The sequence below is a fragment of the Ranitomeya variabilis genome, chromosome 4 (genome assembly GCF_051348905.1).
Source record: "Ranitomeya variabilis isolate aRanVar5 chromosome 4, aRanVar5.hap1, whole genome shotgun sequence".
NCBI lineage: Eukaryota > Metazoa > Chordata > Amphibia > Anura > Dendrobatidae > Ranitomeya > Ranitomeya variabilis.
In genome coordinates this window covers 683,256,573-683,400,751 of record NC_135235.1, presented here as the reverse complement: position 1 = coordinate 683,400,751, position 144,179 = coordinate 683,256,573, and the positions used below count along the sequence as shown (strand labels likewise).

General features: G+C 44.7%; 1 protein-coding gene and 1 long non-coding RNA gene across 2 annotated transcripts; one reads left to right on the top strand and one right to left on the bottom strand.

The window, feature by feature from the left end:
* Window positions 1-59,797: 59,797 nt before the first annotated feature.
* On the bottom strand, window positions 59,798-63,208 carry LOC143766400 (uncharacterized). Its single transcript, XR_013213563.1, has 3 exons — window positions 63,099-63,208; window positions 62,495-62,645; window positions 59,798-61,348 (listed from the first exon to the last, which is right to left on the bottom strand). It is a non-coding gene; the product is annotated as an uncharacterized LOC143766400 (long non-coding RNA).
* Window positions 60,414-118,291, top strand: LOC143766399 (uncharacterized). Its single transcript, XM_077254059.1, has 7 exons — window positions 60,414-60,479; window positions 61,503-61,652; window positions 114,252-114,431; window positions 114,515-114,638; window positions 114,722-114,819; window positions 115,016-115,106; window positions 116,819-118,291. Exons 2-7 carry the CDS (start codon window positions 61,575-61,577, stop codon window positions 117,838-117,840), a joined length of 1,593 nt encoding a protein of 530 aa, XP_077110174.1. The 5' UTR covers window positions 60,414-60,479; window positions 61,503-61,574; the 3' UTR covers window positions 117,841-118,291.
* Window positions 118,292-144,179: the final 25,888 nt, after the last annotated feature.

Sequence of the window (144,179 nt, the reverse complement as noted above, 5' to 3'; positions counted from 1 at the left end):
CAAGAACAGTTTTGTTTGAGCCCCCATTCTTGTGCAGCCAGACGTATCAAAACCCTTTGTACTGGAAGTCGATGCATCTGAGGTTGGTGTGGGGGCGGTACTATCTCAAGGCTCATCTTTGAGTGGTTTGCGTCCGTGCGCCTATTTCTCAAAAAAACTGTCGTCCGCCGAACGTAACTACGATATCGGCAACAGGGAGTTGCTGGCTATTAAGTTGGCCTTTGAGGAATGGCGACACTTCTTGGAGGGGTCGGTACATCAGGTCACTGTTATTACCGATCATAAGAATCTGCTGTATTTGGAGTCAGCCAAGCGTCTGTCCCTCAGGCAGGCTCGCTGGGCATTGTTTTTCACGCGGTTCAATTTTGTTGTCACTTATAGACCGGGGTCTAAAAACACTAAGGCGGATGCTCTATCCAGGTGTTTTCTGGGGGGAGAACCTCGGGAGGATCCAGTACCCATCCTCCAAAAGGGTGTTGTGGTTTCGGCTCTCACTACCGAGGTTGAGGCTGAGATTGCCGAGGCTCAGGAGGAGGTACCATCTGAGCTTCCCATCAACAAATCTTTTGTACCGCTTCATCTCCGCTTAAAGGTTTTGGCAGAGCATCATGATGCTGTCCTGGCTGGCCACCCAGGGGTTAGAGGTACCTTGGAGTTGGTGTCACGTCGGTTTTGGTGGCCCAAGATCCGACAGGACGTGGTCTCATACGTGTCAGCTTGTACCTCGTGCGCTAGGGCTAAGACGCCCCGCTCCAGTCCTGTTGGCACTCTACTTCCTCTCGAGGTACCTAGTAAGCCATGGATGGAAATCTCCATGGATTTCATCACTGATTTGCCACCCTCAGCTGGGAACACGGTCATTTTGGTGATTGTTGATCGGTTTTCAAAAATGTTGCACTTTGTGTCTTTGCCTTCTTTACCTAACGCTAAGACTCTTGCTCAGGTGTTTGTGCAGGAGGTGGTCAGGCTTCATGGAGTTCCGTCTGACATCGTGTCAGATAGGGGTACTCAGTTTGTAGCAAAATTTTGGAAAGCATTTTGCTCACAGCTGGGGATCAAGTTGTCTCATTCGTCTGCGTTTCATCCCCAGTCAAATGGTCAGACCGAGCGTATGAACCAAAATTTGGAGCAGTACTTATGCTGCTTTGTCTCTGATAACCAGGAGGAGTGGTCGACATTCCTTCCTTTGGCTGAGTTTGCCATCAATAATCACCGCCAGGAGTCGTCTGGGGAGTCTCCGTTTTTTTGTGTTTACGGGCTACATCCTCAGTTTTGTACTTTGAGTCAGAGGGTCTCTTCCGGTGTTCCGGAGGAAGACCAGTTAGGAACACAATTGTCTTCAGTCTGGAGGAGAGTGAAATAGCGCCTGTTGAGTGTGTGTGCTAGGTACAAACGTGTGGCTGACAGTAGGCGTGTGCCAGGTCCGGACCTGAGTGTGGATGACTGGGTGTGGTTATCCACAAAAAACATAAGACTCAAGATACCATCCCTTAAATTGGGTCCTAGGTTTATTGGTCCATTTAGGGTCACTGCCGTCATTAACCCAGTAGCGTACCGACTGGAGCTCCCTACGGTGTATAAGATACACAACATGTTCCACAGGTCTCTTCTGAAGAAGGTGGTGGGTTCTGTGGACGCGGCGCCTATGCCACCTCCAGTCTTGGTGGATGGTAACCTGGAATTTGAGGCATCCAGGGTGGTTGACTCTCGTGTGGTGCGCCGCACTTTACAGTACTTGGTACACTGGCGTGGTTATGGGCCTGAGGAGAAGTCCTGGGTACCAGCCTCGGACATTCATGGGGATCGGCTGGTCAGTTTTTTCATCGTCGCCATCTGGACAAGCCGGGTCCTATAAGCCGTGAGGGCCCTGGAGTCCCTCGTAGAAGGCGGGGTACTGTCTTGTCGGACGCTGTTCAGACCAGGTTGTCCGACAGACAGCGGTAATTCCGATTTTGACCACTATTTGCTCATTGGCGTCGGCTAGATTTTGTCTAGCTGTTCCGGGGTTAATTTACCTGATCCTCGGATTGGAAGCTGAGCCATGCCCATTGCCTTTAAATAGTTCTCCTGATCTTTGGGCATCACCGATTATAGCTTCTGTCTTTTGCGTTGTTATCTCGGTCTGAAGTGGAGAGCTGGTTGTTGGAGAATCGTTGCTGGTGGTGTATTTTCCTCTGTCTTATTTACTACTTCCTATATTTGTATTTATTTTGCCCTGCACATTTATAGTGTATTCCTGAGTGATTGCGGCGTGGGGTATATTTTCCTTTATCCTTGTCTGTGCTAAATGTGGGTATTGGTCTATTGCGTTCACTGGGTGGTGGGCGGAGGTTTTCAGCCTAGGGTTTAAACAGGAGACAGGGTGAGGTTCGAGGCCTGGACATGCACACCTTCAGTGTAAACTTCAGGAAGAGGGTCAGTCAGGATTTCCCAAGTCTGAGGGAAATTGCAGGGGCCCGGGTTATTAGCTCTTGCCCACCTAGGCTCCCCGTGACAGTCTACCTGTGGTCTCCAAATACTTGCTATTCAGGCATACATTTCATCTTTTGGTCTGTCTGCTACCCTTGGTCTATACAGGATTTTGTGATTAAAACAATTTAAAAAAAACTCCAGGGCACATATTGAAACAGTCTGTTACCTCAGTCAGACACCTGGTCTATCTGTGGTCTCCAAATACTAGCCTTTCAGGCATACATTCCACTTTTTCAGCATTGTTTTAGCCTAGTTCATGACAGTAATTTTCTTTTCAAAAAATAAAAAAGGCCACATATTGAACATTGTGGTTTTTATGTCAGATGCCTCCTCTGTTGCATTTGAGTGCTCCTCAAATTAACTGGTTTTGGTGTGTCTTACCCTAGTTAGTAAAATATTTGCTAAAAGCAAAATAAAAAAAAATTACCAACATTCCATTGAATTAAAAGTGTGTTTTTTCGGCACACTGATCACGCATGAGTTTCTCAAAATTAATCCATTTGTATTGAACTTTTAAAATATTTCAGTAGTCCATTTAAAATGGGCAAGGCAAGGGACGAGGAAGTGGACATGATGCTGATGGTGCATGCAGGACAAGGCCGTGGTCAAGCTGAAAGTGGGCCACAGTAAAGATCCACATCTCGTTTGACCTTCCTGTCCCAGTTTCTAGGGGAGTGCAGCACACCACTATTGAAGCCAGAGCAATGTGAAATGATTGTTGGTTGGATAGCAGATAATGCTTCCAGTCACTTAGCCACCACCTTGTCTTCCACAGTCAAGTCTGAGTACCCGTGAGTCTGGACCACATATTACTCACCCTGATCCTCCTTCCTCCCACCATGCCGAGTGCCCTGAGACAACTGTTCCTACACTTGAACACTCTGAAGATCTGTTAACTTTTCCATTTAAATATTCCGGACTCTCGGCAGGTCAACTTGAAGTGGGGCTAGATGAGATCGCATATAGCAATGGCCAAAGAATTGAGCAGCCACAGTCACATGAAGGTGATGGTGGGAAAGTGTCACAAGAGGTGGATGATGATGAGACACAATTGGCAGAGTCAGGAGGATGAGCAGGGTGCGGACGTGGAAGATGAGGTGGTGGATGACATAGTAACTGACCCAACCTGGCAGGAGGACATGCAGAGCGAGGACAGCAGCACACATGGGGAAGGAGGCATAGCACCTCAACAGGCAGGAAGAAGCAGTGTGGTGTCCGCAGACAGAAGGCGTGCATCCATTCCCCGTAACACCAACATGATGGAAGTTGCCATTCCAACTGTTAGATCTTCCCGAGTCTGGTTATTTTTTTTAAAGACTCTGATGATAACCCCAAACAGGCCATTTGCAGCACCTGCCATGCAAGCATCAGCAGGGGTAGAAAAACTACCAGCCTGACCACCACCAGCATGATCAGACACATGGCAGCAAAGCACCCGACTCTGTGGGCCAAACCCCAGGCTCCAGGAACACTGTCTGCAGGTGACACCACTGCTTCTTCCACTGTTTTGCATACAAGCCTATCCCCAGTCCACGGTGCATGTGAAAATGCCTCGTGCCCTGCACCTGTTGCCCACAGTCAACTAGCACCATCATCAAGCCCATCCACATCCTTGTCCCAGTGCAGCCTTCAGTTGTCCATACCCCAGTCATTGGAATGCAAGCGGAAATACGCAGCCAACGCCCCACAGGCCACAGTAGTAAATTCTCACATTTCTCATCTGTGCTCGAAATGTTGCCTTTTAGGCTCGTCGAGACAGCTTTCTGCAACCTGATGGTGGCGTTCACCCCAAGGTACTCGGTCACCAGTCACCACTATTTCTCCTGGTGTGCTGTAGCAGCATTACACTAGTACCTGTCCCACAACATTACCCGTGCCCTCAACAATGCTGCTACTGGGAAAGTCCACCTAACCACGGACACGTGCACAAGTGCTTGTGGGCAGGGAAGGTACATCTCACTGACGGCATGCTAGGTTAACATAGTAGAAGCCGGGACCCAGTCGGACCTTGGGATGGAACACATCCTCCCAACGCTAAGGATTCCAGGCCATACGTCAATCAGGGTTGCCCCCACAGTCTACAGTTCCTGCACCTCTTCCTCCTTTTCAGCCTCCATCTCTGAAATGAGCACATCAGTCAGAAGCTGGAAGCACTGCAGCACTGCCTCTGCCAAGCGGCAACAGGCTGTGCTGAAGCTAATCTGCTTAGGCGACAAACCGCACAATACTGAAGACTTGTGGACAGCGCTGAACCTACTGCCAGGCATGGTCATGTGTGACAATGGCCAGAGCCTGGTGGCAGCTCTGAGGCATAGTGAGCTCACACACATACCTTACCTGGCCCATGTGCTTAACCTCATCGTTCAACATTTTCTCAAAGCTACCCGGAGCTGCCAAATCTGCTAATGAAAGTACGCCACCTGTCTGCCCATTTTAGAAAGTCAGCTACAGCTTTAGCTGCCCTTGCCATGCTTCAACAGAATTTGCAGCTTCCGGCTCACCGACTGGTGTGTGATGTCCCCACGCGTTGGAACTCTACACTGCATATGTTGGAAAGGAATTGTGAGCAGAAGAGGGCAGTTATTGACTACCAGTATCAACAAGGCCACCGTTATTCTGACTCCACACATATGACCTCAGGAGTGGACATGGATGTCAGACATATGTACTATCCTTCAAAACTTTGAGGACTGCACCAAGATGGTGAGCGGTAATGATGCCATAATTAGCATCACCGTTCCGCTTCTCTGCTTTCTGAAAACCTCTCTGTTCACAATTAAAGAGGATGCATTGCAGGCGGAGCACGAGGACATGGAGCAAGGAACCATACAAGGTCATTACACACAGACCAGCCTTATGTCGTCCCAACGTGGATTGGCAGACAATGAGGAAGAGGAGGAAGAAGAACAGGAGCTACTTTCATGTGCTCTAGACGGTACTACAAGCACAACTGTCATACCGTCTGTTCAGGGTGGATGGCCTGAGGACAGAGAAGGGGAGGTGGAGGAGGACAGCATGGTCAGTCATCCTGTTGGTGAGTACATGGAAGTCTTGCCTGTTAGCAGTCTGGCACGTATGGCTTACTTTATGCTGTGCTGCGTTTCCTGTGACCCTCGCATTATTAAAACTTTCAGTCACACTCATTACTGGTTGGTGACACTTCTAGACCCACGCTACAAGGAGAACTTTCAATCTCTTCTTCCAGATGCAGAGAGGTGTACTAAAATGGTGCAGTACCAGAGGACCCTTGTAGTTGTATTACGGTACTAAAAAAATTCCCATCTGACAACGCTGGCAGCACACGTCAGTTTGTTGTACAATAAGGGAGTACAGGCGAGAGAGACAGAAGTACAATCCAGCACAGGCAGGGGAACAATGGCAAAGTTCTGGGACAGTTTTCTTAGACCCTCCCATCGCGCCGTCACAGAGGCAAGGGGTGCTGTCACAAGAAGTGCAATGTTTGGGAAGATGCTGAGGGAGTACCTTGCTGATCATACAAACGTCCTCTGTGATTCCTCTGTGCCTTGTAATTATTGGGTATCGAAGCTGGACACGTGGCATGAACTGGCTCTTTACATCTAGGAGGTCCTGGCCTGCCCTGCTTTTAGCGTTCTGTCAGAGCGGGTTTTTATTGCCGCTAGCGGAATTATAATTGATAAGCGCATCCGCCTGTCACCTGAAAATGATGACAGGCCGTATTGGGCAAGACTTCTGTACAGCATCGAAATAGGGAAGTGTATTCTCATGCACCTCTTCACAACCACACATGGGTATACGCTTCCTGATTTGGTGTTATCCTCCTCCTCCTTATCCTCATCATCCACAACCACTATAACACCAGGGTGAACGCATTCCGTGATGCAAAAGTTACTCAATTTTTGTGCCAGGGTGTTTTTATGATGCCCATTACTAATTTGAAACCAAAAAAATGTTTACTCCCCCAGGAGGAAATGTTTGGCAGCCAATACACTAAGGCTACGTTCACACTTTGCGGTTTTTGCTGCGGATCCACAGCGGATTTGACGCTGCGGATCCGCAGCAGTTTTCCATGCAGGGTACAGTACAATGTTACCCTATGGAAAACAAAAACCGCTGTGCCCACGCTGCGGAATTCCGCAGAAAAAGCCGCGCGGAATTGCTGCGGAAAAAAAGAAGGAGCATGTCACTTCTTTCTGCGGATTCCGCAGCGGTTTTCAACATGCACCAATAGAAAAGTGCTGTTGAAAACCCGCAGAGGAATCTGCAGAAGAAACTGCAGGAAAATCCGCAGTGAAAACCGCAGCAGTTTAGCACTGCGGATTTTCCAATTCCGCAGCGGAAAAATTTCCAATTCCGCAGCGGAAAAATCCGCAGCAAATTCTGCAGTGTGTGAACATAGCCTTAGTGTATGGGCATTCAAAATGTAGGAGACCCACTCCTTTAAATTGGGAAGAGACATATGAGGACATCCTCCACGTCTCTTCAGGCACCACCACTAGAACATGAGGGTGAACGGATTCCGTGATGCAACAGTCACTGCATTTTGGGGCAAGGGTGTTGTTATGATGCCTGTAAATACTTACCAAAAATAAAAATTTTGTACCCCATCATTTGGGGTAGCGATGTATTTACCGTACCAGATTTCATTCGATACATTAATTCTAATGATCTTAATTTGAAATGTACCCATGTTTTTGGTTGTCACCATATTTCATTTTTAGATTTAAAACTATCTGGTGTTCATGATCAAAAAATTTCTACACAGACTTACTCTAAACCCATGAGTGGAAGCACAAATCTTTATGTTAAAAGCAGTCATCCTAAACATACAATTAGATCTATACCCGTGGGTGAGTTCACCAGGAAAAAAAGGAACTGTAGTGATACCCAGAACTTACATGTCGAACTTAACCCCTTCAAGACCTTGCCCTTTTCCATTTTGCGTTCTTGTTTTTCGCTCCCCTCCTTCCCAGAGCCATAACTTTATTATTTTTCTGTCAATATGGCCATGTGAGGGCTTGTTTTTTGCAGTTTCAGTTTTGAATGACATCATTGGTTTTAGCATGTCGTGTACTAGAAAATGAGAAAAAAATTTCAAGTGCGGTGAAATTGCAAAAAAAAGTGCAATCCCACACTTGTTTTTTCTTTGGCTTTTTTGCTAGGTTCACTAAATGCTAAAATTGACTGGCCATTTTGATTCTCCAGGTCATTACGAGTTCATAGACACCAAACATGTCTAGGTTAGGTTTTATCTAAGTGGTAAAAATTGCGCCATTTTCCGATACCCGTAGTGTCTCCATTTTTTCGTGATCTGGGGTCGGGTTGGGGCTTATTGTTTGCATGCTGAGCTGATGTTTTTAATGATACCATTTTAGTGCAGATACGTTCTTTTGATAGCCCGTTATTGCATTTTATTGCAATGTCGCGGCGACCAAAAAAACATAATTCTGGCATTTTGAATTTTTTTCTTGCTACGCCGTTTAGTTCTCAGGTTAATGCTTTTATTTTGTTGATAAATCGGACGATTCTAAAGGCGGTGATACCAAATATGTGTAGGTTTGAATTTTTTTAATTGTTTTATTTTGAATGGTGCGAAAGGGGAGTGATTTTAACTTTTATATTTTTTTCATATTTCTTTAAACTTTTTTTTTTTACTTTTGCCATGCTTTAATAGCCTCCATGGGAGGCTAGCAGCTTGCATAGCCTGATCGGCTCTGCTACATAGCAGCGATCATCAGATCGCTCCTATGTAGCTGAATTAAAGGCTTGCTATGAGCGCCGACCACAGGGTGGCGCTCACAGCAAGCCGGCATCAGCAACCATAGAGGTCTGAAGGAGACCTCTGGTTGCTATGCAGACGCATCGCTGACCCCCGATCATGTGACGGGGTCGGAAAACCGCTGCGAAGACGCATACACAACAGGTGCACATAGTCTCGACGGGTCCATCAGAAAAACAGGCCCATTGCACCCGTTTTTTACAATCTGCACAGGATCCGTCATTTCAACATTTTGACGGATCCTGTGCAGACTGTAAAAATGGAAGTGTGAAAGAAGCCTTAGGCTACTTTCACACTAGCGTTAACTGCAATACGTCGCAATGCGTCGTTTTGGCAAAAAAACGCATCCTGCAAAAGTGCTTGCAGGATGCGTTTTTTCACCATTGACTAACATTAGCGACGCATTTGCGACACATTGCCACACGTCGCAACCGTCGTGCGACGGTTGCGCCGTGTTGTGGCGGACCGTCGGCAGCAAAAAACGTTACATTTAACGTGTTTTGCTGCTGACGGACCGCCATTTGCGACCACACATGCGCGGCCGGAACTCCGCCCCCACCTCCCTGCACATTCCCGCAGCTCACAATGGGGCAGCGGATGCGCTGGAAAAATGCATCCGCTGCCCCCGTTGTGCGGCGGAGACAACGCTAGCGTCGGGAACCTCGGCCTGACGTACTGCGATGGGCCGAGCCCGACGCTAGTGTGAAAGTAGCCTAATATAAACAGGTGTGTGCCTTTCCAAATCAAGTTCTATCTGTTTAAACACAGCTGAACTCCAATGAATGAGTAGAACCATCTCAAGGAGGATCGCAAGGAAATGGACAGCATGTGACTTAAATATGAATGTCTGAGCAAAGGGTATAAATACTTAGAACCATGTGATATTTCAGTTTTTCCTTTTTACTAAATTTGCAAAAAATTCTACATTTGTTTTTTTAGTCAAGATGGGGAGCAGACTGTACATTAATGGAAAAAATAAACTTTTTTTTTTAATTCACCAAATGGCTGCAATGAAAGAGTGAAAAATTTAAAAAGGTCTGAATACTTACGGTACCCACTGTAAATCTTGTATCGTTGTAATCGCACCGACCTGAAGAATAAAGTTGCCTAATCACTTATACCACATGAGGAACAGCATAAAAATTAAAAGCAATTCTTCACATGCTGTTGATTTTTTCATTCTGCCTGCCAAACGTCTCAGTAAGGCTCGGCGCATATTTATTCTGCGCTGAGTGCTTACACTGGGGTTTCCCTTTAAATTTCTGAGGCCAGCGTCACACTAGCGAGCTTTACGGACGTATGAGCGCATAAACTACGTCCGTAAAATACGCATTACACATGGCCCAATGATTCTCTATGGCCCAGCTCCTATCTGCCGTATATTACGCATCCGTAATATACGGTCTTGTACGGCAGTAGAAAATGGCAGCATGCTGCGCTTGTAACCGTATTGCGCAAAAAAAAATCGCCAATGAAAGTCTTTGGAGGCGAGAAAAATACGGATTACACACAGACCATGCGTGTGACTTGCGAGAAATACGCACCGGTGTTAGAGAAAAGCCGGTAATTCAATTGCCGGCTTTTCATTTCTCCTTCCCAAAGCCGACAGGATATGAGACATGGTTTACATACAGTAAACCATCTCATATCCCTTTTTATTTTGCATATTCCACACTACTAATGTTAGTAGAGTGTATGTACAAAATTTTGGCACTCTAGCTTGTAAAATAAAGGGTTAAATGGCGGAAAAAATTTGCGTGGGCTCCCGCGCAATTTTCTCCACCAGAGTGGTAAAGCCAGTGACTGAGGGCAGATATTAATAGATAGCCTAGAGAGGGTCCATGGTTATTGGCCCCCCTGGCTAAAAACATCTACCCCCAGCCACCCCAGAAAAGGCACATCTGGAAGATGCGCCTATTCTGGCACTTGGCCACTCTCTTCCCACTCCCGTGTAGCGGTGGGATATGGTTAATAAAACACACACACATTATTTAAAAGTATTTTAATGAAATAAAGACACAGGTTGTTGTAATATTTTATTATACTGGTAATCCACCTGAAGACCCTCGTCCTGTAACAAAGGAAAAATAAAAGTTCAACAATATCTCATACCTTCCGTCGATCAGGTCAAGTCTCACGAAGTAAATCCATGTGAAGGGGTTAAATCATTTTACAGCCAGGAGCTCTGCTAAAGCAGTGCTCATGCCTGTAAACCCCCCGGGAATGAATGGAAAGCAGGGTGACCTGTAGTTACCTTGAGTTGCGGTGAGGTGCCTGTTGTGAATTCCGTTCTTGGGCTCCCCCCGGTGGTTGTAAATCGCACTTTTGTGAGTTCTGCTCTTGGGCTCCCCCGGTGGGTTTAAGTGGAACTGCTGCTCCTTGGATTTCTCAGTAGCAGCTGCTTCCACTGATTGTTTTTGCTGCTCGGCTATTTAGCCTGGCTCTGCCCTTCAGTCTGGGCCAGTTGTCAATGTTCCCAGGTTGGAGTTACATCTCTCCTTGGATTTCCCTGATATTCTGTCCAGTTCAGCAAAGATAAGTCCTTGCTTGTTCCTTTGTTGTCCACTTGATGTGGACTTAATCGTTTTGCTCAGCCTATGTTTTTCCTAGTCCAGCTTGTCAGTATGTATGTATTCAGTTAAGCTGGAAGCTCTGGGAAAGCAGATTTGCCCTCCACACCGTTAGTCAGGTGTGGAGATTTTGTAAACTCTGTGGTGGATTTTTCTAGTTTTTATACTGACCGCACAGTATTCTATCCTGTTCTATCTATCTAGTTAGAAGTGGCCTCCTTTGCTAAATTCTGTTTTCATTCTGTGTATGTAATTTCCCTCTCCACTCACAGTCATTATTTGTGGGGGGCTGCCTTTCCTTTGGGAATTTTCTCTGAGGCAAGATAGCATTCCTGTTTCCTCTTTAGGGGTAGTTAGATCTCCGGCTGTGACGAGGTGTCTAGGGAGCGATAGGAACATCCCACGGCTACTTCTAGTGTTGTGTTAGGTTCAGGAACTGCGGTCAGTACAGGTACCACCTCCTCCAGAGCTCGTGCCATGTTGCTCCTTAATCACCAGACCATAACAGTACAACTGGCCAACAATGTGTTAAATGCATCTCAAAAGAAGGAAAAAAAAGTTCTGAGCCATTTTTTTTTCTGTAGTCTGTTTTGTCTTTTTTTTCCCCTTAATCTCTGGGTGGTTCAGGATTTTGGCGCTGACATGGATGTTCAGGGTTTGTTTTCTCGTGTGGATCAACTTGCTGCAAGAGTACAGAGTATTCAAGATTATGTTGTCCAGACTCCGGCTTTAGAGCCTAGAATTCCTACTCCTGATTTGTTTTTTGGAGATAGATCCAAGTTTTTGAACTTTAAAAATAATTGCAAATTGTTTTTTGCTTTGAGACCCCGTTCCTCTGGTGATCCCATTCAGCAGGTGAAAATTGTCATCTCTCTGCTGCGTGGTGACCCTCAGGACTGGGCATTCTCCCTTGAATCAGGGGATCCGGCATTGCTTAATGTAGACGCATTTTTTCAAGCGCTCGGATTATTGTATGACGAACCTAATTCTGTGGATCAGGCAGAGAAAACCTTGTTGGCTCTGTGTCAGGGTCAGGAAGCGGCAGAATTATACTGCCAGAAATTTAGAAAGTGGTCTGTGCTCACTAAATGGAATGAGGATGCTCTGGCTGCAATTTTCAGAAAGGGTCTTTCTGAAGCCCTTAAGGATGTTATGGTGGGGTTCCCCACTTCCTGCTGGTTTGAACGAATCTATGTCTCTAGCCATTCAGATTGATCGGCGCCTCCGTGAGCACAAAGTTGTGCACCATATGGCAGTGTCTTCTGAGCAGAGTCCTGAGCCTATGCAATGTGGGATTTGGACTAGAGCAGAACGACAGGGATTCAGACGTCAGAATAGGCTGTGTTTTTACTGTGGTGATTCTGCTAACGTTATCTCTGATTGCCCTAAGCGTACTAAGAGAGTAGCTAGGTCTGTTACCATCAGTACAGTACAGCCTAAATTTCTCTTATCTGTGACCCTGATTTGCTCATTATCGTCCTTTTCTGTCATGGCATTTGTGGATTCAGGCGCTGCCCTGAACTTAATGGACTTGGAATTTGCCAGGCGCTGTGGTTTTTCCTTGCAGCCTTTGCAGAGCCCTATTCCTCTGAGGGGCATAGATGCTACACCATTGGCCAAGAATAAACCTCAGTACTGGACTCAGCTGACCATGTGCATGGCTCCAGCACATCAGGAAGATTGTCGTTTTCTGGTGTTGCATAATTTGCATGATGTTGTTGTACTGGGTTTTCCATGGTTGCAGGTACATAATCCTGTGCTGGATTGGAAATCTATGTCTGTGACTAGTTGGGGTTGTCAAGGGGTACATAGTGACGTCCTTTGATGTCAATTTCCTCTTCCCCCTCTTCTGAAGTTCCTGAGTTTTTGTCGGATTTCCAGGATGTATTTGATGAGCCCAAGTCCAGTTCCCTTCCTCCACATAGGGACTGTGATTGTGCTATTAACTTGATTCCTGGCTGTAAGTTCCCTAAGGGCCGACTTTTCAATCTGTCTGTGCCAGAACATGCTGCCATGCGAAGTTATGTTAAGGAGTCCTTGGAGAAAGGGCATATTCGGCCGTCTTCGTCACCATTGGGAGCGGGATTTTTTTTTGTTGCCAAGAAGGATGGCTCCCTGAGACCCTGTATTGATTATCGCCTTCTTAATAAGATCACGGTCAAATTCCAATACCCTTTACCTTTGCTTTCTGATTTGTTTGCTCGGATTAAGGGGGCTAGTTGGTTTACTAAGATTGACCTTCGAGGGGCGTATAATCTTGTTCGTATTAAACAGGGTGACGAATGGAAAACTGCATTTAATACGCCCGAAGGCCATTTTGAATACCTTGTGATGCCATTCGGACTCTCTAATGCTCCATCGGTGTTTCAGTCCTTCATGCATGATATCTTCCGGAATTATCTTGATAAATTCATGATTGTATATTTGGATGATATTTTGATTTTTTCCGATGATTGGGAGTCTCATGTGAAACAGGTCAGGATGGTGTTTCAGATCCTTCGTGATAATGCTTTATTTGTGAAGGGGTCTAAGTGCCTATTTGGAGTTCAGAAGGTTTCTTTTTTGGGTTTCATTTTTTCTCCCTCGTCTATAGAAATGGATCCTGTTAAGGTCCAAGCCAATCATGATTGGATTCAGCCCACATCTGTGAAGAGCCTTCAGAAATGTTTGGGCTTTGCTAATTTTTATCGCCGTTTCATTGCCAACTTTCCAGTGTGGTTAAGCCCCTGACCGATTTAACGAAGAAAGGCGCTGATGTGACAAATTGGTCCTCTGCGGCTGTGGAGGCCTTTCAGAAGCTTAAACGCCGATTTGCTTCTGCCCCTGTGTTGCGTCAGCCAGATGTTTCTCTTCCTTTTCAGGTTGAGGTTGACGCTTCTGAGATTGGGGCAGGGGCCGTTTTGTCTCAGAAAAGTTCTGATGGTTCTTTGATGAAACCGTGTGCCTTCTTTTCCAGAAAGTTTTCGCCTGCAGAGCGTAATTATGATGTAGGCAATCGGGAGTTGTTGGCTATGAAGTGGGCATTCGAGGAGTGGCGACATTGGCTTGAGGGAGCCAAGCACCGTGTTGTGGTCTTGACTGATCATAAGAATCTGATTTACCTCGAGTCTGCCAAGCGGTTGAATCCTAGACAGGCTCGATGGTCCCTGTTTTTCTCCCGTTTTGATTTTGTGATTTTGTGGTCTCGTATCTTCTGGGATCTAAGAATGTTAAGGCTGATGCCCTCTTTAGGAGTTTTTTGCCTGATTCTCTGGGAGTCCTTGAACAAGTTGGCATTCTCAAGGAGGGGGTGATTCTTTCTGCCATCCCCCCTGATTTACGGCGGGTGCTTCAGGAATTTCAGGCTGATAAACCTGACCGCTGTCCAGTGGGGAAACTGTTTGTCCCTGATAGATGGACTAGTAAGGTGATTTCTGAGGTTCATTGTTCAGTGTTAGCTGGTCATCCTGGGATTTTTGGTACCAGTGATTTGGTTGCTAGGTCCTTTTGGTGGCCTTCCTTGTCGCGGGATGTGCGTTCTTTTGTGCAGTCCTGTGGGACTTGTGCCCGGGCCAAGCCTTGCTGTTCCCGCGCTAGTGGGTCGCTTTTGCCTTTGCCGGTCCCTGAGAGGCCCTGGACGCATATTCCCATGGATTTTATTTCGGATCTTCCTGTCTCCCAGAAGATGTCTGTTATCTGGGTGGTTTGTGACCGGTTTTCTAAGATGGTCCATCTGGTACCTTTGCCTAAATTGCCTTCTTCCTCTGACTTGGTTCCATTGTTTTTTCAGCATGTGATTCGTTTGCATGGCATTCCGGAGAATATTGTGTCTGACAGAGGTTCCCAGTTTGTTTCTAGGTTTTGGCGGTCCTTTTGTGCTAGGATGGGCATTGATTTGTCTTTTTCTTCGGCGTTCCATCCTCAGACAAATGGCCAAACTGAGCGAACTAATCAGACCTTGGAAACCTATTTGAGATGCTTTGTGTCTGCCGATCAGGATGATTGGGTGGCTTTCTTGCCATTGGCCGAGTTTGCCCTTAATAAACAGGCTAGTTTGGCTACTTTGGTTTCGCCTTTCTTTTGTAATTTTGGTTTTCATCCTCGTTTTTCTTCAGGGCAGGTTGAGCCTTCTGATTGTCCTGGTGTGGATTCTGTGGTGGACAGGTTACAGCAGATTTGGACTCACGTTTTGCTAACCGCCGTCGGTGTGTTGGTCCCCGGCTTCGGGTTGGGGATTTAGTCTGGTTATCTTTGCGTCATGTTCCTATGAAGGTTTCTTCCCCTAAGTTCAAGCCTCGGTTTATTGGTCCTTATAAGATTTCTGAGATTATCAATCCGGTATCTTTTCGTTTGGCCCTTCCAGCCTCTTTTACCATCCATAATGTTTTCCATAGATCTTTGTTGCGGAGATATGTGGTGCCCGTTGTTCCCTCTGTTGATCCTCCTGCCCCGGTGTTGGTTGAGGGGGAGTTGGAGTATGTAGTGGAGAAGATTTTGGATTCTCGTTTTTCGAGGCGGAGGCTTCAGTATCTTGTTAAGTGGAAGGGTTATGGCCAAGAGGATAATTCTTGGGTTGTTGCCTCCGATGTCCATGCCGCCGATTTGGTTCGTGCTTTTCACCTGGCTCGTCCTGATCGACCTGGGGGCTCTGGTGAGGGTTCGGAGACCCCTCCTCAAGGGGGGGTACTGTTGTGAATTCCGTTCTAGGGTTCCCCCAGTGGTTGTAAATCGCACTTTTGTGAGTTCTGCTCTTGGGCTCCCCCGGTGGGTTTAAGTGGAACTGCTGCTCCTTGGATTTCTCAGTAGCAGCTGCTTCCACTGATTGTTTTTGCTGCTCGGCTATTTAGACTGGCTCTGCCCTTCAGTCTGGGCCAGTTGTCAATGTTCCCAGGTTGGAGTCACATCTCTCCTTGGATTTCCCTGATATTCTGTCCAGTTCAGCAAAGATAAGTCCTTGCTTGTTCCTTTGTTGTCCACTTGATGTGGACTTAATCGTTTTGCTCAGCCTATGTTTTTCCTAGTCCAGCTTGTCAGTATGTATGTATTCAGTTAAGCTGGAAGCTCTGGGGAAGCAGATTTGCCCTCCACACCGTTAGTCAGGTGTGGAGATTTTGTAAACTCTGTGGTGGATTTTTCTAGTTTTTATACTGACCGCACAGCATTCTATCCTGTTCTATCCATCTAGTTAGAAGTGGCCTCCTTTGCTAAATTCTGTTTTCATTCTGTGTATGTAATTTCCCTCTCCACTCACAGTCATTATTTGTGGGGGGCTGCCTTTTCTTTGGGGATTTTCTCTGAGGCAAGATAGCATTCCTGTTTCCTCTTTAGGGGTAGTTAGATCTCCGGCTGTGACAAGGTGTCTAGGGAGCGATAGGAACATCCCACGGCTACTTCTAGTGTTGTGTTAGGTTCAGGAACTGCAGTCAGTACAGGTACCACCTCCTCCAGAGCTCGTCCCATGTTGCTCCTTAATCACCAGACCATAACAGGCGCCCTCTGCTGGATGTTCTCATATGAACTCGAGCGTGAGAACTTTTCCAAGGCTCCAGTTCATGAGGACATCCAGCAGAAGGCTGTTGTGACCCCAATGGCGAGGGTCTCAGAGGAACGTGGAAGTCTGCAGAATACAAAAATCCAGCTCATAGGGCAGTGGTAACTGGGTTGACCATATATCTACTCCTAACGCCAACACTAGCAGTAGCCGGGGATCATTCCTACGTTGATTCTAGATGACACGCGCCAGCCGGAGAATCTAGCTACCCCTAGTAGAGGAAAACAAAGACCTTTCTTGCCTCCAGAGAAGGGGACCCCAAAGCTGGATAGAAGTGCCCCACAAATAATAACGGTGAGGTAAGAGGAAATGACAAACACAGAAATGAACCAGGTTTAGCACAGAGAGGCCCGCTTACTGATAGCAGAATAAAGAAAGGTAACTTATATGGTCAACAAAAACCCTATCAAAATCCACACTGGAAATTCAAGAACCCCCGAACCGTCTAACGGTCCGGGGGGAGAACACCAGCCCCCTAGAGCTTCCAGCAAAGGTCAGGATATAGTTTAGGAACAAGCTGGACAAAAATACAAAACCAAAACAAATAGCAAAAAGCAAAAGGCAGACTTAGCTGATATAACTGGAACCAGGATCAGTAGACAAGAGCACAGCAGACTAGCTCTGATAACTACGTTGCCAGGCATAGAACTGAAGGTCCAGGGAGCTTATATAGCAACACCCCTAACTAACGACCAGGTGCGGATAAAAGGAATGACAGAAAAACCAGAGTCAAAAAACTAGTAACCACTAGAGGGAGCAAAAAGCAAATTCACAACAGTACCCCCCCCTTAGTGAGGGGTCACCGAACCCTCACCACGACCACCAGGGCGATCAGGATGAGCGGCATGAAAGGCACGAACCAAATCGGCCGCATGAACATCAGAGGCGACCACCCAGGAATTATCCTCCTGACCATAGCCCTTCCACTTGACCAGGTACTGAAGCCTCCGCCTGGAGAGGCGAGAATCCAAGATCTTCTCCACCACGTACTCCAACTCGCCCTCAACCAACACCGGAGCAGGAGGCTCAGCAGAAGGAACTACAGGCACAATGTACCGCCGCAACAAGGACCTATGAAATACATTGTGAATAGCAAACGACACAGGAACATCCAGACGAAAAGATACAGGATTAAGGATTTCCAATATCTTGTAAGGCCCAATAAAACGAGGTTTAAATTTAGGAGAGGAGACCTTCATAGGAACAAAGCGGGAAGAAAGCCATACCAAATCCCCAACGCGTAGTCGGGGACCCACACCGCGGCGGCGGTTGGCAAAGCGCTGAGCCCTCTCCTGTGACAACTTCAAGTTGTCCACCACATGATTCCAGATCCGCTGCAACCTATCCACCACAGAATCCACCCCAGGACAGTCAGAAGGCTCCACATGACCCGAAGAAAAGCGAGGATGGAAACCAGAGTTGCAGAAAAAAGGCGAAACCAAGGTGGCGGAACTAGCCCGATTATTAAGGGCAAACTCAGCCAACGGCAAGAATGTCACCCAATCGTCCTGATCAGCAGAGACAAAACACCTCAAATAAGCCTCCAAAGTCTGATTGGTTCGCTCCGTCTGTCCATTAGTCTGAGGATGGAAAGCAGACGAAAACGACAAATCAATGCCCATCCTACTACAAAAGGATCGCCAGAACCTGGAAACGAACTGGGATCCTCTGTCTGACACAATATTCTCAGGGATGCCGTGCAAACGAACCACGTTCTGGAAAAACACAGGAACCAGATCGGAAGAGGAAGGCAGCTTAGGCAAAGGAACCAAATGGACCATCTTGGAGAAGCGATCACATATCACCCAGATAACGGACATGCCCTGAGATAGCGGAAGATCAGAAATGAAATCCATGGAGATATGTGTCCAAGGTCTCTTCGGGACAGGCAAAGGCAAGAGCAAACCGCTGGCACGAGAACAGCAAGGCTTAGCTCGAGCACAAGTCCCACAGGACTGCACAAATGACCGCACATCCCTTGACAAGGAAGGCCACCAAAAGGACCTGGCCACCAGATCTCTGGTGCCAAAAATTCCCGGGTGACCTGCCAACACCGAGGAATGAACCTCGGAAATGACTCTGCTAGTCCACTTATCCAGGACAAACAGTCTGTCAGGTGGACAAGACTCAGGCCTATCAGCCTGAAATCTCTGCAACACACGTCGCAGATCCGGAGAAATAGCTGACAAGATAACTCCATCTTTAAGAATACCAACAGGATCAGCGACTTCAGGAGCATCAGGCACAAAGCTCCTAGAAAGAGCATCGGCCTTCACATTCTTTGAACCTGGTAAATACGAGACAACAAAATCAAAGCGGGAGAAAAACAATGACCAGCGGGCCTGTCTCGGATTAAGGCGTTTAGCAGACTCGAGATACATCAGATTTTTGTGATCAGTCAAGACCACCACACGATGCTTAGCACCCTCGAGCCAATGACGCCACTCCTCAAATGCCCATTTCATGGCCAACAACTCCCGATTGCCCACATCATAATTTCGCTCGGCAGGCGAAAACTTCCTAGAGAAAAAGGCACAAGGTTTCATAACAGAGCAACCAGGGCCTCTCTGCGACAAAACGGCCCCTGCTCCAATCTCTGAAGCATCCACCTCAACCTGAAAGGGAAGTGAGACATTGGGCTGGCACAAAACAGGCGCCGAAGTAAACCGGCGTTTCAACTCCTGGAAAGCCTCCACGGCAGCAGGAGCCCAGTTAGCTACATCGGAGCCCTTCTTGGTCATATCCGTCAAAGGTTTCACAATGCTAGAAAAATTAGCGATAAAACGACGGTAGAAGTTAGCGAAACCCAAGAACTTCTGAAGACTCTTAACTGACGAGGGCTGAGTCCAATCAAGAATAGCTCGGACCTTGACTGGGTCCATCTCCACAGCAGAAGGGGAAAAAATGAACCCCAAAAAGGGAACCTTCTGTACACCAAAGAGACATTTTGAGCCCTTGACAAATAACGAATTTTCACGCAAAATTTTAAAGACCAACCTGACCTGCTCCACATGCGAATCCCAATTCTCAGAAAAAACCAAAATATCATCCAGATAAACAATCAAAAATTTATCCAGATACTTCCGGAAAATGTCATGCATAAAGGACTGAAAAACTGAAGGCGCATTGGAGAGCCCAAAAGGCATCACCAAGTACTCAAAATGACCTTCGGGCGTATTGAATGCGGTTTTCCATTCATCACCTTGCTTAATGCGCACAAGGTTGTACGCACCACGAAGGTCTATCTTGGTGAACCACTTGGCACCTTTAATCCGGGCAAACAAGTCAGACAACAGCGGTAAAGGATACTGAAATTTGACAGTGATCTTATTTAAAAGCCGATAATCAATACAAGGCCTCAAAGATCCGTCCTTTTTTGCCACAAAAAAGAATCCCGCACCAAGAGGGGAAGAAGACGGACGAATATGTCCTTTCTCCAGAGACTCCTTGATATATGAACGCATAGCGGTATGTTCAGGTACCGACAGATTAAACAGTCTTCCCTTAGGAAATTTACTGCCTGGGATCAAATCTATAGCACAGTCACAGTCCCTATGAGGAGGCAGTGCACTGGACTCAGACTCACTGAAGACATCCTGATAATCAGACAAATACTCAGGAACTTCCGAAGGCGTAGAAGAAGCAATAGACACAGGCAGGGAATCCCCATGAATACCACGACAGCCCCAACTTGAGACTGACATAGCCTTCCAGTCTAGGACTGGATTATGGGTCTGTAACCATGGCAGCCCTAAAACAACCAAATCATGCATTTTATGTAAAACCAGGAAACGTATCACCTCGCGGTGTTCAGGAGTCATGCACATGGTAACCTGTGTCCAATACTGCGGTTTATTTGCTGCCAATGGCGTAGCATCAATACCCCTAAGAGGAATAGGATTTACTAATGGTTCAAGAGTAAAACCACAGCGCTTAGCAAATGACAGATCCATAAGACTCAGGGCAGCACCTGAATCTACAAACGCCATGACAGGATAAGACGACAGTGAGCAAATCAAAGTTACAGACAGAATAAATTTAGGTTGCAAATTACCAACGGTGACAGGACTAACAACCTTAGATATACGTTTAGAGCATGCTGAGATAACATGTGTAGAATCACCACAGTAGTAGCACAAGCCATTCCGGCGTCTATGAATTTTCCGCTCATTTCTAGTCAGGATTCTATCACATTGCATTAAATCAGGTGTCTGTTCAGACAACACCATGAGGGAATTTGCGGTTTTTCTATCACATTGCACCGAATTAGGTGTCTGTTCAGACAACACCATGAGGGAATTTGCGGTTTTGCGCTCCCGCAACCGCCGGTCAATTTGAATAGCCAGTGCCATAGTATCATTCAGACCTGTGGGAATGGGAAAACCCACCATAACATTCTTAATGGCTTCAGAAAGGCCATTTCTAAAATTAGCGGCCAGTGCACACTCGTTCCAATGTGTCAGCACGGACCATTTCCGAAATTTTTGGCAATACACTTCAGCCTCGTCCTGCCCCTGAGACATAGCCAGCAAGGCCTTTTCTGCCTGAATCTCAAGATTGGGTTCCTCATAAAGTAAACCGAGCGCCAGAAAAAACGCATCAATATCAGCCAATGCCGGATCTCCTGGCGCCAGCGAAAAAGCCCAATCCTGAGGGTCGCCCCGTAAGAACGAAATAACAATTTTTACTTGCTGAGCAGAGTCTCCAGATGAACAGGGTCTCAGGGACAAAAACAATTTACAATTATTCATGAAATTCCTAAACTTAAACCTGTCTCCGGAAAACAGTTCAGGAATCGGTATTTTAGGTTCTGACCTAGGATTTCTGATAACATAGTCTTGTATGCCCTGCACACGAGTAGCCAGCTGGTCCACACTTGTAATCAAGGTCTGGACATTCATGTCTGCAGCAAGCATAGCCACTCTGAGGTAAAGGGGAAGAAGAAAAAAAAAAAAAAACTCAGAATCTTCTTTCTTATAATCCCTCTTCTGCAATGCATTAAACATTTAATACTGGCCTGGCAAACTGTTGTGACCCCAATGGCGAGGGTCTCAGAGGAACGTGGAAGTCTGCAGAATACAAAAATCCAGCTCATAGGGCAGTGGTAACTGGGTTGACCATATATCTACTCCTAACGCCAACACTAGCAGTAGCCGGGGATCATTCCTACGTTGATTCTAGATGACACGCGCCAGCCGGAGAATCTAGCTACCCCTAGTAGAGGAAAACAAAGACCTTTCTTGCCTCCAGAGAAGGGGACCCCAAAGCTGGATAGAAGTCCCCCACAAATAATAACGGTGAGGTAAGAGGAAATGACAAACACAGAAATGAACCAGGTTTAGCACAGAGAGGCCCGCTTACTGATAGCAGAATAAAGAAAGGTAACTTATATGGTCAACAAAAACCCTATCAAAATCCACACTGGAAATTCAAGAACCCCCGAACCGTCTAACGGTCCGGGGGGAGAACACCAGCCCCCTAGAGCTTCCAGCAAAGGTCAGGATATAGTTTAGGAACAAGCTGGACAAAAATACAAAACCAAAACAAATAGCAAAAAGCAAAAGGCAGACTTAGCTGATATAACTGGAACCAGGATCAGTAGACAAGAGCACAGCAGACTAGCTCTGATAACTACGTTGCCAGGCATAGAACTGAAGGTCCAGGGAGCTTATATAGCAACACCCCTAACTAACGACCAGGTGCGGATAAAAGGAATGACAGAAAAACCAGAGTCAAAAAACTAGTAACCACTAGAGGGAGCAAAAAGCAAATTCACAACAGAAGGCCTCACCGCAACTCAAGGTAACAACAGGTCACCCTGCTTTCCATTAATTCCCGGGGGTTTTACAGGCACGAGCACTGCTTTAGCAGAGCTCCTGGCTGTAAAATGATTTAACCCCTTCAGATGGATTTACTTCGTGGGACTTGACCTGATCGATGGAAGGTATGAGATATTGTTGAATTTTTATTTTTCCTTTGTTACAGGACGAGGGTCTTCAGGTGGATTACCAGTATAATAAAATATTACAACAACCTGTGTCTTTATTTCATTAAAATACTTTTAAATAATGTGTGTGTGTTTTATTAACCATTTCGTACTATTGGATTAATAATGGATAGGTGTCATAATTGATGCCTCTCCATTATTAATCTGGCTTAATGTCACCTTACAATAGCAAGGTGACATTAACCCTTCATTACCCCATATCCCACCGCTACACGGGAGTGGGAAGAGAGTGGCCAAGTGCCAGAATAGGCGAATCTTCCAGATGTGCCTTTTCTGGGGTGGCTGGGGGCAGATGTTTTTAGCCAGAGGGGCCAATAACCATGGACCCTCTCTAGGCTATTAATATCTGCCCTCAGTCACTGGCTTTACCACTCTGGTGGAGAAAATTGCGCGGGAGCCCACGCCAATTTCTTCCGCCATTTAACCCTTTATTTTACCAGCTACAACGCCCAAATTTGGCACATACACACTACTAACATTAGTAGTGTGGAATATGCAAAAAAAGGGGATATGAGATGGTTTACTGTATGTAAACCATGTCTCATATCATGTCGGGTTTGTGAAGGAGAAAGAAAAAGCCGGCAATTGAATTACCGGCTTTTCACATATCTCGCGCTGAATTAAATATGAATACAGTATATATATATATATATATATATATATATATATATATATATATATATATATGTGTGTGTGTCTCAATGACATATATATATATATATATATATATATATATATATATATACACTCACCGGCCACTTTATTAGGTACACCATGCTAGTAACGGGTTGGACCCCCTTTTGCCTTCAGAACTGCCTCAATTCTTCGTGGCATAGATTCAACAAGGTGCTGGAAGCATTCCTCAGAGATTTTGGTCCATATTGACATGATGGCATCACACAGTTGCCGCAGATTTGTCGGCTGCACATCCCAAAGATGCTCTATACAAGGCAGGATGGATCCATGCTTTCATGTTGTTTACGCCAAATTCTGACCCTACCATCCGAATGTCGCAGCAGAAATCGAGACTCATCAGACCAAGCAACATTTTTCCAATCTTCTACTGTCCAATTTCGATGAGCTTGTACAAATTGTAGCCTCAGTTTCCTGTTCTTAGCTGAAAGGAGTGGTACCCGGTGTGGTCTTCTGCTGCTGTAGCCCATCTGCCTCAAAGTTCGATGCACTGTGCGTTCAGAGATGCTCTTAGGCCTACCTTGGTTGTAACGGGTGGCGATTTGAGTCACTGTTGCCTTTCTATCAGCTCGAACCAGTCTGCCCATTCTCCTCTGACCTCTGGCATCAACAAGGCATTTCCGCCCACAGAACTGCCGCTCACTGGATTTTTTTTCTTTTTCGGACCATTCTCTGTAAACCCTAGAGATGGTTGTGCGTGAAAATCCCAGTAGATCAGCAGTTTCTGAAATACTCAGACCAGCCCTTTGGCACCAACAACCATGCCACGTTCAAAGGCACTCAAATCACCTTTCTTCCCCATACTGATGCTCGGTTTGAACTGCAGGAGATTGTTTTGACCATGTCTACATGCCTAAATGCACTGAGTTGCCGCCATGTGATTGGCTGATTAGAAATTAAGTGTTAACAAGAAGTTGGACAGGTGTACCTAATAAAGTGGCCGGTGAGTGTATATATACTGTATATATGTTTTAATGAACATTTGAGCACATAAATCCATTAGATGTCGGTTTTGCAAGCCTGCGAGAAAATATCGCAGTACGGATGCCATACGGATTACATATGGAGGATGCCATGCGCAAAATACGCTGCCACAACCTGCCTACGGATGACATACGGATCACTATTTTGGGAACATTTCTGCGTATTACGGCCGTAAAAAACGGACCGTATTTTCATACGCTGAGTGTGACGCCGGCCTGAAATACATGATTCAGACAGAATCCCCGGCAAACGATTCCCTAAAATAATGCAGATGGAGGAACTGGACACCATCTGACCTGTGATCTGGCGGTGACCATCTTTTCAGGATTGCATAAAAGTGCTGTTGGCCACAGTTTTGTGCACTTCTGAAAAGAAGGATGAGTCGCCCGCCAGGGCCGTGGGGTACCCGGTACCGGGTCCGGTGTTCACAGGAGGATGTCACGGTGGTGACCCGGTCCGTGGCTCTGGGCGCTCATGTAAAGGGGGAAATTCTTTAAAGGGATTTGGTGAATAGAGTTTATGTTCGTTACGCCACCTGTAGTATTCAGTCAGTGGGGACCGATGCTGCCTTAAGGGGTCCGCTGGGGTGATGCTATGGCATTTTCCCACAGGTGAAGTGTAGATGGAAGATGGTGAATGGCGCAGTAAAGAACGAGGACACAGGTTTGCAGTCTCTTTACCTGGTTTACTGAAGACTTCAGGCAGCCACAGACCAAGGTACCAGATCACAGGGCAGGCAGGGTCCGGCTGGCTTGGAAGCGAATCCGAGTCCCCTTTACCAGGTGGAGTTAAAAGTCTTCCTCTAGCGCGGTGGTGTTGTAGTCCCTTACTGTCTATGGCTTCACATAAGGTCCTCACAGTTCTTCTCTGTCCCCATATAAGATAGGACATAACCCGTATAACTGGTGACTTGAGCCTTTTTACAGGGACTCTAGCACGCCCCGGGTTCTATAGGTGTCACCGTGCCTCCTGGGTACTAAGGCGGACAGGTAACTTGCAGTTCAGCTGTCCAGCCAGTTACTGCTGTAAGTCGTAGAGTTCCTTACAACCTTGGTGGTCCAGCTACCAGTTATCTGCACCTCAGAGGGAGGCAGCCTGCTCTTAGCTGGTCTCCCCTGATATCACTCTCCTGTGCTTCGCTCTCCTGCACGCTCACTGAACAATGTTCGGCTTTCGGTATGTCTCTTTCCAGGAGCTGTGGTACTTCAGACCACACGGCCCCTTCTGACCCTCCAAGTCCGTCTGCTCTCTTCTGTCTCTCTGACAATCTAAACACTCTGTCCCTCCAAACCACAATGTATATAGGGGAGTCACCTAGTAAAATAGGATCAAAAGCTCCCCCTTGTGGCCTGGAGTGTGAACATGTTGTGTGTATGGTGGTTACCTGATAAGTTATCCTTCATCACTTCCAAACGTAACATCACTCTCCCCGTGAGGAAAGCAATGCTACTGTGATGACAGGACCCTGGGACGCCACAAGGACACTGCTGAACAGAGGCCAGATGAAGTCCAGAGTAACTTTGTTGCCTCACTGCAGTGAATGGATCCCAAGGGGTTTTCATTTGAATCACGTCACTCAGAAAATTTAGATGGAAACCCCAAAATAAGTGGTCAACGTAGAGCACCAGATAACTGTGATCCCAAACATTATATAAAATGTTCCCAATAAAAGCTTCCATTGAATCCACAAAAAAGCAAGTCCTCACTCAGATCTGTCATCTGTTACCAGAAATATAGGGGGCTTCCACATTACTGGTAGCACAAAGGCTCTGGAAAATCGAAATGGCTCCTCACCCACCAAAAGAAATTCAGCAAATTCTCTGTTCCCAAATCCAAATGCCCCCCCCTCCCTTCTGAGCCCCAGTGTGCCTAAACCATATATAGCGCCCACATGTTTGGCATTTCTGTAGTGATGAAAGCCAGATTAATTTACAGTTGCGTGTCTTCAGAAGCATGAGCTGGGCATAATGTACTGGTGACTGCAACGCACTGGTCACTACAACTGCAGTTTGCAATTTTCACTCGGCAAATATCGACTGCTGCTTGTTTCTCAAAAACACCCATGGAGTCAAAATGGTCACTATATCTGTAGATAAATTCCCAAAGGGTTATAATTTCAAAAATGGGGTCACTTGAGGGGGGAATTCTGCTTATCTAGCACTTAGGGGCTCGTTATATGGAATCCACAAACTAGTCTAGGAAAATCTGCACTCCAGGAGGCAAATAGCACTCTGTCTCTCCAGAGTCACTCCGTATGGCAAAGTAGTACTGTACAGCCACATATGGGGTATTTCTACATTCAGCAGAAATTGTGGGATAAATTCTGGTGCCATTTTTACCCAGTGTGAAAATGTAAAACTTGGGGCTAATACACAATCTTGGTGATAAAAATGTAAATTATTTTTTCTTCACTGCTCAATGGTATAACAGTTTGTGATACACCTGTTGTCAATATAATCACTGTGCCCCAGATGAATTCATTGAGAGGTTTAATTGGTAAAATGGGGTCACTTATGGGGAGGTTCTGCTGTTCTTGCACCTCCGGAGCACTGTCAATGTAACATGGCACCCTCAATAAGTGCAGGAAAATCGGCACTGTAATATGGTGCTACTTCCCTTCTGAGCTTTGCACTGTGCCTCAAAAGTAGTTTTTTCCACATATGGAGTATTGGTGAACTCAGGACAAATTGCATAACAAACTTATGAGCCCATTTTCTCCTTTTGCACTTGTGAAAATACAAAATTTGTAGCTAAAAAAGATTTTTGTTGGAAAAACGTAATTTGTTTTATTTTCACAGCTTAATATTATAAACTTATGTGAAGGACCTAGGTGTTCAATTTGCTCAATACACATATAGATAAGTTCCATAAGGAGTTTAGTTTCCAAAATGGTGTCACTTGTGGGGGTTTCCACTGTTTAGGCACATCAGGGGCTCTCCAAAAGCGGCATGGTGTCCGCTAATCCATCACATTTTACATTCAAAAAGTGAAATGGCGCTCCTTCCCTTCCGAGCCCCGCAGTGTGCCCAAAGAGTAGATTTCCCCCATATATGGGGTATCGGCATGCGCAGGAGAAATTGCACAACAAAATTTATGGTCCATTTTTTCCTTTTACCCTTGCAAAAGTAAAAAAAAAATAGGTCTAATGAAAAATTGTTGTGAAAGAAAAGTAAATGTTTATTTTTTCCTTCCACATTCCAAAAATTCCTGTGAAGAACCTGAAAGGTTAATAAACTTCTTAAATGTGGTTTTGAGTACGTTGAGGGGTGCAGTTTAGAATGGTGTCATTTTTGGGTATATTCTGTCACATAGGCCCATAAAAGTCACTTCAAGTGTGAGGTGGTCCCTAAAAAATGGTTAAGCAAATTTTGTTGTAAAAATTAGAAATCACTGGACAACTTTTAACCCTCATAATGTCCTAATAAAAAAAAATTGTGCTGATGTAAAGTAGACATGTGGGAAATGTTATTTATTAACTATTTTTTGCAAAACGACTCTCTGATTTAAGAGCATAAAAATTAAATCTTTGAAATTTGCTACATTTTCAAATTTTTCGACAAATTTCTGTTTTATTCATAAATAAGCGCAAGTTATATCGAATACATATTTACCACTATCATAAAGTACAATATGTCACGAAAAAAACAGTTTCAGAATCACCAGGATGCGTTGAAGCATTCCAGAGTTATTACCTCATAAAGTAACAGTGGTCAGAATTGTAAAAATTGGCCTGGTCAGGAAGGTGAAAACGGGCTTTGTCTCAATGGGGTTAATGTCTTTCCGTGTGTGGAACTGCGCATGATCAAACTAACTTCCTAGTGTCTGGTGACCTGGGTGTCATAATGATGACATGGGATAACCATGGCAATGATCAAGACCCCGCAATGACGTCGCGGGGTCTCCAATCCAAGGGCACAGGGGCTTTCTTCCCTCTGCGCCCCTCTGCCTGCTCTCTAAATGTTACGATTGAATTCATTTGCAACAGTTAGGGAGTTAAAGTGCTGGGAGCGGTGCAGGATCACTCCTGGCACTGAGAACAGGGTGTCAGCTGTCAGTAACAGCTGACAGCCAGCGGCGATTGCCATGACATACATGTTACAAATGTTGGGAAATATCCAAAAATATGAGAAATCATCTGACACATTGGCCAAATTGCAAACTTAAAGATTCAGACTTATTACATGACTTGTGGAATTGCCCTATAGTACAAGAATTCTGGAAAGACATAAAATGTGCTGTATTTTTCGTTTTATAAGACGAACCACAAATTTTAAGGAGAAAATTAGGAAAACATTTTTTTTTTTATAAAATGGTCGTGCTTCTTATAATCCATACATCTTAGGCTACGTTCACATTTGCGGTGTGCGCCGCAGCGTCGCCGCCGCAACGCACAGCGCAAATGTGAACACATGCACAACGCTGCTTTTTGCGCCGCATGCGTCCTTTTTTCCATTGATTTTGGACGCAGCAAAAATGCAACTTGCTGCGTCCTCTGCGCCCCGACGCGGGCGCCGCAGGGACGCATGCGGCGCAAAAAGCAAGTGCACCGCATGTCCATGCGCCCCCATGTTAAATATAGGGGCGCATGATGCATGCGGCGCCGCTGCGGCGCCCGACGCTGCGGCGCTAGCCGCAAATGTGAACGTAGCCTTATTGCTTACTGAGAGTGGTGGCTGCGGTGAAGCGGGGTCGCTGCTGGAGGAGGCAGAAGTGGAGTGATGCTGCAGGCCGCAGGCTGGGATTAAGGGGTGTCCATCAGTGCTGCTGGTGTCTGGCGCTGCTGCCCGGTGCTCTGCAGGTGTCTCTGGTGGTCCTACTACGGGTGTAAGGCGGTCCTGCTGCAGGTGTCTGGCGCTGATGCCTGCAGTGCTCTGCAGGAGTCTCTGGCGCTGCAGGAGCCCACAAGGCACTTCCCGGTGCTGCTGTGGCAGTCTCTGGTGCTGCCGGGGCTCTGCTAACATTTTGTCCCATGATTTCCTGTGTGGTGGACTCTGGTAAAATGGCCGCTGGGTGGGAAGTGCATGCGCAGATGGAGATTTCGGCACCGAGATCTCGGGAGATGAGATTTCAGCGCTGAAATCTCATATTCTGAGTTTTCAGTACCGAGATCTCCATCTGTGCATGTGCCACCTCCCGGTGGCCCTTTTCCCAGAAGGAATCCACCACACACGCACAGTAAAGCATGGAAGGAACGGCAGAGCCCCCCACACAGCACGGGACAGAGCACGACAGCGGCAAGCATCGGGGGACAGTGTGGCAGCAGCACCAGGGACAGAGCGCGGCGGCAAACAGCGGCAGCACAGATAAGGTATATCCGCATTGTAAGAAACATCCATTTTCCCCCCAAAGTTTAGGGAAAAAAATGCATCTTACAAAGTGAAAAATACGGTATATTGGGAAATATGGGTGATAGAGTGTTCCTCTATATCCATTACCATTTTATTTCTGTTACTGGAGGAGTGAGGAAGGTGTACAAAGAGAAGGAAAAACTAACCCCAATATTACACAGAATCTGTGTAATAGCCAAAAGAAGCTTGTTACAACGTTGGTTATCTGAATCTATTCCAAATTGGAAAGAGACAATCGGCCAAGTGACCGCCATATTCGACATGGAAAGGATGGAAGCAGAACGTGACAAGGAGAGATATGGAAAATCACTTAAATGGAAAAAATGGAAAGGCTTTTTACTCAATTATTATACAAAGGAGGAACTTCATAAAATCACGAGGCCCTTTGACCAGACCAGTTGGTAATTTCTGGAAGACTTGGGTGGAACATTGGGGAACTAAAAAATAATTGATTTGAATATAGAAGGAAAATGAGGGAAAGATACCGGCTTACAGAACATTGTATACAGTAGATTAAATAAGGAAGTGCAACATCTGAGGGATCACTGTGGTCAAGAGAATGATAGGATAGACGTGAAAACTGGAAATATAAATAGTATATCCTGAATGTCTGGGTGGATGGAGGGGAGTTAGGGAATTACGTTTTTTTTCTTTTTTTATTACGCTGTTTCTGACCCTTTCATTTTGAAAATGGAAAAAAGGAAACTAAATCTTAGTGTTTGTAAACTAAGTGTACATAATTCATTGTGTAATTGTAGATATTAAAAATCAATAAAAAGTATTGTTAAAAAAACTAGTAATTATTCATTGTGTCTATCCTACCTGCGCATTGTCCACAATCCCCAATGAGTGATTTGTGTAATGTCACTTCCTCAGGGAGAGTGACTAAGTGTGGCAATCATCCAATATATAAATGAGGCCATTTCGGTCACATGACCAGATAATGGCCAATAGTGCTGGCTGTTTTCATGCATGCGCAACAGAGCTAAGGAGTCCAAACACCACCCTCATTACGATCATGTGGGGCAGCTAGCGCCTAGCTGCATACCACGCAGATGGGAGGTGTTAAGAAAGGAGGAAATGAGCGGAGAGAAAATCCCAGGGCTGGAGCGCATGCGTGCCTTCAATTTAAATCCCACAAAGTGCGCTGTGTAATATAAGGTGCTAAGTGCTAATGGAGCGCTCGCCAGGGTCAGCAGGTACTCGGTACCGGGTCCTGCGTTCACAGGGGGATGTCACGGTGGCTGCGACCCGGTCCGTGGCCCTGGGCGCCCATGTTAAAGGGAAAGATCTTTAAAGGGAATAAAGTTTATGTTCTTGACGCCACCTGTGGTATTCAGTCAGTGGGGACCAACGCTGCTTTAAGGGGTCCACTGGGGTGATGTTATGGCAGCTAGATGGTTTAACTTCCCACAGGGCTCCCGGTGTGTAGATGGAAGATGGTGAAAGGCGCAGTAAAGATTGAGGTCACGAGGTTGCAGTCTCTTTACCTTTGTTTACTGAAGACTTCAGCATCCACAGTCCAGAGCACCAGATCACAGGACAGGCAGGGTCCGGCCGGCTTGAAGGCAAGTTAGGAGTCCCCTTACCCAGGTGGAAATCAAAAGCCTTCCTCTAGCGCCGTGGTGGTGTAGTCCCTCACTGCCTAAAGCTTCACATATGGTCCTCACAGATGTTAACTCTCTCCCTGTCCCCGGGTAGGGTAGGACATAATCCGTATGACTGGAGGCTTTAGGCTGTTTATAGGGACACTAGCACGCCCAGGCCTTGGAGGGGTGCTACTGTGCCTCCTGGGTATTAGGTCATACAGGTAACGTAGAGTTCAGCTGTCCTGCCGGTCTCTGATGTAAGTCGTGGAAGACCTTACGATCTTCGGTGTTCTGGCTACCGGTCCTGCACCTCAGAAGGAGGCAGCCCTGATATCTTCTCCTGTGCTTTGCTGTCCTGCATGCTCTCTGCAATGTATTCAGCTTTTTGAATGTGTCTTTCCAGGAGCTGCTGCACTGCCGCTACACAGCTCCGTAAAACCTTCTTCTGCCCAGACTGATCCAGTCTGTTTTGTGGCAATTACTGTTCTGTTCTGACTTTCCCTACCGACTACCAGTTATATGTATATGGGGAGTCACCTAGCAAGTAGGTTCAAAAGCTCCCCCTGGTGGCCTGGAGTGTGAATGTGTTGCATGTTTGTGGTACCTGGTTGCAGTTATCCCTTCTTGCCTTCCAGCGTAACATTACTCTCCCCATGAGGAAAGCAATGCTACTGTGACGACCAGGACCCTGGGGCGCCACGCTAATAGCTGTATAGAAGTATATATGAGTATGACTAAATGATTATTACACATGAATCAAGTGAAAATAAGCTGGAAGAATAAAAAGAAGAAATGGCACATGCTAATAATCTCCACTTTGAATTAGGAAATGCAATATACAATATATTCAAATAGTATATGAAATGGTATATTAACAATAGGAATGAATAAAGTGCACAGTGCTATAGACAAAAAATATATAAACTCACATTGTAAGTAGATAAAGTGCACAGTGCTACTTCCACAAGCAAAAATCATAATAATAATTTTATTTCTGTAGCGCCAACATTTTCCACAGCACTTTACATTTTAGCTGGGACTTGTACAGTCAATAGACATTACAGCATAAGAATAAACACATAGATAAAAACAGATACCAAGAGGAGTGAGGCCCCTGCTCTCAAGCTTACAATCTATGAGGAAATAGGGGAGACATGAAAGGTGGATGGTAATAATTGCTTTCATTGTTCGGACCAGCCATAAGGTAGGAAATTGGGTGTTCGTGCAATGCTGCATGAACCGGTTATCACCCAGAATATGTAAAAGTACAGACACAATGGGCTATTAAATGCATAAGGTGTATGAGAACAAGATATGAGGAACCTGGTTATGGTAAAAAAATTTGAATGGGCAACACAGGGATAGATTAATGTGCTGAGGCGGTAGGCTAGTCTGAAGAAATGCATTTTTATTGCCCTGTTAAAACTGTGGGTATTGGGGATTAATCGAATTAACCTGGGTAGTGCATTCCAAAAAATAAGCGCAGCACATGAAAAGTCTTAGATACGGGAGTGGGAGGTTCTGATTATTGAGGACTTTAACCTCAGGTCATTAGCAGAACGGAGGGCATGGGTAGGGTGATACACTGAGATGAGGGAGGAGATGTAGGGTGGTGCTGAGCCATGGAGTGCTTTATGGGTGAGAGTAATAAGTTTATACTGAATTCTGGAGTGGATGGGTAACCATTGTAATGACTGGCACAAGGTAGAGGCATCAGTGTAACGGTTGGTGAGGAATATGATTCTGGCTGCAGCGTTAAAGACAGATTGGAGACTGGAGAGTTTGGTAAGAGGAAGACGGATTAGTAGAGAATTACTATAGTCGAGATGAGAATGAATAAGAGAAAGTCAGTTTTTGCAGAGTCAAAAGAAAGGGTCGAATTCTAGAAATGTTTTTGAGGTGCAGATGACAAAAGTGAGCCAGTGATCGGATGTGGGGGTGAATGAAAGCTCTGAATCAAGTATAACCCCAAAACAGTGGGCATGTTGCTGGGGAGTAATGGTAGAACCACACACGGAAATGGCAATGTCGGGCATAGGTAGGTTAGTAGAGGGAGGAAACACATGGAGTTCATTTTTTGACAGGTTCAGTTTCAGATAGAGGGAGAACATGATGTTGGAGACAGCGATAAGACAATCACTGGTGTTTTCTAAAAAGCCAGGAATGATCTCAGGAGAGGAGGTGTATAATTGGGTGTCATCAGCATAGAGATGGTACTGGAAACCAAATCTACTGCTTGTTTGTCCAATAGGGGCAGAATACAAATAGAAGAGGAGGGGTCCTAGGACTGATCATTGAGGAACCCCTACATTAAAGGGAAGATGAGAGGAGGAGGAGCCAACAAAAGATACAGGCAGGAAAGGATCGGTCAGAGAGGTAGGACGAGAACCAGGAGAGAGCGGTGTCCTTGAGGCCAATGGAGTAGAGAATAGTGAGGAGGAGCTGATGATCCACAGTGTTGAATGCTGCAGAGAGATCTAGGAGAATTAGCATGGAATAGTGACCATTAGATTTAGCTGTTAGTAGATCATTAGAGACTTAAGTGAGAGTAGTTTCAGTAGAGTATAAAGAGCAGAAAGTGGATAGACGAGGGTCAAGAAAAGAGTTATCTGAGAGATAGCGGATAAGACGTGAGTGGACCATGTGTTTGAGGAGTTTAGAGATGAAGGGAAGATTAGAGACAGGTCTATAGTTAGTGGCACAGTTTTGGTTGAGGGATGGTTATTTAAGTAATGGATGTATGATGGGATGCTTAAATGAGGAGGGAAAGATAATGGAAGAGACAGAGGTTGAATAATTTTGTTAGGTGGAGTGGTGAATGTTGAAGGGCAGTGTTGAATGTTTTAAGCATAAACTTATAATGGATGAAATCTTTGGGAAGGTTGGATTTTCTCCACAGGCATTCGGCGCACCTGGAGCACCATTGTCGGGAGAAGACCAAAACAAGGGAGTTTCCATCTTCATGCATAGGAGAGTTAGTAAGCTGTGAAAGGCCAAATGAGGAGGTTAGAGATAAAAGGTGAGTAGCAGATGGGGAGAGGGGAAAAGCAATGGGGATGTTGAAGTCTCCCAGGATAAGAGTGGGGATGTCTCAGGAGAGAAAATGTGGAAGCCAGGTGACAAAGAGATCCCGGAACTGATGGGAGGGTCCCAGAGGACGATACACCACCACCACTCATATGGAGAAGGGGATGTAGAGTCTGACAGCATGGACCTTAACCCCTTCCTGACATCCGACGTACTATCCCGTCGAGGTGGGGTGGGCCCCCATGACCGCCGACGGGATAGTACGTCATAGCCGATCGGCCGCGCTCACGGGGGGAGCGCGGCCGATCGCGGCCGGGTGTCGGCTGCATATCGCAGCTGACATCCGGCACTATGTGCCAGGAGCGGTCACGGACCGCTCCCGGCACATTAACCCCCGGCACACCGCGATCAAACATGATCGCGATGTGCCGGCGGTGCAGGGAAGCATCGCGCAGGGAGGGGGCTCCCTGCGGGCTTCCCTGAGCCCCCCGCAGCAACGCGATGTGATCGCGTTGCTGCGAGGGTCTTACCTCCCTCCCTGCCTGCTCCAGACCCGGATCCAAGATGGCCGCGGATCCGGGTCCTGCAGGGAGGGAGGTGGCTTCACAGAAGCCTGCTCAGAGCAGGCACTGTGAAGCAGCCTGCACTTTCCTCAGATCGGTGATCTGTCAGAGTGCTATGCAAACTGACAGATCACCGATCTGTGATGTCCCCCCCTGGGGCAAAGTAAAAAAGTAAAAAAAAAAATTTCCAAATGTGTAAAAAAAAATAAAAAAAAATATTCCAAAATAATGAAAAAAAAAAAAAATATATTATTCCCATAAATACATTTCTTTATCTAAATAAAAAAAAAAAACAATAAAAGTACACATGTTTAGTATCGCCGCGTCCGTAACGACCCCACCTATAAAACTGCCCCACTAGTTAACCCCTTCAGTAAACACCGTAAGAAAAAAAAAAAAAAAACGAGGCAAAAAACAACGCTTTATTACCATACCGCCGAACAAAAAGTGGAATAACACGCGATCAAAAAGACATATATAAATAACCATGGTACCACTGAAAACTTCATCTTGTCCTGCAAAAAACAAGCCGCCACACAGCATCATCAGCAAAAAAATAAAAAAGTTATAGTCCTGAGAATAAAGCGATACCAAAATAATTATTTTTTCTATAAAATAGTTTTTATCGTATAAAAGCGCCAAAACATAAAAAAATGATATAAATGAGATATCGCTGTAATCGTACTGACCCGAAGAATAAAACTGCTGTATCAATTTTACCAAACGCGGAACGGTATAAACGCCTCTCCCAAAAGAAATTCAGGAATTGCTGGTTTTTGGTCATTCTGCCTCACAAAAATCGGAATAAAAAGCGATCAAAAACGGTCACGTGTCCGAAAATGTTACCAATAAAAACGTCAACTCGTCCCGCAAAAAACAAGACCTCACATGACTCTGTGGAGCAAAATGTGGAAAAATTATAGCTCTCAAAATGTGGAGACGCAAAAACTTTTTTGCTATAAAAAGCGTCGCTGGTTTCACACTTGCGTTTTTGTCTGCAGCGTTTTTTGCACAAAAAAACGCATGCGTTTTTTCCCTATATTTAACATTGAAAATGCATGCGTTTTTTTTGTACACGTTTGGTCGCGTTTTCAAACGCATGCGGTTTTTTTCTGCATGCGTTAATTTTCAGAAATACAACCTGCAGTATTTTCTTGCGTTTTTAAGCACATGCGTTTGTTTGCGTTAAAAACGCATGCATTTTTATCGAAAAAAAAACAGAAAACACACTGAAAAGCCACTCACCACCATCAAGGTGATAAAGGGATCCAAACCCTAACCCTAACTCTACCCCTAACCTCACCCCTAACCGTTTAATGAACATTTTCTGACAGTCATAGTGCCACGTATTTCAGTGCCACGTATTTCAGTGCCACGTATTTCAGTGCCACGTATTTCAGTGCCACGTATTTCAGTGCCACGTATTTCAGTGCCACGTATTTCAGTGCCAAGTATTTCAGTGCCATGTATTTCAGTGCCATGTATTTCAGGGCAACGTATCACATATTTCAGTGCCACGTGTTTCAGTGCCACGTATTTCAGTGCCACGTATCACGTATTTCAGTGCCACATATTTTAGTACCACGTATTTCAGTTGCACGTGTTTCAGTGCCACGTATTTCAGTGCCACGTATTTCAGTGCCACGTATTTCAGTGCCACGTATTTCAGTGCCACGTATTTCAGTGCCACGTATTTCAGTGCCATGTATCACGTATTTCAGTGCCACGTGTTTCAGTGCCACGTATTTAAGTGCCACGTATCACATATTTCAGTGCCACGTATTTCAGTGCCACGTATTTCAGTGCCACGTATTTAAGTGCCACGTATTTAAGTGCCACGTATCACATATTTCAGTGCCACGTATTTCAGTGCCACGTATTTCAGTGCCACGTATTTCAGTGCCACGTATTTCAGTGCCACGTATCACGTATTTCAGTGCCACGTGTTTCAGTGCCACGTGTTTCAGTGCCACGTATTTAAGTGCCACGTATCACATATTTCAGTGCCACGTATTTAAGTGCCACGTATTTAAGTGCCACGTATTTAAGTGCCACGTATTTCAGTGCCACGTATTTCAGTGCCACGAATTTAAGTGTCACGTATTTAAGTGTCACGTATTTAAGTGCCACGTATTTCAGTGCCACGTATTTCAGTGCCACGTATTTCAGTGCCACGTATTTCAGTGCCACGTATTTCAGTCACGTTTAGGGTTAGGGGTAGGGTTAGGGTTAGGGCTAGGGTTGGAGGTAAAGTTAGGGTTGGGGCTAAAGTTAGGGTTGGGGCTAAAGTTAAGGTTGGGGCTAAAGTTAGGGTTAGGGTTTGGATTACATTTACGTTTGGATTAGGGTTGGGATTAGAATTATGGGTGTGTCAGGGCTAGGGGTGTGGTTAGGGTTACCGTTGGGATTAGGGTTAGGGGTGTGTTTGGGTTAGGGTTTCAGGTAGAATTGGGGAGTTTCCACTGTCCAGGCACATCAGGGGCTCTCCAAGCGCGACATGGCGTCCAATCTCAATTCCAGCCAATTCTGCGTTGAAAAAGTAAAACAGTGCTCCTTCCCTTCCGAGCTCTCCCGTGCGCCCAAAAAGGGGTTTACCCCAACATATGTGTTATCAGCGTACTCGGGACAAATTGAACAACAACTTCTGGGGTCCAAGCTCTCTTGTTATCCTTAGGAAAATAAAAATTTGGGGGGCTAAAAATCATTTTTGTGGGAAAAAAAAGATGTTTTATTTTCACGGCTCTGCGTTATAAACTGTAGTGAAACACTTGGGGGTTCAAAGTTCTCACAACACATCTAGATAAGTTCCTTGGGAGGTCTAGTTTCCAATATGGGGTCACTTGTGGGGGGTTTGTACTGTTTGGGTACATCAGGGGCTCTGCAAATGCAACGTGACGCCTGCAGACCAATCCATTTAAGGCTGCATTCCAAATGGTGCTCCTTCCCTTCCGAGCTCTGTCATGCACCCAAACAGTGGTTCCCCCCCACATATGGGGTATCAGCGTACTCAGGACAAATTGGACAACAACTTTTGGGGTCCAATTTATCCTGTTACCCTTGTAAAAATACAAAACTGGGGGCTAAAAAATCATTTTTGTGAAAAAAAAAAAGAATTTTTATTTTCACGGATTTGCGCTATAAACTTTAGTGAAACACTTGGGGGTTCAAAGTTCTCAAAACACATCTAGATAAGTTCCTTGGGAGGTCTAGTTTCCAATATGGGGTCACTTGTGGGGGGTTTGTACTGTTTGGGTACATCAGGGGCTCTGCAAATGCAACGTGACGGCTGCTGACCAATCCATTTAAGTCTGCATTCCAAATGGCGCTCCTTCCCTTCCGAGCTCTGTCATGCGCCCAAACAGTGGTTCCCCCCCACATATGGGGTATCAGCGTACTCAGGACAAATTGGAAAACAAATTTTGGGGTCCAATTTATTCTGTTACCCTTGTAAAAATACAAAGCTGGGGGCTAAAAAATCATTTTTGAGAAAAAAAAAAAAAAATTATTTTCACGGCTCTGCGTTATAATCTGTAGTGAAACACTTGGGGGTTCAAAGCTCTCAAAACACATCTAGATAAGTTCCTTAGGGGGTCTACTTTCCAAAATGGTGTCACTTGTAGGGAGTTTCAATGTTTAGGCACATCAGGGGCTCTCCAAACGCAACATGGCGTCCCATCTCAATTCCAGTCAATTTTGCATTGAAAAGTCAAATGGCGCTCCTTCCCTTCCAAGCTCTGCCATGCGCCCAAACAATGGTTTACACCCACATATGGGGTATCAGCGTACTCAGGACAAATTGCACAACATTTTTTGGGGTCCAATTTCTTCTCTTACCCTTGGGAAAATAAAAAATTGGGGGCGAAAAGATCATTTGTGTGAAAAAATATGATTTTTTATTTTTACGGCTCTGCATTATAAACTTCTGTGAAGCACTTGGTGGGTCAAAGTGCTCACCACACATCTAGATAAGTTCCTTAGGGGGTCTACTTTCCAAAATGGTGTCACTTGTAGGGAGTTTCAATGTTTAGGCACATCAGGGGCTCTCCAAACGCAACATGGCGTCCCATCTCAATTCCAGTCAATTTTGCATTGAAAAGTCAAATGGCGCTCCTTCCCTTCCAAGCTCTGCCATGCGCCCAAACAGTGGTTTACACCCACATATGGGGTATCAGCGTACTCAGGACAAATTGCACAACATTTTTTGGGGTCCAATTTCTTCTCTTACCCTTGGGAAAATAAAAAATTGGGGGCGAAAAGATCATTTTTGTGAAAAAATATGATTTTTTTATTTTTACGGCTCTGCATTATAAACTTCTGTGAAGCACTTGGTGGGTCAAAGTGCTCACCACACATCTAGATAAGTTCCTTAGGGGGTCTACTTTCCAAAATGGTGTCACTTGTAGGGAGTTTCAATGTTTAGGCACATCAGGGGCTCTCCAAACGCAACATGGCGTCCCATCTCAATTCCAGTCAATTTTGCATTGAAAAGTCAAATGGCGCTCCTTCCCTTCCAAGCTCTGCCATGCGCCCAAACAATGGTTTACCCCCACATATGGGGTATCAGCGTACTCAGGACAAATTATACAACAACTTTGGGGGTCCATTTTCTCCTGTTACCCTTGGTAAAATAAAACAAATTGGAGCTGAAATAAATTTTGTGTGAAAAAAAGTTAAATGTTCATTTTTATTTAAACATTCCAAAAATTCCTGTGAAACACCTGAAGGGTTAATAAACTTCTTGAATGTGGTTTTGAGCACCTTGAGGGGTGCAGTTTTTAGAATGGTGTCACACTTGAGTATTTTCTATCATATAGACCCCTCAAAATGACTTCAAATGAGATGTGGTCCCTAAAAAAAAATGGTGTTGTAAAAATGAGAAATTGCTGGTCAACTTTTAACCCTTATAACTCCGTCACAAAAAAAAATTTTGGTTCCAAAATTGTACTGATGTAAAGTAGACATGTGGGAAATGTTACTTATTAAGTATTTTGCGTGACATATGTCTGTGATTTAAGGGCATAAAAATTCAAAGTTGGAAAATTGCAAAATTTTCATAATTTTCGCCAAATTTCCATTTTTTTCACAAATAAACGCAAGTTATATCGAATAAATTTTACCACTAACATGAAGTACAATACGTCACGAGAAAACAATGTCAGAATCGCCAAGATCCGTCAAAGCGTTCCAGAGTTATAGCCTCATAAAGGGACAGTGATCAGAATTGTAAAAATTGGCCCGGTCATTAACGTGCAAACCACCCTTGGGGGTGAAGGGGTTAAAAGAAGGGAAGACAAGTGAGGGTACTTGAGTAATAACCTGAAAGGTACATTTGGATGATAGAAGCAGACCAACGCCTCCACCTGCTCTGTTGTCCAATCTTGGGGTTTGAGAGAAATGTAGCCCACCATATGAAAGAGAAGCAGTAGTGGAGGTGTCTGATTGCTGGATCCAGGTTTCAGTAAGTGCCAGAAGGTTAAGAGAATAAGAAAGGAAGAAGTCATGGATGAAGGAGAGTTTAGTACACACTGAGCGAGAATTCCAAAGGGCACAATTAAAAGAGACAGAAGGCATGCAGGGAATATTAATAAGATTAGAGGGGTTTCTGAGTGTAGCAGTTGGGGGGTTCGACTTGCTAGAACACGAGGGGCCGGGGTTGGGAGAGTTATCTGCAACTAGGAGAAGAAAGATAGAAAAAGTGAGCAGATGGTTAAGTGATTTGTGAGAGCGTCTCTTGTGTTGGATAGTGGGACTGAATGGATCTGTGCAATTTAGCAATGTGAAAAGAGCGTACATGCTATACATAGGAGAGGAGAGGACTGAGGGGCCAATATAAATGGAGTCTAAAGACTTAGTGCAAGGACAGTGGATGTGAGTGAATGTAGCAACCAGGATATAAATTATACAAATGCATATGGTGAATATTTGTTGCAATGCAAAAATGCTGGGAATAGGTGTTTTTAAAGGGAAGGTGCCATCAAAAAATTTTTTTTTACCGCAATTGAAAAAAATGTAAAGAATTAATGTATACATTTTCTTTAAAAATATTATCATTTGTTTATAATTTAGTAAAATATGAAAAATAATTTAAAAAGTTTTGGAATTTCCACATTTAAACACTTGAGGGAGCAGCTGCTGAAATTTCACAAAAACCTAGTGTACAACTAGCTCACATGACAGCACTGCAGTAATTATGGGCGGAGTCTGCTGACGTGTGTGATGTCTCCTCTCCTCCCCTTCTGGTGTTTGCTAAGGGATAAGAGAGGATGATATTCAGGAACCCAGTGAGCAGCCATTTTGTTGGTGACTGCAGAGTTAGGCTACTTTCACACTAGCGTTTTTTGGCGGACGTCGCAATGCGTCGTTTTGGAGAAAAAACGCATCCTGCAAAGTTGTTTTCAGGATGCATTTTTTTCCCCATAGACTTTCATTAGCGACGCATTGCGACGTATGGTCGTGTTTTGGCGGACCGTCGGCACAAAAAAAGTTACATGTAACTTTTTTTGTGCGTCGAGTCCGCCCTCTCCTCCCCGGACATCATAATGGGGTAGCGGATGCGTTGAAAAACTGCATCTGCTGCCCCCGTTCATTATTTTCACAACATGTCGACGGCCCCGTACCAACGCTAGTGTGACGGCAGCCTTATACTGACAAGTAGACTGTCACCGAGGATGGCAGGCAGCAAGGATTCTGGGAGATATATGGTGGAGGGAGCAGGGTGACAGCAGCACAGGGTATTTCAGGAGAGCAGTGTGCTGGTCTATGGGGGGCATCCTGTTCAGTGTGCTGAGCAGCCACGGATTGTACATAGAGCGCTGTCTTTTGGACACATAGATGGACCGTCTGCTTGTCTGCTCCACAGAAATCCAGGAAACATTTCTGCGGATTGATGGCCTGTTCTGATCCAGACTTTGCATGCAAAGACCCCATTCCCCTCCTCAGATCCTGTCTTCTCCATACAGTCCTGGCGATGTGTGAAAGCGAGGCGACAGGCGAAGTCCGGGGTGACGCTGGGAAGGAAATGTAGCCATATAGTAACGATAAAAATGAGACGCCTCGCTTCAGCTGCCTCACCAGCCCTCCCCTGAAGGCACCTAACTGGAGGTCATGCTGCCCCCTCTATTACCCCAGACCCGTGTGCAGCTGCTCAGCCAGGACCACCATAGAATGGGTCCCCTTTCTGAAGATAATACTGCCATAGTGTTCTCACATAATACCACCATATAGATCACACATAATACCACCAGTGTTCTCACATAATACCGCCATATAGATCACACATAATGCTGCCAGTGTTCTCACATAATACTGCCATATAGATCACACAATACCGCCACATACTTCTCACAATGCCGCCACATAGATCTCACATAATACCGCCATATAGATCACACACAATACCACCATATAATTCTCTCTATACTGATCAAGCATAATACCACCATACAGATCACATAATACTGTCATATAGATCACACATAATGCCATAATACAGCATGACCCCTGCAGCTCCTGTTATCGCAGGCATTGAGTTGTATGTGCAATGGGGAAAGACATGCAGGGGGGAGAGGAGTGCATAGGAGAGGATTAGATACACGGTACACCAGACAGTATCACATAGGATAGGATTAGATACACGGCTCAGACCGTATCACACAGGAGAGGATTATTAGATACACGTCTCAGCAGTCAGTATCACACAGGAGATACTTATTAGATACACGTCTCAGCAGACAGTATCACACAGGAGCGAATTAGATACACAGCTCAGCAGTCAGTATCACACTGGAGGATTAGATACACGGCTCAGCAGTCAGTATTCCACAGGAGGATTAGATACACAGGTCAGCACAGTATCACACTGGAGGATTAGATACACGTCTCAGCAGTCAGTATTCCACAGGAGGATTAGATACACAGGTCAGCACAGTATCACACAGGATAGGATTAGATACACAGCTCAGCATAGTATCACACAGGATAGGATTAGATATACAGCGCAGCAGACAGTATCACACATGATAGGATTAGATACATGGCTCAGCAGACAGTAACACAGGATAGGATTTGATACATGGCGCAGCAGACAGTATCATACAGGATAGGATTAGATACACGGCGCAGCAGACAGTATCATACAGGATAGGATTAGATACATGGCTCAGCAGACAGTAACACAGGATAGGATTAGATTCACGGCACAGCAGACAGTATCATACAGGATAGGATTAGATACACGGCTCAGCAGACAATATCACACAGGAGAGGATTAGATACACGGCTCGCACAGTATAGTGATAGATACATGGTCTGATGTCCTGTGAGGAGCTACAGTGAGGCAGGGTCGGAGCAGCACTGAGAGCCTTCCCCTCCCCCATGTTACCTCTGCAGCTCCTGATAAGAGGACATCAGACAGCAGCACTTCATCCTCTCTAGCGATTCTAGAGATTAGACGCAGTGTTCCCCAAGTCTGGTCCTCAAGAGCCACCAACAGGTAATGTTTTCAGGATTTCCTTACTATTGCTCAGGTGGTAATTGCATCACCTGGACAGGCAAGCATTCAATGACCTGTGCAATACTAAGGAAATTCTCAAAACATGACCTGTTGGTGGCTCTTGAGGACCGGAGTTGGGGAACACTGGATTAGAGCCAGGGCACCAGGCAGCATAGCAAAGGACAGGGAACGGCCGCTGACAGTGTGAAAGGGGAGACAGATGGAGCTGTCCCTCCTATAACAGCCCAGCTCTCGCAGCTCTCAAGTCATACTGGAACTCACAGATACACTGTGGGCTGAAGAAAGATGGCACCGACCTCCTGCCTCTGCGGTGATGTGGAGACAGCCCAGGGGGCGTGGCCAGATCACAGCAGGGAGCAGCTCAATGATAGCTATGAGGTCGGACGCCGACCGCTGAGTCCTAAGCCCAGGGCTGCCGTATTTGCAGAGTGTAAGTGTCGTGCTGGGACTCTTACACTCCTGCAAAGGAAAATGGCGGCGCCCAGTGGCTGCAAAAATAATTAATAATAAAAAGATATTAAAGTTAAAAAAAAAAAATTGTGTTAAAAATAATTGTTTATATAAACAATCATTTTTAATACAAAAACAAAATTGTGGCACCTTCCCTGTGTGGCTGGGATAGCCTGCGTGCGGGGTCGCGTGTGCAACAGATATTAAGTGCAACAGGATCAAGTGCTTGGCAGTTAGACAGTGGCATTGAAGCTGATGTTCCTCTCTTCTCTCTTCTTCACACAGGTATTTTAATCTATCATCCATTTGTGTGCTGACTGCAAGTGTGAACAGTACCAGATCTAGCAAGCTTCGCTCATGGTATTTTAATCCATCACTCCTGTGATGCTTATTTTTCTTTTTTCTTTCTGTTTTTGGTTTCTGATTTAAAGTGTTCAAAGCTATTTTTTTTTCTCTTCTTCCTTTTTCCCACTGTTTTATGGCCTTGTTCAGCATTGGTTGTTTACCCTGCATAGTAACGCCTGCTCTGGCCTTATGCTAATTGGTTAATTGCTGATTTTGGCCATTTGGTTTCTGATGCTAGCAGTCATTTCATTTCATATATATTCAGTCTGGCTGGGATAGCACGCGTGCGGGGTCGCGTGTGCAACAGATATTAAGTGCAACAGGAGCAAGTACTTCGCAGTTAGACAATGGCAGTTGGGCAGGAGACAGGCAAGGTGCATAAGTTTTTCAAACAATCATGCTTCTTGGTCAGTCATACTACATTATGCATTGATCATATCAATCTGCTTCTTATTTGTTTTTACTTCTGCTTTCTCACAACTCACCCGCCCTTTAACACATTCTGGTCACTCACTCTATATCCACCCCTCCCTTCTCCCCTCTCCCATGTATAACTCTGAGGCTCTACTGACATTTCTTACCCACTCCAAACCAGCCACTACCTCCAAGCAGCACTCAAAACATTCATACAAATCATCCCACCACCTGCTCTTTCTGTTTTTTCTCCTTTTACTAGTTGCAGGAGACATCTCCCCCAACCCTGGGCCTCCCTCCACCAGCATACATAACTCTCCTCCAGCTGCATATAGAAACCCTGCTAATCTTATTAACATTCAGTGCATGCCTTCTCCTATCGCTTTCCACTGTGCTCTCTGAAATGCACGTTCTGTGTGTAACAAACTAACTTACATTCACGATCTTTTCCTCTCTAATTCCCTTAACCTTCTGGCTATTACAGAAACCTGGATCCAACACTCAGACACCACCGCCGCTGCTGCTCTCTCGTTTGGTGGGCTGAAATTTTTACATACCACCAGACCTGAGAACAGACAGTGTGGGGATGTTGGTTTGCTCCTTTCATCACAATGTGCTTTCCAGGTCATCCCCCCGGTTCCCTCACTCACATTTCCTTCCTTTAAAGTCCATGCCATCAGACTCTTTAAGCCCTTCTCCTTGTGGGTGGCGGTTGTTTATTGCCTCCTGGCTCCTCCCGCCTGTTTCTAGACCACTTTGCCACCTGGATTACTCACTTTCTATCCTGTGACCTCTCTACCCTCATCATGGGAGACTTTAACATCCCCATCAATGATCCCCTCTCCCAATCTGCCTCTCATCTTCTTTCTCTAACTTCTTCATTTAGCCTCTCACAGTTTACTAATTCTCCTACCCATGAGGACGGGAATACTCTGGACCTGGTTTTCTCCCGTCCCGGATCGCTGCACGACTTTACTAACTCCTCTCTCCCGCTTTCGGACCACAACCTTCTTTCCTTCTCTGTCAAGAATTGTCAAGAATTGTCTCCTCACTCGGGACACCCCCACTTACCACCCTTATCGGTTCCATTAATACCCAGCAGCTTATGGACAATCTCCACACATCTCTAGCCCCCTTCTCCTCCCTCTCCTGTCCAGATTTAGCATTGTCACACTTCAATAATACACTGAAGAACCTTCTACACGCAGAAAGACCCGACACAGACAACGGCAGCCCTGGCACACATGCAAACACGCTTTCTCCAGCGTTGCTCAAGGTGTGCAGAGCGGCAGTGGAGAAAATCTCTCTTAGCAGAAGACTTCATCCACTATAAGTTCATGCTCAAAACCTATAACTTTGCCCTTTATCTGGCCAAACAATCCTACTTCACCACCCTCATCACCTCACTATCCAACAACCCAAATCAACTTTTTGAAACCTTAAACTCCCTCCTGAAACCTAAAGTACAGGCCCCCATCACCAGTCTCAGTGGTGAGGATCTGGCCACTTATTTCCTAGAAAAAATCAACCACATCCACCAGGATATCTGAGCCCAATGTACTCAGTGCCTGGATCCCCTTCCCTGCTGCACCTCAAGCTCACTAGACATCTTTGAGCCTGTTTCAGAAGAAGAAGTTTCCAAGCTCGCTTCTGCTCGGCCTACAACCTGCAACAGTGACCCCATTCCTTCACATCTCCTGCAGTCTCTCTCACCTGTGGTCACCACTCAACCTGACTAAAATATTTAACCTCTCTCTTTCTTCAGGTATCTTTCCCTCCTCATTTAAACATGCCATCATAACCCCTTTACTTAAAAAGCCATCCCTGGACCAGAACTGCACTGCTAACTACAAACCTGTCTCTAACCTTTCCTTCATCTCTAAACTCCTGGAACGCTTGGTCCACTCCCGTCTAACCCGCTATCTCTCGGATAACTCTCTTCTCGACCCCTTACAATCTGGTTTCCACTCTTTACACTCCACTGAAACTGCCCTCACTAAAGTCTCTAATGATCTAATAACAGCTAAATCCAAAGGTCATTGCTCTCTGCTGATTCTCCTGGATCTCTCTGCCGCATTTGACACTGTGGATCACCAGCTCCTTCTCACTATGTTCCGCTACATAGGCCTCAAGGACACAGCCCTCTCCTGGTTCTTCTCCTACCTCTCTGACCGCTCCTTCACTGTATCTTTTGCCGGCTCCTCTTCCTCTCCTCGTCCCCTTACTATCGGGGTTCCACAGGGCTCAGTCCTAGGCCCCCTCCTCTTCTCTCTACACACGGCCCCTATTGGACAAACAATCAGTATTCCAGTACTATCTCTATGCTGATGACACTCAATTATACACTTCTTCCCCTGACATCACCCCTACCCTAATTAAAAATATCAAGGATTGTCTGTCTGCTGTCTCTAACATCAAGTCCTCCCTCTATCTGAAACTAAATCTCTCCAAAACGCAACTTCTTGTGTTTCTCCCTTCTACGAACCTCACTCTACCCAACATCGAAATTACCCTGGAGGGTTCAACCATAACTCCCAAGCAGCATGCCCGCTGTCTTGGGGTCATATTCGACACCAAACTTTCCTTTACTCCCTATATCCGAGCACTCACTCGCTCTTGTCACCTGCATCTCAAAAACATCTCCAGAATCCGACCTTTTCTCACCTTTGAAACTGCTAAGACTCTTACTGTCGCTCTTATTCATTCTCGTCTGGACTACTGCAACTCTCTTCTGATCGGTCTTCCTCTTACCAAACTTTCTCCTCCCCAATCCATCTTGAATGCAGCAGCCAGGGTCATATTTCTGTCCAGCCGCTTCACTGATGCCTCCATCTTGTGCCAGTCATTACACTGGCTACCCATTCGCTACAGGGTCCAGTATAAACTCATCTCTCTTACACACAAAGCTCTCCACAGTTCTGCACCGCCTTATATCTCCTCTCTCATCTCTGTCTATCGCCTTACACATGCTCTCCGTTCTACAAATGACCTAAGACTAACATCCCCTGTAATCCGAACCTCGCACCTCAAGGCCCCGTCACACATAGCGATTTACCAACGATCACGACCAGCGATACGACCTGGCCGTGATCGTTGGTAAGTCGCTGTGTGGTCGCTGGGGAGCTGTCACACAGACAGCTCTCTCCAGCGACCAACGATCAGGGGAATGACTTCGGCATCGTTGAAACTGTTTTCAACGATGCCGAAGTCCCCCTGCAGCACCCAGGTAACCAGGGTAAACATCGGGTTACTAAGCGCAGGGCCGCGCTTAGTAACCCAATGTTTACCCTGCTTACCAAAAAAACAAACAGTACATACTCACCATCTGATGTCCGTCAGGTCCCTTGCCGTCTGCTTCCTGCTCTGACTGAGTGCCACCGTACAGTGAGAGCAGAGCGCAGCGGTGACGTCACCACTGTGCTGTACTTTCACTTTCACTTTGCGGCGCTCAGTCAGAGCGGGAAGCAGACGGCAAGGGACCTGACGGACATCAGATGGTGAGTATGTACTGTTTGTTTTTTTTTACATTTACGCTGGTAACCAGGGTAAACATCGGGTTACTAAGCGCGGCCCTGCGCTTAGTAACCCGATGTTTACCCTGGTTACCAGTGAAGACATCGCTGGATCGGTGTCACACACACCAATTCAGCGATGTCAGCGGGACCTCAACGACCAAAAAACGGCCCAGGCCATTCCGACACGACCAGCGATCTCACAGCAGGGGCCTGGTCGCTGGTACGTGTCACACATAGCGAGATCGCTACTGAGGTCGCTGTTGCGTCACAAAACTTGTGACTCAGCAGCGATCTCGCTAGCGATCTCGCTATGTGTGACAGGGCCTTCAGTCTCCAAGACTTCTCTCGTGCTGCACCAGCTCTCTGGAATGCACTTCCCCAGATGATCAGACTGATAACTAGCCCCAACCTGTTCAAGCGCGCTTCAAAAAACCCATCTCTTCAAACAATCCTACCACATCAACTACTCAGTAAACTTGAGTGTGTCTTGATAATTGCCAATAATTTCCATCTGTTGTCTATTGCATTTGCACAAGAGCATGTGAAATTGATTGTCAAACAGTGTTGCTTCCTAAGTGAACAGTTTGATTTCACAGAAGTTTGATTTACTTGAAGTTATATTCTGTTGCTTAAGTGTTCCCTTTATTTTTTTTGAACAGTGTATAAGGAGCTGTGAGGTGGACCATCATAAAAAATTAGAGTGTTGGGGGACCATAATACAATATATTTGGCTGTTGAAGGAGCCATCATACTATATGGAGGGCTGTTAGGTGGACCATCATACTATATATTGGGCTGCTATATGGACCATGATACTATATAGGAGGCTGTGGTGGAACGTCATACAGTATTGGGGTTATGGGGATCTTCATAGTGTGTGAGGGATCTATCTTACTGTGTAGGATGGCTATGGGGGACCATCTTACTGCTTAGGGTGGTTGTGGTGAACATCATACTTTGTGGGGTGGCTGTGGTGGACATTATGCTGTGTGGAGGTCTATGGTGTACATTATACTATGTTTGGTGGACATTATACTGTGTGGAGGTCTATTGTGTACATTATACTATGTTGGGGGTTGTGGTGACCATCAAATTGTATGGGGTGGTTATGAGGGACATTATACTGTATGGGGGCTGTGGGGATCATCATACTGTACGGAGGGCTTCAGTGGACAAAACACTTTAGTAGTTAAGCTTACATATTACTTGTCAAATATAATCTGACAGGTGCCACGCCCCTATCAAAATGTATCACAAAATGTGTGTTCTGCCCCCCTCTCCACACACACACCCCCTCCCCCGTCAGACCATCTGTTGCGCTGCTCCCTGTATTTTATAGGAGTTTGATATCCCATTATTTATTTGTCATTTTAATTTGATAGCATGATTGTCATTGATTATTGTCATTGATTAATCCTATTATTTAGGAGCCTCAATAATTTATTCAGCTCTTCCAATTTCCCTTCCCAATTCCCTGTATTTTATATTAGCAATGAGTCTACCTTCCCAGCAGATTTTATCTAGACATGAGACATTTCAGTAGAAAATACAGAGCAGCTGTTGAAAATCAATATCCAGTGCCTTCACCAGGTTTTGCCCTTCAATAAGGTGCTACAGGGCTTTAGAAATGATTTACAAAAATGATAACATGGTATTTGAATTTGTAATTTCTTTTTTACCCGGGCATTCCACAGAAAATGCTTCAAAAAAGTCAATTTCACACGGAATCAGACATTGTACACTGTGTACACAGTGTTGTAAAGATGTCCGAGAGACTCTGCCATAACTGGGCTTTCTTAATAACGCTGGTGAAGGGAACCTCCAATGTCAGAAAATCTATCAAAGATTTAATTACAGCCATAGGGGAGGTTGCTTTAAACACCTTGAAAGACCGAATTCCACTGAAAGAGCGACTTAAAGTATACTAAAGAAATGGTGTAAAGCTAGAAGAACCCTGAGTGATAGATCACCGTCCATAAAGAAAAACAAGTGTCTACTAAAGCAGACCGGAGGGTTTATAGGGCCTTTTAGGTTTTGCAATACCAATAACAAGTGTCCTCACAGGCAAATAATGGAGCATACAGAGAAAATGTATCTAGTCCCCAAACAGGATCTAATCATACTAAGACCCCCCAATACAGATAACATATGACAGGGTGTTATTCGTCGCCTTGATGATGAGATTAGTGAGATTTTACAAAGCTGTGACATCCCCGATGACATGAAAATTAAAACGTATAATGCCATACTACAGATACTTGGTTCATGCTTAGTATGATGCAAAGGAACCAGCAACTTTACATCTCGTCAGCTCCTGAATCTGATCACCAACAACTGCCAAATTCAGACCCTGATAAAAATCAAGAGGTCACTGGAATTGTCAGCCATGTAAACCAGCGATATAAAAAGAAGGATGAATTTTTACTAAATAAATTACTGAAGAATAAAAGTGTTGCAGCTTGGAAGTATAAAAGCGAATTTATTTTCAAAGGATCTGTAATACCAGGATCTAACATGCTGGATTTGGTACGTAATACAACACAGAGCCCTGACCAGCAGGAATCTACTTCGGGGCTGGGATTCATTTATGCCGGCAATGGCAAAGTTGAATATTCCATCTACAATTCAATCTTTAAACTCTCCATCATTAGATATCACACAAGGAACTCTGCTACCTAAAAAAAGGTCTCTACTGATCCTACAATCCATGAGGCTCACGATGTAAGTGATGTGTAGGATAAATAATATACCTGGATTGTAACGCTCCATATTATTCTGTAAGAATTGTAATGATGTATATTATTAATTGCAGTTCTAATGCGTTTTATATTATTGGATTGTCTTGTGTCTACATAAAATCTGTGACTGAATCATTCTGAGATGTAATTATTTTCTGAACCATAAAATCTTTTAAAACTTTTACAATTTTGTGTGTCTCCTTTATTACAAACGTACAAAACACGCACTTTATACTTGGGAAGGTGATTTGGAAGCGCTGAATAATAGATTTATGGGCCATATAAATAATATGCCCAATCAATGAGAAACAATCTCAAATAAGAATGACAATAAATGATCTGATGGGATATCAATCTCATATAAAATATAGTGAGAGATACGAGATATTAAGCTCCAAAAATATAGGGAACAGCACAACAGATGGTCTGATAGGGGAGGAGAAGTGTGTTTTCAGAGGGGGAAGGACAGAACCCAGACACTTTGATTGGAGCATGGAACCTGTCAGGGTAAGTTTGAAGAATAATACGTAAGCCTCGTTTCACTTCCTGCTTCTTCCGGGGACCGAAACACACATCGGGGTGAGGGGACACCACGAGCACCACCACCGTTACTTAGGTAATGAATCCCTTGGTTTATGTTGCCATGTATTGATACATATGATGAGATCATATTTATTTGGATCATTGTATCCCATTTCGCATTTACCTGTATATCATATGGGAATATCTATAGTGTGAGATTGAATTTATTTTGCCCCTTGAGTTACCTTGCTTTGGGGGTTTATTCATGGATGTTATATCCTATTAAAACAATATATATAACTTAGGATTCTCCTTTATCTGTTGAAGGGTATGTTTTATTGCTACCTTATGGTCATTTTTAGCTATATATTGATCTCTACAGCATTAGTTGTTTTTTTTTCATCATTCTTGCTATATCCATAGCTGCTACACAGATGCAACGCATCGCATACCATGCGAGCTAAATTACTGATTGTGTTAGCAATTCATTCCCTCACACATATTGTCCTTTTGGTGTACTTCTGATGTCCCCCACGGCATTTGTTGCTTTTTTATGTATCTATATATATATACATATATATATATATATATATATATATATATATATATATATATATATACACTCACCGGCCACTTTATTAGGTACACCTGTCCAACTTCTTGTTAACACTTAATTTCTAATCAGCCAATCACATGGCGGCAACTCAGTGCATTTAGGCATGTAGACATGGTCAAGACAATCTCCTGCAGTTCAAACCGAGCATCAGTATGGGGAAGAAAGGTGATTTGAGTGCCTTTGAACGTGGCATGGTTGTTGGTGCCAGAAGGGCTGGTCTGAGTATTTCAGAAACTGCTGATCTACTGGGATTTTCACGCACAACCATCTCTAGGGTTTACAGAGAATGGTCCGAAAAAGAAAAAAAATCCAGTGAGCGGCAGTTCTGTGGGCGGAAATGCCTTGTTGATGCCAGAGGTCAGAGGAGAATGGGCAGACTGGTTCGAGCTGATAGAAAGGCAACAGTGACTCAAATCGCCACCCGTTACAACCAAGGTAGGCCTAAGAGCATCTCTGAACGCACAGTGCGTCGAACTTTGAGGCAGATGGGCTACAGCAGCAGAAGACCACACCGGGTACCACTCCTTTCAGCTAAGAACAGGAAACTGAGGCTACAATTTGTACAAGCTCATCGAAATTGGACAGTAGAAGATTGGAAAAACGTTGCTTGGTCTGATGAGTCTCGATTTCTGCTGCGACATTCAGATGGTAGGGTCAGAATTTGGCGTAAACAACATGAAAGCATGGATCCATCCTGCCTTGTATGGAGCATCTTTGGGATGTGCAGCCGACAAATCTGCGGCAACTGTGTGATGCCATCATGTCAATATGGACCAAAATCTCTGAGGAATGCTTCCAGCACCTTGTTGAATCTATGCCACGAAGAATTGAGGCAGTTCTGAAGGCAAAAGGGGGTCCAACCCGTTACTAGCATGGTGTACCTAATAAAGTGGCCGGTGAGTGTATATATATATATATATATATATATATATATATATATATATATATATATATATATATATATATATATATATATATAAATTATTTTACAATAAAAATTGCCTTTATCATGTTGGGATCTCTTCATCTTCCTATATATATCTGTATGGGTTTAGTTGTTTCATGTTTAGTGACTGTAAACTGGAGGATATGGTTCCCAGCAGCCACCCGGAGGATATCATGTACTGTGTAAAGCTGTGAGTAGAACATTAACATGGTGGTGCATTCGCCCACGGAAAATGGTCTCAAGAGAAGGACTGGCGTGTTTAGTGACTGTAAACTGATGGATATCGTGTACTATGAAATCTAGAAAAGTTGAACATTGACACGGTGCAGTCGCCCACAGCAAGCAGTCAGAGGTGGACTGGCGTGTTTAGTGACTGTAATCAAGAACTCCATAGTATAATGCAGCCCCCCATAGGCAGACTGTAATATAATGCGGCCCTCCATAGGCAGACTCTATTATAATGCATCCCCCTATAAGCAGACTCTAATATAATGCAGCCCCCATAAGCAGACTAACATAATGCAGACTCTATAGTATAATGCACCCCAATAGGCAGACTCTATAGTATAATGTACCCCCCATAGGCAGACTCTAATATAATGCATCCCTCATAGGCAAACTCTAATATAATGCAGCCCACATAGGTAGACTAATATAATACAGCCCCCCATAGACAGACTCTATAGTGCAATGCACTCCCATAGGCAGCCTCTATAGCAGGGGTCCCCAACCTGTAGGTTTGGAGCCACACTTGGCTCGCGGTCTCATGAATTGTGGGTCGTGGCTGTCTGCATTATCTCCAGGTCAAGCAAACAGGTATGAAGAGCACATCTGAAGAGCAGATCTGGATGCACATATACAGGTCTTAAGGTTTTTGAGATAATTTAAGTATAGAAAAAATTGACGTGTGTCATGAGTAAGACTGCCTAGTGCAGTCAAAACGCATCATTTCCATGTAAATTTTTATTTTGTATGCACTATATTTTCTTTTGAAAAAGAAAAGGAAAGTCTAGTCCTGTTGAGCCGGACTACAATTTTTTCTATTTTCCTTGATGTGAGGCCAGGGCGAGGCTGATAACTGAGCCCCAGGTGGATGAGCATAGAGCAACTGGGTGAGCTGGAATCAAGTTTATATAATCATTTAAGTATGGTACACTGGAGACAAGATGACACCAACTGTCAGAGGAGGTGCTTGAAGCTGGATGTGACAGTGTCTTGGGAGTGCTTTAGAGGAGAAAACTGAATGGGTGTATTGTAGGAACCCCTGGATATTTGTAGACTGCTTTGGGGTGACTTTTGTGGAAAAGGTTTGGTTACCATTATGTCTGTAATGGGGGCTTCAGTTGCCACTATTGTGTGGGGGCAAGAAATGAATGTGGCTCACAACCCTCTCAAGGCTGGATGTGGCTTGCGACCCTCTCTCAGAGCTGAATGTGGCTCTTAAGGTCAGAAACGTTGGGGACCTCTGCTCTGTAGCATAATGCAGCCCCTAATATAATCACTCCCATAGGCAGACTCTATGTTATATAATGCAGCCCTCCATAGGCAGACTCTATAGTATAATGCACTACCCATAGGCAGACTCTAAAGTATAATGCACTCCCCATAGACAGACTCTATAGTATAATGCCGTCCCCATAGGCAGACTCTATGTTATATAATGCAGCCCCCATAGGCAGACTATAATATAATGCATTTGAAACACAGTCCACACATTTTTTGATAAAGCAAAAAACTACCTCCAATTTGGATATCATATCAAACACATTCCCAAATAAATGATTATTTTTAGGGGAAAAGAGGATCCATTGCACAAAAACATGTGTTTAAAGTAAATGATTTTATTGAGTTATATTAAAATAATGTTATGAATTCAAGCAGAAAAAACAATAGTGGCTTACTTACAAAAACTGTGAGTGCATCCTGTATAGAGCCTTCATATTAGGGCAAAATATTCAATATTGCACTATCCAGGTTTAATCTACCCATAAATTCCATGCCACAAAGCTATATAATCATAAACACATAGTATTTAGGAGTCTAATATAAAGTGCAAGTGCATAATTCACAAGGCTATATATAAAGTTAAAAGTGCTGCAGAGGCTAGGTTCACATTAGCTTTTCTGTGTGCAGCGTATCATCTGCATGCGCAAATGCATGCCAAAATGCATGCAAACACATGTTTATGCAGCATTTTTTATCCGCATGATCTTACGCATGACGGCAAAAAAATCCTGTATATGCATGTGTTTGTATGCACTTTTGCATGCGTTTGCGTTGTTTATGCTCATGCGTTCAATAGGACAATGATTTTCCAGAAGAATTTCATTGACACAAGACACACACAATGGGCGTGTCTCATGGGATTTCTATATATAGAGACACTGCACAGATGAAATCCTCATCTTTTGATGCTGTATCCTTCTGCAAGATGGATCTTAGGGTGGAGAGCTTCAATTTGAATCTGAATTTATCATTGAATTTGGCTTTTGCTTTGGCTTGTGAGTAACAAAGGAGGAGAGAAAGACGGAGAAGACGTCATCGTCGCTATTGGCAACACCCCATTGTTGAAGTCCGAGAGAGCCGTTGAGCCTACCACTCATTGTACACCGAGCTTCATGAAAACCCACAAAAGTTTTTGAGTACCCGAGAATGTCTCAACAGAGCTTCCTAGAATTGCTGCTATGTGTCCGAGGATCCATCACCAGGCAGCATACACAGCTACGTAGAGCAATTCTTGCTGAGGAACGTCTGTTGGTGACCTTAAGGTACGTAATTTTGAAAAATAAACACCTGTAATTAATATTATTGTTCTAAAAGCCATATACTGATTTTTTTTCCCATTTTCTTTTCCACAGATTCCTGGCTACCGGAGAGACCTTTAGATCTCTACATTTTCAATTTCGGATTGGGGTGTCCACTCTTTCTGGGATTGTTGGAGACACCTGCCGTGAATTGTGTGACATTCTGCCTGCAGGATTCCTCCCCCAACCCACAACTGAACGCTGGCTGAAAAATGCAGAAAAATTCAATGAGTTATAAGGGTTAAAAGTTGACCAGAAATTTCTCATTTTTACAAGACCATTTTTTTTGGGACCACATCTCATTTGAAGTCATTTTGAGGGGCCAAATGATAGAAAATACCCAAGTGTGACACCATTCTAAAAAATGCACCCCTCAAGGTGCTCAAAACCACATTCAAGAAGTTTATTAACCCTTCAGGTGTTTCACAGGAATTTTTGTAATGTTTAGAAAAAAATTTACATTTAACTTTTTACAAAACATGTACTTCAGCTCCAGTTTGTTTATTTTACCAAGGGTAACTGGAGAAATTGGACACCAAAACTTGTTGGATAAATTGTGCTGAGTATGCTGATACCCCATATGTGGGGATAAACTACTGTTTGGGCGCATGGCAGAGCTCAGAACGGAAGGAGCGCCTTTTGACTTTTCAATGCAAAATTGACTGGAATTGAGATAGGACACCCATGTCGCGATTGGAGAGCCCCTGATATGCCTAAACATTGAAACCCCCCACAAGTGACCATTTTGGAAAGTAGACCCCCTAAGGAACTTATCTAGATGTGTCGTGAGCACTTTGACCCAATAAGTCCTTCACAGAAGTTTATAATGTAGAGCTGTCAAAATAAAAAATCATACTTTTTCACAAAAATGATGTTTTCGCCCCCAATGTTTTATTTTTCCAAGGGTAACAGAAGAAATTGGACCCCAAAGGTTGTTGTGCAATTTGTTCTAAGTATGCTGATACCCCATATGTGGGGGTAAATCACTGTTTGGACGCAGGGCAGAGCTCAGAAGGGAAGAAGCGCTGTTTGACTTTTCAATGCAAAATTGACTGGAATTGAGATCTGACGCCATGTCGCGTTTGGAGAGCCCCTGATGTGCCTAAACAGTGGGAACTCCCCAATTCCAACTGAAACCCTAACACCAATACACCCCTAACCCTAATCCCAACCCTAACCACACCCCTAACTCCAACACACCCCTAAGCCTAATCCCAACCATAACCCTAACCACACCCCTAACCCTGACACACCCCTAACCCTAATCCCAACCCTAATTCCAACCGTTTATGCAATCCAAACCCTAACCCTAACTTTAGCCCCAACCCTAACCCTAATTTTAGGGTTTAGCGGCAATACTAAATATGTGTACTTTTATAATTTTTTTTATTATTTAGATAAAGAAATGTATTTATTGGAACAATATTTTTTTTTCTTTATTTAGGATTTTTTATTTTTTACATGTAAATATTTTTATTTTTAACTTTTTTACTTTGTCCCAGGGTGGGACATCACTATGTAGTGTCAGATCGCTGATCTGACACTTTGCAGTGCACTGTGTCAGATCAGCAATCTGACAGGCAGTGCTGCAGGCTTGCCGGCACCTGCTCTGTTCAGGCGCTTGCAAGCCACCTCCCTGCAGGACCCGGACAGAGCCCTGCAGCCATCTTTGATCTGGCACCTGCAGGGAGTAGTCGCTCGTAACGACGCGATCACATCACGTTGTTGCAAGGGTCTCACAGAACACGCAGGGAGCCCCCTCCCTGTGCGATGCTTCCCTATGCCACCGGAACGCTGTGATTATGTTTGATCGCAGTGTTCCTGGTGTTAATGTGCCGGGAGCTGTCCGTGACTGCTCCAGGCACATAGTGCCGGATGTCAGCTGTAATAATCAGCTGACACCTGGCAGCAATCGGCCGCGCTCCCCCCGTGAGCGCTGCCGATCACCTATGACATATTATCCAGTCCCTGGGAATTAAGTCCCAGGTCACCTCGAGGGGATAGTACGTCAGATGGCAGAAAGGGGTTAAGTATCCCAGTGGAGTATAGTGATTGTGAAGTGAGAATCTATAGGTAATTATAGAGCCGTGTGGAAGTAGCGTTGTGCAAAAGGGGCATTATTGCAAACATAAAATGTGAAAATATGGTGAGAGGGTCCATAAAAAATTATAAAACAGTGCAACAGTGACATTATGTGAAAGAGACAGTACCACTGAATATAAGATGAACAAAGAGTATAAAATATAATGAAAGAAAGATCCATGAATAATCAAGGAGCTGTGCAGGGGTATAATCTATTAAAGTGACAGTGCAATTAAATTAAAAGAGGTGGTACCACAGACCAAAAGTTTATTAAATTACTCAGTTAAACTTATGGTACAAAACGAAGTGAAATATATTATGAAAAATTAAACATTCTTGCATTTTCAAATCATTTCCCTATTCCCACACACTCTCCACCCATCAGGACAAAAAAACAGAATAGAGAATATCCATTCCCTTGATCAATATTTGTATATATGAGGAAATCTTATAGTTTAACAAATATATATTTCAAAGATGGTAAGTTCCCAGACCATTTGTGGCAAAAAATCAAAGAACTTTCCACCATTGCGCATATGCTCATCAGTGGAAATATTCACTAAGATGGTTACCAAAGACATAGAATCTTTACCCAATAGCCTCAAATGAGAATCAAATCTAAATAGAGAAGAGAGAGCGGCCATGACTGAACTTAAACACCACCCTGGGATAACAATAACGTCATCAGATAAAGTAGGGAACTTAGTTATATGGCCCAATGATTTATATGAGGCACAGGCGAATAACATTTTAACGATGCTTCTTGCTATAAGAAGATGAGTTTTAATCCTTTAACCAGTTTCCAAGACCAATTAATTGAGATTCTAGAAAAAGCCTATGAAGAAAACATCAAATATCATCGATAAAAAGACACTAGACAAAATTAAAACTCTACATCCCCTAGGCTCCCAACCTTCTACCTCCTTTCAAAATTGCAAAAAAATCCCATTGACCCACCAGGCAGACCAATAGTATCAGGGAATGGGGGTTTGTCTGAATTTCTTTGCAGTACAATCGATGTTTTCTTGAAGCCACTCGTGAAGACTCTCCCATCCTATATACAGGACACATCGCATCTGCATGAAGCCCCAAAGCCTCCCTATATATACTGCATGTCGCCCCCATAGCCTCCCCATGTACAGCATGTCTTTGTGGGGCCGCATTATAGTTGAGTCTGCCTATGGGGGCTTCATTATACTATAGAGTCTGCCTATGGGGGCTGCATCATATTAGAGTCTGCCTATGGGGGGCTACATTATACTATAGAGTCTGCCTATGGAGGGCTGCATTATACCAGAGTCTGCCTATGGAGGGGCTGCATTATACTATAGAGTCTTACTATGGAGGGGCTGAATTATACTATATAGAATCTTCCTGTGGGGGACTACATTATACTATTGATTCTGCCTATAGGGGGCTGCATTATACTATATAGTGTCTGCCAATGGGGTGCTGCATAATATTAGAGTCTGCCTATGGGGAGTTCATTATACTATTGAGTCTACCTATGGGAAGAGGTCAGTACTAGTGATGAGCGAGTGTACTCGTTGCTCGGGTGGTCTCCGAGTATTTATGACTGCTCAGAGATTAAGTTTTCATTGCCTCAGCAGCATGATTTACAGCTATTAGCCAGCTTGATTACATGTGGGGATTACCTAGCAACCAGGCAACCCCCACATGTACTCAGCCTGGCTAATAGCTGTAAATTATTCAACTGTGGCGATGAAAACTAAATCTCCGAACACTAACAAATACTTGTAGGTCACCCGAGCGTGCTCGGGAAAACCCAAGCAACGAGTACACTCGCTCATCACTAGTCAGTACATATACAGTGACGGGGCATTATACTGTATAGGGGAGCTGTACAAGGTGGAGATTCGGGACATTATTAAATATAAAAAGGGGACTTATTGTTATAGGGGAACTCAGGTTACTATGACTGTCAAACGGGCACACAGAGGGCAATATTACTTTCTAGGGGAAATGTGGGCACTGTTTTCTAGGGCACTTGCACCCACATTACTATATTATAGATTTTTGCTTTAGAATTTAGAAGGCACAGAGAACCACACAGCAGGTGGAGTAATAGGGTCACATACGGCAGCAGCGGCTCAGTATTGGGGTATCAGCAGGATGAGGAGGTTGTGCAGGTGGGAGATAGATGGTGATGGGGCTGGAATATGAGAAGTGAAATGTGTCTTTGTTGTATTCTCTGCAGCCGAGTCCTGGCTAGAGAAGTCGTCATGTCGGTCTGGGCCAGATGGAAAAGACGGGAAAAATGAACGACTCCATTATTATTATTATTTATTGTTATAGCGCCCATTTATTCCATGGCGCTTTACATGTGAGGAGGGGTGTACATAATAAAAACAAGTACAATAATCTTGAACAATACAAGTCATGACTGGTACAGGAGGAGCGAGGACCCTGCCTGCGAAGGCTCACAATCTACAAGGGATGGGTGAGAATACAGGATAGAGCTGGTCATGCAGCGGTTTGGTCGATCCTGCGGTGGTTACTGCAGGTTGTCGGCTTGTAGGCTCCATCAGAAAGAACGTCAGTGGTAAGACATTATCTATAACTGTGCTGTGATCTGTTATATGTTCTGTAGGGCTGGTATCTACCTCTGACCATATGGCGGTAATATCTATGTGGGTCTTTGTATAGTATAATATATATACAGTATATTATTTTCAGCAACAGCGCAGTCATCTGCTGAGGTTCTCCTCCACTATTATGGTGTGTCACCCAGTTGTAGTCAGGGTTACCTGGTTAGCGGCCCACTCAGAAGCTCCAGCCCTTCCCCCCCCAACCAAAACCCTAGCTACACCTCTGAACCCAGCACAGCAGAGTCCTGCACACATGAGGCCCCTGATCATGTGACCCCTGACTCCTCCCCTCCTGTGACCTCATCACAGGTCCTGTGTGCACAGAAAAGCCATATAAGTGGAGTGCAGCTCTGCGGGTGGAGGGTCCACACCATAACTGTAGCAGGTAAAGACCCCAATACCCACAGGTGTCCCTTCTAATTGGGGGAAACTATCCCCTCTAATAATCCTTGGACAGTTCTGACAAACAGGAAAAGTGCCCCTTTATGGAGGTGACAGAAAGTCTGTTTAGTCCCTTTAGCTCCATAGTATCAGCTCTAATCCAATGGTGAGAGAGCGATTTACCCTGAAGAGTCACAGATTGTGGGGTTGTTATAGAATGTTATATTTAGGGGGTTTGTGTTGTCTCCTTATAAGAATCACAATGGTTTTGTTCCTTTTACGTTAATAGATGCAAACGACCCAACTATGAAAGACGGGAAACAAGGAAACCTGTATTACTCTCATAGTACGGGGTCCCCACACAGTATAATAGTCCCCCAGTACTGTTTTTTTTTTTTCATGTAGTATACGGAAGCCTACAAGAAAATGCTAAAAAAAAAACCCATCACATCCAGAATGTAAAACCCTGTACATGGAGACTTTGGCATTATATGACTCCTGTCTTGTTGTTCTTACAAACAATCTTTTATAAAAGCCTCAAACTTCTGTGTGTGAGTCAGGTATGAGATCTAACGTGATAGAAGATTACAGTGCGGGGAAGACGGGAAACCTTCATATAGAGGCCGGTGGTGATGGAGTCAGTGACGGACTGTGGACAAATCTGTTTCTAGAGCCGTAGTAGAAGATGAAGATGTCGTCCTCATCATGAAGTAGTTATTTCTCCTGTCCCGTGTAATGAATATCTCCTGCAGTATTGCTAATGCCGATTCCAGTGTCGGTAAATGAGACGAGAATTAGCGTTATGGAAGATGAGTCTATGAGAAACGTATCCAGCTGCCGACTCCGAGGAAGAAACTGCTTGTTGTCTGTGGCCTAAATATATAGGTTTTATTAGTAGATGTAAAGAAGAAAACTAAATACTGTAAAATAATAAATCTCCTTATATGTTTCCCTTATTATCTCCAGTAATTGTATTATTACACAGGATTTTTATGATGTTACATCGGCTCATCTTCTTCTCATTCAGGTCTCTATAATATCGGATCCTCTCAGTGAAGATTTTCTATAGAATAGAATTTTCCTGATTTACCCATCAAGGATGAATATGGACAGAGACAAGATGGCGGAGAGGATATTACACCTCACCCTAGAGATCCTCTTCCGGCTTACTGGAGAGGTGAGAGATTCTGATGATGTCACATTACATCAGGGGTGGACAATTAATTTTCCCTGAGGGGCCACATGAGAGATCATGACTGTTGTGGAGGGTCGAACCTACAGACTGAAATTAATTCTACTCCATATTAATATCAATATATTATAATTATTATATTATTGATATTTATCTTAATATTAATTGTATCACTTTAATATTGAGCGGAATTAAACATGCTGACATCCCCCTATATATCATTTGAACTCGAGTACAGCCCCTTCTGTATATCGGATACGTCCTCCAACAGCCCATTATATACTCTAAGGGTATGTGCACACGATGCGGAAAACACTGCGGATCCGCAGCAGTTTCCCATGAGTTTACATTACAATGTAAACCTATGGGAAACAAAAAACGCTGTGCAGATGCTGCGGAAAAAAATGCGCGGAAACGCAGCGGTTTACATTCCGCAGCATGTCACTTCTTTCTGCGGATTCCACAGCGGTTTTACAGCTGCTCCTATGGAAAACCGCAGTTTTAAAACTGCAGTGAAAACCGCAGAAAAACCGCGGTAAATTTGCGATAAAACTGCAGCAAAAATGCAGCGTTTTTGTATATAGCATGAGCCCCACACAGCCTTCCCCATATGCAACATGAGCCCCACACAGCCTCCGTATATACAGCCTGAACCCCACACAGCCTCCCTGAAGAGGGGAGGAGGGAAGTATTATGTTTGTGCTGAATCATATTCCACAACACACATACAAATATACTGTATTTTTTGGACTATAAGATGCACTTTTTCCCAAAAGAATTTGAGAGGAAAATGGGGGGTGCGTCTTATAGTGCGAACACAGGCTTACCGGGGGGTTGCGGTAGAGGTGTGGCGATGCTGCGGTGGTGGGCAGTGCGGAGTGCACCAGAACAGGGTCCCTTCTACAGGATACCGGCGGCAGAAATGTGGCGGCGCCGCGACCCGGTGTCCACAGTGAGCAGAGTGCATCACTAGTTTCCCTGTGTTTAGATGCAAAATCATGAAGCAACACATTACATAGTACTGGAGAGAAACTCTCATACACTCTCCCTATACGCCCGCCAGGCGTTAGCAAAATTGGATGGCTCCAAACAAAACTTGTAGACAAAAAACGGAGCAAAAATATCCTTAATACCATATTTTTATGTATAAAAGGTATAAATTTTATTAAATATTATATCCTAAACAACATCATTACTAATACTGCAGTAAGTGCTGTATGCACTCTGCACAAACAGAGCAGTTACAGAAAAGAGACATGATGGTTTACCAAAAAGCACCAGAAGGGAAAAAGTAATATGTGATATACCTCATATATACCTTTATCCCTGAAAGTTATAGCCCATACATAATACGAGGTCCTACCGGTATCCCCTTCATATAAGTGACTATGCATGACATGCAAAATGCGCCATATATCCATTCAAGCTTACCCATGTATAGTTGGCTATAGTGAGGTTCCCCTTCCTGGTGTGGCTCCCCTGGACGCGCGTTTCGCGTTTTCGCTTTTTCAGTTTTTCTTTTGTATGCACCATATTTTCTTTTGAAAAAGAAAACGAAAATTCAGTCCTGTTGAGCCGGATTCCAATTTTTTCTACTCACCTAACGCCTATTCCACCGAAGCCCTCAATCTCCTGTAATAAAACTAAAATAAAAAAAAACAATATCCCTCACTTATCTGTCGTTCTGTCCCACGCCGTAATCTATGTCTGGGGGATAACTCTTTTTCAACCTGGATGGTGCCAAGATGCGACCATCCAGTCTGAGAACTACTGGTGACTGAACTGCTGCGACTGCAGCCTCAGCCACTGCAGCCTCAGCCACTGGCGGTGACGTCATCAAGGTTGCCTCTGGTCACTGAGGCTGGGTTCCCCGCCAGGCAGAAAGGCCGTGACCTCGGTGAGATCCCCACTAGCACCGTGAGAGTTTTTCAAAATAAAAAAAATATAAAAGTTCAAATCACCCCCCTTTCGCCCCATTCAAAACAAAGCAATTAAAAAAATCAAGCATACACATATTTGGTATCGCCGCGTTCAGAATTGCCCGATCTATTAATAAAAAAAAAAGAATTAACCCGATCGCTAAATGGCGTAAGGAGAAAAAAGTCAAAATGCCACAATTATGTTTTTTTGGTCGTCTCAACATTGCATTAAAATGCAATAACAGGTGATCAAAAGATCGTATCTGCATCAAAATGACATAATTAAAAATTTCACCTCGGCATGCAAAAAATAAGAACTCACCCAACCTGAGAAAAATGGACATGCAGCGAGTATCGGAAAATGGTGCACTTTTTATTTTTATAAAAAACTTTGGAATTTTTTTTCATCACCTAAATAAAAAAGAACCTAGACATGTTTGGTGTCTATCAACTCGTAATGACCTGGAGAATCATTATAGCAGGTCAGTTTTAGCATTTAGTGAACATAATTAAAAAAACAACTGTGGGATTGAACTTTTTTTTGCTATTTCACCGCACTTGGATTTTTTTTTTATATAATAAAACCAATGGTGTCCCGCAAAAAATAAGCTCCCACATGGCCCTATTGATGGAAAAATAAAAAAAAGTTATGGCTATTAAACATACCTCTGGTCGTTAAGGGATTACGAATGAGACCAATCATAGAGTAGCTGATGACTTTTTGGTTGCTACTGATCACTTGAACTTCAAATAGAACACCCCATGCGATATGCCAAGAAAAACGCACAGAGACATCGATGTGTGGACCTTTAGCATATGATAATCACCAACTAGCAGTCAGGATGCTAATTAATGATATCATCTAATATAATAATCGCCAGTTGGGACTTCCGGCTGCTGTCCCCGAATCCAATAAGGCACCGCTGCAGTGTCACTTGCACAAAAGTACAAAAATGCAGAGGGATGATATAGAACAGATATCAGTTGCTGGCCGATGCTGCGAGTGTCTCCGGTGCCCAGTGGTGCTGTGTGGGTGTCCGGCGCTGCCCAGGGCTCTGTCGACATTTTGCCACAGGTCAGAGACCCAGCACTTCCACGGTTCCATGTGCGTTGGTCTCCGGGAATATGGCCGCTGCCAGGGGCGGCGCATGCGCAGATGGTGATCTCGGGACCAAGATCTCAAGAGATGAGATCTCAGCGCTGAAATCTCATCTCTCGAGATCTTGGTCCCGAGATCACTATCTGCGCATGCGCTGCCCCCAGCGGCAGCCATATTCCAGGAAACTACTGCACATGGAACCATGGAAGTGCTGGGGCTCTGGCCTGTCACAAAATGTCGGCAGAGCCCTGGGCAGCGCTGGACACCCACGCAGCACCACTGGGCACCGGAGACACCTGCAGCACCGCTGGGCACTGGAGACACCTGCAGCATCAGCCAGCAACCGCCGGGCACCCAGAGACACCCGGCAGCAGCACAAGACCCCTGCAGCAGCACGCCGAATATCGGAGCCCCCCTCATTCCTGCCTGCAGCATCACCCCACTCCTGCCTCCTCCAGCATTGACCCTGGGAACCCAATTCACCGCAACCACCACCCCCGGTAAGCAATAAGATGCAAGGGTTATAAGAAGCACTACCTTTTTATTAAAAAATATTTTTTTCTTATTTTTCTAATCAAAATATAGGGTGCGTCTTATAATCTGGAGCGTCTTATAATCTGAAAAATACGGTATATGTCCTCATCGATCCTGTTACTGTATTTCCACATTTGATATGTTAGAAAACAGTTTTTCCCCTTATATTCAATATATAGTGTATGTAAGTCATCAAAGCAGCTAATTCCTCCAAACAGGAGCTAAGAGGAAAAAGAAACTAAAACATAAAGCATAGAGAGACAACATATACTTTACTATTGATTTCTGCACAGTTTATTGAAAGTTTAGATATGATTTAAGAAGTACTTACCTTAATCTTGCTTTCCTGTTCTCCTGAAGTTCTGAGATGAATGCAGGCATTCCTTCCCTGTGTGTTTATTTTTTCCCCTTATCTGTAGAGGAGGAGCTTCACTACTTATTTTGAACATAAACTGCAGCACAGATTCTTCTCAGATAAAATGACCTTAGATCAGGAATAGGACAGACATTTCCTAAATTCTTCTGAAAAAAATATTCCCCACAAACTGCATTGAACTACAGTACCCAATTTATTATATATTTTAGGAGTCGGAGTCAGTCCATTTTATACAGACTCCAACTCCGACTCCACCAAAATGGGCTCCGACTCCACTACTCCGTCTCCACAACCCTTCGTAAGACTCCGACAACATTGTTCACAGCAGTGACCTGGGAGTCAGAAATGCCTCCAGGGGTCTTCCCCATGCTGTTTCCATGTATATGAACACTGTTCCTTTCGATTTCCACAATTTCTAGTCCCTCTGCAGACCGCTGGGGGCCACCGGAAAAATGCTCAAGTTTCCCATAGAATTACATTGGGCTCGTTATTCGGGTCGAGCACACAAGCATTCCAATTTGCTCGACCCGAGCAAGGAGCGCCAGAGCATTTTAGTGCTCACTTACCACTAGTAGTAAAAAAACAATATGGTGGGAGAGCGGCCAAAGAGATCAATATTTCAGCGTGACAGCGTGTCAGCGGACAGCGTGACTAATATAGATGTATGGTATAATATGAGGTCCCAAAGATTGTAATACTGAAGCTCAATCCATCAGAGACTGCAACTTCCAGTGTCCCAACGCGTTTCCCCCAGATGATGGATTAGGCTTCAGTTGATATGCTCTATACCTACCATATGTCACAAGATGAGTACTAAATCATTTTATTTTGGCTCTAATATGAGATATGCATGCTTGCGCCTATTTATATGCACTGATAGCTACATTGGATATTTTGTGCTCCTATTGTGAAGTCGGCATGCAACCTTGTGTGAAATCTCTGTTATTAATTTGGATTGGAGAATGGTGGTCATTGATATGTAGTGTTGAGCGATACCTTCCGATATTCGGAAATATCGGTATCGGATTGGATCGGCCGATATCCAAAAAATATCGGATATCGCCGATACCGATACCCGATACCAATGCAAGTCAATGGGACAAAAATTTCAGAATTAAAATAAACCCTTTCTTTCCTTGTAGGTTAATTCCACATGAAGGAAAACAACTAAGAATAATGTAGGATGTATTGGGGGAGGTGGAGGAGACATTAAAAGCATAGAGGTTTCGACCAATCAAATGGAATAGCAGGAATTAATATTTTTTTTAAGACGTTCGTAGTTACCAAGATATTGACTATGTTAAAATTTTTTATATTTTGTCAGATATTTATGTTTCACTACTTCCATGCTCTTCACCTTCTTTTTTACTTCTCCCACACTTTCTTCTTCATCATCCTCAGCAGCAGCATCTTTTTCATCAACTTCTTCTTCACCTTATTCATCTTCTTCACTTTCTTGCTATTCTTTTTTTTTTTACATTCTTCATATTCTTCTTATTCAACTATTATTCTTCTTCATATTCTTCTTCTTCATCATATTCTTATTTGTGACAGGCATTCCTGTAGTTATCAATAATAGTTTGAAGATTACACCTTCCATTATGCCTGTCACAAAGGATTTACAACAGCATTTGTCCGTGTTGAGTTTGGCCTGCAGCAGCAGGTTTTTTCCAGGGGCACCACGAGGAGGAACGGACTCACCCCCCATACACTGCTTAGTCTTCTTCTGCTTATAATTTAGATAATATCTTGTGCTCTGATTTTTAGTCTTATACTTAATGTTCTTCAGCTTTTTGTTCTGCAGCTTCTTGTTCTTCTACTTCTCGGTCTTCAGGGTCGTCATCTTTAGGGTCTTGAACTTGGAAATGTAGCAGAAGGTACAAGAAGGCTGAGGAACTGCCGAGAACCAGCTGACGGTACTGAAACCGGATGGCTACCCGGAGGTAGAAGAGCCAATGGAACTACCGAGGACCAGCTGACGGTACTGGAATTTGGTTACTAAGCAGGAGGTACCCATGCCAGAAAGCACTACCAAGGACCACCTGACGTTGGTGGAACTCGGATACCCAGAAGGAGGCACCTAAGCCAAAGGCTCAGCCTGGAACCAGCTGACGGTACTGGAACCAGGGGGACCTATTCAAGATTGTCTTCCTAAGAACCAGCTAATGGTGCTGGAACTCAGATAGGCAGCAGAAGGTCCACATGACAAAAAAAAAATAGCTAGGCCGCAAGCCGGCCGTAGTTACCTAAAACCCACAGTCCTACAGGGGGAGCTTGTCCTATTGGCACTGCGGAACCAGCCTTGATTGCCAGTTCCCATAGCCCACATAGGACGCACCTAAACTGCAGACACCATAGAGTCGGCTAACCCGACCGCAACACGACAGGACAACGTATTTGGAGGCAAAGTGACCTTGACACTACACGGAAACAGCTGGCGTGCTGGAACCGGGCTGGGCAGGAAGGAGAACCCGTGCCAAAGACTCTTCTGAGCAGCACCTGGCGGTGTTGGAGCCCAGGGTCAATGCTAGAAGCATAGTGTAGGCCGAGGCCTAATTGGAGCAAGTTTAATTTCTGTTGCAGTCTTTGTGTGGAGGGAGCAGGAGAAATTGCCAAATACACAGCAGGGGAGCAGCTGGCGTTACTGAACCCCAATAACACGGCAGCAAGTGTTGACTGTGCATACAGCACTTCCGGGCACCAACTGGCGGTGTTGGAGCCCAGGGTCAATGCTAGAAACTGAGTGTAATAATTGCCGCGCACTCAGCAGGGGAATAGCAGGCGTTACTGAACCCCAATAACAGGAGCAACTGTTGACTGTGTGGACAGCACTTCCGAGTGGCAACTGGCGGTGTTGGAGCCCAGGGTGAATGCTAGAAGCATAGTGTAGGCCGAGGCCTAATTGGAGCAAGTTTAATATCTGTTGCAGTCTTTGTGTGGAGGGAGCAGGAGAAATTGCCAAATACACAGCAGGGGAGCAGCTGGCGTTACTGAACCCCAATAACACGGCAGCAAGTGTTGACTGTGCATACAGCACTTCCGGGCACCAACTGGCGGTGTTGGAGCCCAGGGTCAATGCTAGAAACTGAGTGTAATAATTGCCGCGCACACAGCAGGGGAATAGCAGGCATTACTGAACCCCAATAACAGGAGCAACTGTTGACTGTGTGGACAGCACTTCCGAGTGGCAACTGGCAGTGTTGGAGCCCAGGGTGAATGCTATAAGCATAGTGTAGGCCGAGGCCTAATTGGAGCAAGTTTAATATCTGTTGCAGTCTTTGTGTGGAGGTAGCAGGATAAATTGCCGGATACACAGCAGGGGAGCAGCTGGCGTTACTGAACCCTAATAACATGGCAGCAAGTGTTGTCTGTGCATACAGCACTTCCGGGCACCAACTGGCGGTGTTAGAGCCCAGGGACAGCAGGAGGAGCAGACTTGTGTTATTGCCGCACACACAGCAAGGGAGCAGCTGGCGTTACTGAACCCCACTAACACAGGAACGAGTGTTTTTCTCTGTGCGGACAGCACTTCCGAGCACCAACTGGTGGTGTTAGAGCCCAGGGATTACAGCAGGAGGAGCAGACTTGTGTTATTGCCGCACACACAGCAAGGGAGCAGCTGGCGTTACTGAACCCCACTAACACAGGAACGAGTGTTTTTCTCTGTGCGGACAGCACTTCCGTGCACCAACTGGCGGTGTTGGAGCCCAGGGATTACAGTTCAGGTGATAGAAACATGAACACAATAGGAGACCTGTATACTGTTGCCAACCAATTATTTAATCTGGAAGAGGAGTGGCAAATTCCTGCGAGATCCAGGCCTTGTTCATTTTCAGAAAAGTAAGCCGGTCAAAGTTTTCGGAGGATAGTCGCATGCGACGGTCTGTTAGTACACCACCTGTGGCACTAAAGACGCGTTCCGATAATACACTAGCAGCAGGGCAAGCCAGCACCTCCAATGCATACTGGCTAAGCTCTGGCCATGTATCCAGCTTAGAGACCCAAAACTTGAAGGGAGAAGAACCGTCTGGGAGTACACTTAGAGTGCAAGACATGTAGTCTGTCACCATCTGATGGAAACGTGGCCTCCTGCTGACTGGACCCGTCTGTGATGGTGTAGACATTAGTGGCAGGCACACAAAACTTTGCCATACTGGTCTTGCCTTGTGCTGAGGCACTGCTTCTGCTCCCTCTTTGTGCAGAGCTTCCTCCACTGCCTCGACCAACTGAGCTGCTTTGTAAAGCACTAGCAGCACTTGTCTCGATTGGACTGGAGAAGATGATGGACTGCATCAGTGTGTCTTGGTACTCCCGCATTTTACGCTCCCGCTGCAATGGTGTTATGAGGCTTTGTAAGTTGTCCCGGTAGCGCAGATCTAGGAGGGTGTACACCCAATAATCAGCCGTATTGAGAATGTGGGCGATGTGGCGGTCGTTTCTCAGGCACTGCAGCATGAAATCAACCATGTGCTGCAGACTGCCAACTGGCCAAGAAATGCTGTCCCCTGCTTGAGGCGTGATCTCTGCCTGTTCTACATCACCCCACCCTTGCTCTACATACTGACTACTGGAGATTTGTGTAACTCCCTCCTCTGGACGGATGTCTTCCTCCTCCATTGACTCCTCCTCATCCTCCTCACAAAGTGTCCCCTGCCTAGGCCTTTGTGAGGAACCACGTCGCACAGACTGTCCAGAAGCAGATGGCATTTCTGACTCCTCATCCTCCACCTCTTCCACCACCTCATCCCTTAGCGCTTGCAGTGTTCTTTCAAGCAGGCAGATAAGGGAGACAGTCATACTGACTAGTGCATCATCTGCACTCGCCATCCACGTGGAATCATCGAAGGCAAAACCTGGCAGATGTCCTTCATAGTGGCCCTCTCATTGGTTGTGAAGTCTGAACGGCGCGCAGTGTGACTTCTTTGCGCCTGATGCAGCTGGTACTCCATTACTGCTGGCTGCTGCTCACACAACCGCTCCAACATATGTATCGTTGAATTCCACCTGGTGGGTAGGTCACATATGATGCGATGTTCCGGAAGGCGAAATCGGCGCTGCAGAGCTGCAATGCGCGATCTTGCCATGCTGGAACGCTGCAAGTGAGCACACTCTAGGCGGACCTTGTGCAGCAGTGCATCAAGATCCGGATAGTCCCTCAAAAAACTCTGCACGACCAAGTTAAGCACATGTGCCAGACATGGGATGTGAGTGAGGTTGCCTAGGCCCAGAGCTGCCACCAGATTTTGGCCATTGTCACACACTACCATGCCTGGCTGGAGATACGCTGGCACAAATCACACGTTGCTCTCCTGCTTGATGGCATTCCATAGCTCCTGCGCTGTGTGGCTTCGATTCCCCAAAGAAATTTCAATACGGCCTGTTGACGTTTGGCCACGGCTGTGCTCATATCGGTCGTAATTGGTAAGTGTTCACGGGTCCATGTGGAGGTGGACCGTGACAGCTCCTGCAGCGATGATTCAGAGGAACTGGAGTATGAGGAGGAGGCAATGTGTACAGACTGGATTCCTGCAATCCTTGGAGTTGGCAGAACACGTAGAGCACCACTCTCACGATCTGTACCCGGCTCCACAACATTTGCCCAATGGGCAGTGAGGGAAAGGTATCGTCCCTGTCCATGGTGACTGGTCCACGCATCGGTGGTGAGGTGGACCTTGCTACTGACGGCGTTTAGTAGCACATGTTTAATGTTTCCCTCCACATGCTTTTGCAGGGCAGGGGCGGCTTGCCTGCTGAAATAAAAGCGGCTGGGCACGTTGTATTGTGGGACTGCCAATGTCATCAAGTTACGGAAGCTGTCAGTCTCCACCAGCCTGAATGACAGCATTTCAAGGGACAGTAGTTTTGCAATGCCAGCATTCAGAGCCTGTGCTCGTGGGTGGTTTGCTGAGAATGGCCGCCTTTTCTCCCATGCCTGTGCTACCGATGGCTGTAGAGTGGGCTGGGAGTGTGAGGATGACTGGGAACGTGGTGCTGTGGGTGGAATTACACTGGGTCTCAGGACAACAGTGCCAGAGGTTCTTCCATGGTGATCCTGTGAGGAAGCCGAACCAGGTGTGTGTGAGCTGGAGGAAGAGGCTCCAACACAAGCTGAAGAGGTGGTAGGTCCCGCTGTAGGTTGGCCTGGGTCTTCAGTGTGTTTTTGTAACTCCACCGCGTGCTTGGTCCGCACATGTTTCCACATATTTGTGGTATTGAGGTTGCTAACACTTTTCCCTCTTTTGACTTTCTGATGACACCGCTTGCATTTGACTAAGCAAATGTCAGCTGCAACTGTGTCAAAAAAGGACCAGGCACTGCAAGTCTTGGGAGCACCCGTTTTGGCTTTTGGAAGAGGCATGCTCCTAATGGGTGCTGAAGTGGAGGCTACAGGCAACGCAGTCTTCCCCCTCCCTCTCCCTCCTTTTTGGGCAGTTCGGGGAATCTCTTCCTCAGAGCTGCTCCCACCACCTTCCTGTACCTCACGCCATGATGGGTCAAGGATTATCTACACTACCCTCTTCCAACAACTGCTTCTCCTGGGTAGTCTCAGCAGCACAGTACGCACCAAAAAGTGGCACCTGAGTCTCATCATCTGATGCGTACTGAGGTGTGCTGACCGGAGGCACTGGCCCACCCGCCTCTTCAGATTCAGAGAGACAAAGCTGTTGGGCATCACTGCATACTGCCTCTTCTTCTGATTCTAGAATGCTGCTTGGCTGGCCTCTTATTTCCAAGCCAAGAGATTCAGAGAACAGAAGTAGAGATGGCTCCTGTCCTTGGTTCTCTGACTGCCTGGGCAATTTGGCAGGTGCTGAAGAGACAGATGGGTGCTCTTCAGTGCTCTGTGCCTGAGGGGATGTGGCACTAATTGAAGTCGATGCGCTAGCTGCCATCCATCCGACAACGGCTTCAATTTGTTCGTCCCGCAGCAGCGGGGTATGGCGAGCTCCTACAAAGCTGCGAATGAGTGACTGTTCCCTGCTAAAACTGGGGGATGATGAGTCACCGGTGCCCGCAGCAGGCACAGAATCCCCACGTCCTCTCCCTGCTCCACCTCCACGCCCACGTGCCTTACTCCCTGCCTTCTCCATCTTGGTAGACTGATAAAGATAGGCAGAAAAGTACTAAGGGCTTAGTGTGCTTATTCCTGAACAGCTGCTAACAGGTATAAGAAACACTAATTTTATAAAGTGTGGACTACACTTTAGTATGAGCTAATGTGGCCTACACAACTGTAAAGTGTTTGGTGTACTTTATAAACTTTTTGTTTGTTTCGCAGAACAGACTACAGAGTGAGCTGCAGTCACACAGAGACAGTGCAGACAGCCGTGAACGGCGCTGCAAGATAAAGAAAAGCTCCTCTATCTAATCCTATATAGTGTTTTTCCACAATCTAGCAAGATAGGGATGGAAAGCCACTAATAGGATACATTTGAAAAAATGTGCAGCAGGCAGCATTCATTGCAATAAAGGTCAATGGATTCAGCAGTATGAGGCAGTGACGCACCCAGAGCTGACTACAACCGGCTGTGGCTGCGTACAGACTACAGAGTGAGCTGCACTCACACACAGACCGTGCAGACAGCTGTGAACAGCGCTGCAAGGCAAAAACAAGGTTCTCGCACAGCCGTTGCTAAATTAGCCTGGGTAAAGCACAATGAAACAAATCGCTATTTCAAAACTGGCCCTCAGTCAGAACACAGCGTCCTGTCCCTAACTGAATTCACAGCAGAGTGATCCCAAAATGGCGGCGGCGACTTTTATAGTCCATCATGACATCATTTGAGCAACCAATCACAGCCATGCCAGTAGTTACATGCCTACCATGCAGAACAGGATGTGCAGGATGTGCACACACTTCTAATCATTCCTCATTGGCTGAATTAAATGAAACTGGGACTTTGCAGTATGGGAACTTCTGATTCCGGTATCCAATATACTGAAAGTATCAGAACTTGGTATCGGAATTCCGATACCGCAAATATCGGCCGATACCCGATACTTGCGGTATTGGAATGCTCAACACTATTTATATGTACATTTATGTACAATTTTGTACATATGATATGCACTTTTTTTTTCTTTAAGTGTCAGATGAACATAGATTTTGGGATCTATATAACTGGGTCACGATATGAAATAAACAACTGATTATGACTTACTAGATGGTGCACGATTCTAACGCATCGAGTATTCTAGAATTTGTATGTAGTTTATTTATGAAGATTTAAGAATAATGCAATGAATACACAGGATTTTCCACGCAAAATATATACATTATCATTAAATTTTATTACTCTTCGAACTTAATACAATTGAATGAAATTATTAAACAGATCATCAAAATATATAAACCATTACATGAATATCTAGCTGTATTTAAATAAATCATCGGACAAAAGATGTACATCGAGACTATAATATATTTAATAACAATATCAACCCAAAATATTTTTGTACACCACATTTCTTGTGAATACCTTTTGACTACCTATAAGAAACTTTCCTTGTAAAGGGGTAGGAAGAACTTGCACCTTGACGTTGAATCTCATTTTAACTCTTGAAAATGCAACGTAGAGTTGTCCATGACCAAAAATGGGCTGAGGTAGATGTATGCCAACACGGTGTAGAGTTTGACCTTGTGACTTGTTTATTGTCATGGGAAAAGCTGGTTTTACTGGAAACTGTCGACGCTGAAGCCTAAATGGAAGACCGGTGTCCGAAGGACATAAATCAATGCGTAGAATGAACACTTCGTCTCCTTTTGCTGATCCAGTGCTCACTCTTGCTTGAATTACGTGAGAATGGAGTCCAGTAACAATAAGGCGAGTTCCATTACATAGACCTTTTTTTGCATTTAGATTCTGCAGCAACATTACGATTGTTCCAACTTTGAGTTGTAGTCTGTGGGATGGCATTCCTGATGGCGTAAGACTATTTAAAAATTCAACTGGATAATGCTCTTGTTCACCTTCATTGTCTACATCCACTGAATCATCACTTTTGTACAACTTATACTCTCCGTATTCTATCCATCACACGGGAATTTAGCAGAGCCACGTCATCATTCTAGGGACAGAGAATTGCATGGGAAGAGGCCCTCTCAACACTGCTTTGGTCGTTCACATCAATTTCAATGCATCATCCAAAAACATCACTTACGATGAAGTCAGTGCACAACATGTCTTCTGGTATTTCAATAATGTCTTCTCGAAGGTTGTATTCGTTGCTAAGTTCACCGTTACCAAGTTTAAGAAGCCAGTTGCTATACTCTGGGTCAGAAGATCTCATGTGGTTAATTAGTTGGAGTTTATTAAACTGTTTCCAAAGGTCAGCCAATTTTAAGCTGGACTCGATAACATCTGTTCTTGTTTCATTTGGTATGACTGGAAGGCATTGCCTAAAATCTGCGCCAATGACAAAAACTTTACCTCCAAACGGAATTTAATTTTTTTCAGCAACATTTGTAGTCATTACTTCACGCAGAAGTCTGTCAATTAAGCTCAAAGCATATTTGGGTGCCATGGTGCTCTCGTCAAGTATCAAAAGACTTGCGTTGTTTAACTGTCTTCCTGCAAATGTGTTTTATTCTGGAAATAGAGATTTAGTTGACTGGAACTGGTATCCCAAAGAGTGAATGGATAGTGCGACCTCCTCGTAAAAGGTTTGCTGCAATACCTGTTGTAGCAGATGGCAATACGACTTTTACCAACCCTCTAACGTGATGCATTTAAACTTCATAGAGGTATGTTTTACCGCTCCCTCCTGGACCGTCAATAAAGAAACATTTTGGCCTTGCATCTGCTTGGTTTTCTATAACGCTCACAATAGTGTCATATGCAATCTGTTGTTCATTTAAGGAGTTTCTCTTCTCTGTTGCCAGCAATAATTTGTAAGCTTCATCATACTGTGGAACTTGTTGAACTTGAATTGCAGGCTGTGGCAAACTAAAGCCTGAAAACGTTTTTCCATGCAGTAGTAAGACATTTTGGACATCTTGCATGGCATTTTTGACAATTTCCACTTCTGTCGTGAAGACTTAAGCAGTAATCCTCGATTATATGTTGAAATTTGTCCAAAGTTGAGTTGGATTTGTAGGCGGTCCAAATACGCAGATGTAGGCAAACAATTCAATAAGTTGCTTAGGCATATGTAGGGTAACTGCGTCTTCTAAAGTAAGTCTCCACACAGTATCATCCAATAGAAGTCCTAAAGTCAAAGCTGCAGCTTTAAATGTATCGTGCAATACTCCGTTAACTGTTTTCAAATCGTCATAACTTGTAGCTCCTTTGACATGCAGTAGTAACAGCTGAAGGCAATATCTTTCTTGATCCTTGACACTAACAGTATACATGCGTCCAATTATTCTGCTAACTCCTCGTTGTCTTGGATTCCAAGTTTTATACCAAACATAATGCTCTGGAATCGCTCGATACAAATACTGCCTTGCGTTTTCATCATGTTGGTTCAGCAAAAACCATTCCATTAATGTTGACGTCGTACTTAAAGTTTATGAGACATCTGTGACTTGAGCATCTTCAAAGAAATAAAGCTGCTGTTGATTTGGTAAATAAATAGCTAAACGTATAATGGCATGGGACTGTGAAGGTATTGGAAACGCAAATATCATCCAAGCAGCTTCTGGAGAACTCCCATATAATTTGGTCAACAAAAGTTGATGATTCATCGTGATTGACTGTTTTCTTTTGTATTTCAATGTTAGCTTTATCATGCCCCTTGTAGATGTACTTGAAAAGAGATTTTACACTTTTTATTATTGAAGCACAGATTTATACGTTGATGTGACAGTTGATAAGAACGGGTTGTATGGGACTATCTATGAGTTATTTATAATTTTTTGGTTGCAAACAATGTTATCAATGTGATGTCACCGGTAGGATGGGTAGCCATCCAAGTCTTTAACAGTGTGCTGTTTCAACTCCTTTGGAAACCCTTTTGTACACTTTTTCCGCTTTCTATGCATGGAGTTTTTGGATTTGCTACACCACATGGGCCATGAACAATATGAGAGACTACAATATTATACAGTTCAGGATACTTTTCTTGGTTAGGAATTTCAGCCCACACTATGTTGTCGATTTCTTCCTCCGTACGAAACTTGGAATCCACGTCTAAAATAATTAGTATATGCACATGTGGGAGACCTTGTTTCTGAAACTCTATGACTGTTCCAAAAAGCCCATTTTTGATGTCTTTCAAAAGGCTGCTGAGTTACAGTCGAAAAACGCATGCGACTAAGTCTGTCCTGTGTTCAACTTGTTGCCAGGGTTCTAGATTTTTGATAATTTCCGGCCTTTTAAAATTACAGGTCATTGTCACAAAAATGTCAGGTCTTCCATACTTTGTTACTGTTACCATTGCATCTTGATAATGCTGTTGCATGTTGCGGAGGCTACCTTCAAACGGTGACGGAAGAATTACTGTTTTTCCAATTGGAATTCCCTTTTGAATTGATTGTTTTTGCAAATGTTCTTGAAGAGCGCATTAGTCTTCAACTTTAAGTTGTTTTTGGTTCATTCATATGAAATTTAGATGATTAGCTTCAATTTTAACATATGCATCAACTAAGTACTGTTGTGTCAGTTTCCCACCATTTAAAATAGGATTGAAGTAATTTCGAACAGACAGAAGAAAACTGTAGTACTGCAGTTGTGTATTTCTTCTTCTTGAAGTTCCTTGCTGGTTTAGGTTTTCATGCCTCCCTTGATCACCTCTTGGAAAGAATAGTGGATACAGAAGAGCATCAAGGTTGCTGTGCAAAATGCTAATTCGTTGTGTCTTAGGAACCAAAGGGTTGTTTTGGTCTGGCTTAAGATGGACTAATATATCCCTTTGAAAAGGAGGCTCTCAGTCATCGTTTTGAAAAACAAATGCGACCTCACTTACATGTGGTTTGTTGTAAAATTGGGGATTATGTTCTTGTTTAATGGCCATGACAATAGAAGGCATTTCAGTACCATTTTGTATAGCCCTCTGTTCCTCCTCAGCTTCAACGTCTTTTATCATGCGATATACGGCAGCAAATGGGCTGATTTGTTGTAAATGTATGGCAATTTGGTTCATCAGTTCAGCATCACACTTTTCGTTTTCTTTCACGTTCATCCTTTGTTCTGTAGCCTCATTTGTATCAAGGATGTGTAATTGTGCAAATTTTGGTGGTTGTCCTATTTCTGGGTGAAGTGTTCCAGTGCGGTGGTAGATCTGGCCGTGAATTTTAAAACAATACAGTCCGAATCCAGGGGGCGGTGCAATGTCGGCACCAAATGAAGCAAATGCATGAGAACTGTTGATGCTTCTGATATTTTCCATAAAATTTCTACTGTGTTGATGCGTTCCTTTCATCAACTGCTCAAACAAATCTGAGTACTGAGGTCTCGGTAGCATAACTTTTCCTTTTTGGCAGCATTGAGTAAACTGATTGTCAGATGGTTTTTCATCAATGAAATTCAGAGAGTCGCATTTAGAGCAAACTGCATTCATATTCCCACAGTAGTGTTCAATAATTGTAGTTTCATTGTCTGTTATGCAACGTGCAAGTTGTTGAATATTCTCCTTGGCTTGCCTTAGTTTGTAGAGCATTCGTTTTTTATTAATTTGGTGATCGTGTTGTTCCTGTCGTACGACAGTTTGTTGTGGTGTCTCCTGTTGGCGACGTGGTCTGTTAGATTTCGCATCCTGGGCTTGTTTGGCGGCAGTTTTTTGTGGTGTCTCCTGTTCCCGATGATGTCTCTGTGAATCAGCTACTTCTACCTGTCGTGTGGCAGTTTGTTGTGGTGTCTCCTGTTGGCGACGTTGTCTGTGATATTCTGCATTCTGGGCTTGTCTAGCAGCAGATTGTTGAAGTGTCTGTTGCTCTCGACGTTGTTGTTGCCTTGGTGCTGCTGCTTTTCTGTCATCCTCATTGGCGTATTTTCGCTTACGACCCATTATAAGACAGAAAGAGTAAATCGTGACAGCGTACTGTTCAGTGCGCTGTGACTGACAGAACGTATTCAGTGAACGTGACTGAACTACATGGCACTGTGACTGACAGAAAATGTTCATTAAACGTGACTGAACTATGTGGCACTGTGACTGACAGAACTTATTCAGTAAACGTGAGTGAACTACCTCGCACTCTGAGTGAGGGTTAAATTCTACGCCAATATCGCTGATTGGTCGCGGCCGGCGGGCGCGTCCAATCAGCGAAGCGTGGTTGAAATACCGCACCAATTTGTGGCCGGACTGGGCCTGTCTCGCGCCTGTCGGTAATTGGTCGTGGCCTATCACCGAAGCAGTGTTTACATACCACACCAGTCAGCGACAGGCGCTGTCCGGCCATGAATTGACGCGGGATTTCAACCACGCTTCACTGATTGGTCACGCCCGAGTTGGTCACACTTGTCAAAAGCGGTGACGGACTCGGAAATGCACATCGGTAACAGGGTTAATGGCAGCATTAACGGACTGCATTATACCGCGTTATGCTGCATGCTGCTGTGTAACGCAGTCCAATTAACGGACTGCTAAAAGCTATGTGGGCGCTGACTGGAGGGGAGTAGGGAGGGGCCAATTCGCAGCCGGACTGTGCCTGTCACTGATTAGTCGCGCCCAGCCGGCCACGACCAATCAGCGACGCGGGATTTCTGTGACAAACAGACGGATGTGGACCTTAGACAAATATATATATATATATATATATATATATATACACACAGTACAGACCAAAAGTTTGAACACACCTCAGTTAAAGATTTTTCTGTATTTTCATGACTATGAAAACTGTAAATTCACACTGAAGGCATCAAAACTATGAATTAACACATGTGGAACTATATACTTAACAAAAAAGTGTGAAACAACTGAAAATATGTCTTATATTCTAGGTTCTTCAAAGTAGCCACCTTTTGCTTTGATGACTGCTTTGCACACTCTTGGCATTCTCTTGATGAGCTTCAAGAGGTAGTCACCGAAAATGGTTTTCACTTCACAGGTGTGCCCTGTCAGGTTTTATAAGTGGGATTTCTTGCCTTATAAATGGGGTTGGGACCATCAGTTGTGTTGAGCAGAAGTCTGGTGGATACACAGTTGATAGTCCTACTGAAAAGACTTAGCTGCTTTTTTCTTGCCATAATACAAATTCTAAGTAAAGAAAAACGAGTGGCCATCATTACTTTAAGATATGAAGGTCAGCCAGTCCAAAAAATTGGGAAAACTTTGAAAGTGTCCCCAAGTGCAGTTGCAAAACCATCAAGCACTACAAAGAAACTGGCTCAAGTGAGGACCGCCCCAGGAAAGGAAGACCAAGAGTCACCTCTGCTTCTGAGGATAAGTTTATCCGAGTCATCAGCCTCAGGTTAACAGGAGCTCAGATTAGAGACCAGGTCAATGCCACACAGAGTTCTAGCAGCAGACACATCTCTACAACAACTGTTAAGAGGCGACTTTGTGCAGCAGGCCTTCATGGTAAAATAGCTGCTAGGAATCCACTGCTAAGGACAGGCAAAAAGCAGAAGAGACTTGTTTGGGCTAAAGAACACAAGGAATGGACATTAGACCAGTGGAAATCTGTGCTTTGTTCTGATGAGTCCAAATTTGAGATCTTTGGTTCCAACCACTGTGTCTTTGTGCGATGCAGAAAAGGTGAACAGATGGACTCTACATGCCTGGTTCCCACCGTGAAGCATTGAGGAGGAGGTGTGATGTGTGGGGTGCTTTGCTGGTGACACTGTTGGGGATTTATTCAAAATTGAAGGCATACTGAACCAACATGGCTACCACAGGATCTGCAGCGGTTTGTTATTCCATCCGGTTTGCGTTTAGTTAAACCATCATTTATTTTTCAACAGGACAACAGAGAGATGCCGTAAAGTGGCTACCAGGTACACATAAAATTGGCCTTTTTTATGCGCTAAATGCTCTCATTTTTCATATTTTTAGTGCAGTAATGCAGTTCAATTTCTGTGTTTCATTTTTTCATGTGTTAGCGCTGCAGTGTGCTGCCTTTTTTGCTTGACTGTATAGGAGTTGGTGACTCTAAGGTTCAGCACCTGTTCACACTTGATCTATGTTTGGATGTGACGGTCAGTTTTTTCAAATGTATTGTCTAGCCTTCTGACTGAGCACTCCGCCTCATAGTCACAAGTGTCTTAATTGCAGCAGGTCCAGTACCCCTCCACAGAGAAGGAGAATGTTAGTCTCATGAGAGGTTTTCATAGGTGCCCATTCACATGGAGACGTTTACTCTCAGCGAGGAAGGATAGCGCAGGACCTGGTATAAGAGAGATGCCGTAAAGTGGCTACCAGGTACACATAAAATTGGCCTTTTTTATGCGCTAAACGCTCTCATTTTTCATATTTTTAGTGCAGTAATGCAGTTCAATTTCTGTGTTTCATTTTTTCATGTGTTAGCGCTGCAGTGTGCTGCCTTTTTTGCTTGACTGTATAGGAGTTGGTGACTCTAAGGTTCAGCACCTGTTCACACTTGATCTATGTTTGGATGTGACGGTCAGTTTTTTCAAATGTTTTTCAAATGACCCCAAACAGACCTCCAGGCTGTGTAATAATAATAATAATATTTTATATAGCGCCAACATATTCCGCAGCACTTTACAATTAAGCGGGGACATGTACAAACAATAAATTCGGTATGAGTTAAGACAATTTAAACAGTGACATTAGGAGTGAGGTCCCAGCTTGCAAGCTTACAATCTACAAGGAAATGAGGGGACACAATAAGTGAAAAGTGCTTGTTATTTCAGGTCTGGCAATTATAATAAATAGGGATTTTCATACAAAGCTGCATGATCCGGTCATCAGCCCGTGTGTTTAAGTGAAATAGTCAAGTATCAAGTGCATGCAGGGGTGCATGCAGGGGTTCATTCGTGCACTATTATTCGTGTACTTTTATTCAAAGTATCTTTTTTCTAAGTATTCAGCAGTTATAACATGGCAGTTAGACAGGGCAGGAGACAGGTAAGACAATCTAAATCTATTCCCTATTCACTTGAAACAGAACAAATACTCACCATATGTATCTGTATAATCTATATCCTGGCTGCTGCATTCACTCACATTCACCGCCCTTGCATAAACTCTTTACACCCCATCCATATCGGCCCCTCTGTCCTTGCCTCTCCTATGTATAGCACTCATGCTCTGTTCACATTGCTTAACAGCGCAGATCCACAAAGTCCCACCATCCAACACAAGAGACGCTCTCACAAATCACTCAACCATCTGATCACTCTTTCTATCCTCCTTCTCCTAGTGGCTGGAGACATCTCTCCAAACCCCGGCCCCCCATGTTATAGCCAGTCAAACCTCCAAACTGCTACCCCCAGAAACCCCTCTAACCTCATTAATATTCCATGCATGCCTTCTGTCTCTTTGAATTGTGCCCTTTGGAATTCTCGCTCTGTGTGTAATAAACTCACCTTCATTCATGACTTCTTCCTTTCTAATTCTCTTAATCTCCTGGCTCTTACTGAAACCTGGATCCAGCAATCAGACACCACCGCTGCTGCTGCTCTCTCATTTGGTGGACTACACTTTTCTCATACCCCAAAATCAGACAACAGAGCAGGTGGAGGCGCTGGTCTGCTCCTTTCACCCAAATGTACCTTCCAAGTTATCCCCCAAGTACCCTCACTTGTATTACCTTCCTTTGAGGTCCATGCTGTCAGACTCTACGTCCCCTTCTCCATGCGAGTGGTGGTGGTGTACCGTCCTCCCGGCCCCTCTCACCAGTTCCTGGATCACTTTGCCACCTGGCTTCAACACTTTCTCTCCTGTGACACCCCCACCCTCATCATGGGTGATTTCAATATCCCCATTGCTTCTCCCCTCTCCCCATCTGCTTCTCACCTTTTATCTCTAACCTCCTTTTTCAGCCTCTCGCAGTATACTAACTCTCCAACGCATGAAGATGGAAACTCTCTTGACTTGGTCTTCTCCCGGCTTTGCTCACTGGATGATTTCACAAACTCCCCTCTCCCTCTCTCTGACCACAACCTTCTTTCATTCTCTATCAAGAACTGCCATCCCGCTCAGGTCACCCCCACTTTCCACACTTATAGAAACATACAGACCATTAACACCCAGAAACTTATGAAGAACTTGCAGTCCTCATTGGCCCCAATCTCCTCCATCTCATGTCCTGATTCTGCTCTGAAGCATTACAATGAAACCCTGCAAAGTGCCCTGGATGAAGCTGCACCTCCTATACATAGAACAACTTGGCACAGACGGTGACAACCGTGGCACACGCTGTAAACACGTTTCCTGCAGCGGTGCTCCAGGTGCGCCGAACGTCTGTGGAGAAAATCTAATCTGCCCGAAGATTTCATCCATTATAAGTTCATGTTAAAAACATACAACTCTGCCCTTCACCTCTCCAAACAAACCTATTTCAACACCCTCATCACCTCGCTGTCCAATATCCCTAAACGTCTCTTTGACACTTTCCGGTCCCTACTCAACCCAAGAGAGCAGGCCCCAACCACAGATCTCCGCGCTGACGATCTGGCCAATTACTTCAAAGAAAAAATTGACCACATTCGACAGGAAATCATTTCCCAATCTCTTCATACCAAGCACTGTCCTCCCTCCCCCACTGCATCTAGTTCACTCTCTGACTTTGAACCAGTTACAGAAGAAGAAGTAAGCAGGCTCCTTGCATCTTCTCGCCTGACCACTTGCACCAGTGACCCCATTCCGTCGCATCTCCTCCAGTCCCTTTCCCCGGCTGTCACCTCTCACCTAACAAAAATATTCAACCTTTCCCTCACTTCCGGTATTTTTCCCTCATTTAAGCATGCCGTCATACATCCATTACTTAAAAAGCCATCCCTCGATCAAAATTGTGCCGCTAATTATAGACCTGTCTCTAATCTTCCCTTCATCTCTAAACTCCTCGAATGCCTGGTCCACTCCCGTCTTACCCGCTATCTCTCAGATAACTCTCTTCTCGACCCTCTTCAATCTGGCTTCCGCTCTTTACACTCTACTGAAACTGCACTCACTAAAGTCTCTAATGACCTACTAACAGCTAAATCTAATGGTCACTACTCCATGCTAATTCTCTTGGATCTCTCCACAGCATTCGACACTGTGGATCATCAGCACCTCCTCACTATGCTCCGCTCCATCGGCCTCAAGGACACCGTTCTCTCTTGGTTCTCCTCCTATCTCTCTGACCGATCCTTCACTGTATGTTTTGCTGGTTCCTCCTCCTCTCACCTTCCCCTTACTGTTGGGGTTCCTCAAGGATCAGTCCTAGGCCTCCTCCTCTTCTCTTTGTATACTGCCCCTATTGGACAAACAATCAGTAGATTTGGTTTCCAGTACCATCTCTATGCTGACGACACCCAATTATACACCTCTTCTCCTGTTATCACGCTGACCTTTTTAGTAAACACCAGTGATTGTCTTACCGCTGTCTCTAACATCATGTCCTCCCTCTATCTGAAACTGAACATGTCAAAAACTGAACTCCTCGTGTTCTCTCGCTCTACTAACCTACCTTTGTCTGACATTGCCATCTCCGTGTGCGGCTCCACCATTACTCCAAAGCAGCATGCCCGCTGCCTTGGAGTCATCCTCGATTCCGAGCTTTCATTCACCCCCCACATCCGATCACTGGCTCGCTCTTCTTATCTGCATCTCAAAAACATTTCTAGAATTCGCTCTTTTCTTACTTTCGACTCTGCAAAAACTCTTACTGTCTCACTTACTGTATTCATTCTCGTCTGGACTATTGTAACTCTCTACTAATCGGCCTACCTCTTACCAAACTCTCCCCGCTCCAGTCTGTCCTGAATTCTGCTGCCAGGATCATATTCCTTGCCAACTGTTACACTGATGCCTCTACCTTGTGCCAGTCATTACACTGGCTACCCATCCACTCCAGAATCCAGTACAAAACTACTACTCTCATCCACAAAGCACTCCATGGCTCAGCACCACCATACATCTCCTCTCTGGTCTCAGTCTACCAACCTACCCGTGCCCTCCGCTCCGCTAATGACCTCAGGTTAGCATCCTCAATAATCAGAACCTCACACTCCCGTCTCCAAGACTTTACACGTGCGGCGCCCAATCTCCACAGTTTTAAGCGTGCCCTAAAAAATCATTTGTTCAGATTGGCCTACCGCCTCAACGCATTAACCTAATTATCCCTGTGTGGCCTATTAATAAAAAAAAAAACATAATCAAGTTCCTCGCATCATGTTCTCATACACTTTATGCAGTTAATAGCCTCTGTGTCTGTACTGTTACATACTTAGGCAGTTAACTGGTTCATGCAGCTATATTTGAACACCCGAGCCTTACACTATGGCTGGTCCAAATAACTAAAGCAATTGTTACCATCCACCTCTTGTGTCTCCCCTTTTCCTCATAGGTTGTAAGCTTGCGAGCAGGGCCCTTACTCCTCCTGGTATCTGTCTTGAACTGTGATTTCTGTTATGCTGTAATGTCTATTGTCTGTATATGTCCCCTCTGTAAGTTGTAAAGCGCTGCGGAATATGTTGGCGCTATATAAATAAAATTATTATTATTATTATTAAGTGCAGTTATGTGTATGGAGGGTGTGGAGACAGATGAATAGTGGGGTGCAGATTCAGAGTAATATTTGGAAGGAGGGAACAGGGCAAAGTTAGTTTACTGAGTAGTTGATGTGGTAGGCTTGTTTGAAGAGATGGGTTTTCAAAGTGTGCTTGAATAGGTTGAGGCTAGGTATCAGTCTGATCGTCTGGGGAAGTGCATTCCAGAGAGCTGGCGCAGCACGAGAGAAGTCTTGGAGATGGAGGTGTGCGGTTTGGATTACAGGGGATGTTATTCTTAGGTCATTTGAGGAATGGAGAGCACGTGTGGGGCGATAGACAGAGATGAGAGAGGAGATATAAGGCGGTGCAGAACTGTGGAGAGCTTAGTGGGTGAGAGAGATGAGTTTATACTAGACCCTGTAGCGAATGGGTAGCCAGTGTAATGACTGGCACAAGATGGAGGCATCAGTGAAGCGGCTGGACAGAAATATGAGAAAAGGTCGGATTCTGGAGATGTTTTTAAGATGCAGGTGACAAGAGCGAGTGATCGGATATAGGGAGTAAAGGAAAGTTCGGTGTTGAATATGAACCCAAGACGGCGGGCTTGCTGCTTGGGAGTTATGCTTGAACCTCCAGGGTAACTTCGATGTTGGGTAGAGTGAGGTTAGTAGAAGGGAGAAACACAAGAAGTTCCATTTTGGAGAGATTGTTTCAGGTAGAGGGAGGACATGATGTTAGAGACAGCAGACAGACAATCCTTGGTATTTTGAATTAGGGTAGAGGTGATGTCGGGGGAAGAAGTGTATAATTGGGTGTCATCAGCATAGAGATGATACTGGAACCCAAATCTGCTGATTGTTTGTCCAATAGGGGCTGTGTAAAGAGAAGAGGAGGGGGCCTAGGACTGAGCCTTGCGGAACCCCGATAGTAAGGGGACGAGGAGAGGAAGAGGAGCCGGCAAAGGATACAGTGAAGGAGCAGTCAGAGAGGTAGGAGGAGAACCAGGAGAGGGCTGTGTCCTTGAGGCCTATAGAGCGGAGCATAGTGAGGAGGAGCTGGTGATCCAAAATGTCAAATGAGGCAGAGAGATCCAGGAGAATCAGCAGAGAGCAATGACCTTTGGATTTAGCTGTTATTAGATCATTAGAGACTTTAGTGAGGGCAGTTTCAGTGGAGTGTAAAGAGTGGAAACCAGATTGTAAGGGGTCAAGAAGAGAGTTATCCGAGAGATAGTGGATTAGACGGGAGTGGACCAAGCGTACCAGGAGTTTAGCGATGAAGGAAAGGTTAGAGACAGGTCTGTAGTTAGCAGTGCAGTTCTGGTCCAGGGATGGCTTTTTAAGTAAAGGTGTTATGATGGCATGTTTAAATGAGGAGGGAAAGATACCTGAAGAAATAGAGGTTAAATATTTTAGTCAGGTGAGTGGTGACCACTGGTGAGAGAGACTGCAGGATATGTGAAGGAATGGGGTCACTGTTGCAGGTTGTAGGCCGAGCAGAAGCGAGGAGCTTGGAAACTTCTTCTGAAACAGGCTCAAAGATGTCTAGTGAGCTTAAGGTGCGGCAGGGAAGGGGATCCAGGCATTGACGAGATTGCGCTGAGATATTCTGATGGATTTGGTTGATTTTTTTCTAAGAAATAAGTGGCCAGATCCTCACTGCTGAGGTTGGTGATGGGGCCTGTACTTTAGGTTTCAGTAGGGAGTTTAAGGTTTCAAAAAGTCGTTTTGGGTTGTTGAATAGTGAGGTGATTAGGGTGGTGAAGTAGGATTGTTTGGACAGATAAAGGGCAGAGTTATAGGTTTTGAGCATGAACTTATAGCATGAACTTATAGTGGATGAAGTCTTCTGCTAAGAGAGATTTTCTCCACTGCCGCTCTGCACACCTTGAGCAATGCTGAAGAAAGCATGTTTGCATAGTGTGCCAGGGCTGCCATTGTCTGTGTCGGGTCTTTCTGCGTGTAGAAGGTGCTGCTTCATCTTGGGCATTCTTCAGTGTATTATCGAAGTGTGACAATGCTAAGTCTGGACAGGAGAGGGAGGAGATGGGGGCTAGAGATGTGTGGAGATTGTCCACAAGCTGCTGGGTATTAATGGTGTGTATTCCGATAAGTGTGGTAAGTGAGGGTGTCCTGGGTGAGGAGACAATTCTTGACAGAGAAGGAAAGGAGGTTGTGATCCGAGAGCGGGAGAAGGGAGTTAGTTAAGTTGTGCAGCGAGCCGGGATGGGAGAAAACCAGGTCCAGAGTATTCCTGTCCTCATGCGTAGATTTAGTAAACTGTGAGAGGCCGAATGAAGAAGTTAGAGAAAGAAGATGAGAAGCAGATTGGGAGAGGGGATCATTTATGGGATGTTTAAAGTCTCCCATGATGAGGGCGGGGATGTCATAGGATAGAAAGTGAGTAAGCCAGGTGGCAAAGTGGTCTAGAAACTGGCGGGAGGAGCCTGGAGGGCGATAAACAACCGCCACCTGCAAGGAGAAGGGCTTTAAGAGTCTGATGGCGTGGACTTCAAAGGAAGGAAATGGGAATGAGGCAACCGGGGGGATGACCTGGAAAGCACATTGTGATGAAAGGAGCAAACCAACACCTCCACCCTGCCTGTTCTCAAGTCTGGTGGTATGTGAAAATTTCAGCCCACCAAATGAGAGAGCAGCAGCGGCGGTGGTGTCTGAGTGTTGGATCCAGGTTTCTGTAATAGCCAGAAGGTTAAGGGAATTAGAGAGGAAAAGATCGTGAATGTAAGTTAGTTTGTTACACCCAGACCGTGCATTCCAGAGAGCACAGTGGAAAGCGATAGGAGAAGGCATACACAGAATGTTAATAAGATTAGCAGGGTTTCTATATGCAGCTGGAGAAGAGTAATGTATGCTGGTGGAGGGAGGCCCAGGGTTTGGGGAGATGTCACCTGCAACTAGTAGAAGGAGAAAAAACAGAAAGAGCAGGTGGTGGGATGATTTGTATGAACGTTTTGAGTGCTGCATGGTGGTAGTGGCTGGTTTGGAGTGGGTAAGAAATGTCAGTAGAGCCTCAGAGTTATACATTGGAGAGGGGTGAAGGGAGGGGTGGATATAGAGAGAGTGCCCAGAATGTGTTAAAGGGCAGGCGAGTTGTGAGAAAGCAGAAGTAAAAACAAATAAGAAGCAGATTGATATGATCAATGCATAATGTAGTATGACTGACCAGGAAGCATGATTTTTTGAAAAACTTAAACACCTTACCTGTCTCCTGCCCTGTCCAACTGCCATTGTCTAACTGCCAAGCACTTTAAACTGTTGCACACGCGAGCCCGCACGCATCCTATCCCAGGCAGACTAAATATATACTAAATGAAATGACTGCTAGCATCAGAAACCAAATGGTCACAATCAGCAATTAACTAATTAGCATAAGGCCAGAGCAGGCGTTACTATGCAGGGTAAACAACCAATGCTGAACAAGGCCATAAAACAGTGGGAGAAAAGGAAAAAAAAATAGCTTTGAAAACTTTAAATCAGAAACCAAAAACAGAAAAAAAAGAAAAACACAGGAGTGATGGATAAAATACCATGTGCATAGCTTGCTAAATATGGTGTTCAGTTCAGACTTGCAGTCAGCACACAAATGGATGGATGGATAAAATACCTGTGTGAGAAGAGAAGAGAGGAACTGTTCTGTCCGCACATGAGGCGAATGGAGGTGTAGTTGACTAATAAGGGTTGTGTGAGAGAGATTTCGTACCTTCAGTGTTTTCCTCCTCGTGAGGCAGACAGGGCCAATGCTGTTCAGCGTCCGGAGAGATGATGCACACCAGGGATTGTGCAATCCAGACTTGTTTATTTGGAAATCTGGACATACAGCGTATAACTGGTAATACAGTACTTTCTCCAAAAATGCAGGTGTAGACAAGGTACAGTAAGATGTAGCACCAAGTATGACTGCAGGTGTGAGCAACAAAAGAGGTCGAAAGACTGATGCCTTCCTAAGCCCGCTTAAAGCGTGTCCTCTCACAACAGAAAGTAAACTGAACCGGAAGTAAAGACATGCCCACAAGAATAAATGAATAACAAGCTGCCATACGGAAAAAGGCCACTGGGTGGCAGCAGAGCAAAATACAGAGTAAAATATAACAACATACATGGAACAGCACAGGAACATCAGCTTCAATGCCATTGTCTAACTGCCAAGCACTTTAAACTGTTGCACTTAAAATCTGTTGCACACGCGAACCCGCACGCATCTTATCCCAGCCAGACTAAATATATATGAAATGAAATGACTGCTAGCATCAGAAACCAAATAGTCACAATCAGCAATCAACTAATTAGCATAAGGCCAGAGCAGGCGTTACTATGCAGGGTAAACAACCAATGCTGAACAAGGCCATAAAACCGTGGAACAAAAGGAAAAAAAAAATAGCTTTGAAAACTTTAAATCAGAAACCAAAAACAGAAGAGATCCAAGATGGCCGCTGATGAAGCAGGATGTGTGGCACGGAGCTCCTGCCTCGTCTAAAGATTTTGCCACCACAGGGCCCTGGATACAAGCTAAAAGGCCTCCGGAGCCCGCTAAGACTCCCAGAAGGGATCTACCACCCCTAAGAAGCCCACATCGCGGAGGCCCTGCAGGAGTCGGTCCCTGGAGTGGTGTGCGAGACAGGATGCCAGCGCCTTCTTCCCTGCCTCCCCCTGTGCAGCAGACGACGCGGAAGAACAACATACCTCAGAGTGAGGTGAGGAGTCCCACTATCAGCCGCAAGAACTCCGGCAGAGGAGGCCGCGCCGACCGGACCCTGAACGTTATCAATGCAGTGGGTACTCTCATCTCCTCGCCCGCCATTGAGGTCTGTGTGTGCCGGCTGCGGCGGGAAGATTGCCGGACGGGGTTCCCATGGTCCCTCGGCACTGAAGGAGGGAGCGCTGAAGAAGCACAAGTGTGCCCGGAAAGAGCCTCACAGGAGTTCAGGATTACAGGCCCTTATCAAATTAGCAGGCGACGGCAGCTATATATTATAGCTGTAAGGTAAGAGACATCGACGCCATCTTGAGCTCTCCCCAAGCTGCCCTTATACTAAAAAGAAGGGGAGATAAGGCCAGAGAAGCTGTACTATAGATATAAATCATAACATACCATCTCACACCCCATTCAGAAGTTCTTGAGCTCTGACTTACATCACACTACCTATCAGGGCTTAATAACTTTATCCAATCCTAAGGCACAGTTAATTACAATTATATAAACTGTCATCAACGAAACACAGAATGACCTGAACGGTCTACTAATCTATCTGGCTGCAACAGTCTATTGTAAACCTCTACAGCGTGCATCACTCTGGATTTCTATATGATAACTAATTATAAGTAATATAATATCCCGACATCTACAGAAAAAAGATTCACATTCTCCTCTAAAATCTATATTCTTTTGTTATGGAAAATTTGGGTTTGGATAAATTTATCCCTGTGTGTGCTGTGGCCGCTCCCAATAAGACTGAGTATTTTGAGCGCTCATCAAGAATGGACTGTACGCAATTGTGACAGAACAACATTCCATCAATACTGAAACTTTATTGTACATACATAGTTTTATAAATTGCATATAGAAAGGAGTGGTTGGGGGTTGTCAGGGGTGGTTAGTTAATTACCATATTGTGTAGCTCCTCTGTCATTGGTTATCTAAACATATATGGAATATTGTGATTAATGCACATATGACTGCAGATTAGGCAACTAAAATGTAGCTCTCGGCATTTAGGACAAAGTTGAGACATCTGGTCAGCACTTAATACATCTGACACTGTTGATCTGCCATTTCAGCAAGATTCAGCGATATTCTAGACATTATTTCAGGACATCTGACCCAAGTTCCTATTTTTGCTTGGAAAGCCCCATACTGTTGGTCTGGCTTATATCAGTTTGTCAGCCATTTTAAACCATTGATTATAGTGTATATATTAGCTGTGAGTATATATGAGTATATATATAATTATAGAGGAGTATACATGCAAGTGAGATCTACATGATATATATATTTCTATCACAAGCCCCCCATAGATATCACTTGCCCTAATCCTAGCCTCCTGTCCCAAAGCGCTGCAACTCTTTTGTGCTGTCGGTGAACTGACGTAAGCCTAACGCCTACGCCCCACTCCGTACAGACTTTTCGCAAATGGGCGGTCAGGAGATCTGTCCCTACCGGGGGTTCGTTTCAATCAGTCTCTTAGTCAAAAGCAAGTGTAGTGTATTCTTTATCAGGTAGGTCATCTGTTCGGTCAGGCAGGGCATCCACAACATCATTCTGGCTTGGGTGTCATCCTCTGGTTGGGGAGCTTTCTTGAAATGCGATGCGTGGATCCAAGTGGGTCTCTCCTCCAGTTTCACAGAGATTGGTGCCATCTGCAGCACTTAGACAGGACCATCAGATCTGGGATCGAGTGGTGTTCTCCTTACAAACTTTTTCACCAATACCCAGTCTCCTGGCTTCAAGGACTGCGTACCGGACACTGAATCTGGATCTGGCAATGAAGAAAAAAACTCGAGAATGGATGTTAGCAAGTTTCTTGGTGAGTTCAATTACATAAGCAGACAAAGTAGCATATTACATAGTCAGCTGCTGAGGGAAAGGATACCCCTAACCTGGGACTAGACCCAAACAAAATTTCATAGCTTTTCTGGGCCTCTGGAAGTGTGCCTTACACTAAGTAGTGTGATTGGGAGTGTGTAGGCCTAAGTCTGACCCTACTGCTGACTAGATCTCTCGTGTGAGATTTGCTGTGAATGCGGGTCCCTGGTCACTCTCTATCACTTCTGGGACCCCATAGCTGCATATCTCGTCTCTGAGAGTAGCTTCTCTGCAGTAGTCTTTGCTGACTGGTTCCTCACTGGGAAAGCTTCTGGCCATCCTGAGAACACGTCCATGACCACAAGGGCATATTCGAAACCTCCACTTGGCGGCATCTGGATGTGATCTATCTGGATCCTTTGGAAGGGGTGCAGTGGTCTGGCAAGACGATGGGTGGGAACTTTCTCTATTCTTCCAGGGCTGCATTTGCTGCAGGTCAGACAGCTGCTAGTGAACTTGGCTGTTAGGGTGGGGATCCCTGGAGTGAACCAGTAAGCCCCCATCGGATCATTCATCTGTGTCTTTAATCTGTGTGTGGGCCCATGTGCCCACTGGACCACCATAGGGTACATGCTTCGGGGTAAACAGGGTTTGTAGTCCATTGCGTATACTCTTCCTTCTTCATGTGTTGCTCACTTCTGCATCCAGCATTCCTTCTTGTCCTTTGGGGCTTGCTCTTGCAGCTTTTTTGAGCAAATCCCAGGATGTCATCTTGTCAGGTTTCCTGTCTTCAGCCGTCCTGTAGTAGCCGTCCGGCTCTACGACCTCTTCCACTTTTCCATATTGTCTTCCCTTGACTGCTTCTTTGGCTGCCATATCCGCCATGTTGTTGCCTGATGCCTCTACTGTGTTTAGTTTTCCATGCGCTTTGACTTTTAATACTGCCACCACTTTTGGGAGTTGAAGTGCGTTCAGCAGGTCCTTAATGGCTCCATGATGCTTCACGGTTGTTCCACTTGCTGTGATGAAGTCCCTTGCAGCCCAGATGGGTCCGAAGTCGTGTGCTATGCCATGCGAGTACCTTGAATCGGTATACATTTTCTCAGTCTTGTCTTCTGCCATCTGGTAGGCCTTCATCAGCGCTATCAGTTCTGCTTCCTGGGCTGACAGACTAGGCGGCAGACTTCTGGACCACAGGATCTCTTGATTGCTGGTCACTGCACATCCCATGTGGAATCTTCCTTCATCATCTGCAAATCTGGAGCCATCTACGTAGAGGATCAACTCTGGGTTGGTCAGCGGCTCTTCTGCCACATTGGTTAGTCCTGCTGTTTCCTGTTGCACGATACTGAAGTAATCATGGTCATCCGTCCAGAGCAAATTCAGATCCCTGCAGAAGGTATCATTTTGATCAGACTTTTTATCTGAGGATCCATATCTGTATCCCCCCTTGGGAGTGGGAGTAGAGTGGACGGGTTGAGGACTGTGCATCTGGAGATGGTGACATTGTTGGGCAGGAGTAGAGAGCACTGGAGGCGAAGATGCCTGGTGGTGGAGAGATATTTTTGCTGGGTTTGGTTGAGGATTGCTGAGATGCCATACAGATCCAGGATTTCCAATGGTTTTTCCAATATTGTCAGTAGTCCTGTCCAGGAGGGCGTGTGCTACAACTGCTGCTCTCATGCGGGAAGAAGTGAAAAGTAGTCCAAAAGTCTCTGCTTTCCCCCCTGAAGCTGCGTCAGGACTCCAGTAGCAAGGCCTTCTTTTCTCATCAAGTAGAGACGGAATGGCTTCTCGTAGTCAGATAGGCCTAGTGCTGGCGCTGAGACTACTGCGCCTTTTAACTTCTTGAACAAGCTGAAGGCTGCATCTGTCAGGAGGAACGGAGTCACACTGATGTATTCACACAGAGGCTGCATTAGGACTGAAGCATCAGGGATCCAGGCTCTGCAATACGAAACTAGACCAAAGAAGGCCTGTAGCACCTTTTGGAGTTGTTGGAGGAACCATCTTCTCCACTGTGGTCTTCCGGTCATCTGTCAGGTGTTTCGCCTGTTGAGCAATAGTGTCTCTGGAATGTAACTTGCTTCAGACACCACTGGACTTTATTCTTTGAGACTTTGCGATGCTGCTCCGCCAGGTAGAGTAGGAGATACAAGAGATGGGCTTTACACGTGTCAAAGCCAACTGCACAAAGGAGTAGATTGTCCACGTATTGTAGCAGGGTTACTTCTGCATGTTCTGTGACCCAGTTGGTGAGGACTGTGGACATTGCTTTGGTGAACTGTGAAGGGCTGTTCTGGGCCTACTGTGGCATCACTGTCCATGTGTGGTGTCCCCCCTGGTGCGTTAAGGCAAACAGGAACTGATCCTCTGCATGAAGGGGAACACTGGAGAAAGCATTAGCCAGGTCGGTCACTGTGAACACTTTTGCTGTGGCAGGTACATTCGTGAGCAGCATGTGTGCGGATCCGACACAATTGGAGTTTCAAACATTGTGGCGTCATTCACAGCTCTCAGGTCATGTACCATTCTGAACTTGGCTGACTCTCATTTTACTGTCTTTTTCTTGACGGGGAAAGCAGAGGATTGCAAGGCGATGTGCAAGGAACAATGATTCCTATTTCCAGGTAGACCTTCAGTTGGTCAGAGGCAGCTTGACTCTAGGCCTGGCCTGGGCCTTACGAGGGTACGGGGTACATGGCTTGAGTGACACCCGTACTGGGGCAACTTGAGGTTTTCTCACGTCCTGGGGTCCCTTAGACCAGAGGTCCCCAACCTTTTTTGCACCAGGGACCGGCTTTAAGCCAGACCAGTTTTCCATGGCCCGGTGGGGGTGGGGCAGGGGCGGGGCTTTGGTCATATGGGGGTGGGGTTATGGAGGGATGGAGCTTAGTGCATACTTATCATATAATTATGACATTTATAATGAGAATGTGATTCAACTTACCATAGGTTCAGAATGAGTGGGAGCACCATGCTTGTTTCCCTGGTGCTCTGCACCATTATTGCCCCATAGCTGTGCCATATAGTGCTCTGCACCATTATTGCCCCATAGCTGTGCCATACAGTGCTCTGCACCGTTCATAATTGCCCCATAGCTGTGCCATATAGTGCTCTGCACCGTTCATAATTGCCCCATAGCTGTGCCATACAGTGCTCTGCACCATTATTGCCCCATAGCTGTGCCATACAGTGCTCTGCACCATTATTGCCCCATAGCTGTGCCATACAGTGCTCTGCACCGTTCATAATTGCCCCATAGCTGTGCCATATAGTGCTCTGCACCGTTCATAATTGCCCCATAGCTGTGCCATACAGTGCTCTGCACCATTATTGCCCCATAGCTGTGCCATAGTGCTCTGCACCATTATTGCCCCATAGCTGTGCCATACAGTGCTCTGCACCGTTCATAATTGCCCCATAGCTGTGCCATATAGTGCTCTGCACCGTTCATAATTGCCCCATAGCTGTGCCATACAGTGCTCTGCACCATTATTGCCCCATAGCTGTGCCATACAGTGCTCTGCACCATTATTGCCTCATAGCTGTGCCATACAGTGCTCTGCACCGTTCATAATTGCCCCATAGCTGTGCCATATAGTGCTCTGCACCATTATTGCCCCATAGCTGTGCCATACAGTGCTCTGCACCGTTCATAATTGCCCCATAGCTGTGCCATACAGTGCTCTGCACTGTTTATTATTGCCCCATAGCTGTGCTGCTGCTGCTGCAATAAAAATAATAAAACACATACTCACCTCTCTTGCAGCTCCTCGGCGCCATCTTCCCGGCGTCTCCCTGCACTGACTGATCAGGCAGAGGGCGGCGCGCACACTATATGCGTCATCGCGCCCTCTGCCTGCACAGTCAGTGAGGAGAGAGAGACGCCGGGAAGATGGAGACAGCGGCGCCCGGCGTGTGGAACCAGGACAGGTGAATATGACATACTTACCTGCTCCCGGCGTCCCGCTCCTTCCCCCGGACAGCTGCTCTTCGGTGCCGCAGCCTCTTCCTCTATCAGCGGTCACCGGCACCGCTTCATTAGAGAAATGAATAGGCGGCTCCGCCCCTATGGGAGGTGGAGCAGCCTATTCATTTCTCTAATCAGCGGTCCCACGTGACCGCTGAACAGGGGAAGAGCTGCGGCGCCGCGGACCGGCTGAAAAACCCCAACGGCCCGGTCCCGGTCCGCGGACCGGCGGTTGGGGACCTCTGCCTTAGACCATAGACTTTCTGGTACTACGTCCAGTACCTCCTTGGGTAGGCCTCATCAGTTGCTAAAGGTTCTTGTAGGGCCACCAGCATCATTCTTGGGTCAGGGATGAAGAAAGTGTCACTGTCCCATCTTCCTGGAACACTGTGGTTGCCTTCAGCTTCTGCAGTAGGTCTGTCCCCAGTAGGTTGAGTGGGCAGGTGCTTGACACCACAAACTGGAACAGGATAGTGTGTCCTGGCTGAGTGCACACGCTCAGTGGCTTTGTAAGCTGAGAATGTCTGACTTGACCATCAATGACCATGCGAGGCATAGAGGATTCTGATAGGCAGGTGGGATCAGCGAGTTCCACAGGTCTCATCACACTTCTGGCTGCACCAGTGTGCAGAAGAAAAGATCCGACAACGCCATCCACTTTCAGGGCAATTTGAAGTATTGGTCTTGCAGATGAAGTTTTTGTCACTATAATAACGTATCTGAAAACACGTATGTCGCATCAAAAATGATAGATACAATTTGTTTCACTTCTTCACAAATAGCTACACATAGTAGCATCTGCAGAAGAAAAAAAAAGAAAAAAAAACAAATGTGACAGTGTGATTTAAAATGCATATCTCTCTGCTAAACAGCGCGGAGAAAGAGGAAGTTCGTAGAAGAGAGAGAAAGAAAAGAAAAAACTTTCTCTTACATATGTTCTTAAGACAGCAATTCTTGACAATACGTGACATTAACCAACAAATACACGTCCGGGAGAATCAATTGCCCTCTTTATTATTCTGTGGCACGTGCAGGCCATTCTGGGAACAGACAACTATCAATCGCACTGGGCACACACATGCCGGGAAAACCACCCTCCGCTCTGGTCGTCCTGACTGGTCGCCGGCTACGGGAATCAGTGGCAGCCCTCAAAGCTATCACCATCCGAGCCTGGAACATGGGACTGCCTGTCCCGAGACCTCCTGTCTCCTATTGCACGGGAATCTGTGATAGCTTATTCAGCGATTTGACCTCCTGCTGTCTGTTACCCTGCCACCACAAACAAAAGTCACTTTTCCTTCCTTCTCCCGGATCTTACACAAACACAGAACACATACACGGCACACAGCAGACACCTCCCAGGGTTTGGATACGTGGATACGGGCTTGGACTTTTTACACTACCTGGGAAATGCGGTGGTGACCACACCTGACCGGCAAGAGGTATAGACCCGGACTGGGCACAGGGGACTTTCAGGTAAGATGATAACATTTTCTTACCTTACTTATGGAGCTGCGCAGTCTCTGTCCCGTGCACCAAGGCCATGGCCAACACCTCCGTATCTCCGGTCAGTAGGATCCCGTGCGTTTCATCCATGCCCCTTGTTGGGCGCATTATGTTATGGAAAATTTGGGTTTGGATAAATTTATCCCTGTGTGCGCTGTGGCCGCTCCCAATAAGACTGAGTATTTTGAGCGCTCATCAAGAATGGACTGTACACAATTGTGACAGAACAACATTCCATCAATACTGAAACTTTATTGTACATACATAGTTTTATAAATTGCATATAGAAAGGAGTGGTTAGGGGTTGTCAGGGGTGGTTAGTTAATTACCATATTGTGTAGCTCCTCTGTCATTGGTTATCTAAACATATATGGAATATTGTGATTAATGCACATATGACTGCTGATTAGGCAACTAAAATGTAGCTCTCGGCATTTAGGACAAAGTTGAGACATCTGGTCAGCACTTAATACATCTGACACTGTTGATCTGCCATTTCAGCAAGATTCAGCGATATTCTAGACATTATTTCAGGACATCTGACCCAAGTTCCTATTTTTGCTTGGAAAGCCCCATACTGTTGGTCTGGCTTATATCAGTTTGTCAGCCATTTTAAACCATTGATTATAATGTATATATTAGCTGTGAGTATATATGAGTATATATATAATTATAGAGGAGTATACATGCAAGTGAGATCTACATGATATATATATTTCTATCACACTTTTATCATATGTCTCAACATAAAAGGAGCTAAAATTGCAGCAACTACCCCATCTAGTGGAGACTAGGGCCCAAGCAGGAAGAACACTTTAAAAAATTATAATTTAAAAAAAAAAAAAAAAGGGAGACTCTTTTAAAGAAAATATGGTTAAAATTGGCCTTTCCACGGATCACGGTGGACCACCTCCAAACAATAACATGGAAAAATGTATCACTAAAACTGGAGGTTCTAAACAAAATTCACCATGTAACAAAGATGCCCAGGAGGATTCGGGATCTGGTGAATGGGGAGGAAGCCCGTCTGATCCTGAAGATTCCGACAAACCAATATCTAGAGGTTTCCTTAAGAATATTCTAACTACTGCTCTGGCACCTTTATCTAAAGATCTCTCTGAAATTAAGAAGGACATACAACTTATCAGTAACAGAGTGGAAGAACTAGAGGAAACCCAGGCGAAACTCACAACTTATGCTAAAGCTCTCTCCTCAGGTATTCAACAACATGAGGACTATCTTAACAACCTTTGCACCGCCATGGAGGATATAGAGAACAGAAACAGAAGAAACAACTTGAGAGTGAGGGGCATTCCAGAGGCCCCTGACCGGGAGGATGTCCCCGCTATTCTCCAGGAGCTCTTCCTCCCGCTGCCGGAACTAAGTAGGGATGAGACTCTGGTCTTGGAGAGGGCTCATAGAGTATTAAAACCAAAACCTAAAACCTCGGAGCGACCAAGAGATATCATTTGCAAGATTATGGACTTCCGAGTGAAAGAAAAAATCATTAGAAATGCCAGATCTCAAGAAACCCTGACATATAAAACCTCAAAAATCCAAATTTTTCAAGACCTCGCACCATCAACCCTTACCAAAAGATACCTTCTGAGGCCTCTGACAGACGTCCTCAAGGAACGGCGCTTCCTTTTTCGCTGGCTATTCCCATTTGGTATACTCATAACTGCTAATGGGAATAAGTTCACAATTAGAACATCTTCGGACGTCAGCCGAGTTTGCGAGGAACTAGACATTCATTTGGACCACCTTCCAGATCTGAGGACAATTCGTAATGATCTTCTCCTCCCGAACCTCCCGGACAATGAGCCGTGGAACACTACAGAGAATCCGAAGGGACAACGACCTAAAAAGCGCCAAACGAAATCTCAGCGATGAATTTTCGCAATGCCTTGAGAACTCCCACCTTCCTACTTTTTGAAACAAAGATCTTGAACGAAGATACTTCCCTTTAGTTGCCGTAGTCCCGAAAGTGGTTCAGTGACTACAAATGATTATCCAATTTATACATTCGAATGTTTAACTACTCTAAAGAAAAAAAAAAAAAAAGTTTCTGGACCACTTTAAAATCGTTATTGATATAAGTGTAGATTGCTTCTAAAAGATAGTTTAATAATCTCCGCTTTTAGAGGATAAATAGATTATTTGAATGTCATGTTCGTTGTCTATTATCGCTTCTTAGACTTAATTTCCAGCTTGGTATAACCTAAAAAGCCTAATGGTTCTAATATATGGTACTGGGCGCTTAGCCCCTGTTTTTGTTATAATGTTACTGTTTCTTCACCTCTCTTTTTCAATTTCTCACCCTCCTACCCTCCCCCCCATCCCTGCCGGCGAACAAACCTATATAAGCAATGGAGACTGAGCCACATCCAGATTCAGAATGACTGATCACACTCAGGGGACAGCCATCGCTTCATATAACGTAAGAGGCCTAAACGCGCCGATCAAGAGAGCCCAGGTACTATCACACATTAAGAAATTGGGAGTACCGTATATGCTCGAGTATAAGCCGACCCGAGTATAAGCCGACCCCCCTAATTTTGCCACAAAAAAACTGGGAAAACTTATTGACTCGAGTATAAGCCTAGGGTGGAAAATGCAGCAGGTACCGGTGAATTTCAAAATTAAAAATAGATACTCCATACCGTTCATTATGGCCCCATAGATGCTCCACATAAAGCTGTGCCATATATAATGGTCTGCACCGTTCAGTATGGCCCCATAGGCGCTCCACATAAAGTGCCCCATATATAATGCTCTGCACAGTTCATTATGGCCCCATAGATGCTCCATAGAAAGCTGTGCCATATATAATGCTCTGCACCTTTGATTATGGCCCCATAGATAGCTGTGCCATATAGAATGCTCTGCACCTTTGATTATGGCCCCATAGATAGCTGTGCCATATATAATGCTCTGCACCTTTGATTATGGCCCCATAAATGCTCCACATAAAGCTGTGCCATATATACAATGCTCTGCACCGTTGCCCCATAGATATTCCACATAAATCTGTGCCATATATACAATGCTCTGCACCGTTGCCCCATAGATACTCCACATAAAGCTGTGCCATATATACAGTGCTCTGCACCGTTGCCCCATAGATGCTCCACATAAATCTGTGCCATATATACAATGCTCTGCACCGTTGCCCCATAGATACTCCACATAAATCTGTGCCATATATACAGTTCTCTGCACCGTTGCCCCATAGATGCTCCACATAAATCTGTGCCATATATACAGTGCTCTGCACCGTTGCCCCATAGATGCTCCACATAAAGCTGTGCCTGTGCCATATATACAGTGCTCTGCACCATTGCCCCATAGATGCTCCACATAAATCTGTGCCACATATACAGTGCTGCTGCTGCAATAAAAAAAAAAAAACACATACTCACCTCTCTTGCTTGCAGCTCCTCGGCGTCCCGTCCCGGCGTCTCTCCGCACTGACTGATCAGGCAGAGGGCGGCGCGCACACTATATGCGTCATCGCGCCCTCTGACCTGCACAGTCAGTGCGGAGAGACGCCGGGAAGATGGCGCGGCGCCCGGTGTGTGGAACGAGGACAGGTGAATATGTAATACTTACCTGCTCCCGGCATCCCGCTCCTTCCCCCGGACAGCTGGTCTTCGGTGCCGCAGCCTCTTCCTCTATCAGCGGTCACCGGCACCGTCATTAGAGAAATGAATAGGCGGCTCCACCCCTATGGGAGTGGAGTCCATATTCATTTCTCTAATGAGCGGTCCCACGTGACCGCTGACCAGGGGAAGAGCTGCGGCACCCGGAGACCGTGGGACGGGCAGGGGGAGCGACAGGAACGCCGGAACTAGGTGAGTATATGACAGTCCTCACCCGCCGCCCCCACCACCGATCATGACTCGAGTATAAGCCGAGAGGGGTACTTTCAGCCCAAAAATTTGGGCTGAAAATCTCGACTTATACTCGAGTATATACGGTAGATATTATCTTATTACAAGAAACTCACTGTATCCAGGACAAATCCCCCAGTTTCGAAAAACATTATTATAATACATGGTTTCATTCTTTCTCGACATCCAGGAAATCTAAGGGAGTGGCGATAGCTATATCTAAACATACCCCTTTCCAGCTGCTAGACTCTTGCAGACAAAGAGGGCAGGTACATCTTTGTTAAGGGCTTAATCGCACATAAATTAATCACAATAGGCAATGTCTACACACCCAACACAAAACAAGATATTTGGCTAGCTAAAACAATGAAGGAAGTGGATAGTTTTGTCGAAGGAGCATTAATAATTGGAAGAGACTTCAATACTCCACTAGAACCTGTAATGGACTCTTCCACTGGGAGATCTAATATCACCAAAAAAGCTTTCAGACAAATTCACTCGATTCTTAATTTTCACCAATTAATAGATGCCTGGAGGTGCTTCCACACTACCTCCAAGGATTATATGCACTTTTCCCAAACACAAATGTCTTACAGTCGTATTGATTATTTTTTTTATTCCACTGCAGATGTTTTCACTTCTGAAAGACATTCAAATAACCCCAAATGTTCACTCAGACCACTCGATACTTATCAGCAAAATACTGATTGGTCACTGGCCATGTGTGGAGATTGAATGAGACTTTATTGACCGATAAACAATCCAGAGACAAGATACTAAAAAAACTAAAGGAATTCTTTGACATTAATGACAGTGACACCATTCCCTTTGTAACGGTATGGGAAGCCCATAAGGCTGTCATAAGAGCAGAGATGATCTCCTTGTTCTCGTATAAAAATAAAACAAAGCAAACGGAGGTTAAAGCCCTTTATAAAGAGATTCAGGAGCTGGAACAAAACCACAAATTATCACTAGACCCCCAAATACTAACATCACTCTCAAAGAAAAGACAAGCTTTGAAAGACCTTTTAAACCAAGACTCGCTTAAAATATACACTAGATGGAAAAATAAAATGTTCCCACACGGAGATAAAATGTCTAGGTTTATGGTAACTATGATCAAAAAACGGAAGGCAAGAGCATTAATATACTCAATAAAAACCCCGAAGGGGACTTTAACTAAAAGTCCAGAAGAAATTGCCTCTGCCTTCAGAGATTATTATGCTGACTTATATAATATACGCCAGGGTGAAACTGTCGACCAATTAACTAAACGTAAAGTCGAGATCAACTTATTCCTTGAATCACTAAAACTCCCGTCCCTCAGTGAGGGACTGATTTGGCGGTCCCCTTTGGGCTAAGTGAACTCCCGTCCGCCCTGTCGAGCTGTCCAATGGGTAAAAGTCCAGGGCCTGATGGACTCCCAAGCTCTTATTACAAAACCTTCCAGGAGATCCTTAGCCCCCTTCTTCTCAAATTGTTCAATAAAACACTAGAAGGAGCACCCTTTCCCAAACAAACATTAGAGGCCCATATCTCTCTAATACGCAAGGAGGGAAAGGACCCCAAAGTGTGCAGCAACTACAGGCCGATTTCTCTTCTAAACAATGATCTTAAATTGTTTGCAAAAATGATCGCCAATCGAATCAACCTGATACTAGACTCATTGGTTTTGCCAGAGCAAACAGGTTTTGTGAGGGGCAGAGAAGGAAGAGACAATTCTTTGAAAATACTCTATCTAATGCAACATGCTATCACTCACAGCAAACCATTGGTTCTGCTGGGGACAGACGCTGAGAAGGCGTTCGACAGGGTGGACTGGACATTCATGCAGGAGACGTTGGGACGCTTTGGCTTCCCACCGATCCTAATAAAAGCTATTTTTCAAATGTATAATTCCCCTATCGCAAAAGTGAGGGTAAACGGAGATCTTTCCGCCCCCTTTGAAATTAAGAATGGCACGCGACAGGGTTGTCCCTTGTCCCCTACACGGTTTGTCCTGTTGATCGAAACTGTAATCCAGAATATAAGACAGCACCCAGATATAGTGGGAGTTCAAGTGGAAGGATCAACCCATACAGTAGCGGCCTTTGCCGATGACTTACTACTAACTCTAACCAGCCCTGATAGAGAGATGCCAGCAGTGTTAGGTTTGTAAGAGAAGTTTGGGACTCTCTCCAATTTTAAAATAAATTTAGACAAATCGGAAGCAATGAGCATAAACGTAGAGCAAAAAATCATCCGAGGCATCACAACTAAATTTCCAATAAAATGGAACTCGAAATTCATCAAATACTTAGGAATTAATGTGAGTCCGCACTGGCATTTACTCGTCTCACTTATCTACACTCCACTTCTTAATAATACCATGGAGTTGATGAAATCTTGGAGAGCCCCTTACATCTCATGGATAGGAAGGAAGAATCTTCTGAAAGGATTTATACTCCCTAAATTCAGTTATATTTCCAGAATGTTACCAATAACCGTCCCCAATGCATTCTTCTCAAGGGTATGCTCGATGTTTGGAAGGTATATCTGGAGTGATTCTAGGCCCAGAATCAGTTATGCGACGCTATCACTTCCCAAGTCTAGGGGGGGCATGGGAGCCCCAGATCCTCAAAAGTACCATACTGCGGCGACATTATCTTTAATAATTAATTGGTGGAGAGATGTCCAGAAGCCTTGGACACAGATTGCGGATACCACAATCCCAATCCCCCTACATGCTATATTACATGCCTCCAAAGAATTTATTGAAAAAATTTAAATCTATAACGTAATATCCAAAAACATTATTAGAACTTGGTCAAGACACTCGCAGGTACTGATGCCTCTGCCCTCTCCATTGGTTAGAGTGGCGGACTTACCAGAGATTTACCCGAAAGATTCTACTTCTCCAATGGCGGACCCCCTATATAAGATCAGAGGAATCTGGAATGTATAATGACTGACGGCACTTTGCTCCCATTAACGGAGTTACAATCAAAATTCCCCCAACTTCAATTACGCTTCCTTCACTATAATAGGCTCAAAAATGCCATAAAACACTATTTCAAGACTGGTCACTTTCATGGAGAGCTGACAATTTTCGAGAAACTCTTAGTGCAAAGGAATCCACCAAAGAAAGTTTTGACAAAAATATATCAAGTAATTATAGTGAACACAACCCCACAACGAGCTTTTATTCGTAGTTGGGAGAAGGATTTAGGTATTGAATGGCAAGATTGGGAGGGAGATCAAATATATAAAAATTCACATGGCCCTTCAAGTTGCATTAGGGTACAGGAAAATTCGTACAAAATCATCACTAGATGGTATACCACCCCATCTTTATCCCACCTATGGTACCCCAAGACCACATCAACCTGTTGGAGATGCTCTAAAGATACCGGAACTTTCCTACATATGTGGTGGTCATGTGAAACAATTCAATCCTTTTGGAAGGAAGTGATGAAATACACAACTGACATATGAAAACTACTACAACCTCCTTCTCTGACACTCATTTTCCTGAATTGGAGGGGGGACAAATCAAGATTTAAAAATAAATCTCTTGGCATTTCTTCTCTCAGCAGCTAAGCTCCTTATCCCAGCCCACTGGATGGCCAAGAGCCGCTCGAGCCTCTCAGATTGGGTTAATAAGGTGGATCAGTTATACTACATAGAGGAAATCTCTGCATACACCTATTTCTCACAAGATAGATTCTATTTAACATGGGCTCCCTGGAAATATTTTAGATCTAGCAGTGAATACCTAGCCATCATTAACTCCTAATGATCCCCGGATTCTTAGATGCCTCTACAACCTAACAACAAACACTCTGATGCGCAATAGCATCTCACCAGTCTATTTCTTGACACGCCGGCTGCTTTCTCCACATCAGAAATAAACCCTTATCCTTACTTTCCCTACCCTCTCCTTCCTCTCTTTATGTTTTAATTTAATGTCTGTTAGATCAAGGGTATATTGGTGAACTACTTACTCTACTTTTGAAAGAAGGTACTATTCTGCTATACTTTGCCGAATGCCGACCTCATTAGATGATTTACCCAGTTCTAACTGTGTACACTACCAGTCGGTTCAACTGAGATACTACTGAGTTATCATGAATAGACTGTTTCTAAAACTATGTATACCACCGCACCAATATATTTTTACTGTTGTATTTTGGTTGTTATATGTTTTAACCTTAATAAAAAGATGTTTAAAAAAAAAAAAAAAAACAACAACACAGGAGTGATGGATAAAATACCATGTGCATAGCTTGCTAAATATGGTGTTCAGTTCACACTTCCAGTCAACATACAAATGGATGGATGGATAAAATACCATGTGCATAGCTTGCTAAATATGGTGTTCAGTTCACACTTCCAGTCAACATACAAATGGATAGATGGATAAAATACCTGTGTGTAGAAGAGAAGAGAGGAACTGTTCTGTCCGCACATGAGGCGAATGGAGGTGTAGTTGACTAATAAGGGTTGTGAGAGAGAGATTTCATACCTTCAGTGTTTTCCTCCACGTGAGGCAGACAGGACCAATGCTGCTCAGCATCCGGAGAGATGATGCACACCAGGGATTGTGCAATCCAGACTTGTTTATTTGGAAATCTGGACATACAGCGTATAACTGGTAATACAGTACTTTCTCCAGAAATGCAGGTGTAGACAAGGTACAGTAAGATGTAGCACCAAGTATGACTGCAGGTGTGAGCAACAAAAGAGGTCGAAAGACTGATGCCTTCCTAAGCCTGGTTAAATCGTGTCCTCTCACAACAGAAAGTAAACTGAAAATGAAATAAATGGCGGCCAGAGGAAAAGAAGACTTGACCCCTTAACCGGAAGTAAAGACATGCCCACAAGAATAAATGAATAACAAGCTGCCATATGGAAAAAGGCCATTGGGTGGCAGCAGAGTAAAATACAGAGTAAAATATAACAACATACATGGAACAGCACACTCCCCGTCTGAAATTCCGTAAGGGATTTCACTATATTAATGTCCTTAAAATAATGTCCAACAACCTAGAAAATGAAACCAAACATGCATGCAATGCATTAACAACTTTAAACAAGATAAGACATTAATTTACGTCAGTTCCTGAGATAATCCAAAGGAAAACCCATCTTCGGATCAGAGAAGCCGCACTAGGCCAAACTATCTCTGATGCAACTGTAATCCAATGGGCAAGTAGTAGTGCAGTGGTCTATTCATAGTTTATCCTACCGGAATGTCCTCGATTGGTAGTACCAATATGAGCTCGTGGATTGGCCTCTGAAATATCTTAGGTTCACCTTTCCTAAGGACTTTCAGCTCCACCTTACGGACCTTACCGTCTTCACTAGGGAAAGTCTTTGTTATGATTCCCATAGGCCAGTCAATCCCTTGAGCTTGTTGTTCCTTCATTAATACGATATCTCCTTCTTTCAAGTTCGGTTTACTCTGTTGCCATTTTCTTCCTTGCAGAACCACAAGGTACTCCTTTTTCCACCGGTTCCAGAAGTAATCAGCGAGGTACTGTACGCGTTTCCACTGCTTCTGGTAGGAGTTTGCGTGAGTAAACTCTCCACTGACTGTTAGCGCGTTTCCAATCTTTTGGGTAAGAAGAGTAGCCGGCGTAAGAATAGTTGGCATTTCAGGATCCATTGACACTGGGACAAGGGGTCTTGAGTTGATTATGGCAGAAACTTCAGCCAGAAGAGTAACCAAGGTCTCATGCGTAAGTCTTGAAGAGTTTATGTCCATAAGCATAGAGTTCAAGATGTTGCGTGAGATCCCGATCATCCTTTCCCAGGAACCTCCCATGTGAGAACTATGCGGAGGATTGTAGATCTAGGTGCAACCTCTTTCTGCCAGTTGATCCTGAATTGGCTTGATGTCACTATCCAGCTCTCGACATGCACCGATGTGCTTCCGCGGTCAGACCTTAATTGTTTCACTGTTCCTCTGATCGCTAGAAACCGCCGAAGAGCGTTAATCAGGCTGGATGTGTCCATAGATTCTATCACTTCTATGTGAATGGCACGGATACTCATGCAAGTGAATAGTACGGTCCAACATTTGCTGTTGGTATGACCTCCACGAGTCCTGCGTGCAGATACCATCCATGGCCCAAAGACGTCTAGGCCAATGTAGGTGAAAGGCGGTTTGGAACTCAGACTGTCGAAGGGTAGGTCGGCTATTTGCTGATGCACCTGTTTTCCTCTAGTTTTGCGACATTGCACACAGCGATGTATTGATCCCGCTACACGTCTTTTCATGCCTATGATACAAAGTCCTGCAGACCGTAACTAGCCCTCTGTGATCTGCGTGCCTTGGTGTTCGTTTTTTTCATGAAAGTGCCGAATCAGTAGATCGGTGATGTGATGTCTACTGGGAATGATGCAAGGATGTTGCTCTGAAAACTCTAGCTTGGCTCGTTTAAATCGACCACCGACTCTCAGCAAACCGCAGTTGTCCATTAGTGGATTCAAATGGGCAATGGGGCTTTTCAGAGGGATCTGCTGTTTGTGGTATAAGCATTCCCATTCGGTACTGAATACACTGCTGGACATAAAGCATCATAAGTGACTCGCAGGGAGAAATGTCCTCAGCAGAGAGTTTTTTTTGGCAGACGTGCCAACCATGACAGTCTTTGTTTCCATGTGAATTGTGATAAGATCTCGCAATTTGGACTAACCTTGCGATAGTCTTGATGAGTTTCATCCAATTGGAGAAGCGTTCGAAGTGCTGACAACCGAGGGTGGAGGTTGGTTTAGCGTTCGTGGCCAGAGCACTGACCTCGGAGCGGACTTCTGGATCATCATCTGGATCCTGGATGCTGAAGACTTCCTGGAAACACTCACTTCCCTTCTGTTCCAGCAGAAACTTTGAACCTGAAAGCCAAGAAGAGTTAGCAAAGGAATTTATAGACATAGGTCTAGTGGCATGGTCGGCTGGATTAAGATCAGATGGGATATAGGGTGACCAGAAAAATGCCCACAGGAAAATTCCCCACATGAAAATTCCCCACATGAAAACCCGAAACACCCGAAAACCCCGCCCATATGACCCAAAACCGGTTCCGCCAAATTCAGGTGACAGGTTCCCTTTAATGATGCAATAATAGTGAGAATATTATTAAGGACATTAAACACAGGATTCCATACGTTCAAAGCGGTGACCAGAAAAATGCCCACAGGAAAATTGCCCACACAGAAAATTCCCCACACGGAAAATTCCCCTCACAGAAAATTGCCAATTACAGCATCACAAAGTTTCAGATCTATGATATTTCAGGTGCAAGGTGTTCACATGATATGTGAAAAGTGCCCACAGACATGAATACCCACAGGAAAACAGTAGAGAGTTATAGGTGAGATGCTCCGCAGAAAAGAGAATAGCATAGAGCTATAGGCTAAATGCTCTGCAGGACAGGGGGATAGTATGCAAGTATATGTGAGATGCTCTGCAGGGCAGGAGAATAATATAGAATTATAGGTGACATGCTCTGCAGGGCAGGAAAATAATATAGAATTATAGGTGAGATGCTCTGCAGGGCAGGAGAATAATATAGAATTATAGGGGAGATGCTCTGCAGATCAGGAGAATAGTATAGAATTATAGGTGAGATGCTCTGCAGGGCAGGAGAATAATATAGAATAATAGGTGAGATGCTCTGCAGGACAGGGGGATAGTATAGACTTATAGGTGAGATACTCTGCAGGGCAGGAGAATAATATAGAATTATAGGTGAGATGCTCTGCATATCAGGAGAATAATATAGAATTATAGCTGAGATGCTCTGCAGGGCAGGAGAATAATATAGAATCATAGGGGAGATTATAGGATGATGGGCATATATACCAGTATGGGGGACATTACTACATAATGAAGGGGGAGGGGGGCAATTCATATGTCTTTATAGAATTTTGAACACTACAGGGGCCCGTACATCTGACCAACGTGTGTGTGTGGCCAAATTTCGCACTGGGGCCCATCAGACTCCACTGCAAAAGCATATCATACATTCCATACCTCCCAACTTGAGAAAGGGAAAGAGGGACACATGCGACTCCGCTCCATACACCTCGTACACACACGACTCCGCTCCATACACGTTATCCACACACGGCTCCTCTCCATACATCTCGTACACACACGGCTCCACTCCGTACACCTCGTACACACATGGCTCCGCTCCATACACCTCATACACACACGGCTCCGCTCCATACATATTGCACACGCTGCTCCACTCCGTATACCTTGTACACACATGGCTCTGTTCTGTACACCTCGTACACACGTGGCTCTGCTCCGCACACCTGTTAAACAGAAGACTCCGCTCCATACACGTTTCACATGCTGCTCCGCTCCATACATCTCGTACACACACGGCTCTGCTACATCCACACTGTAAACACCTCCTGACCTCACACATATGCTTACCTTCCTCCAGCGCCATGACAACCAGCAGAGTCCTGTACATGGAGGTCTCCCGATCATGTGAACCCCTGACTCCTCCCATCCTGTGACTTCATCACAGGTCCTGTGTGCACAGAGCAGCCAATATGCTGCTCTGCGGGTGCAGGGGCTCAGGGAGCTAACCGGGTGATATACACACCTCCCAACCAGTGTGGGACAACTAATGTCCCGCCCGGGATCGCGGGGCTGACTGTCAAAATCGGGACAGTCCCGCTGGGTCCGGGATGGTTGGGAGGTATGCATTCTCAGCAAGAACACAAAGTGGTACAAGTGACAGAATCTTACCTTTCTGCTGTGCCTTCTGGGCTTCCAGGACCAACTATCTCTGCCAGCAGCAGTGATACTTTTGTGGGTACTGATAGCAGTGATGGCTCCTCTGGATCCCACTGCTGCTGTTTCTGCATGTGCTGCTGTTTGGGGCTGGTGGGAGGAGTAAGGCAGAATCCGTGCAAGATGAGAGCAGACTAGATCTCTCTATTGCTGAGAATGACAGACTGCTGCAAACCACAGATCATCATTTTTGCAGTTTTGCACTAGGTCAACTGTAAATCACAAGTTGATCACATATTATGTGAACATCCTCACCTTGCACCTGAAATATAGATCTGAAACTTTTGTGATGCTGTAATTGGCAATTTTCCGTGTGGGGAATTTTCCTGTGGGCATTTTTCCTGTGGGCATTTTTCCTGTGTGCAATTTTCTTGTGGGCATTTTTCAGGGAACCGGGATATAGTGCCACTGTTCAGGTTTGGAAGACCTTATTCTCTCAATGTGGTTACTGACGTACACGTAGAAGCTCCTTGTTTGGTTGTAGATGTAACCTAAGACAACTTTACTGTTACTTTATTATTGTACGTCATCTATGTGAGTGTCCAGCTCATGCTGAATAAAGTCTGCAAGTTCTACTGCAAGCACAGCCCCACAGAGTTCGAGCCTGGGAATGGTGTGGTCAGGCTTGGGAGCCAACTTAGCCAACGTGATCTTGATTATCGGATCTCGTCGCCTTCAGGTAGGCAACAGCTGCAATGGCCTCCGTGGATGCATCCGAGAACACATGGAGTTCCGTCCTAGTGCTAGCAGCAAGTGAGTTTACAGCGTAGCATCTCGGTATATAGATTTTATCCAAGGCTCACAAAGACTGCTTCCAGGTTTCCCATTTTGGTTCCTTATCAGGAGGTAGTGGGGCATCCCAGTCCTTGACAATTTCAGAAAGCTGTCTCAGGCCTCTTTCACATGTCCTGATATTTCCGGTAGCGGAAAAAAACGGTACCGGAGATATCCATGTCCGTGTGCTCACGTGGCACATCAGTATGGCACACGTGCAGCATCCGTGTGCTGCCTGTGTGTCGCCTGAGGACCACACGGACCGTGCAGGAGAGACAGCCCTACACTAAGCGCTGTCCCCCCGCTGTGCTGAAGGCGGAATTCATCTCTTCTCCCCCGCTGGAGAGAAGAGATGAAAGATCAAGTTTTTTTTTTTTTTAAATAAAGTTTGTATGTGCCCCCCGCCTCCCCCTAAAGTTTGCATCTGCCCCCCCCCGCTCCCCCCCCCCCAGTGCGCCGCCCGGCCCATTGCAGAAGAAATACTCACCCAGCTCCCGCGATGTCTCCTCTCTCCTCGCAGCGCTGCAGCGTCTCCTGTGTGAGCGGTCACGTGGGACCGCTCATTACAGTCAGTGAATATTCACTATGTCCAATGTTCAATATGTCCCGGAACACCGTGAAATACTTCCGGGACATAGTGCGCCGGCGCATGCGCACTAATGGTTTTCGTCTTTGCCCGCAGTTTGGCAAAGCATACTGCGCGTGCGCAAGGCAAGATTGCTTTGTGCACGCATTAACTATGCAGGAAAGCGAATCAACGGCAAGACAATTTCGCGATCAGCATGCGGCCAGCGGGACAAAAAGGGTTAATAAAAGACCCAAAAACACCGCCCATTTGATCCAAAACCGGACCCGCCAAATTCAGGTGACAGGTTCCCTTTAAGAATTATTAGGAACCTCATATTCTTTTTCTGTTTTGTTTTTTTCTACTCGATATAAGACCTCACTTTATAATTGTTTTGGTTTTTGTCACACCCGGACAAGCCCATCTGGCTTTTGCCAGATGGCTAGTCCGGCTTTGCTCCCTATATATACTGCATGAGCCTCATAAAGCCTCCCTTTATATACTGTATGAGCCCCACACAGCCTCCCTATATACACTGCATGAGCCACACGCACACACTCCCTTTATACTCTGCATGAGCCCCACACAGCCTTCCTATGTATACTGCATGAGTCCCACACAGCCTCCCTATATACAGTTAGGTCCATATATATTTGGACAGAGACAACATTTTTCTTATTTTGGTTATAGACATTACCACAATGAATTTTAAACAAAACAATTCAGATGCAGTTGAAGTTCAGACTTTCAGCTTTCATTTAAGGGTATCCACATTAAAATTGGATGAAGGGTTTAGAAGTTTCAGCTTCTTAACATGTGCCACCCTGTTTTTAAAGGGACCAAAAGTAATTGGACAGATTCAATAATTTTAAATAAAATGTTTATTTTTAGTGCTTGGTTGAAAACCCTTTGTTGGCAATGACTGCCTGAAGTCTTGAACTCATGGACATCACCAGACTCTGTGTTTCCTCCTTTTTGATGCTCTGCCAGGCCTTCACTGCAGTGGTTTTCAGTTGCTGTTTGTTTGTGGGCCTTTCTGTCTGAAGTTTAGTCTTTAGCAAGTGAAATGCATGCTCAATTGGGTTGAGATCAGGTGACTGACTTGGCCATTCAAGAATATTCCACTTCTTTGCTTTAATAAACTCCTGGGTTGCTTTGGCTTTATGTTTTGGGTCATTGTCAATCTGTAGTATGAAACGACGACCAATCAGTTTTGCTGCATTTGGCTGGATCTGAGCACACAGTATGTGTCTGAATACCTCAGAATTCATTCGGATGCTTCTGTCCTGTGTCACATCATCAATAAACACTAGTGACCCAGTGCCACTGGCAGCCATGCATGCCCAAGCCATCACACTGCCTCCGCCGTGTTTTACTGATGATGTGGTATGCTTTGGATCATGAGCTGTACCACGCCTTCGCCATACTTTTCTCTTTCCATCATTCTGGTAGAGGTTGATCTTGGTTTCATCTGTCCAAAAAATGTTCTTCCAGAACTGTGCTGGCTTTTTTAGATGTTTTTTAGCAAATTCCAGTCTAGCCTTTTTATTCTTGATGCTTATGAGTGGCTTGCACCGTGCAGTGAACCCTCTGTATTTACTTTCATGCAGTCTTCTCTTTATGGTAGACTTGGATATTGATACGCCTACCTCCTGGAGAGTGTTGTTCACTTGGTTGGCTGTTGTGAAGGGGTTTCTCTTCACCATGGAGATTATTCTGCGATCATCCACCACTGTTGTCTTCCATGGGTGCCCAGGTCTTTTTGCATTGATGAGTTCACCAGTGCTTTCTTTCTTTCTCAGGATGTACCAAACTGTATATTTTGCCACTCCTAATATTGTAGCAATTTCTCGGATGGGTTTTTTCTGTTTTCGCAGCTTAAGGATGGCTTGTTTCACCTGCATGGAGAGCTCCTTTGACCGCATGTTTACTTCACAGCAAAACCTTCCAAATGCAAGCACCACACTTCAAATCAACTCCAGACCTTTTATCTGCTTAATTGAGAATGACATAACGAAGGGATTACCCACACCTGTCCATGAAATAGCCTTGGAGTCAATTGTCCAATTACTTTTGGTCCCTTTAAAAACAGGGTGGCACATGTTAAGGAGCTGAAACTCCTAAACCCTTCATCCAATTTTAATGTGGATACCCTCAAATGAAAGCTGAAAGTCTGAACTTCAACTGCATCTGAATTGTTTTGTTTAAAATTCATTGTGGTAATGTCTATAACCAAAATAAGAAAAATGTTGTCTCTGTCCAAATATATATGGACCTAACTGTATACTGCATGAGTCCCACACAGCTTACCTATATACTGCATGAGCGCCACATAGCCTCCATATATACTGCATGAGGCCCCCACAGCCTCCCTATATACTGTATAAGGCCCCCACATCCTCCCTATATACTGCATGAGGCTCCCACAACCTCCCTATATACTGCATGAGGCCCCCACAGGCTCCCTATATACTGCATGAGCCCCACACAGCCTCCTCATATACTGAATGAGTCCCGTATAGCCTCCCCATGTGCAGCATGCCAACCCCATAGCCTCTCCATGTGCAACATGTCACCACTATAGCCTCTTCATATGCAGCATGTCACCCCCATGCCCACCCAAACATCCCATACACATGAAAAAGAAAAAATACTACATACCTCAGTCCTATTCCCTTCTGCTTCTCTCCCTGCCTCCGGTGCACTGACTCTCCACAGTACACAGCTGACGTGAAGAAATGACATCATCGCGTCAGCTGTTTCACATGCTAATTGGTGAAGGAAGTGGCCAGACGCCACTCCTCCACCAAAGAAGTCAGTGTAGACGGAGACAGCAAGTGGACGGCATGGTGGACCTCCTGGTTTCCAGCCCCACAGCTGTCTCTGTCAGCGTGCCGGACTGAGACAGCCACAGGGTCTGATGTGGCCCACAGGCAGCACTTTGCCCAGGTCTGCATTACATCATTCTTATCTATAGAAATAACAGATGAACAGAACTGGAGAGATGAGGACTCTGGAAATGTCTGTAGTGAGATTTATTAATGTGTCTCTCCATAACCAGGATTACACAGTGGTGAAGAAGACCTCTAGTGAGCGCTGTCCGGACCCTGTATCTGAGCAGTGGGGAAGATCCCTGAGCCCAATCATGGGGCCTCCACCTCACCCCCTGATACATGAGGACATCAATGACCAGAAGATCCTACAACTCACTTACAAGATGATTGAGCTGCTGACAGGAGAGGTGACACTGCTGGGAATGCTGGTACATTATACAATAACGCTATGAAGAGATCTGGGAGATGATGGTATCATTGTATGTGTCAGGTTCTTATAAGGTGTCAGGATGTCGCTGTCTATTTCTCCATGGAGGAGTGGGAGTATTTAGAAGAACACAAAGATATATACAAGGACATCATAATGGAGATTCCCCAGCCCCTCACATCACCAGGTAATAGACAGGACTAAATACACATGGCGTATAATTATCTGTATGTAAGGAATGAATTCTGTCCCTGTATGTGTTTCCTCCAGATCTATCCGGAAAGAAGATAACACCAGAGATATGTCCTCGTCCTGTTCTTCCACAGGACTGTAATCAAGGAGATCCCAATGTTCCTCAGGATCATCAGGTAGATGGAGAAGGTGTCATGAGATCTCCACTATGATGTGTAGGCGGCTGTGAAGGTCTCGTGCTGAGTGTTGCTTTATCCACCAGTATTATATGTTTTATACTTGTGTAATGAGAACGGTGGAGATGGCAGGATTAAAGCTGATCATAGATGTAACTTCTCCATCCGTCTGTGACTTTTACAATATTTGTTTCAGAGTGAAGATCTGACCCATATTAATACTATAGAGACATATGTGAGGGGTGATGAGCGTTGTAAGGAGGAGATTGCTACATATGACTACCCAGGTTAGTAGTAACCACTAAATGCAGAGAAGTCACAGATTCTTCTCAGTCAGTCTGTGGCTGCTTTATCGGTGGTGTAGTCCAGCCGTATTACAATCGTGTGATCACCATTTTTCTTTTAGACCACAACATTCTCCTCAACCCAAAACTGTTCAAATGACTTTGGGTATTGAGAGCCCTTCTCTATAGAACTTACAACCTTGAGGATCTATCTACCCCCTGGAATTAGGAGACGCTGACCGTTACCTGTCCAGATCTGTAAATTACAAAGTAAAATGACAGTGTACATAGAATGTGGTGACAAGTTGGGACCTGTAAGAGAAAACGGAGGGTAAAGATGCTGTTAGCTTTGTAGATCCCTGATATCTTGTTGGATGAATCTATCTTCTCTCTCTTCTGTGCTACTGAATGTGCTCATATGGTCCCTACAAGACCAGGTCCAGTCTTTCTGGCCAAACTTTACTTTTATGATCAATAACATTAAGTGTGCAGTGAGGGCCAAGTGTGAATTTCTGTACAATAACAACAGAATTTCCCTATATCCTGCCTTTTCAATTTCTTTTAAAACCGAATAACTTCAAGAAGGATTGTGATAAACTACATAAAAATCATTACACCTATGCCATATATCTCTAAGCTGTGCTTGGTTCATGGCTGTATATCTATATTTATGACACCTCAGCTTTGCACTAATATAAATAGTTCTTTAAAAGTCTAATATTTCTTCTTTAAACTCATGTGATAGAAAATATTGGCCTTTATGATAGTTTATATTGCCAAGAGCCACAGAGCCTCATACTCTAATTACCCCAGAGATGTTTCACCATTAGTTACTAATTTTTTATACTTAAAAGACTGTTCAGCTTGATCATTTCAGTATGTGTTATTGTGTATAGTCATAGTTTTGCCCATCACCCTTTAACCCCTCTACATGCATCTGGACTTACACACAGACCCCTAGGTTGGGCCGCGTTGATACTTGCTTTTCTGTAGTATGAGATGGCAACAACATTAGTCAAATTGTCTGGTCACGATCGGGAAGGCAGAGAAAATACAAAATCAGAAGACGCAAGTGTAGTCAGTAAATGGACCAGGGTCACAACAGGAAACAAATACATAAGCCGGGAGCTGAGCACAGAGCACTGAACCAGAGGAAACAAGGCTGCATCTGGCAGCTTCCGGCAATATGCTGCAAGCTTTAATAGGGTGTGTTGCTTTCTAATTGGCTGAAGCAGGGAGCATATTACTTCAGTTGGACAGCATACACACCCAAATTGCCAGACTGGATAGTTCTCACAAGTCGCAGGCACCTTAATCTTAGTGGCTGGACAGAGTCTACGCTCCCCAAAGATTCTGGTTCCAATGTATCCTCCTTTACCAGCACCTGCAGAATGAATAAGACCGTGCCTGATGGCAGAAGCAGACATCATAGGAGCAGGTCTCAGAGGAGATGGAACACATCATTTCTCCTACATTACATTGTTTGCTTTTTATTCCATATGTGGGAGGCAGAATGAACAAACAGTTGAACACCACTTTCTACTGGTTCATGCCATAAAGTTTTCTATTCTACTGTGAACTGTCAATTTCTTGGTGAATGATTCAATATTTTTACACAACTTGCCATTTTTACAGACAGTTTAAGTAGAAATGCTCAAAAGTATAACATTTGAGGATATTTTGTTGAAAAATAGTAATTGTTTTTTTCTTAACAGATGACTGTACCAGGAGATCAGAGGAACAGCTGACATTTTCAATTTTTAAATCAGATGATGTTAAGATCGTACAGGATACAACTGAAGTGAATTCCATTACTCCAGATATACCATCATCCCTTCACAGCAAAGCTCTGTCATCTGATCCTTTCAAACAGATCATGTCTTCTGATTCATTACCGACTACTAAGGAAAATCAACGTCGCAAAATAAGCATTAAAAAACCAACTGCTCCTAAAGCAAAGAAGCCATTTTCACGTTCAGAATATGGAAATAGTTTTCCCCTTGAAAAGTCTTTTCCTAAACATCAAAAAATTCACAGAGCAGAGAATAGATTTGCTTGTTCCAAGTGTGGGAGATGTTTTAACCAGAAATCAGATCTTGCTATACACCAGAGAACTCACACAATGGAGAAGCCTTTTTCTTGTTCAGAATGTGGGAAATGTTTTAACAAGAAATCTCACTTTGTTACACATCAAAGAACTCACACAGGGGAGAAGCCTTTTTCTTGTTCAGAATGTGGAAAATGTTTTAACAAGAAATCTTACATTGTTATACATCAAAGAACTCACACAGGGGAGAAGCCTTTTTCTTGTTCAGAATGTGGGAAATGTTTTAACCAGAAATCAAATCTTCATATACACCAGAGAACTCACACGGGAGATAAGCCTTTTTCATGTTCAGAATGTGGGAAATGTTATATCCAGAAATCTCATTTTGTTGTACATCAAAGAACTCACTCAGGGGAGAAGCCCTTTTCATGTTCAGAATGTGGGAAATGTTTTAACCAGATATCAGATCTTCTTATACACCAGAGAACTCATACGGGAGAGAAGCCTTTTTCATGTTCAGAATGTGGGAAATGTTTTAGCCAGAGATCAGATTTGGTTAAGCACCAGCGAATTCACACAAGGGAGAAACCTTATACATGTTCAGAATGTGGGAAATGTTTTACCCGGAAAGCAAATCTTGATCACCACCAGAGAACCCACACAGGGGAGAAGCCTTTTTCATGTTCTTAATGTGGGAAATGTTTTAAATGGAAATTGCATTTTCTTAAAGGGTTTGTCATCATTTGGCCTTGTTAAAATAAAAAAACCATATTCACCTTCTGTGCCGGTGCTGTTCCGGCGGTATTGGCACTCGTATTCTTGGGGCTCATATGAGGTTGTTACATCACACATTCCCTGTACCCAATCAGCCCCAGCTTCACTGTTCCCACCCTCAGACGTATTTAACATCAACAGGAAGCTAGGGCTGCGACTTCTCTTTGACTTCTTATAGTTCGGTTTTTCCGAAGGTGAGAACAGTGAAGGCAGCGCTAATTGGATGCAAGGCTCAAATTACATAACAACCAGAGCCCACAAAATGCAAGTGCTGACACCACTGGAAACGCATCGGCATAGGAGGTTTATAGAAGTGTTTTTTAACTTAACAGGACCAAACATAAGGAACTAGAAGTCAAAATCCTACAAAGAGAGAAGAATTCATTATCATACATAGAGGGAATTAATGGAGAACCTTATTTTGTTGACCATCAAAAATAACTCGGACTGGAAAAGACTTTACAGTGGAGAAAATAAGTATTTGATACACTGCCGATTTTGCAAGTTTTCCCACTTACAAACAATGGAGAGTAGTGTTGAGCGATACCTTCCGATATTTGGAAATATCGATATCGGATTGGATCGGCCGATATCCAAAAAATATCAAATATGCCCGATACCGATACGCGATACCAATGCAAGTCAATGGGACACAAATATCAGAATTAAAATAAGTCCTTGTACATCCTGTTCCGGAGAGGGGAAGAGTGAGGGTGGTGCGTGGGCAGAGACTGCCTGACTGTGTGGGACCGTGAGGGGTCTGTGCGGGCCTGCCGGGGGTCTGTACGGGCCTCTTGGGGGTCAGTGCGGGCTGCCGGGGGTCTGTGCGGGCCTGCTGGGGGTCTGTACGGGCCTCTCAGGGGTCTGTGCGGCCGGCCGGGGGTCTGTGTGGCCTGCCGGGGATCTGTGTGGCCTGCCGGGGGTCTGTGCGGCCTGCCTGGGGTCTGTGCGGCCTGCCGGGGGTCTGTACGGGCCTCTCTGGGGTCTGTGCGGCCTGCCGGAGGTCTGTATGAGCCTCTCTGGGGTCTGTACGGGCTTCTCTGGGATCTGTGCGGCCTGCCGGGGATCTGTGCGGCCTGCCGGGGGTCTGTGCGGCCTGCCGGGTGTCTGTACGGGCCTCTCGGGGGTCTGTGCGGCCTGCCGGGGGTCTGTGCCGGTGTGCAGGCATTGTCCAATGGGACTACAAGTCCCATCGGGCTATGCCTGCTACAATGGCAGTGATTGACACATTAGCCAATGATGGGACAGTAGTGGTCCCATAATCCGGCTAATGTGTTGAATATAAAAAAAAAAAAAACATACATACTACATACATACATACAACATACTACATAAATGCATACAACATACTACATACATACAACATACATACTACATACTTACTACATACATTACATACAATACATACATATAGACATACAGTAGATATAACATAGAGTACATACTCACCATCACTTGTCATTTTGATCCCCGAAGCCAGTGTCATCTGTAAAAAAGATTAAAATAACAAACAACCAATATACTCCCTGATCCGCAGAAATCCATGAGTGTCCCACGACGATCTCCCGTGGAGAACGGCAGCATCAGCTGATGTGACCACTCTCTAGGGGCTCCAGGAACACAATGATGGGAGGAAGGTATCCTTCTGCACTGTATTCCTCCGCCGTTGTAAAAAAATGGTCCCTAGTCTCACTTTTGGCATTGCTGTGTGAGAAATTTTCCCACGCAGCAATTGCCATAAAGTGAGACTTTGAACTCTAGTAACCTCTCAGTGATGCACTGCAGGAGCCATTGTCTCCTGTCAGTATGTCACTGGAGTTCCTATAGAGCAGTGACATCAGCCGATGTCATTGTTCTATAGGGGAGATCATCGTGGGACATTCGTTATTAATTGGACTACGGCGGAAAGTGAGTATACGGTTGGTTTATTATTTTAAATTTTGAAATTAAGAATATTAAAATACTTTTTTCTGGCTGTGTCTTTATTTTTTTTTTTTTTAACTCTTTCAATACTATAGGATTAGTAATGGATAGGTGTCTTATTGACGCCTCTCTATTATTAACCGGGCTTAATGTCACCTTACAATAGCAAGGTGACATTAACCCCTTATTACCCCATATCCCACCGCTACACGGGAGTGGGAAGAGAAGGGCTAAGTGCCGGATTGGCGCATCTTACAGATGCGCCATTTCTGGGGCGGCCGCGGACTAGTATTTGTAGCCGGGGGGCCAATATCCATGGCCCCTTTAGGCTATAAATATCAGCCCGCAGCTGTCTGCGTAGCCTTTCTGGCTATAAAATATAGGGGGACCCCACGTCATTTTTTGGGGGGTCCCCCTATTTTAATAGCCAGTAAAGGCTATGCAGACAGCTGCGGGCTGATATTCATAGCAGGCTGCAAATATTGGCCACAAAAAAGTAAAATTTGGGCGTGAAGCCCTAGCCAGCTCACTGACCGCAACAGGTGCTCGGAACTCCAGCAGAACTAGGCGTGATCCACAGCATACAAAGAGTAAATGTTCAAGCTCCTTAAAATAAAATTTCTTTATTGTCCAATAGTTAAAATATCATAGTAGGCACAATCCTTTGTGGATAATGGTATGCACAGAGCAGGCACTAATGATTCAGCTACGCGTTTCGATCCTACATCTTTTTCACAGCTAAACTTCTGATTTCTGATGATATTTTTATACATTCAATCCTCCAATCAGGATGTTCTTGGTTAACATGTGATTTAACCCTCCATTCGTCTGCATCATTATGTGCTACAATACATTGCAACATAACCATAAGTTTTTACATACAATATAAATAAGTAATTAAAATGTATATAGTTTTTTAATAAAATACATTCAAAGAAAGAGAAAAGCAAAAAAAAGAAACATAGCACAATCAGTAATGAAACATTAGTTCATTTTTCTTATTTAAACTATTTGGGTACCTTGTTCCTAAGTTAAAGATCCAAAATGCTTTGCGCGTTAATAGGCGCTTTTTTACATCTCCGCCGCATTTAGAGGTTATAAGGTGTTCCAGACCTGATATTTTTAGGGATGATACATTCCCATTATGTTATTCTATGAAATGCTTTGAAGCCATTGAAATATTGCGGGTAATGTTGTTTTTTTTAATAATGTCCCTATAATGTTCTGAGAACTGAATTTTTAGTTTTCTCGTAGTGCATTCTATGTATATTAAATGACATGTTGTGTATTCAATTTTGTATACTACATTACTTATTACAATTAATAAATTGGTTAATATTATAACTTTGTGTCTCATTGTAATTGGAAAATATTTTTGTTTTATTAGCATGAATGCACGTCCTGCAATTATTCATCCCGCACTTATAAAAATCTTTTGTCCGAAGCCAGTTTTGTACAGGTGGTTTTGATGAAAAGGCACCTGGTGATATTCTATTACCAATGGTGGGAGCCCGTCTTGCTACTATATTGACTCCTGTCTCAAGGATTTTTGCTAATGTATTATCTTCATACAATATCGGCAAACATTAATTACTCTTTTTATTTCATTAAATTGAGGGCTATATCTGAGACAGACATAAGGTTTTTTATTTTCACGTTGATTTACTGGCTTCATTGTTTCATGTTTTGGTTCTATTAGATCTCCTCTGTTTTTGGTTGTGACCAATTCTCTGGCTCTGGCGAGTCCAGTTTGGATATTTGCGCTTTTTAACCCCTTTCTGACATATGACGTACTATCCCGTCGAGGTGGGGTGGGCCCGTATGACCACCGACGGGATAGTACGTCATACGCGATCGGCTGCGCTCATGGGGAAAGCGCGGCCGATCGCGGCCGGGTGTCAGCTGCATATCGCAGCTGACATCCGGCACTATGTGCCAGGAGCGGTCACGGACCGCCCCCGGCACATTAACCCCCGGCACACCGCGATCAAACATGATCGCGGTGTGCCGGCGGTATAGGGAAGCATCGCGCAGGGAGGGGGCTCCCTGCGTGCTTCCCTGAGACCCCCGGAGCAACGCGATGTGATCGCGTTGCTCCGAGGGTCTCCTGCCTCCTTCCTCACCGCAGGTCCCGGATCCAAGATGGCCGCGGCATCCGGGTCCTGCAGGGAGGGAGGTGGCTTACCGAGTGCCTGCTCAGAGCAGGCACTGGTAAGCCTGCAGCCCTGCACAGCAGATCGCCGATCTGACAGAGTGCTGTGCACACTGTCAGATCAATGATCTGTAATGTCCCCCACTGGGACAAAGTAAAAAAGTAAAAAAAAAATTCCCCACGTGTGTAAAAAAAAAATATATATATATCCTAAATAAAGAAAAAAAAAATATATTATTCCCATAAATACATTTCTTTAGCTAAATAAAATAAAAAAACAATAAAAGTACACATATTTAGTATCGCCGCGTCCGTAACGACCCAACCTATAAAACTGCCCCACTAGTTAACCCCTTCAGTAAACACCGTAAGAAAAAAAAAAAAACGAGGCAAAAAACAACGCTTTATTATCATACCGCCGAACAAAAAGTGGAATAACACGCGATCAAAAAGACAGATATAAATAACCATGGTACCGCTGAAAACGTCATCTTGTCCCGCAAAAAACAAGCCGTGACACAGCATCATCAGCAAAAAAATAAAAAAGTTATAGTCCTGAGAATAAAGCGATACCAAAATAATTATTTTTTCTATAAAATAGTTTTTATCGTATAAAAGCGCCAAAACATAAAAAAAATGATATAAATGAGATATCGCTGTAATCGTACTGACCCGAAGAATAAAACTGCTTTATCCATTTTACTAAACGCAGAACGGTATAAACGCCTCCCCCAAAAGAAATTCATGAATAGCTGGTTTTTGATCATTCTGCCTCACAAAAATCGGAATAAAAAGCGATCAAAAAATGTCACGTGCCCGAAAATGTTACCAATAAAAACGTCAACTTGTCCCGCAAAAAACAAGATCTCACATGACTCTGTGGACTCAAATATGGAAAAATTATAGCTCTCAAAATGTGGTAACGCAAAAAATATTTTTTGCAATAAAAAGCGTCTTTCAGTGTGTGACGGCTGCCAATCATAAAAATCCGCTAAATAACCCGCTATAAAAGTAAATCAAACCCCCCTTCATCACCCCCTTAGTTAGGGAAAGATACAAAAATAAAAAAAATGTATTTATTTCCATTTTCCCATTAGGGTTAGGGCTAGGGTTAGGGCTAGGGTTAGGGTTAGGGCTAGGGTTAGGGCTAGGGCTAGGGCTAGGGTTAGGGCTAGGGTTAGGACTAGGGTTGGGGGCTAGGGTTAGGGCTAGTGTTAGGGCTAGTGTTAGGGCTAGTGTTAGGGCTAGGGTTAGGGCTAGGGTTAGGGCTAGGGTTAAGGCTACAGTTAGGGTTGGGGCTAAAGATAGGGTTAGGGTTTGGATTACATTTACGGTTGGGAATAGGGTTGGGTGTGTCTGGGTTAGAGGTGTGGTTAGGGTTACTGTTGGGATTAGGGTAAGGGGTGTGTTTGGATTAGAGTATCAGTTATAATTGGGGGGTTTCCACTGTTTAGGCACATCAGGGGCTCTCCAAACAGGACATGGCATCCAATCTCAATTCCAGCCAATTCTGCGTTGAAAAAGTAAAACAGTGCTCCTTGCCTTCAGAGCTCTCCCGTGTGCCCAAACGGGTTTACCCCAACATATGGGGTATCGGCGTACTCAGGACAAATTGGACATCATCTTTTGGGGTCCAATTTCTCCTTCTACCCTTGGGAAAATACAAAACTGGGGGCTAAAAAATAAGTTTTGTGGGGAAAATTTTTTTTTTATTTTCACGGCTCTGCGTTATAAACTGTAGTGAAACACTTGGGGGTTCAAAGTTCTCACAACACATCTAGATAAGTTCCTTGGGGGGTCTAGTTTCCAATATGGGGTAAAATTTGGGGGGGTTTGTACTGTTTGGGTACATCAGGGGCTCTGCAAATGCAACGTGACGCCTGCAGACCAATCCATTTAAGTCTGCATTCCAAATGGCGCTCCTTCCCGTCCGAGCTCTGTCATGCGCCCAAACAGTGGTTCCCCCCCACATGTGGGGTATCAGCGTACTCAGGACAAATTGCACAACAACTTTTGGGGTCCAATTTATCCTGATACCCTTGTGAAAATACAAAACTGGGGGCTAAAAAATCATTTTTGTAAAAAAAAAAAAGAATTTTAATTTTCACGGCTCTGCGTTATAAACTGTAGTGAAACACTTGGGGGTTCAAAGTTCTCACAACACATCTAGATAAGTTCCTTGGGGGGTCTAGTTTCCAATATGGGGTCACTTATGGGGGGTTTGTACTGTTTGGGTACATCAGAGGCTCTGCAAATGCAACGTGACGCCTGCAGACCAATCCATCTAAGTCTGCATTCCAAATGGCGCGCCTTCCCTTCCGAGCTCTGTCATGCACCCAAACAGTGGTTCCCCACCACATTTCGGGTATCAGCGTACTCAGTACAAATTGGACAACAACTTTTGGGGTCCAATTTATCCTGATACCCTTGTGAAAATACAAAACTGGGGGCTAAAAAATCATTTTTGTGAAAAAAAAAAGAATTTTAATTTTCACGGCTCTGCGTTATAAACTGTAGTGAAACACTTGGGGGTTCAAAGCTCTCAAAACACATCTAGATAAGTTCCTTAGGGGGTCTACTTTCCAAAATGGTGACACTTGTGGGGTTTTTTAATGTTTAGGCACATCGGGGGCTCTCCAAACATGGCATCCCATCTTAATTCCAGTCAATTTTGCATTGAAAAGTAAAATAGCGCTCCTTCCCTTCCGAGCTCTGCTATGCATCCAAACAGTGGTGTACCCCCACATATGGGGTATCGTCGTACTCAGGACAAATTGAACAACAACTTTTGTGGTCTAATTTCTTCTTTTACCCTTGGGGAAATAAAAAAATGGGGGCGAAAAGATCATTTTTGTGAAAAAATATGACTTTTTATTTTTACGGCTCTGCATTATAAACTTCTGTGAAGCACTTGTTAGGTCAAAGTGCGCAACACACATCTAGATAAGTTCCTTTGGGGGTCTACTTTCCAAAATGGTGTCACTTGTGGGGGGTTTCAATGTTTAGGCACATCATGGGCTCTCCAAACGCAACATGGCGTCCCATCTCAATTCCAGTCAATTTTGCATTGAAAAGTCAAATGGCGCTCCTTCCCTTCCGAGCTCTGCCCTGCGCCCAAACAATGGTTTACACCCACATATGGGGTATCAGCGTACTCAGGACAAATTGCACAACAATTTTTGGGGTCCAATTTCTTCTCTTACCCTTGGGAAAATAAAAAATTGGGGGCGAAAAATCATTTTTGTGAAAAAATATGATTTTTTATTTTTACGGCTCTGCATTATAAACTTCTGTGAAGTACTTGTTGGGTCAAAGTGCTCACCACACATCTAGATAAGTTCCTTAGGGGGTCTACTTTCCAAAATGGTGTCACTTGTGGGGGGTTTCAATGTTTAGGCACATCAGGGGCTCTCCAAATGCAACATGGAGTCCCATCTCAATTCCAGTCAATTTTGCATTGAAAAGTCAAATGGCGCTCCTTTCCTTCCGAGCTCTGCCATGCGCCCAAACAGTGGTTTACCCCCACATATGGGGTATCAACGTACTCAGGACAAATTGTACAACAACTTTTGGGGTCTATTTTCTCCTGTTACCCTTGGTAAAATAAAACAAATTGGAGCTGAAGTAAATTTTTTGTGAAAAAAAGTTAAATGTTCATTTTTTTTTAAATATCCCAAAAATTCCTGTGAAATACCTGAAGGATTAATAAAATTCTTGAATGTGGTTTTGAGCACCTTGAGGAGTGCAGTTTTTAGAATGGTGTCACACTTGAGTATTTTCTATCATATAGACCCCTCAAAGTGACTTCAAATGTGATGTCCCTAAAAAATAATTAGTGTTGTAAAAATGAGAAATTGCTGGTGAAATTTTAACCCTTATAACTCCCTAACAAAAAAAAAATTTGGTTCCAAAATTGTGCTGATGTAAAGTAGACATGTGGGAAATGTTACTTATTAAGTATTTTGTGTGACATATCACTGTGATTTAAGGGCATAAAAATTCAAAGTTGGAAAATTTTCAAAATAGTTGCCAAATTTCCGTTTTTTTCACAAATAAACACAGATAATATTAAATAAATTTTACCACTATCGTGAAGTACAATATATCATGAGAAAACAATCTCAGAATCATCAGGATCCGTTGAAGCATTCCAGAGTTCTAACTGCATAAAGGGACAGTGCTCAGAATTGTAAAAATTGGCCCGGTCATTAGCGTGCAAACCACCCTTGGGGATTAAGGGGTTAAATAACTAAAATGCATTTTATTTCATGAAATAAGTATTTGATCACCTACTAATCAGCAAGAGTTCTGACCCTCACAGAACTTAGTTTTTCTTTAAGAACCATTCCTACTCTGCACTCATTACCTGCATTAATTGCACCTGTTTGAACTCGTTACCTGTATAAAAGACACCTGTCCACAGAATCACACTCCCAACCTCTCCACAATGGCTAAGACCAAAGAGCTGTCTAATAACACCAGGGATTAAATTGTAGACCTGCTCAAGGTTGGGATGGGCTACAGGACAATAGGCAAGCAGCTTGATGAGAAGGAAACAACTGATGGCTCAGTTATTAGAAAACAGAAGAAACATAAGATGACTGTCAATCTTTCTCGGTCTGGGACCCCATGCAAGATCTCACCTTGTGGGGTAAGGATGATTCTGAGAAAGGTCAGGAATCAGCCAAGATTGAGAGGACCTGGTCAATGATCTAAAGAGAGATGGGACCACAGTCTTTAACATTACCATTAGTAACACAGTACGCCGTCATTGATTAAGATCCAGCAGGGCACGCAAGGTCCCCTGCTCATGCCAGCACATTTGTCAGTGACCAACTGGATAATCCAAAGGAGGCATGAGAGACGGTCACGTGGTCAGTCAGATGAGACCAAAATAGAACTGTTTGGTATCAATTTCAATCACCGTATTCGGACAAAGAAGGAGAATGAATACAACCGCAAGAACACTGTCCCACCTGTGAAGCATGGTGGGGGAAAAATCATACTTTAGGGTTGCTTTTCTGCAAAAGGGACAGGAAGACTGCATCGTATTAAAGGGAGGATGTATGGAGTCATATATTGTGAGATTTTAGCCAACAACCTTATTCCCTCATTAAGAGCATTGAAGATGAATCATGGCTGGGTCTTCCAGCATGAAAATTACCCAAAACACACAGTCAGGGCAACTAAGGAGTGGCTCCGTAAGGAGCATTTCAAGGTCCTGGAGTGGCCTAGCCAGTCTCCAAACCTGAACCTAATAGAAACTCTTAGGAGAGAGCTGAAACTCAGTTGCCCTGCTATGGCCCCGAAGATCTGAAGAAGATCTGCATTGAGGAGTAGGCCAAAATCCCTTCTGCATTGTCTGCAAACTTGGTGAAGAAATACAGGAAATGTCTGACCTCTGTAATTGCAAACAAACGATTCTGTGCCAAACATTAAGTGCTGTTTTTCTATTGTCAAAATCATATATAACAACCCTAAATATAAAAACACTTTTTATTATTAAAAACCAAGGCAAACTATAGTGACAGAACTCAAACAAAACAAGTACTCAAAACACAAGAAAAATACCCAAAACCTAATGGGGAAAACTAAACAACCCTAGCTCCAAAATCTACAAAAGCCCCTTCCTGGCTGCAGAGGTTGTCGCCCTAAGGGGGAACGTTATGGTGCCCCCACGATGACTGACCCTACAGGCCCTGATACACCCTGCAGCCACTAGTGAGAGCCTCTACCCACGGACTAGAGGATCCTCTATCACTAGACAAAGAGCAATCTGTGCTAGGGAAGAACTAGATCCCCAATGAGTATAAAAACAATGCATGAACACATGGCGAAATGTGATGAGAAAGAGATAGATCATGCCGCTCTATCGATGAACAGTATTGTTCCAATGAAGGTGGCTTACATGCATATATCATAAATATCCCACATAAAGGAATAGTGAAAACTCCACCACCTATACAGTCTACATACATCAATGCAAAAGGGCATCCTTCTTTTCTTTAACCTGATACATATTTATCAAAGATAAATATCCCCTGCAGGAAGAACTGATACTAGCTTTACATACAGCCCGGAAAAAACTGCTAAAATCATCCTATGTGGAATTCATCAATACTCATCTCTTGAGTTACTCATTAATGCCTCAACGCGTTTCGCCTGCTTAGACTCATCAGGAGGCCTGATACCATGATGATGTGTGTCATATCCAATGATAGATAGCTACTTGCCAATAAAAGTTCACCCACTTTTATAATTACCGCCTAATTCACAGCGACCGAGGTTACTCAGGATCATTCTATCATGGTTTCCCCCTCTTGGGTTCATCTTAACCACCTCTATAATCATGAATCTCACCTCTGTTGGATCTCCACTGTGGTAAGTATGCATGTGTTTGGCCAGTGGGGTGTCTCTCTTATTACGGATATTGCCCATATGCTCCCCCACTCTTCTCCTGAACTCCCTCTTTGTTTTCCCCACATAGTCTCTCGGACAGGAGCAGGATGCCAAGTACACCACACCCACTGTCTTACAATTTGAGAATTCACGTTGGTAGAAGACTTTACCCGTGGTGGAACTCTGGAACCTTTTGCAGGGTCTCATCCATTTACATAAGCTACAGTCACCGCATTTGAAGAAACCACATGGTCTCCTGTTCAACCATGTGTGCCCAGGCTTTGGTCTCTGGTACTGGCTGTGTGCCAGCATGTCCCTGATAGATTTACCCTTTCTAAACGTGATATTGGGGCGTTCGCCCACTAAGTCCGTAAGGTCGGGATCGAACCTAAGCACATCCCAGTGCCTGGTAAAGATCTTCCTAATATCCTGGTGCTGCGTATCAAATGTGCTGATGATCCTCAGAGTGTCACCCGAATCATCCCTCACACGTTTCTGCAACAAGACTTGTCTATCTGCCTTCTTTGCAACATCATAGGCTCTATCCAGAACATGTCTAGGGTACCCCTTCTCATAAAACCTTTTGAACATGTCCCTCGCCTGGCTTTTAAACATGTCATACCTAGAACAATTCCCCCTCAATCTAAGGAATTGACCCTTAGGGATCCCTCTCTTGAGAGAGGCCGGGTGGTGGCTCTCCCAGTGCAGCAAACTGTTGGTGCTCGTGGGTTTCCTATAAATGCTTGTAGCAACCCCCCATTTGCCTCTTTCACAATTCTCAGATCCAGGAATGCCAGTTCTTCATATTTGATTTAAGAGGTAAATCTCAGACCCACATCATTCACATTCAGATGTATCATTAATTTTTCAAATTCCTCCTTGGAACCCATCCACACCACAAAACCGTCATCAATATATCTATACCAGATAGATATATACTCGTGCCACCACCTATCGTCACCTCCAAAAACGATGGTCTCATCCCACGAGCCCAGGAACATATTGGCATATGATGGGGCACAGGGACACCCCATCGCAGTGCCCCTGAGCTGGTGGAAGTGTTTCCCATCAAAATTGAATGCATTATGGGTAAGAATATACTGTAGTAATGTAAGCACAAAATCGTGCTCCCAGCAAGTATCCGATCTTTGTTGTAAAAAGTGTTTCACCCCTTTGATCCCTGTTTGATGCGGGATACTGCTGTACAGTGCTTCAATATCGATGGAAGCCAACCAAGCATTCTGTGTTGTGAACTGTGTTTCTGGGCTCCCTCTGGTGGTCACTGACGGTACTGTGTTAGGCATGTCTTGTTGCAGGCCTGGGCTCCAGCTGGGTCATTAAGCAGCGGGTGTTCCCTATTTAGGTCTCCTCTGGACTCAGTCTCTTGCCTGGCATTGTTGTATCCAGTCCTATAAGGTTTCCTCCTGATTCCTTTCCGTCTGTCTCATGCAAGAAAAGCTAAGTCCGTTTTGAATACTTTGGATCATTTGCATTTTTCAGTGTTTTTGTCCAGCTTGCTTGATATGTGATTTTCTGGCTCGCTGGAAGCTCTAGGGTGCTGATATTCCCCCTCCGCACCGTCAGTCGGTGTGGGGGTTCTTGAAATATTCAGCGTGGATGTTTTTGCAGGGTTTTCTGCTGACCGCATAGTTCACTTTCTATTTCATGCCTATCTAGACTAGTGGGCCTCACTTTGCTGAATCTAGTTCATCTCTACGTTTGTGTTTTCCTCTTGCCTCACCGTTATTATTTGTTGGGGGCTTTCTATATCTTTGGGGTTCAATTTCTCTGGAGGCAAGTGAGGTCTTACTTTTCCCTCTAGGGGTAGTCAGTTCTCCGGCTGGCTCGAGACGTCTAGAGTCAACGTAGGCACGTTCACCGGCTACTTCTAGTTGTTGTGTTAGGATCAGGTATGCGGTTAGCCCAGTTTCCACCTCCCTAGAGCAGTTCTTATGTTTTTTGTTGACCTTACCGGAATACCAGAGATCCTCTACCACTGGGATCATAACAGAATGCCAGGCCAAAAGAAAATGTTTATTGCATCGCAGAAGCGGGATTAAAAAGAAGTTCTGAGGTTTTTTTTTTTTTTTGTGTTACTGCAGTTCGCCTAGCTTCTTCCATCCCCTTTTTCTCTGAGTGGCTTGAGCTCTGCTGCAGATATGAATGTCCAGACTCTGACTTCTAGTGTGGATCAGCTTGCTGCTAGGGTGCAAAGCATTCAGGATTTTGTTATCCATAGCCCTATGTCTGAACCAAAAATACCTATTCCTGAGCTGTTTTTTGGAGATAGATCTAAGTTCCTGAATTTTAGGAATAATTGCAAATTGTTTCTGTCTCTGAAACCTCGTTCCTCTGGTGATTCCGCTCAGCAAGTTAAGATTGTTATCTCCTTCTTGCGCGGCGACCCTCAAGATTGGGCCTTCTCTCTGGTGCCAGGAGATCCTGCATTGGTGAATGTTGATGCGTTTTTTCTGGCACTTGGTTTGCTTTATGAGGAGCCTAATCTTGAGAGTCAGGCTGAAAAGATGTTGCTGGCTATCTCTCAAGGTCAGGACGAAGCTGAGGTGTATTGTCAAAAATTTCGGAAATGGTCCGTGCTTACTCAATGGAATGAGTGTGCCCTGGCCGCAAATTTCAGAAATGGTCTTTCTGAAGCCATTAAGAATGTGATGGTGGGGTTTCCTATCCCTACAGGTCTGAATGATTCAATGGCTCTGGCCATTCAAATTGATCGACGTTTGCGGGAGCGCAAATCTGCTAATCCTTTGGCAGTGCTTTCTGAACAATCACCTGATTCTATGCAATGTGACAGAATTCTGACCAGAGCCGAGCGGCATAATCATAGACGTCAAAATGGGTTGTGTTTTTACTGTGGTGATTCAACACATGTTATCTCAGCATGCTCTAAGCGCTTAAAAAAAATTGTTGTTAATCCTGTCACCATTAGTGCTTTTCAGCCTAAGTTTATTTTGTCTGTGACTTTAATTTGTTCATTATCTTCTTACTCAGCTATGGCTTTTGTAGATTCTGGTGCTGCTCTGAGTCTGATGGATTTGTCGTTTGCCAGGCTCTGTGGTTTTGTCCTGGAGCCTTTGGAAAATCCTATTCCTCTTAGAGGAATTGATTCTACGCCATTGGCAGAGAATAAACCTCAGTATTGGACGCAAGTGACCATGTGCATGACTCCTGTACATCAGGAGGTGATTCGTTTTCTGGTACTGCATAAAATGCATGATGTTGTTGTTTTGGGTCTGCCATGGTTACAGGCCCATAATCCAGTTTTAGATTGGAAAGCTATGACTGTGTCAAGTTGGGGTTGTCAGGGGATTCATGGCGATTCTCCATTGGCATCTATTGCTTCTTCTACTCCTTCTGAGATCCCTGAGTTTTTGTCAGACTATCAGGATGTATTTGATGAACCCAGGTCCAGTGCCCTTCCTCCTCATAGGGACTGTGATTGTGCTATAGATTTGATTCCTGGTAGTAAATTTCCTAAGGGACGACTCTTTAATTTATCTGTGCCAGAGCATGCCGCGATGCGGAGTTATATAAAGGAGTCTTTGGAGAAGGGACATATTCGCCCATCCTCTTCTCCTCTTGGTGCAGGATTCTTTTTTGTGGGCAAGAAAGACGGGTCTTTGAGACTTTGTATAGATTATCGTCTTCTGAATAAGATCACGGTGAAATTTCAGTATCCTTTGCCATTGTTGTCTGATTTGTTTGCTCGGATTAAGGGTGCCAGTTGGTTCACCAAGATAGATCTTCGCGGTGCGTATAACCTTGTGCGCATAAAGCAGGGAGATGAATGGAAAACAGCATTTAATACGCCCGAGGGTCATTTTGAGTACCTGGTGATGCCTTTTGGACTCTCTAATGCTCCTTCTGTGTTTCAGTCCTTCATGCATGACATCTTCCGGAAATATCTGGATAAATTTATGATTGTTTATCTGGATGATATTTTGGTTTTTTCTGATGATTGGGAGTCCCATGTGAACCAGGTCAGGATGGTGTTTCAGGTTCTGCGTGAGAATGCTTTATTTGTGAAGGGTTCAAAATGTATCTTTGGGGTACAGAAGGTTTCTTTTTTGGGTTTTATTTTTTCCCCTTCTACTGTGGAGATGGACCCAGTCAAGGTCCGTGCCATTCATGACTGGACTCAGCCCACGTCTGTTAAGAGCCTGCAGAAGTTCTTGGGCTTTGCTAATTTTTACCGTCGTTTTATCGCTGGTTTTTCTAGCGTGGTTAAACCTTTGACGGATATGACCAAGAAGGGTTCTGATGTTGCTAATTGGTCTACTGCGGCCGTGGAGGCCTTTCGGGAGCTGAAGCGTCGGTTTACTTCAGCGCCAGTCCTGTGCCAGCCGGATGTCTCTCTTCCCTTCCAGGTTGAAGTTGATGCTTCGGAGATTGGTGCAGGGGCCGTTTTGTCGCAAAGAAGTTCTGATGGCTCCGTGATGAAGCCATGCGCCTTCTTTTCAAGAAAATTTTCGCCTGCTGAGCGGAACTATGATGTTGGTAATCGGGAGTTGTTGGCTATGAAGTGGGCATTTGAGGAGTGGCGACATTGGCTCGAGGGAGCTAAACATCGTGTGGTGGTCTTGACTGATCATAAAAATCTTATTTATCTCGAGTCTGCCAAGCGCCTGAATCCTAGACAGGCTCGTTGGTCATTGTTTTTCTCCCGTTTTGACTTTGTGGTCTCGTACCTGCCTGGTTCGAAGAACATGAAGGCTGATGCACTTTCTAGGAGTTTTGTGCCTGACTCTCCTGGAGTCTCGGAGCCGGTTGGTGTTCTCAGAGAGGGAGTGATTTTGTCTGCCATTTCCCCAGATTTGCGACGAGTGCTGCAGAAATTTCAGGCTGATAGGCCTGATCGTTGCCCACCGGAGAGACTGTTTGTCCCTGACAGATGGACCAGCAGAGTTATTTCTGAGGTTCATACCTTGGTGTTGGCGGGGCATCCTGGGATTTTCGGTACCAGAGATTTGGTGGCTAGGTCCTTTTGGTGGCCTTCCTTGTCGCGGGATGTGTGTTCGTTTGTGCAGTCCTGTGGGATTTGTGCTCGGGCTAAGCCTTGCTGTTCTCGTGCCAGCGGGTTGCTTTTGCCCTTACCTATCCCGAAGAGGCCTTGGACGCACATTTCCATGGATTTCATTTCGGATCTTCCGGTATCTCGGAAGATGTCTGTCATCTGGGTGGTGTGCGATCGTTTTTCTAAAATGGTCCATTTGGTGCCCTTGCCTAAGTTGCCTTCCTCCTCTGATTTGGTGCCTTTGTTCTTTCAGAATGTTGTTCGTTTGCACGGCATCCCTGAGAATATTGTGTCTGACAGAGGATCCCAGTTTGTGTCCAGATTCTGGCGATCCTTTTGTGCTAGGATGGGTATTGATTTGTCTTTTTCGTCGGCTTTTCATCCTCAGACTAATGGCCAGACCGAGCGAACTAATCAGACGTTGGAGACTTATTTAAGATGTTTTGTTTCTGCTGATCAGGACAACTGGGTTACCTTTTTGCCACTGGCCGAGTTTGCCCTTAATAATCGGGCTAGTTCTGCCACTTTGGTTTCACCCTTTTTCTGCAACTCTGGTTTTCATCCTCGTTTCTCCTCGGGTCAGGTTGAACCTTCTGACTGTCCTGGGGTTGATTCTGTGGTGGATAGGTTGCAGCGGATTTGGAACCATGTGGTGGACAATTTGAAATTGTCACAGGAGAAGGCCCAGCGTTTTGCCAACCGCCGCCGCAGTGTGGGTCCCCGACTTCGTGTTGGGGATTTGGTTTGGTTGTCTTCTCGGCATGTTCCTTTGAAGGTCTCCTCTCCTAAGTTTAAGCCTCGCTTTATCGGTCCTTATAAGATTTTGGAAATCCTTAACCCGTTGTCTTTTCGCTTGGACCTTCCAGCGTCATTTGCTATTCATAATGTGTTCCATAGGTCCTTGTTGCGGCGGTACGTGGTGCCTATGGTTCCTGCTGTTGAGCCTCCTGCCCCGGTTTTGGTTGAGGGCGAGTTGGAGTACATGGTGGAGAAGATTTTGGATTCTCGTATCTCTAGACGGAGACTTCAGTATTTAGTTAAGTGGAAAGGCTATGGTCAGGAGGATAATTCCTGGGTTGTCGCCTCTGATGTTCATGCGACTGATTTGGTTCGTGCCTTTCACGCTGCTCATCCTGATCGCCCTGGGGGTCTTGGTGAGGGTTCGGTGACCCCTCCTCAAGGGGGGGGTACTGTTGTGAACTGTGTTTCTGGGCTCCCTCTGGTGGTCACTAACGGTACTGTGTTAGGCATGTCTTGTTGCAGGCCTGGGCTCCAGCTGGGTCATTAAGCAGCGGGTGTTCCCTATTTAGGTCTCCTCTGGACTCAGTCTCTTGCCTGGCATTGTTGTATCCAGTCCTATAAGGTTTCCTCCTGATTCCTTTCCGTCTGTCTCATGCAAGAAAAGCTAAGTCCGTTTTGAATACTTTGGATCATTTGCATTTTTCAGTGTTTTTGTCCAGCTTGCTTGATATGTGATTTTCTGGCTCGCTGGAAGCTCAAGGGTGCTGATATTCCCCCTCCGCACCGTCAGTCGGTGTGGGGGTTCTTGAAATATTCAGTGTGGATGTTTTTGCAGGGTTTTCTGCTGACCGCATAGTTCACTTTCTATTTCATGCCTATCTAGACTAGTGGGCCTCACTTTGCTGAATCTAGTTCATCTCTACGTTTGTGTTTTCCTCTTGCCTCACCGTTATTATTTGTTGGGGGCTTTCTATATCTTTGGGGTTCAATTTCTCTGGAGGCAAGTGAGGTCTTATTTTTCCCTCTAGGGTGTTGTGAATTTGCTTTTTGCTCCCTCTAGTGGTTACTAGTTTTTTGACTCTGGTTTTTCTGTCATTCCTTTTATCCGCACCTGGGTCGTTAGTTAGGGGTGTTGCTATATAAGCTCCCTGGACCTTCAGTTCAATGCCTGGCAACGTAGTTATCAGAGCTAGTCTGCTGTGCTCTTGTCTACTGATCCTGGTTCCAGTTATATCAGCTAAGTCTGCCTTTTGCTTTTTGCTATTTGTTTTGGTTTTGTATTTTTGTCCAGCTTGTTCCAAATCTATATCCTGACCTTTGCTGGAAGCTCTAGGGGGCTGGTGTTCTCCCCCCGGACCGTTAGACGGTTCGGGGGTTCTTGAATTTCCAGTGTGGATTTTGATAGGGTTTTTGTTGACCATATAAGTTACCTTTCTTTATTCTGCTATCAGTAAGCGGGCCTCTCTGTGCTAAACCTGGTTCATTTCTGTGTTTGTCATTTCCTCTTACCTCACCGTCATTATTTGTGGGGGGCTTCTATCCAGCTTTGGGGTCCCCTTCTCTGGAGGCAAGAAAGGTCTTTGTTTTCCTCTACTAGGGGTAGCTAGATTCTCCGGCTGGCGCGTGTCATCTAGAATCAACGTAGGAATGATCCCCGGCTACTTCTAGTGTTGGCGTTAGGAGTAGATATATGGTCAACCCAGTTACCACTGCCCTATGAGCTGGATTTTTGTATTCTGCAGACTTCCACGTTCCTCTGAGACCCTCGCCATTGGGGTCATAACAGTTTGCCAGGCCAGTATTAAATGTTTAATGCATTGCAGAAGAGGGATTATAAGAAAGAAGATTCTGAGTTTTTTTTTTTTTTTTTTTTTTCTCCTTCCCCTTTACCTCAGAGTGGCTATGCTTGCTGCAGACATGAATGTCCAGACCTTGATTACAAGTGTGGACCAGCTGGCTACTCGTGTGCAGGGCATACAAGACTATGTTATCAGAAATCCTAGGTCAGAACCTAAAATACCGATTCCTGAACTGTTTTCCGGAGACAGGTTTAAGTTTAGGAATTTCGTGAATAATTGTAAATTGTTTTTGTCCCTGAGACCCTGTTCATCAGGAGATTCTGCTCAGCAAGTAAAAATCGTTATTTCGTTCTTACGGGGCGACCCTCAGGATTGGGCTTTTTCGCTGGCGCCAGGAGATCCGGCATTGGCTGATCTTGATGCGTTTTTTCTGGCGCTCGGTTTACTTTATGAGGAACCCAATCTTGAGATTCAGGCAGAAAAGGCCTTGCTGTCTATGTCTCAGGGGCAGGACGAGGCTGAAGTGTATTGCCAAAAATTTCGGAAATGGTCCGTGCTGACACATTGGAACGAGTGTGCACTGGCCGCTAATTTTAGAAATGGCCTTTCTGAAGCCATTAAGAATGTTATGGTGGGTTTTCCCATTCCCACAGGTCTGAATGATACTATGGCACTGGCTATTCAAATTGACCGGCGGTTGCGGGAGCGCAAAACCGCAAATTCCCTCATGGTGTTGTCTGAACAGACACCTAATTCGGTGCAATGTGATAGAAAAACCGCAAATTCCCTCATGGTGTTGTCTGAACAGACACCTGATTTAATGCAATGTGATAGAATCCTGACTAGAAATGAGCGGAAAATTCATAGACGCCGGAATGGCTTGTGCTACTACTGTGGTGATTCTACACATGTTATCTCAGCATGCTCTAAACGTATAGCTAAGGTTGTTAGTCCTGTCACCGTTGGTAATTTGCAACCTAAATTTATTCTGTCTGTAACTTTGATTTGCTCACTGTCATCTTATCCTGTCATGGCGTTTGTAGATTCAGGTGCTGCCCTGAGTCTCATGGATCTCTCATTTGCTAAGCGCTGTGGATTTACTCTTGAACCATTAGAAAATCCTATTCCTCTTAGGGGTATTGATGCTACACCATTGGCAGCAAATAAACCGCAGTATTGGACTCAGGTTACCATGTGCATGACTCCTGAACACCGCGAGGTGATACGTTTCCTGGTTTTACATAAAATGCATGATTTGGTCGTTTTAGGGCTGCCATGGTTACAGACCCATAATCCAGTCCTAGACTGGAAGGCTATGTCAGTCTCAAGTTGGGGCTGTCGTGGTATTCATGAGGATTCCCTGCCTGTGTCTATTGCTTCTTCTACGCCTTCGGAAGTTCCGGAGTATTTGTCTGATTATCAGGATGTCTTCAGTGAGTCTGAGTCCAGTGCACTGCCTCCTCATAGGGACTGTGACTGTGCTATAGATTTGATCCCAGGCAGTAAATTTCCTAAGGGAAGACTGTTTAATCTGTCGGTACCTGAACATACCGCTATGCGTTCATATATCAAGGAGTCTCTGGAAAAAGGACATATTCGTCCGTCTTCTTGCCCTCTTGGTGCGGGATTCTTTTTTGTGGCAAAAAAGGACGGATCTTTGAGACCTTGTATTGATTATCGGCTTTTAAATAAGATCACTGTCAAATTTCAGTATCCTTTACCGCTGTTGTCTGACTTGTTTGCCCGGATTAAGGGTGCCAAGTGGTTCACCAAGATAGACCTTCGTGGTGCGTACAACCTTGTGCGCATTAAGCAAGGTGATGAATGGAAAACCGCATTCAATACGCCCGAAGGTCATTTTGAGTACTTGGTGATGCCTTTTGGGCTCTCCAATGCGCCTTCAGTTTTTCAGTCCTTTATGCATGACATTTTCCGGAAGTATCTGGATAAATTTTTGATTGTTTATCTGGATGATATTTTGGTTTTTTCTGATAATTGGGATTCGCATGTGGAGCAGGTCAGGTTGGTCTTTAAAATTTTGCGTGAAAATTCTTTGTTTGTCAAGGGCTCAAAGTGTCTCTTTGGTGTACAGAAGGTTCCCTTTTTGGGGTTCATTTTTTCCCCTTCTGCTGTGGAGATGGACCCAGTCAAGGTCCGAGCTATTCTTGATTGGACTCAGCCCTCGTCAGTTAAGAGTCTTCAGAAGTTCTTGGGCTTCGCTAACTTCTACCGTCGTTTTATCGCTAATTTTTCTAGCATTGTGAAACCTTTGACGGATATGACCAAGAAGGGCTCCGATGTAGCTAACTGGGCTCCTGCTGCCGTGGAGGCTTTCCAGGAGTTGAAACGCCGGTTTACTTCGGCGCCTGTTTTGTGCCAGCCTGACGTCTCACTTCCCTTTCAGGTTGAGGTGGATGCTTCGGAGATTGGGGCAGGGGCCGTTTTGTCGCAGAGAGGCCCTGGTTGCTCTGTTATGAAACCTTGTGCCTTTTTCTCTAGGAAGTTTTCGCCTGCCGAGCGAAATTATGATGTGGGCAATCGGGAGTTGTTGGCCATGAAATGGGCATTTGAGGAGTGGCGTCATTGGCTCGAGGGTGCTAAGCATCGTGTAGTGGTCTTGACTGATCACAAAAATCTGATGTATCTCGAGTCTGCTAAACGCCTTAATCCGAGACAGGCCCGCTGGTCATTGTTTTTCTCCCGCTTTGATTTTGTTGTCTCGTATTTACCAGGTTCAAAGAATGTGAAGGCCGATGCTCTTTCTAGGAGCTTTGTGCCTGATGCTCCTGGAGTCGCTGATCCTGTTGGTATTCTTAAAGATGGAGTTATCTTGTCAGCTATTTCTCCGGATCTGCGACGTGTGTTGCAGAGATTTCAGGCTGATAGGCCTGAGTCTTGTCCACCTGACAGACTGTTTGTCCCGGATAAGTGGACCAGCAGAGTCATTTCCGAGGTTCATTCCTCGGTGTTGGCAGGTCACCCGGGAATTTTTGGCACCAGAGATCTGGTGGCCAGGTCCTTTTGGTGGCCTTCCTTGTCAAGGGATGTGCGGTCATTTGTGCAGTCCTGTGGGACTTGTGCTCGAGCTAAGCCTTGCTGTTCTCGTGCCAGCGGTTTGCTCTTGCCCTTGCCTGTCCCGAAGAGACCTTGGACACATATCTCCATGGATTTCATTTCTGATCTTCCGCTATCTCAGGGCATGTCCGTTATCTGGGTGATATGTGATCGCTTCTCCAAGATGGTCCATTTGGTTCCTTTGCCTAAGCTGCCTTCCTCTTCCGATCTGGTTCCTGTGTTTTTCCAGAACGTGGTTCGTTTGCATGGCATCCCTGAGAATATTGTGTCAGACAGAGGATCCCAGTTCGTTTCCAGGTTCTGGCGATCCTTTTGTAGTAGGATGGGCATTGATTTGTCGTTTTCGTCTGCTTTCCATCCTCAGACTAATGGACAGACGGAGCGAACCAATCAGACTTTGGAGGCTTATTTGAGGTGTTTTGTCAGAGCCTTCTGACTGTCCTGGGGTGGATTCTGTGGTGGATAGGTTGCAGCAGATCTGGAATCATGTGGTGGACAACTTGAAGTTGTCACAGGAGAAGGCTCAGCGCTTTGCCAACCGCCGCCGCGGTGTGGGTCCCCGACTACGCGTTGGGGATTTGGTGTGGCTTTCTTCCCGCTTTGTTCCTATGAAGGTCTCCTCTCCCAAATTTAAACCTCGTTTTATTGGGCCTTACAAGATATTGGAAATCCTTAATCCTGTATCTTTTCGTCTGGATCTTCCTGTGTCGTTTGCTATTCACAATGTATTTCATAGGTCCTTGTTGCGGCGGTACATTGTGCCTGTAGTTCCTTCTGCTGAGCCTCCTGCTCCGGTGTTGGTTGAGGGCGAGTTGGAGTACGTGGTGGAGAAGATCTTGGATTCTCGCCTCTCCAGGCGGAGGCTTCAGTACCTGGTCAAGTGGAAGGGCTATGGTCAGGAGGATAATTCCTGGGTGGTCGCCTCTGATGTTCATGCGGCCGATTTAGTTCGTGCCTTTCATGCCGCTCATCCTGATCGCCCTGGTGGTCGTGGTGAGGGTTCGGTGACCCCTCACTAAGGGGGGGGTACTGTTGTGAATTTGCTTTTTGCTCCCTCTAGTGGTTACTAGTTTTTTGACTCTGGTTTTTCTGTCATTCCTTTTATCCGCACCTGGGTCGTTAGTTAGGGGTGTTGCTATATAAGCTCCCTGGACCTTCAGTTCAATGCCTGGCAACGTAGTTATCAGAGCTAGTCTGCTGTGCTCTTGTCTACTGATCCTGGTTCCAGTTATATCAGCTAAGTCTGCATTTTGCTTTTTGCTATTTGTTTTGGTTTTGTATTTTTGTCCAGCTTGTTCCAAATCTATATCCTGACCTTTGCTGGAAGCTCTAGGGGGCTGGTGTTCTCCCCCCGGACCGTTAGACGGTTCGGGGGTTCTTGAATTTCCAGTGTGGATTTTGATAGGGTTTTTGTTGACCATATAAGTTACCTTTCTTTATTCTGCTATCAGTAAGCGGGCCTCTCTGTGCTAAACCTGGTTCATTTCTGTGTTTGTCATTTCCTCTTACCTCACCGTCATTATTTGTGGGGGGCTTCTATCCAGCTTTGGGGTCCCCTTCTCTGGAGGCAAGAAAGGTCTTTGTTTTCCTCTACTAGGGGTAGCTAGATTCTCCGGCTGGCGCGTGTCATCTAGAATCAACGTAGGAATGATCCCCGGCTACTTCTAGTGTTGGCGTTAGGAGTAGATATATGGTCAACCCAGTTACCACTGCCCTATGAGCTGGATTTTTGTATTCTGCAGACTTCCACGTTCCTCTGAGACCCTCGCCATTGGGGTCATAACATAGGGGTAGTCAGTTCTCCGGCTGGCTCGAGACGTCTAGAATCAACGTAGGCACGTTCACCGGCTACTTCTAGTTGTTGTGTTAGGATCAGGTATGCGGTTAGCCCAGTTTCCACCTCCCTAGAGCAGTTCTTATGTTTTTTGTTGACCTTGCCGGAATACCAGAGATCCTCTACCACTGGGATCATAACAATTCTGCCCCAAATGCACTCCTTCCAACTTGAGTAATAAATCAGAAGTATCTCTCAAGTATGACGGGATGGAGGTGACGAAGGGATGAAGAACCTGATCAACATATAACCCACAGTTCTTGGCCCTTGGTGCCATAATAAACGGCTGGTTACATCCCCAATAGATCCCTTACCACTTTGTCAGGACTCTGAACATTTTTTACTTTTTGTGCATTACTGCCCTTTTCCAACATGGCGTCTTTGGTCTCATGTGCACTTGTCTTCCTGCTATAAAACTCCACCCCAGTCTTCAGTCTGTGCTAGATTATTCTGCTTTGCATCCAGTTCCTGATTACTCCCTGGCCTTGCACCTGCATCTGCTCCTGTGAACCTGTGTTGGAGATTCTGCCACTCTGCTCAGACTTCCTGCTGCATACACAAGTCTCCAGTAATCCTCCTTCATCTGCTGCTCGTGTTACTTCCATCTGCATTTGCTGGACATGTAAGCTGTTTGCTGCTCTGCAAAACCTGAGACTATTAACCAGGCCTCCCTGATTGAGCTAAGTTATGATTTGAACTGCCTTATAGCATATCTATCTGTGTCTGGACTAAGTCAAGGATCTATTCAAGTTTCCTCAAGAATAACTGTGCTTCATAGACTTTCTGTTTGTTTGCATCTACCTCTGAAGTTTCCTATTGACTGCTAAGCTGCGTTTATTATTTGCACCAAGTGTTGTGGACTTGAGTTTCTCTCTGCACCTGTTTGAATCACCGTGTGATAATATAAACTTTACCACTTATAAAACTGTGTCTTGTTCCACGCAAAGAGTCTCTTGAATTATCCTCTATAATTATTACAGGATAATCTAGCCATAAAAAAAAGAAGACTGCTGGAACAATGACTGCAGAGAGCAAATTAGAGCAGGTGTTTTCCATAATTAGATCACTGCAAAAAGATGTGGATGGTCTGCAAAAGAAGTTTGGAAGCTTTGAACACAATCAACAAGTGTTTGTACAAACTTTGCAGGACTTAAGCAATCGCATGGCAGCCCAGGAAAACAAACTTGCTGGCATAGAGTCCCAGTATGGATGGGCTTTTCAGGACATAAGCACGCAAATAGCTGCACAAGTGACTTTACCCTCTGGGCAACCGCCACCAGTTAGCCCACCTAAGTTGCCCCCATTCAGATTTAATGGTAATCGTGACAAATTTCGTGGCTTTGTGAATCAATGTATGCTATATTTTGATGTGCATGCTGACCGTTTTCCTACTGATAGATCCAAAGTATTGTGTGTAATAATGCTACTGACCTCACGAGCACTCGCCTGGGCGAATCCGATGATTGAGTCGTGACCCACAGTTAAATGACTTGGATGATTTCTTGGCCGCTATGGCATTAATGTTTGATGACCCTAATCGCCGTGCAACCGCTGAATCTGCTTTGTTGTCTTTAAGCCAGGGTAAACGTTCTGTTATTGAGTATGCCACTGAATTCGGGAGATTGGCGGTAGATACCAATTGGGACAGTTATGCACAATTGCCTATTTTTAAAAGGTGTCTGTCTGGTATTATAAAAGATGAACTAGCTCGCTCGGAGTCACAACAAGAACTAGAGACATTTATACAGCATTGTGTGCGCATAGACATTCGCCTTACTGAGCATAGGCAGGAGAAATTTGCTGCATATAACCGTATTTCTAACTTTTCCCTTCCTTCCAAAGAGCCTGCAGGTAAAACATCTCGGGAAGTGGAGGAGGTGCCCATGCAAATTGATTCCGATCAGAGACGCAAGATCAATGAGCGCTGGGAGCATCACCTTCGTGAAAGTCTATGTTTCTACTGCGGCCAGTCTGACCACTTTTTGATCAATTGTCCTAAGTGTCCTAGACAGCCTAACAAGGTGCTAGCAGCAATAGGGGAGTATGACAACTGTGATGATGAATCTGCCATCTCTGAATGTAGCCTGCCTTTAAATGCTGTATTCCATTCACTTTCTAGCTCCCAAGGAGCTGAAGGAAAAGAACTCTCACTGTTCTCTTCCTATTCAGATCCTGTGTTCAGGACAGTGGATTTCCAGTTCAGCTATGATTGACTCTGGTGCAGGTGGCAATTTCATGGATATTGCATTTGCCAAGGAACATGGTATTAAAATTCAGCAAAGAGCCTCTCCATTTACCATGGAAACAGTGGATGGGTCACCTTTAATCTCTGGGCCTGTGGATCAGGAGACCGCATGTCTTGAAATTTTGTTGGAGCCTAATCATCGTGAGCAACTTTCTTTCTTGCTAATTTCTTCTCATTTTCCTGTGATTTTAGGCATTCCTTGGTTGCGTTCTCAGAACCCAATTATCAACTGGGAGACAAAGGAGACTATCTTTCCAACAAGGAGCAACTCAGCTTTAACAGAAGCTGTCCGTGAGTCCACGGCTACGGAACCACATGTACAGGTATTTTCTTTACCTCCAGCATAAAAAGAGTTCTCTGACCTCTGTGACAAGAAGAATGCAGATCAGCTTCCTCCACACAGGCATTATGAGTGTTCCATTGAGTTGCTTCCTGGGGCAGATATTCCTTTTGGTCACGTATACCCTTTGGCGGCACCTGAGCTTCAAGCCTTAAAGGAGTATATTGATGAAAATCTGGCCAAAGGCTTCATACGTTCTTCTTCCTCACCAGCAGGGGCACCCATTTTTTTGTAAAAAAGAAGGATGGGACCCTGAGACCCTGTGTTGACTATCGGGAACTCAATAAGGTAACCGTACGAAACCGTTACCCCTTGCCTCTGATTCCCGAATTACTGGAAAGAGTCCGCCATGCTAAGGTGTTCTCTAAGCTGGATCTTCGTGGGGCTTATAATTTGGTGCGTATTCATCCAGGGGATGAGTGGAAGACAGCATTCAGATGCCGGTATGGACACTTTGAATCTCTTGTGATGCCCTTCGGGCTTTGTAACGCCCCTGCAGCATTTCAACACCTTGTTAATGACATCTTCAGAGATTTGTTGGACCAGTTTGTGGTGATCTATTTGGATGATATACTAATCTTTTCTGACTCTCTACAGGAACATGAAGAACATGTCAAAACTGTTTTAAGACGTCTGAAAGAGAACCAACTGTATATCAAGCTGGAGAAATGCGAGTTCCATCGTTCTGAGATACAGTTTTTGGGTTATATCATCT

Coding starts and splice junctions, on each gene's coding strand:
- LOC143766399 (XM_077254059.1), top strand. CDS start 61,575: ATGAATATGGACAGAGACAAGATGGCGGAGAGGATATTACACCTCACC. Junction 114,639..114,721: donor CCAGCCCCTCACATCACCAG/GTAATAGACAGG, acceptor TGTTTCCTCCAG/ATCTATCCGGAAAGAAGATA. Junction 115,107..116,818: donor TGCTACATATGACTACCCAG/GTTAGTAGTAAC, acceptor TTTTCTTAACAG/ATGACTGTACCAGGAGATCA.